At 38.4% G+C, this 144,179-nt stretch overlaps 6 protein-coding genes across 14 annotated transcripts in view; 5 read left to right on the top strand and 1 right to left on the bottom strand.

Moving 5' to 3' along the window:
* The window catches only part of LOC117293735 (E3 ubiquitin-protein ligase TRIM33-like), a 4,477-nt gene extending 2,069 nt beyond the window's left edge, over positions 1-2,408 (top strand). Inside the window, exon 2 of the mRNA XM_033776166.1 lies at positions 260-2,408. Coding sequence (XP_033632057.1) covers positions 260-2,241 — 1,982 coding nt within the window. The 3' untranslated portion in view covers positions 2,242-2,408. The remainder of the gene's footprint in view (positions 1-259) is intronic.
* A 3,674-nt stretch (positions 2,409-6,082) lies between these two features.
* LOC117291779 (E3 ubiquitin-protein ligase TRIM33-like) lies at positions 6,083-18,726 on the top strand. Its single transcript, XM_033773686.1, has 2 exons — positions 6,083-6,582; positions 14,653-18,726. The coding sequence occupies exons 1-2, from the start codon at positions 6,549-6,551 to the stop codon at positions 16,638-16,640; spliced, it is 2,022 nt and encodes a 673-aa protein (XP_033629577.1). The 5' UTR covers positions 6,083-6,548; the 3' UTR covers positions 16,641-18,726.
* A 189-nt stretch (positions 18,727-18,915) lies between these two features.
* LOC117295106 (rab3 GTPase-activating protein non-catalytic subunit-like) lies at positions 18,916-30,055 on the bottom strand. Its single transcript, XM_033777677.1, has 10 exons — positions 29,828-30,055; positions 28,818-28,861; positions 27,991-28,117; positions 25,957-26,038; positions 25,127-25,250; positions 24,520-24,721; positions 23,479-23,577; positions 22,197-22,345; positions 20,990-21,069; positions 18,916-19,235 (listed from the first exon to the last, which is right to left on the bottom strand). Exons 1-10 carry the CDS (start codon positions 29,931-29,933, stop codon positions 19,130-19,132), a joined length of 1,119 nt encoding a protein of 372 aa, XP_033633568.1. The 5' UTR covers positions 29,934-30,055; the 3' UTR covers positions 18,916-19,129.
* A 67-nt stretch (positions 30,056-30,122) lies between these two features.
* On the top strand, positions 30,123-43,578 carry LOC117295118 (DNA repair protein XRCC3-like). The gene is made up of 6 exons (XM_033777687.1): positions 30,123-30,280; positions 32,539-32,676; positions 33,723-33,935; positions 34,638-34,783; positions 35,481-35,693; positions 40,998-43,578. The coding sequence occupies exons 1-6, from the start codon at positions 30,232-30,234 to the stop codon at positions 41,316-41,318; spliced, it is 1,080 nt and encodes a 359-aa protein (XP_033633578.1). The 5' UTR covers positions 30,123-30,231; the 3' UTR covers positions 41,319-43,578.
* Positions 43,579-47,334: 3,756 nt separating this feature from the next.
* Positions 47,335-70,531, top strand: LOC117293532 (MAP/microtubule affinity-regulating kinase 3-like). Its single transcript, XM_033775885.1, has 5 exons — positions 47,335-47,511; positions 54,828-54,978; positions 58,520-58,672; positions 66,838-66,891; positions 70,454-70,531. Exons 2-5 carry the CDS (start codon positions 54,913-54,915, stop codon positions 70,529-70,531), a joined length of 351 nt encoding a protein of 116 aa, XP_033631776.1. The 5' UTR covers positions 47,335-47,511; positions 54,828-54,912.
* Positions 70,532-102,159: 31,628 nt separating this feature from the next.
* Positions 102,160-142,630, top strand: LOC117301078 (MAP/microtubule affinity-regulating kinase 3-like). 9 transcript variants are annotated; one of them, XM_033784987.1, is made up of 16 exons: positions 102,160-102,204; positions 104,012-104,148; positions 107,730-107,786; positions 112,057-112,293; positions 113,221-113,340; positions 115,999-116,211; positions 116,965-117,064; positions 117,544-117,585; positions 119,328-119,342; positions 125,184-125,398; positions 125,900-126,012; positions 128,201-128,317; positions 131,063-131,308; positions 133,463-133,540; positions 135,339-135,356; positions 136,840-142,630. In XM_033784987.1, the coding sequence occupies exons 1-16, from the start codon at positions 102,177-102,179 to the stop codon at positions 137,183-137,185; spliced, it is 2,082 nt and encodes a 693-aa protein (XP_033640878.1). In that variant the 5' UTR covers positions 102,160-102,176; the 3' UTR covers positions 137,186-142,630. The 9 variants fall into 9 exon arrangements, with proteins under 9 accessions (XP_033640878.1, XP_033640900.1, XP_033640884.1 ...); XM_033785009.1 differs by lacking the exon at positions 117,544-117,585; XM_033784993.1 differs by lacking the exon at positions 119,328-119,342.
* The last annotated feature ends 1,549 nt before the right edge of the window (positions 142,631-144,179 follow it).

The raw sequence follows: 144,179 nt of genomic DNA, 5'->3' as shown, positions 1-144,179 counted from the left end.
CTTGATATACCTATTGTGTCAAAACTGCATACAATTAAACAAACAATCTGCACACAAATCTGTATTGACACTGGGCCCAATTTCATAGAGCTGCTTATAAACAAACCTTTCTGCTTTATAGCAAAAGTAAGCCGAAAACCCATCACAAGTGGTACATCTGACGTGGCATTTGTGACGGTAACCTTATTCTGGTGAGCATATTTTTTTTATATGCGCCATTAAATTGGGATGATTTTTATTCAACTGTTTTTTCTTACAGACTGTCTTGAGGTTGTCCAAGTCAAGAAAGAGTTTAAAGACACAGAAGCAAAGAATGTTCCACTACCAGAGGATACGGATGACTCGACTGACATCTCGTGCCCTCTTTGTCAAGATTACTTCCATGAGCCGAAGATACTAGACTGTCTTCACAACGTTTGCAGACCGTGTCTGGAAAAGGGCGTGTCAAACCAAGAGGATGGTTTCAAAGCAGTCCTCTGTCCCGTTTGTGATGTCGAAACAAGAGCTCTGAATGGCTTGACGGGGCTGATGAACAACAACACCTTAAGAGGCCTGGTGGAGGAGGCAGTCCTCAAGGATAAGATCTCTGGCGACGTGTCTAAGATTAGATGTCAAGGATGCGTAGAGGATAACACCGCCGTCTCAAGATGCATGGACTGTGATAACTTTCTGTGCCTTGAGTGTCAGAATGCTCACCAGCGTTTGATAGCCCTGAAGAACCATAATATCGTACCCATGGCAGACCTGAAGTCCGGCAAGATCACCTTCAAGAGCAAGCTGAGAGATCAAAATCCAAAGTGTAGCAAGCACAGCGATCAGGACTGCTGCTTCTTCTGTATCACCTGTGAGATGCTGATATGCACGACGTGCACTGTGCTTGACCACTGCAGCCCGGACCACAGCTACACTGACATTGAGGAGGCTATAGACTGTTGCAGATCAGAAGTTGGGAGTTTAATGACCCAAGCGGAAAGATCCAGAGAGTCTTTTCAAGATGCCGAGACTCTGACCAAACACGCAGAGAGCAGGCTGAAGCAGCTGAACAGTAACGCCCAGAGGAAAATCGCAGCCAAAGCTGATCAGGAAGTCGCCAAAATCAGAAACAAGGAAAGACGGCTGAGAGGGACGCTGCAGTTAGTTCACAACCAAAAAGTCGTAGCACTGGGAAAGGTAAGAATCAACAACAGCAAAAAGGTCAAGATGGCAAAACAAAACCTGAAAAAGATTGGCAAAATTATGTCACGGGCAAGCCACTCTGAGATTTTGAGCCTTAAATCCAAAATTAAGCACCATTTGAAAGATTTGACCAGCACAAAACGTGACTCTGTGCCGTATAGCTTATCATATGTCAATTTCAAAGAAAGCAAGTCTAACAAAAGCCTGGGAAAGTTTCTGATGACTGAGAAATGGGACTTGAAATCAAAGGTTGGTAAAGAGAATGAAAACACCAACCAGTTTGATGATTTGATCCATGTCGCGGCTTTTCCAAGTGGAAAACTCCTGATCTTTGACAAACATCGTAACCAATTAATGGTTTACAGTCCTGCTGGTGAGCAAATGAAGATCCTACCAGATGAAGTAGGCCCCCTTAACTTCTCCACTGCGATCGCCGTTGTTTCAGAAGACAGAATTGTTGTCACTTCTAACGGCGCAGAGAAGAGGAGCGTCAAGATGTTCGGTCCAGAAAACATCGTCCTCTTTGATGTTACACCATGGGCGGATTCGGAAGAACTTGCCTGCCTCACTGTGGTTGAAGGGATTCAAGGGCAAGAGATTCCCTTCAAGATTGCAGTAGGCGACAGAGGAAAAGGTCGAATTGGCCTTCTAGATGATGCTGGGTTTCTGCTAAAGACCATACCCGCCGACCACATCGGCCAGTATCTGACCTTCAACAGGGCTACACAACACCTGATCTACACCAACTATGAACAGGGGAGACTGGTCTCCGTTGACCTCGACAGCAACATAGTGTTCTCTGTTGAAACGTCAGACATGAGCGGAAACCAGGTCTTCCCAACGGGGGTCTGCTGTGACGATCAGAGGGAGATCTATGTGGCAGCCCAGAAAAGTAAGTGTAAAAGAGGCAAGGATGAGATCTACCATTACACCCCCGGGGGTATTTTCGCCAAAACGGAGATCAAGGAACTGTTTGACGCTCATGGAATCACCTTTAACAATGACGATTCTCTTGTGGTAGCTGATTGCCGCTCTTTGAAAATCTTCCATCACAAAGAAAATTGAAGGTCATGACAAGAAAGGCAATGCTCTGTATTTTTGACCGCATGAGGGCGCTCTCATACTATTGTTATCACTTCATTTATGTTCATTTATACCCCGAAATTAACTATTGAAGACTGGACCACATAACCACCACAGACATCATATCCATCATGGACAAAGATATATTATAACTTAACTTAACTTAACTTAAATGCATTTATAAAGCGCTGTAACACTTTTTCAAAGCGCTGTACAGTAAAAAAAAAAAAAAAACATTAAAATGCAGGATTAAAAAACATGAGCAAAAATAGCAATTATGTTTTTTTTTAAATTAAGTAAAAACATTCCATTACAAACAATCATATTACACGGAATAAAATACAAAAAAAGATAGGTGCCAGGCGGACCCAGAGTAAATCAACCCCATTTCTGATAAAAAAAGAGACAAAATTGGAATAAAAAGGTAAGATCTCCACTACAACCGCAAAACGCACACTATGAAAATTGGATGCCATTATTGGATGCCATTATTGGATGCCATTATTGGATGCCATGTTACAATCTTGTACATTTTAGTAATTGGTTTTTCCTCTAAATGACAAAGATATACTCGGATGTTATATAAACCCACAAAATCAATAATAAATGTTTTGCATTCATGCAACAGAGAGAACACTTTCATTTGTTAAAAGATGAAACGTTCCATTCAACTCATGAAAATATTCTCACCAATAAACTCATACACAATCATTATCTGTACGTTATTCTCATGTAATTTTGTATAACGACTTTACCTTTTTTTCTTTTCTTATCTAGAGTCTTTTACATTCCCCCCCCCCTTTTACTCTTTAATATTTTAAGGTTTTGTTGTGTTTTTGTAGATTTAGGCATATTTACTTAATTATGCAAGTTTTTTTTCTTCATGTAACCCCAGGGCCCCCAATTCTTTGATAACTGACGGGGCTACTTTGGTTAAACAAGATGGGTTTTTTGTACATATAGCGCATGCTTTAGGCTGTTTGGGGCATTACTGCATCTTGTTTATTCTTACTAATAAAATTTTCCTAAAGAAACTTTTAACATGAGCTACAAACACCACAGTGAATAGATGAGTAAAGGAAGAAAACCTGCGCAACCTGAGACAATTATCGTATGTTATAGACGATGTGACCTCTGACGTCACACGAAAACCATAACATGATTCGCGCGCATACTGCCGGGCAAAACCTTTGTATTTTGGCAGCCATCTAGAAAGTGTACGCAATCTTACTATGACTCTGCAACTCTTTGCCCGGGGAAACATGACGTATATAGTGTTTTGTCAACAGAGGGCGGTTTGAATGTAAACATAGGTCACATCGTCTATAGTCACATACATTTAGATTTATATTGGACAAATTGCCACTTTTAGGCAATCATTATTCAAAACTGCCTATGAATTCGCAAGAAGCATTGCTAGTCATTTATGCAGCTTTCCTTCAAATTGCATTTTGTTTATACCCATTGACAATTTGAAAATGTACGCTTTATCAAAATAAATACAGCAACAATATCTACGATAAAATTAGTTTGCAGCTTTTAGTTATGCATATGAAAAATAATAACAAACTATTTTCAAATGTGGGTACTTTCCTTCCAATTGTGTGTTGTTTATACCCATTGACAATTTGAAAATGTACAACAAAGATCAATTGACCAAAACAGGACTTCAACCTGCCACCTCCAGTTCAAGTCTAACTCTAGTCAGTTTATATTTGATCAACCTAATATTAGTTAAAAATTACCCAATCAGATTCCCCTGTGATTTATAACTTGATATTTACGATAATAAAGAAGCGATTGTTGGCATTTTCATTTAACATTGTTTTATTCATTTCTCAAAAATTACAGCACCTCAGCAACTAATATTTTAAGGTTCGCTTTCTACTATCATTATCTTCAAACGGTGTAAGCTTAAAATAAATCTATGGACACTGTGTTTGGTGTTACAAAAAGTACTCAAATCCTGTAAGCGGATATCTGCATTAGATACTGATTGTGAAGTTATTGAAAAATGTGGGTACTTTTTGTTCAACACACAATAACACAATGCCCACAGATTAACAGTAAACTTACACAGTTTGAAGATAATGATAAAATTAAATGTGATTTAAGGGCATTGCATGGTGAAGTATCAATTTATATTTGGTTGTCGGTAACACCATGTGTGTATATTATTGCCAGGTAGAGTTTATTATCTAGCCCTCAAGTCCCTGCACCGCCCGAGTTTGCTGAAAATCAATTTTTCAAGAATATTGCAGTAAACTACTGGAATCGTAGCTCAAGTTTCAAAAGATAGACATGGCTAAATATTTATGCACAATTATTTTACCCTTTCGGTAATATTTGTATAAAAGTAAAAGTTCTCATGGAAACAATAAATGCCTCTCGTTAAACGGCTACGGTAATTTTATAGCGAACATTTGTTTGTAAGGATAAAATGGACACAATAGCTTTTCAAGGCTGTTATCTGGCTCAATGCTCATACTGAATAACTGCGAAGGCGTTAGTTTTCAACACTGTCATCATGATAAAATACTTTTTTTTTTTTTTTTAAATAAATAAACCCTTGCTGAATTCTACCTATTTCGGCATCATCCCCTTACAAGTTTCACATGCATGACTTTCACCTGAGCATGCATACAACCCGGGCACCCTAGTAAAAAATGTATTTAACTCGCAGGCCTGCTGCACGCCAGTACAAGTTGAAAATGTAGAGTACAGATACCATACAAAGCCAGAACTTCTAATAAATGGAAATTATAATAATACATGTGATACAATCAGTTTGTGTACATAGGCCTGGAATTTCATCTCAAGACCAGGGCAAAAAAGGCCGTGGCTTCCGTAAAAGTCCAGGCCTGCTCAACAAAAGTGAAAATGTCTTAAACAAAAACAAAAACTGAAGAAAATACAAATTTTGAGTATCTTGTATGTGTTTAGCTGTATGGATGTTCAACCACAAACAGGTGAATGTACTGCAATTGAAGTGCTGTTTTTCTATTCAACTATTACCCCTAAACTTTGAACTTGTGGTTTTTATCTGTGCTGGGGGGAGAGGAGCTTAGCCCTGGATGGTATTTTATCTTTTAAGTACAATACAATACCATTTGTAAGGTTCCCTGTATGCATTTATACCAAACTAAGCGCGTCTAGATGAAGGGCTCTGACTGTTCTAGTTCTCCGCTGTCTCAGACCATAGAGCAAGGGTCTGACTTGATGGATTCAATAGCGGCTCTGACTGAATCACTGAGAAGGCCTATTCTATAAAGCTATCACTGTTGCCAATGGGGCATAGCCGTAGCCAGAGCTGCTTGATCTAAAAATGCATTTGGATTTCTTTAAAAGGTAGTTTTCCCCAGCTAATTTTACCTGGGGACCAGCCAAAACTATCTCCAAGTGATCTGGCTGGCCAGTTCAGTGTTGAAAAGAATCCTGAAGTGAAGGGTAAAGCCTGTTCTGCACTTCAATCAATGCAAGTTTTCTGAGCCATCCGAAACTATGATTATATGACTGAGAGCCCAGGCTAGCTGAACTGAACTTTGACCCTAACCTTTCTAAAGGGTCAACTATTTTGAAAACACTGAGGTGAAAATGATGATAGTGCATGATCTTCAAACATAAAAAGAAACAGCGAAATTTTCCAAGAGTGAAAACACATAAACAGAGTAGTGTAGTATTTACAGTTGTGGTACTTGTGTACAAAGCTGGTTAATTATTCCCATAGCCTGTACCCGTCGTTATTTGTTCAGCTCTGCATGGTAACTGCATTACACATGTTACCATACAAGCTGATCATATGAATGCGCAACTCTAGCATGGATGTCTTTACCATAGAGTTCTCATGGACTAGGTCAGTTATATATTAACGCATTCACATTTTTCATGATGAACTTCTGACATTATGTACATCAGGCACCATCTACATCCATGTAGTGTGTATATGTACTCTGCTGTATGTTACGTGTACAATGGACATGTTCAATTCTTGGATGCATCCGTCTAGACTCCATTGTTGTGTCAAGTGGTATTATTTTAGGAAACTTGTCATTTGTTGCATGCTATAGCACAATTCACCACAAAATACGGGTACAGTAGATGCATGGATGAACAATTTGTGTAGAAGAAAAGAACGGGACTATTTTCTGGTGAGAAATCCAGACATGAGTAATTCTCCCTTGCCAACAGACGTATTTGTGTAACGCAACAACTTATTGCACTGCAAATGTTAAACACAATTTTGATCCTCATCGATTGTCTAAAAGAGCAACAACTTGAACTCTACCAAGATGGATATTGCCAGTACAAGCTCCGCATCAAATGGTAAGAATAAACAACTTGTCTATATGTCAATTTGGTGTTGAAAAATTTTTTTTACCTTGTATCTCTAGGACATACGGTTTTCGAGTTATGGTGATTTAAAATGTCTGGAAAACGTCGTTTTGTCATACCAAAACTCATCGTTTTGACAAAAAGTGTCAAAATACTGTTTTTACAAGGCTATAATTTCATATTAATACAATTTAAAAAACTAAAAGCAGCTTTTTCCTGAAGCAAACATCCCATATGTTACCCAAAAAAAGAAAAGACATACCAAAATACACACACTGTAAAATAGAGGGTCTTGAAAATTACAATTTATGCCATCAAACCTACTTTAGTCGTTCAAAAACAAGGAATTAACCCAAAAAGTGTGTTTTTGAAGGCAAAATATTTCTGGGTTAACATGGTGCATGCTACTTGTTCTGCAGGCTTTGGGTAGAGGTGTGTCTCTATTTTCATCTTTTCACATTTGGTATGTATTACTTATTCATCACAATCGTTGTGAATCACCAAAAAATGAAATAAGTCTCTGAATTCATGCGTTTTGAGGATTTCGAAGCTACTTAATATGCAAAAACTGTGTAACAACAAAACTACATTATGTAATTCCTTGCAAATTGGTACACAGTGGTGTTTTAAGATGCTTATTAAGATGACATTAATTAAATTGGGCCTTTACCTTTGCTAATCCTATTGATTGGCAAATTACATTTTTCGTATGCAAATTAGCTAATTAATATGCAAAAACTGTGTAATGTCAGAACGGCACTACGTATTTTCTTGCAATTTGGTACTCATTTGTGTTTTAAAATGGTTATTATGGTGACATAAATTAAAGTGCTATTTAATAAATTGATTCTGCTTTTGTTATTATGAGTGTGGAAATATAATAATAATAAATGCCCAGACTTTTGGCAAGTTGTCGGAGGTCTCGAGAGGAAGCAGCTTAATTTTATTTTCATTAATTCTTATTCTGAAGGTTTTTACAAAAAAATTACAAAATAAAGTAAATCGTGTTTGCCAGCTTAACTATTGTTCACCATTTACATTTTATTTCTATACTTCAAAGCACTAATCTAATTTACAAGATAAAAAATAATGAAGTACTTGTTCATAAAAACCCTGAGAATCAGCCGAATTTTACGTTTGTAAATAAGGAAATGAATAATGCATCATTTTTGGATATTCCAAAATTTAGGGTTGCTAAAAAATAGAACATACATTTTTTGACAGCTAATTTCTTTGTTTGGAAAAAGGTATTGTCATCTCAGTTCTCTAAATGGTTATTGTGATTAAAATCATGGTTTTAATTAATTAATTATCCTTAGTTCCCTATACAAAATGATATATTTTTATAACATCACAAAGCGCACACCCCTCCCAAAAATGGTATAGCCCCACAAAACATGCCATACTGTTGCACAACAGAATGTGCACGTACACGTAGGACTACACACATGCGGCCAGCCGGCCGTATGCTCAATGCACGTGAAATCCACACACACGTACACACAATAGGCCGATCGTTACTGGACTCATGTCACTCACTCAAAAGCGTTCATATTTCATTGGAGATACAATTTTCAGATGCTGTTTTCATCGTGAATGAGCACTAAAACTGTACAAAAGGTTAGTTTTTATGGAAGGAGAAATACTCGACTACCCATTTGCGGTTGCGCTTAGGAAATTACTCACCCTTTTCTTAGAGATCGCAAGTGAACTTTTTTCTGAACGTTATAACTTTTTGGTCGAGCTTAACCCCCCCCCCCCCCAACAGCGCATGCGCCAAATGAAAGCTCAGGATCTAAGCTTTCGAATGAGACCTCTTGCGGTGAGATTGGACAATGGCATCACCGGAATTCTTGCGATCGAAAATTCACTGTAACAATTTTTGTCGGCTACGGTTTCGTGAAGCTGAGCTTCACGCTGCGTATACTCAAGTTCAGAATGCTATAAAATTTATATTAAATACACAAAAATAACGAAACTTTCACAACATATGCAACCTATAAGTTTATTTTACTTCCAAAAAATTCACGGTCATAGCTCAAACAACAACAAAATTACAGCAATTCTAAAACAGCTATCTGTGTTGCCGATAGTCCGTATCCAGGTTTTGTTTGTGTGAGTGGTTGACCGGCCTATTAGTAGTGCTATCTATGGACCTATATCCAACAACAACAACACAAGCATCACGTTCTCATGCTTCTCATTGAACAAAGTTTAGGATTGAGTCCCAGTCCTGACACTTGTTTCCTTAAGCAATGGTTGTTTCCTTTTTCACCATTTGTTGAAACAGGGTAACTAGAATCAGGGGGGGGATGCTCAACTTCCATAAATGTTCACAAATTCTCAACAAACAAAAAACTTATGCATAAACTCTGTACTTTGTAACTCTTTTATACCACTTTTGATTTTTAGTTGTATTTCTGGCTTTCTTTCTCTTTTAATACTGGTGTTGAAGTATCCATACTAGGTAGTCATAATTGAGTTTACGTTGAGTACCATTTTGGTGGTACTAGGTATCTAGCATGAAACGCTACCTAAGCAAACGTATGACTTATAATATGTGACCCGCTCTGTGAAAATGAGTCAGATGTAGGCAATTTCAGAAATTGAGTTATATGCATGGCTGGAAAGAACACATCAGCAGCAGTAATTTGGTATGTGTTTAAGCTTTGGGGTGTATCGCGTTGCTGAGTTACTTCCGTTTGAAATTAGCCACTACACCATTTTTTGTGAAAAACGAATTACATGTAAAATGATATTTTAAACATCGTGTGCACAAGGATACAAATTAGACATAAGTATGATCACAAAATTGTTGTATTCATAGCTTTATTGCCTAAAAGTAAGTGTTCTAAAGGTTAACCATCTCTTTATAAATAGCCGATTTGTGTGTGTGTGTGTGTGTGTGGGCATGTCTACGCATTCAAACCGAGGACTTGGAGAAGGTTATAACAAAAGGGATCCGGGAAAAAGTCACACCGAGGTTTCCTCAATTTGAATTTGTGTACAAAACCAATAGGGACGTCTAAAAAATAAACTATGTCCAAACAATGGGAGAACAAAGAGAAGTCCTCGGTTTACACCATAAACACAGCTGTGTGTGTGTGTGTATGTTATTGGATCTCCTCCCTGGATACCGCATCAAACCTCGCCAAATTTACACGGAAGAAAAGAGCTGACTTCGTCTTGACACTCATCTATTTTTGAACAAAATCCGTTGAAAATTGACAGATTTATGAGCAAAAAACCACTAAAATTGGTGGGGTTTTGCCCGCCGTTTTAACTGTTGCTATGGGCAGCCCGCGCGTACAATGCAAGCGCGCGTACAGTACAGTGGCTGCGCGCGCCCATAGCCTCATTTTGGGTAAGAATTATGACGTCATGCATAAATATTAAGAGAGGCGTATATGGGACGGGATCACGGAGCACGGAGGCAGGCTTAAGAGCACGTGGGACGGGGAGAGGGAAGGGGAAGGGGGCGGGGAAACGGCACCTGCTATTTAACTGTTGCTATGGGACGGGATCATGGAGAACGGAGTCAGACATTAGAGCACGTGGGACGGGGAGAGGAAGTAGGGGAACGGGGGAACGGCACCTTTTATTTAACTGGGACGGGGAGAGGAAGGGGCAGGGGAACCGAGGAATGGCACCTTTTATTTAACTGTTGCTATGGGACGGGATCATGGAGAACGGAGTCAGACATTAGAGCACGTGGGACGGGGAGAGGAAGTAGGGGAACGGGGGAACGGCACCTTTTATTTAACTGGGACGGGGAGAGGAAGGGGCAGGGGGACCGAGGAATGGCACCTTTTATTTAACTGTTGCTATGGGACGGGATCATGGAGAACGGAGTCAGATATTAGAGCATGTGGGTCGGGGAGAGAGAAGGGGAAGGGGAAGGGGGACGGGGAAACGGCACCTTACATTTAACTTTTGCAATGGGACTGAAAAAATGGAGCTGCGTGATAGGTGCCGTTCCCCCGTCCCCCTGCCTCTCCCATATCCCAGTGCTCTAAAGCCCGCCTCCGATCTCCATGATCCCGTCCCGTAGCAAAAGTTTAATAAAAGGTGCCGTTCCCCCGTCCCCTTCCCTCTCCCCGTCCCGCGTGCTCTAAAGCCTGCCTCCGTTCTGCATGATCTTGTACCACAGTTAAATAAAAGGTGCCGTTCCTCCGTCCCATTGCCCCTCCCTCTCCCCGTCCCACATGCTATTTAAAAGGTGCCGTTCCCCCGTCCCCTTGCCTCTCCCCGTCCCACAAGTCAGATATTAGAGCAAGTGGGTCGGGGAGAGAGAAGGGGAAGGAGAAGGGGGACGGGGAAACGGCACCTTACATTTAACTTTTGCAATGGGACGGGATCATGGAGAATCTATTTCTTTCATTAGAGCACGTGGGACGGGGAGAGGCAAGGGGACGGGGGAACGGCACCTTTTAAATAGCACGTGGGACGGGGAGAGGGAGGGGCAATGGGACGGAGGAACGGCACCTTTTATTTAACTGTGGTACGGGACGGGATCATGGAGATCGGAGGCGGGCTTTAGAGCACGCGGGATGGGGAGAGGGAAGGGGACAGGGGAACGGCACCTTTTATTAAACTTTTGCTACGGGACGGGATCATGGAGATCGGAGGCGGGCTTTAGAGCACTTGGGACAGGGAGAGGGAAGGGGAGAGGGAAGGGGACGGAGGAACGGCACCTTTTATTTAACTGTGGTACGGGACGGGATCATGGAGATCGGAGGCGGGCTTTAGAGCACGGGGATATGGGAGAGGCAGGGGACGGGGGAACGGCACCTATAACGCAGCTCCATTTTTTCAGGACACATGCATCCGTCCTCAAGCAAACTGAATAGAACACGCCTTACATTAAAAGTTTACACAAGGGGACATTCATTTTTGTCTTAAAACTTGCGACATCTACACCTCTTTTGTTACCTCCTCCCCCCTCCACAAACACACAACTTTTTTTGTAGTAAAACATACCTTAAAAGTTTACGCATTTTGGACATTCATTGCACATGACAAATTATTTTTAAGCTTTGGTTAACAAAATTAATTCGACTGACAATTAACACAAACGGGAAAAACAGGACGATAAAATAATGATCAGGACGCAGGACAAAAACAAAATTACGGGGCCGGGGAAATAACACAGGAAAAGAAAACAGAAAATGGACTAATAAATGATATGGGATAGGAACAAAAATAAACTGCACGGGAAAAATAAACGAAACAGAGTACAACCAAGGACAGGGTAATTGGTATTGTGACGTCACTCTTTGCTTAGCAATTAAGATTGATACAAAGTTAAGATCAATCTTAGTGCTTTGTGAAAATTGAAAAAAGCGCGGAAATACATTTTCCACATTAAACTGTCCATAACTTAATATTGCCTTGGGCGACATGTGACTCATTTTAACAGAGTGGGTCACATATGACGTACATGTATAACGTAAGCTGCACTGAAATTGCCTTGGTAACGTAATTAACTGGCCCTAAACTCCATTCAGTGGCTCCGATGAATGACAGATGATCTGCCCAGTGCACCTTGCATGCATTGTTCGGCGCTTTACACCGGCGATAGCGCAATTACATTGTTTGGTATTATTCTAATAAAGGGCAAACTAGGCCCCATAATGCGGACTTTTTAATTATTTAACATGTGGTTAACGTACACGTTAGGAGCAATTAGACAAAATGGCTGAGAGGAGTACATCGCAGGGGTTGTTCCATGACTGAGGGGGAAAAAAAACTTGTTTATTTCTGACTTATCACTTGTATTTGAAAATACATTTTGAAAAAATGCAGTCGATTTAGGCAGATTTTTTTTTTCCAGCGCTAAGTAATACTTATGACAGGAAATAACAAAACCATAAACCGTTTGATGACACTATTTGAAGGGATAAATTTACACCTTGCCAGGGATGTGGATGTAACTTCTGTTATTAATTACATGTGCTTACTCAATTTCATTTATTTTTGGATTGCAGAATTGTTTAGTTTTTTTGCTAACAACAAAACAATTGCTAGCAGTGATAAGCACTTTATGTAGTCCACCACAAACATAAAAACCTGTAGAAGTTTGAGATGGATCGGTCATCTGGGTCACAAGAAAATAGTGAAAAGTCGATTACAACATGTTTATTTTAAGTTCCATACTTTCCTAATGTCCTTCCTATCTGGAATTGACTCATTTGTTCTCATGAAAATATCAAGTTCTACATGTATGTTTCATGTAGAGGGGAGCAGGTGTCACAAACATGAATTTCTCGCATTTTTGTCCCAAACATTTTCCCAAACTGAATTTACAATGTAAAGATTTCTTCAAAACTCTATGGCACAAAATATAAGAGGAGAATAAAACTTCAAACTGAAGTGATAAATACATGAACAAAATATTTTGTTGTAATCTAAAGCTAATCACTCGTTCGGTAGTGTTCACAAATTGTAAGAGTTTTTGGTCTTTTGTTATGAAAACTATTGCTTTAATAAGCAAACACTATGACCACATTACTTTACAGTTCAAGAAAGAAGCACATTTTGTTCAAAGGCCAAGTTTGAAAGAGTTTACCACCTTCAAGTTTGGTTTCACAGTTAACCAACTTTAAATCACTTTTGTTTCTACATAATACCTAAATGCCAATGAATGCTAGTTGAAGTTACATTCTGGCTAATTGTCAAGTGGACAATGTGCGCCGGGCAGATTGCAAGTTCCCAGCGCCCTAATCTGATAGCCATTGAAAAGGAGTTTATGGCTGGTCACTACTCGACAACGTCAGTGCAACTTACGTTATACGTCATATTATAGGCCATCATAACGGTCGCTTAGGTAACGCCAGTATTTATACGTCATATTATAAGTCAAATAACGTTCGCTTTCTAGGTAAGGCCAGTGTTTAGTCAAGCGGACAATGCATGCAATGTGCACTGGGCAGTGATGAATGGGAGTTTGGGCTGGTTACTTATCAAGGCAGTTTCAGTGCAGCTTATGTTATACGTCATATTATAAGTCATACGTTCGCTTAGGTAGCGTTTCATGCTAGATACCAACTACAAATGTTTATCATACTTTATGAGCACATTCTCGTTACAAAGTTGGAAAATAATCTGAATTTAAGCCATGTACTTGATCGAAAATGTATAAAGTTTCCTTTTTTAACATACTCATGGTCAAAATACTACTTTTCTCTCTGTTTTCCTTTATGTGCATTATGCAAGGAATAGAAGAATGTAGGTTTTTGTACAGGTTCGTTACCACCTTTTTACTCAAAATTTTGTGAAGGCTTTGTGACTCGATACTCTTATATCAGAGGACGTTGTTGGCCCGAGGACTGATACTCAAGTACTACTTGATCATCCTGTTACTCGTCAGTACTTGAAACTCAACTGAAAAGTACTTGACTACAGCACTGTCTAGTACTTTTTCTTAATGCATATATTTGATGTAATTGTTAACCTATTTTACTTTTCTCTTTTGTTTTCCTCTTTTTGTTCATTCTAGTAGTCTTGTATTATTTTTTAATGATCCAGGCATGAGAACTAGATAAACAAAACAAAATTATGCTTACCAGAACAGGGTAACCAGCTAAAATACAATTTTACTGGGACTTGAACCCACATTCTGCTGACAGAAAGAAACACCAGAGCTTGAGTCCTGTGCTCTTAAGCTCTGAGCCACGACACGCCACATTTAAATAATTGTAGTGTGTTGTGGCCCCGAGTGGATAACAGCACCGAACTTAAGCTCTGGTATTTCTGTTCAGCAGAGTGTGGATCGAATCCCGGTCGTGACACTTGTGTCCCTGAGCAAGACACTTACTATAATTGCTTCTCTCTTCCCATGTGGTAAATGGGTACCTGTGCGGGCAGAGATGGTTCTTGTAGTTGGTTTAGCTTAGTGCGCTACATATTTGGCGGCACAGGCTGTATACTCCCCAGGGAGCTGAGATGGTTGAAGGAATGAAATGGCTCAGTGATCAGGTATTAATGCTGGAAGTGCTTTGAGACATGGTGTATGTAAAAGGGCCATATAAAAACCAAATATATATATATTTTTTTTTACAGACTGTCTTGAGGTTGTCCAAGTCAAGAAAGAGTTTATAGACACAGAAGCAAAGGTTGTTTCACTACCAGAGGATATTGATGATTCAACTGATATCTCGTGCCCTCTTTGTCAAGATTACTTCCATGAGCCGAAGATACTGGACTGTCTTCACACTGTTTGCAGACCGTGTCTGGAAAAGAGCGTGTCAAAAAAAGAGGATGGTTTCAAAACAGTCCTCTGTCCCGTTTGTGATGTCGAAACGAGAGCTCTGAATGGCTTGACGGGGCTGATGAACAACAACACCTTAAGAGGCCTGGTGGAGGAGGCAGTCCTCAAGGATAAGATCTCTGGCGCCGTGTCTAAGGTCAGATGTCAAGCATGCGTAGAGGATAACACCGCCGTCTCAAGATGCATGGACTGTGATAACTTTCTGTGTCTTGAGTGTCAGAATGCTCACCAGCGTTTGACAGCCCTGAAGAACCATAATATTGTACCCATGGCAGACCTGAAGTCCGGCAAGATCACCTTCAAGAGCAAGCTGAGAGATCAAAATCCCAAGTGTAGCAAGCACAGCGATCAGAACTGCTGCTTCTTCTGTATCACCTGTGAGATGCTGATATGCACGACGTGCACTGTGCTTGACCACCGCAGCCCGGACCACAGCTACACTGACATTGAGGAGGCTATAGACTGTTGCAGATCAGAAGTTGGGAGTTTAATGACCCAAGCAGAAAGATCCAGAGAGTCTTTTCAAGATGCCGAGACTCTGACCAAACACGCAGAGAGCAGGCTGAAGCAGCTGAACAGTAACGCCCAGAGGAAAATCTCAGCCAAAGCTGATCAGGAAGTCGCCAAAATCAGAAACAAGGAAAGACGACTGAGAGGGACGCTTCAGTTGGCTTACAACAAAAGAGTCGTAGCATTGGGAAAGGTAAGAATCAACAACAGCAAAAAGGTCAAGATGGCAAAACAAAACCTTAAAAAGATTGGCAAAATCATGTCACGAGCAAGTCACTCTGAGATTTTGAGCCTAAAATCCAAAATTAAGCATCATTTGAAAGAATTGAACAGCACAACACGTGACTCTGTGCCATATGGCTTATCATATGTCAACTTCAAAGAAAGCAAGTCTAACAAAAACCTGGGAAAGTTTCTGATGACTGAGAAATGGGACTTGAAATCAAATGTTGGTGAAGAGATGGAAAACACCAACCATTTTGATGATTTGCTCCATGTCGCAGCTTTTCCAAGTGGAAACCTCCTGATCTTTGACAGAGGTCGTAACCAATTAATGGTTTACAGTCCTGCCGGTGTGCAAATGAAGATTCTACCAGATGAAGTAGGCCCCCTAAGCTACTCCACTGCGATCGCTGTTGCTTCAGAAGACAGAATTGTTGTCACTTCTAACAGCGCAGAGAAGAGAAGGGTCAAAATAATCGGTCCAGAAAACAACGTCCTCTTTGATGTAGCACCATGGGCGGATTCCGAAGAACTTGCCTGCCTCACTGTGGTTGAAGGGATTCCAGGGAAAGAGATCGCAGTTCCCTTCAAGATTGCAGTAGGCGACAGAGAAAAAGGTCGAATTGGCCTTCTAGATGATGCTGGGTCTCTGCTAAAGACCATACCGGCCGACCACATCGGCCAGTATCTGACCTTCAACAGGGCTACTCAACACCTGATCTACACCAACTATGAAATTGGGAGACTGGTCGCCGTTGACCTCGACAGCAACATAGTCTTCTCTGTTGAAACGTCAGACATGAGCGGAAACCAGGTCTTCCCAACGGGGGTCTGCTGTGACGATCTGGGGGAGATCTATGTGGCAGCCCAGAAAAGTAAGTGTAGAAGCGGCAAGGATGAGATCTACCATTACACCCCCGGGGGTATTTTCGCCAATACGGAGGTCAAGGAACTGTTTGACGTTTATGGAATCACCTTTAACAATGACGATTCTCTTGTGGTAGCTGATTGCCGCTCTTTGAAAATCTTCCATCACAAAGAAAATTGAGGGCCATGACATGCAAGGCAACATCCCATATTTCAGACCGTGTGAGGGCGCTCTCAAAATATTGTTATCACTTCCGGGGTATAATCATTTATACCCAAAAATAACTATGGAAAACTGGAGCACATTACCACCACAGACATCATACATCACAGACGATAAGACTTTTAAAGGAGTTGTTATAGATATATCCCACTTCAAAATCAACTTAAAAACTACAGCACACAGAAGTGACAGAATGCTGATGATAAAACTGTGCAAACGAATCATGTCTACTTGGAAGTGTTGCAAAAATTATTGAGAGCATTAGTTCATTAAAGGGATGCCGTTTCAGACAAAAACCGAGAAGGGAATATTCTAATTTATTACTTGATATTTGAAATAAAAAGAAGTTGCAACCCTTTTCAGGTGATCTCCTGGTCGCCGCTTCCCAGGTTGTGCTGTAAATTTGGGTGTGATCGGTGACTATGATTGTATGTCTGCTGACTAAAACCCAGAGTAAAGATATTAGTACAATATAAGGAGATCGTCAACATAGGGCCAAAGCTCAGAAAGTGCAGAGCCGGCACATTGATTCGTTGATCGTATCAATTTCTTTGTTCGACCCAAAGTTAAACTTTACCCTACTGGTCTTAAAACTCGATATTATTTAAATTGTTATCGTTTTGTATTACTGAAGAGTTCCATTTGCATTCAGTGCATCTGTTTACAAACAAATGAAGCGGGGGAGGGGAGGTGGGGGGATTGCCCAGTGTAATAAGGTATAATGGCATATTAGCAACTAGTTTCAAAGACCAGTATCCACACTTAATGCGACCCAGTATGTTAGTGGAAGCCATGTTGCATTCTTGTGCATTATGATGGTTTTTCCCTCTAAAAGACACAGATTTACTCGGATATTATATAAAACCATTAATAAATTATTTACATTCATGCAACGGAGAGAACACTTTCAAGGCTATGTCTTGTTTAAATCTTGCACTCATAACATTTATTATTCATATACATTCTCATGTAATTTTGTATAATTTTAAGGATTTTTCTGCTAATGACTTTATCTTGATTAGTTGTATGGCTATTTTACTCTGTAATTGTTTGTTGATAACTGATTGGGCTACCCTGGTTAACCAAATGTATATCACTTTGAGGCAGTTTTGCAAAAGAAACTATTAACATTAGCTGCAAACACAACACGGAATAAATGTGACCAAAGGTGGAAAAACTGCACAACCCAAGACAAATATAATATGTCATCGTCACAAATGTGTAAAATTATAATTGACAAATATATTGCCGCTTTTATGTTATAATTATATAATGCAGATTTTTCATCGTTACATATGTACATGTAGATTTATTTGACAAATATTATGACGCTTTTAGGTTATAATTATTCAAAAAATGCCTGTGAATTCGCAAGTGCCCTACTTTGTGGAAGCTTTACTTGTATTTTATGCCGCTTCCCTTCCAATTTTAAAAATTTGAAAATGTACACTTTCTCAAAAAAATACAGCAACAATTTCTATGTATATATTAGTTTGCAGCTTTTTGTTAGGCAAACATGTACGACGGAAACAAAATTACAAACTGTTTTCTTAATAATTCAATGGATATGGAAAGGTTTACGGTAACACCATGTACATAAATGAGGTGGTGGGGGAGGGGGTTGGGTTCTGAAAAGAACCTCAGGTTTCAGCTTGACGTTTCAATGGATGTTTAAAGTATTGACTTGCTTGCTTTTACTTTCAAATGAAATGAAACTTTGTTCACTATGCCTTTCATGTTTTCTTGACTAAAGTATGAAATAATTTTAGGTTGAGCAAAGACCATTTGACTAGAACAGGACTTGAACCTGCGACCTCCAGTTAAACTATAGTCAGTTTAAACTTGATCAACCTAATGTTAGTTAAAAATTACCCAGTCAATTTCCCTTGTGGTTTATTACTTGATATTTAAGATAATAAAGAAGCGAATGTTGACCCCTATTTTCATCACATTTTGGTAATAAATTTTAACATTGAACGGAAATATTAACTGGAGATCTGCATTAACACAATAAAACAATGCCCACAGATTTACAGTAAACATACACAATTTGATGATAATGATAAAATTATATGTGATTTGAGGCATTGCATGGTGAGGTATCAATATATATTTGGTTTTCAGGAACACCATGTGTGTATCTACTTGCCAGGTAAAGTTTGTCCTTTAGAGAACTAACGCAGAGTAGATTTTTCAGATCGTTTGGGAGACTTCTCAGATCTGAAAAGAGCTGTCCTGCTTTGTTTGTCTACTACCTGGTTGGAAGGTAGGACTACTTTTTTAGCTTATATACGGAGCTCCAGGAGTGTCATCCCACATAGGATCCCTATTAACTGTCTCAACGTTTCGACTAGCTTGCTCTAGTCACCATCAGGTGATAAAATGATTTCCATTGAGTTTTTTATCAATTTCATTCCATCAAGGACAAAGAATCATCAAAAATGCACTTACCTGATTGGAAGAGATGTGGCTGGTTCCACCTTTGGCTTGTGCCTGTTGCCACCTATTTGATCCTCGGTACCCTGCCTGCTACCGCCGATGCCAAACCAACCACTGAGCAGAAAAAGCAAATTGTCATTACGTCAGCTTTCATTTGCAACAACTTTGCAACGATAACAAATGTCAGTAACCCTGGCCCAAGAATAAGCATTACATCAATCGTTGTGGAAGTGTCGTGGCCGAGCGATTAAGAGCATTGAATTCAAACTCTGGTGTTTCTGATCAGCAGAGTGTGGGTTCGAATCCCCAGCCATTGCTTCGTCCTTCGGATAGGGTGTAAAGCCGTTGGTCCTGTGTGTGGTATAAAGCATGTAAAAGAACCCAATGCACTTATCGAAAAGAGAAGGGGTTCGCCCCGGTGTTCCTGGCTGTGGCTGCTGTATGCGCCGTACACCTTGTAAACATTATAAGATGCTACATATTTGGGTCTCAGAATTCATCACTTCAATAAACTATCTTTCTGAAAGTTTGTATATACTCAGCGCCTTAAGTACCTTGTTAGGTAGATACGTGCGCTGTATAAGACTTCGGGATTATTATTTCACTCTTGAAGGGGCACAGTAATTTTCCTTTTGTAAGAGGCACTTCTAAGAGGCAATGTTAATCTGAAAGTCAGATTTAAATCCTGGTCTTGATGATTTTTTCTTTGTTCCATTCAACTTTATTGAAATTCACCCAGTCAGTTTCCTTGATAAATGATCTTTAAACAGACACTGGACACTATTGGTAATTGTCAAAGACCAGTCTTCTCACTTGCTGTATCTCAACATATGGATGAAATAACAAACCTGTGAAAATTTGAGCTCAATCGGTCATCGAAGTTGCGAGATAATAACGAAAGAAAAAACACCATTATCACACGACGTTGTGTGCTTTCAGATGCTTGATTTCGAGACCTAAATTCTAAATCTGAGGTCTTGAAATCAAATTCGTGGAAAATTACTTCTTTCTCGAAAATTACGTCTCTTCAGAGGGAGCCGTTTCTCACAATGTTTTATGCTATCAACCTCTCCCCATTACTTTTTACCAAATAAGGTTTATGCTAATAATTATTTTGAGTAATTACCAATAGTGTCCACTGCCTTTAATATTGGGTCTTTATGGTTCTGACTGTCACACCAAAACAAAGATATTAAAAGATAGGGAGTTTGCTTGCCATCATAGGGCTAGATAGTTCAGTTAGCAGAATGCTGGCATGAAATCCGGTCTCAAACTGTTCAATCTGGTCATTATTTCTTTGTTCACCCAAAATTCAAATTCAAAAGTCTGTTACTATTTAGCTTGGGCGATATACATTTATTTTATTCACGATATATCGCCGACAATATATCGCGATATTCGATATAATCGCGATTAATTAAATTTGACATCATCAGTCTTCAAACTCCCAGTGAAAGTTGTAGAAGAGACAGTCACAGCATAAGAGAGGTGTTCTAATGACCTATTCTTCTGGTTTTACTCCAAACCTATGGGATGCAAGATGTCTCAGCTAGGAAATACATCGCGATATTGCGATACTTAATCGATATCGCGATATTGCGATACTTAATCGATATCGCGATATATCGATATTTCGATTAAAACCAAATCGATCCGATATTGAAATCGTTTCCAAATTAGTATCGCGATATTTGATAATATTCTGGTATCGCCCAAGCTTAGTTATACAGTAACAATTTAATGCATTTCAATTAATCAATCAATCATTACTTTTATCAGGTGCCAATACAATGGTAGTTGCTCATAGTACTGTTCTTATATTTATGGACACCCTCAAACAGATTTTGACAACTCTACACACAACCAACCTTGCAGCAGATAAGAACGCAGACTTCAGTTTACTTGCCATTGCCATGGCAACGTCAGACAATAATGGCTGGCTGATTCCCTTTAAATAGAAAGAAACACACACGAAAGAATAAACACAAATAAATACATTTGAAAACAGAATCTTTCTAAATCAACAACGAACACCACCCATTGTATTATTATTTCATGTATTGGTTGGTAACAAAAACACAAGGAAAATTAATATTTTTGATGTTGGGTATTGATTCTAGTAATGGTCAGATCCTATAATTATCAGGATTTGGGGGCCAAAGGAAAAGGAACACTGTTGTAATGAAAAAATCTATTGTTGTCCATTTAATTAGTTCATACAAAATATACATTTCATAGAGCTGCATAACGCTTACCATAAGGCCAACAAAAAAAATATGTTGGATTGCCCTTTCACCCGATTTTTTGCTTGGGTCGGTCGATCGATTTTTTATTTATTTGTTTTTTTATAGATGTCAAAGAATGCCCAAAACTGCATGAACACTTCATGAAAGATCTAGTTGTCAAAACAAGCAAGGTATTAATCATCTTATACATCTCGCTTCAAGCGCTCTGTTTGCGTCTTTATTTTAGCAAATTTCTTCAAAAACAATTTCCAAGAGTCATTTCATTATGTTTTTCGTCCGTTCAATAAACGAGCGATACCATATATGGACATTACTGGCAACAGCCCCCTCTGTTGTTCAATGGATTGTTACACTGGTTCCTTGTGAAATCGTGATGTCGGATAAACGTGCGTGTGGTTTGATATGTGACACAGGCTCGCCCTATCCGTGCATGTGAGGGAAATCGATCTACATGTACGTTGCACTTTTGCAATTGATAATTATTGTCAACAGCAAGTAGTCGGCCGAAAACAAATATTTGTGTCAAATCTACCGTTTTGTAGGCATAAAATATTCATGAAATCAAAATTCGGAAGTAAAAAATAGGGGAAAAAACTCGCTCAGGATAGGGCAATCCAACAATTTTTTTTTAGGCCTAATGAGATTACCAGCCAAAATTTCTTGTCACATATCTTGTGACTGGTACCCTGCCTATTTCTACTTGGCTTTAAATTGTTCAGCAATCGTTTCTGTTTGAGCAGCTCTATGAAATTAGGCCCCTCGTCTACGGAGCGAGTAAATTTTCCTGTAATATCATTAGTGCTATGAATGATCCAGGATCTTGTCTCACCTCCAATGCATAGAAGAAGCCTACAAAAGGGCCGACACCCGTGGTTACATAGCGAGAGGAAGCAGGAGGCGTGGCCTTGACACTCGCTGTGTATCCATGAATGATGGAGTCTGCGTTGAGCTGGTCAAAGGCACATGGCGTTACCACACCTTGAAATGGGTGTAGAGAGAGAGACGAAGCAACACTAGTCAGACCCAGTTTGAAGGATAGGTAATCAAAGGTAGGCTATAAATTACACGCATTTACTACATCACCCTAGCTTGAATAAATAATGATAATTATAATAGTTGGCCTTTACAATGTGCCAAGTCTGTCTTAAAGACACTCTTGGCGCAGGAGAGATGCAGAAGCAAGTTGGTCTACAATGATTATATAGATGACATTCTAAGCACAAAAATAAATTTTCAAATGAGTTTTGAAGCTGGTATAAGTAATGACATGTCAGAGTATTTGGGGAGAGTTTGTTCCATGGACCAGTGATGGTCCAGAGTGTGACAAGGATCGAGTAAGATTGATATTAATAATAATATAAAAACATTTTTTTTGTTGACATTCTGGATGTTTCCAAAAACAAAACCAAATTTCCACGTCATAATATCTAAGGTGAAATCTTTTACAGCAACAAAAAATTGAAGGATTGGTGGTATTGTGATAATTATACAGAAAAAAAATGCTCTCTAACGAACTAAAGGTAGGGTCATAGATTTAAAGGCAGTGGACACCATTAGTAACTGTCAAAGACTAGTCTTCACAGTCAGTGTATCTCAACATATGCATAAAATACATGTAACAAACCTGTGAACATTTGAGCTCAATCGGTCGTTGAAGTTGCGAGATAATAATGAAAGAAAAAACACCCTATTCACCCGAAGTTGTGTGCTTTCTGATGCTTGATTTCGAGACCTCAAACTCGTGGAAAATTACTTCTTTCTCCAAAACTATGTCACTTCAGAGGGAGCTGTTTCTCACAATGTTTTATACCATCAACCTCTGTGTCCACTGTCTTTAACAGTAAGACGAGCAGATTTCGAAACAGCCCCTTGCCCCTACCCCACCAATCTCCTAAGTTGTATTGCTCTCCTTTTCTGGTTTTTAATAAGATATTCTTGGTGCATTTCTGAGTTGAACTTTGTTTTGCAATATCATCGTGTTTTCATAATGTGTTTTCTATTGTAATGTTTTTAACAATTGTGAATTATGTCGCAATTCAGCAGTATGCTGCAATTAATTTTGTTTTAGTTTTAAATAAACCCTCCCTTCATGCAAACTTTAGTGAACTTACCACAGCTAATGTGATCCGTCGTGGCATCCTGTCTGACTAGTCCCCACTTCTTATAAGCCAGAGGAGGTGGTTGAATCTGGTCACTGCCACTGGCTGCAGCTACAAATCAAGGGGGAACAAAATATTAGCATGACTGTATGCACTCTTGTTGGTCAACAGAGGCCTAACTTTAAAAAGCTTTTAAAGGTATTATACAGAACTGGTAGAGATGACAAAATAGTCACAGACAGTGTTTCTTGTTTTGTGTGATCAGATACATGAAATGAGAAACCTGTGAAAATTTGGGCTTAAAGCCATTGGACCCTTTCGGTACAGAGAAAACAAAAAAAGGTAATGGTGAAAGACTTCTCTTGAAATATTAGTCCATGAAATGCTTTACTTTTTGAGAAAACGATAAAACAATATCAATTCTCGTTAACGAGAATTTCGGATTTATTTTAAACACATGTCATGACACGGTGAAATGCGCGGAAACAAGAGTGGGTTTTCCCGTTATTTTCTCCCGACTCCGATGACCGATTGAGCCTAAATTTTCACAGGTTTGTTGTTTTATATATAAGTTGTGATACACGAAGTGTGGGACTTGGACAATACTGTTTACCGAAAGTGTATAATGGCTTTAATCCGTTGTGCGAGTCAGAAGAAAACTGTGAAAAACAATGCAAACACATTGTCCTTAACTTTGGTTGTAACAACCAAAATAACAACCAAAATCAGCTGTTAAGGATTTTTAAAAGGTTTTCAGATAGTTTTCTCTTTCCATTTCAGAGGGCAAGATCTAAAAGAAAAAAAACGGGTCTGGTATAAACTTATTAAACACTAAGCATTCAGACTAAAACTAAACAGTGTTGTTTTTTATCCTTAACGATTCCGTATTTTACCTTCAAGCAGAAAATGTTTATAACAGTTCCATATTAGCGGCTACGGCTTTGACTTGATTGTGAACCAGCATTGAAGCATAGGATGCCCATAGCAACACCCTTAGCAAAACCCTTAGCCATAGCCATAGCCAACAATCCGTACACAGCTTAAGTCCCTTACCTCTTGCCAGTTGATTTCTGCATGCCCTGAGGGATTGGAACAGGCTGAAACCATCGATGGTTACCAGTGCACTGGGATACAGTATTGTCAGCTCTTCCTGTTGCTCGGCTATCCCAGGGTACCGGGGAATCTCATAGGTACGACACTTGAGCTTTAGAATGGGGTCCTCGTGGAGGAGCTGAGACAGCAGTAGTGCACCAGTCTAAAGATGGAAAGGTATAGTACATGGTGGGTTCAAAATGGGAGAGTTGTCAATATTGTTACTCTTAATTAAGGGGGTAGACAGCCTTTGAAAAAAACAGCAGGGTCATAGCCATGCGATAATGGACCGAGTGTAAAGGTTTCAAGCAGCTGTGTAGGACTGAGAAACTAGTCTTTTATTCACATCAATTACTAGTATATATTTTTTTGTAAAAATAAAGAAAAAACTGTAATTGAACTTGTCTCCTTGTTAAAATGATATAACCAACTGGACCCAATTTCATAAAGCTGTGCAGAAAATGCTACTTAGCAAAATTCTTTGCTAAGCAAAATATAAATGGAGCACCAGTCCCAACAAGTGAGGTGGCAAGGGCTTATTCTGACTACCATAAGAATTCCAACTCACCTCAGTATACATACGGACATATCCAGACGTGAAGCCAACAACGACACAAGTCCAGTTTGGTGCCCCGTGTGAACTGCGCTTTTGAGATGCCAGAGGTATGCACAAAACGCTGGTCACGCACTCTCTGTAATCATCCAACGTGTCACGAAATAAGAGAAATTGTACAATACAAAGTATTCCTATAAAGAAGGAAAACTAGACACAAAACTGGTCACGCACTCTCTGTCACTTCAAACATGTCATGACAAAAGAGAAATAGTACAACACAAAGTATTCCTGTACATGAGAAAAACTAGACATAAAGTGAATAGCAAGGTTTCCTTAGTAATGGTGAAAGATTTCATTTATATACCCCAAAAGTGTTCATGTTAATTGTAGACAATTCACACAAATAATTTGTATGTTTAAGATTAGTGCAGAGTATATTACATTTGCTTTTTAACCTTAAGCTTGAACATTTCAAGAAAGTTTAGGTATGAGTACATCTCTGTCTCCATCTGGTATTTCCTTGGATTCAACAGTTTTTCACATGGAAATATTTCTCTGGCGGATTGGTGCAGGTATTAACCCTAGTTTTAACATTCTCAACAAATTATTATCGCTCTCGAGAAAACATGCCTTTTGATTACCATAACCACTCATCAAACCTTGTATAGACCCCTAAAACAACACAGAACGCACATCTGAACAATGTGCAACTACCATTTCAACCTTTTGGGAGTCAATTCATTTGAGCACATTTTGGATCCAAGTTTACTCCCAAAATGGCAGACAAGATGGGCGTCTTCAAGTGATAGTTAATGATGTAGAGATTGGGACTCTGAACTCACCCTTCGTCCTGATTGAGAGCTCCTTTATAGACAGTGTGGTATCGATAATCTATCCCATCGTCATCCCTGGGGTCCCATTTCTCTGCAGGAGAAAATCAACCAAAATGAACAACTTTTTTTCATTAATGCATTCATTTGTGCCCTCGCATAGTATTTCCTTCTGCAGCATTCTCCCTTAACAGTGGTTCGCCGGCAAAATTCTATTTAAAACACCCGAAGACCAGTCAAAATCCTCTCAACTAGTTCTGTATTGAAAATCACCCCTATGCAATATAAAATATGGACTAGTGAAACAAATTCTGGCCTAGAGTGAAACATCATGCAAACTAGTCCCTTCCTCTTTTTCCTGACAAAGTTATGGGCAAACCAAATTTTATCAGCAAAAACAAAACAAAAACAATAGTAGTAATATAATAGATGTTAAATTTGCATCGGGGAAAAAGACTATGAATTTTGGGTTGTTAACCCATATACACCGATGTGTGTTAGCACTGTATACTCAGTACTTCACGAGTCCTGTCAAAAATATATCACAGGCATGTTACTCGAATCCCACTCGAGTAACATGCCTATGATATTTTTTAACAGAACTCGGGAAGTACTGAGTATACAGTTAAGCTTGGGCGATATCGATTTATTTTATTCACGATATATCGCCGACAATATATCGCGATATTCGATATAATCGCGATTAATTAAATTTTACATCATCAGTCTTCAAACTCCCAGTGAAATTTGTAGAAGAGACAGTCATAGCATAAGAGAGGTGTTCTAATGACCTATTCTTCTGGTTTTACTCCAAACCTATGGGGTGCAAGATGTCTCAGATAGGAAATACATTGCGATATTGCGATACTTAATCGATATCGCGATATATCGATCTTTCGATTAAAACCAAATCAATCCGATATCGAAATCGTTTCCAAATTAATATCGCAATATTCGATAATATCGTGGTATCGCCCAAGCTTATATACAGTGCTAACACACATCGGTGTATATGGGTAAAAAAACAAAATTAATAGTAGTAATAGTAATAATTTGTTCTTATATAGGCCTAGTGCATTTTTGCAATAACGTATCAATGTCAATAAGATTCCTGTAATCTTTCTGGACCCCAAGCTGCCATGACACTCAGAAGGCTATTACAAACACAATATCAACCTGTACCCTCACAGGTATCCATTTATACCCCTAGTATCGTTTAGTATGTCCTATGATAAAGGCCTATAGATGATAAGCATTCCTATTCAATATGAAGTATGGACGGTGAAAAAAATTGCTGACTAGGGTGAACCATCATACAAACTAGTCCCTTCCGCTTTTTACTGACAAAGTTATGGGCAAACCAAATTTTATCAGCAACAAAAAGTACAATAATAGTAAAAGTAATAACTTGTTCTCCATTTTACAATAGGGTATCAATGTCAATAAGATTCCAATAATCTTTGTGGACTCCCTAGAGAGAATACAGTCCCAAGCTGCCGTGGCGCTCAGAAAACTATTTTCAAACCTGTACCCTCGCAGATATGCATTTATAACCCTAGTACCATTTAGTATCCAAATCATTCTCAAAATGTAATTATGTCACAGGTTTTCAAGGACTACTTTAGGTTGCGTCCGTTTTCTTTCGTTTTGTTTTTGGTTTTACTTCACTTTGAACACCCAGCAGGGTGGATACGAGAGCATTATAAGTCTTTATAATTTTTATTATTAGTAGTATCCCATGATCAGGGGTGAGAGTCATTATTAACGAAAAAGTCTGAAACTTGGACACAAATTCAAAGGTATGTTGAAATGATGGCATTTCTGCTGTTTGGTATTCCCCTGGGGTTAAAGATTCCACGGAGCTTTTGGAAACAGTATCCAAGGCACTAGAAAAGTAGACCAATGAGCAGGATTTCTTTATTTGTGGGAAAAATATTGTCTGATTTTCTTCACCAGGCCGACATAAAAGGTCTGAATTCAACCAAAAGTCTGAACAATCTCATCCCTATATTGATAAGGCCCTAATGAAAATGAAAAGGCACTTACGTTGCAGGAATACCACCCTCTCCTCGTACGCCATAACCATCAGGTCATTTGTTGGAGACAAAGACATTTGACATTCTTGCAACCAATTCTCCTGCTCATCTTTCTTTTCTTCTTTACTCTCCTCCTCCTGGAGACAAAACAATGATAAGTTTACAATTTTGCTGGAGGGAAATAATTTATTATTAATGTTTCATTGTAACATGTAAAATATATCCAGTGAAATGCATTTTGGTTTTGCGTGTCTAAAAATGTATTTTAACTTAAATACACACACGACATACACACTTTTTATTTCACTTTTTGATTGTAGAGTCAATTAATCACTGCCCTCCAGATGAAAACCAATATAAGCAAAACCCTACAAGGCAGTACTTAAGCAGCATCTAGCAACATAGTCCTGCATTCTCATGAAAAAGATCACAGCATACCGATCAAAACGTTTAGTGGCTAATCACCGGTTCTTTTCAGAACCAACACAAGTGCTTTGAAGTTTCTCAAAAGAGATTTTCACACTTCAATCCTGGCGCAAACTTAAAAAGATCACAGCATACCGACCAAAACGTTTAGTGGCTAATCACCGGTTTTTTTTCAGAACCAACACAAGTGCTTTGAAGTTTCTCAAAAGAGATATTCACACTTCAATCCTGGCGCAAACTTAAGCCTCCGCTGAGCACGTAAACTTGATAGCCGAATTAAATTGCCCACGCAAATTTCACTCCAACAAGCTTGAAGTTTACATGGCCCATCTTGAAGATTGCGCGCACCAGCTTCAAGCTTGCGGGGGTGGCTAGTATTGATCCGGCTTCCTTGGATCTATTTATACTTACTTCTTCATCTTGGTTCCATCCCCAGTCAGCATCATCCCAACCATCTGAACAAAAATAAATATTGTTATATATAGTTGAAACATTTTACAAAAAAAAGCTTTGAATGTCATTGCAGTTTTTGGTATGTGTGTATTTCATAATATATAAAATAATACCACTATCAATCTGTGTAGCATACTTTGTTGACATTTCTGAAATTTCAGGCCTGGAACTAAACAGAGGCCAAGGAGGGGGTCCTACTACTTGCTGTCAACTCGCCGTCAACTCACTTGCGCCGTCAACTCGCCGTCAACTCCTCCAGTATACATTTAAAATCCACAAAAGAAGCATAGAAATGTAAAGTATCAGCTCAAAGAGCATTTCTTGAAGCCGAAAAACTGTCGGCCGCCATCTTGCTTTTTCACAATGATTAGTCTTAGCCCAAGATGTCAATGATTGGTACTTTTTTTTTATCAACACAAAGTCGTTTTTGTGAATGAATTTTTACCAAAAACCATGAGAAATATGTAGTATAGCCCAGACTTAACACTTCCGTGCCCCCTTTTTATAGATTTTTCATGTAAATTTAATGAGTTGACGGCACGAAAATGAGTTGACGGCGAGTTGACGGCAAGTCGGCAAGTTTACGGCAAGTAGTAGGACCGCAAGGAGGCCATGACCTTCACTGCCCCGGTATTCCTTCAACATGTTCCCAGACTTTAACGATTTCCAATGGAAGTGCCCTTTGCACAATGAAATGGGCCTGAACTCAAAGTTCAACCCAAATCAGTTCATTTTGTTTTGTTGAGTTGAGCCAATTGTCAAGATTCAATTTGTCTTGTCATGTCTGGCAAACTTGACGTATCCAGCCTCCAGCATGTTTCTGTCACATGTTATGGTAGCTGAGGCATTGTAGTATGGACTGGAGGAGTCCAAACTGGACTACATTACTACTCAAAAATACACAAAAACTATGGTCATTTTCAACAACACAACGTGAACGTCACTTTTTGAAAAATAAGTAAACTTACCAAGTCCAATATCTTCTTTTTTAGCTTCTTTGTTATTGGGAAAGAGAAATTTCCGCACCGCAAAACTATCCTCAAAACACCCAATATTGGTCAACACACACGACATGATGCAGCGAAAAATTGCCTGTTCTTTCCTTTCTTACACGGCCTTGTATTTGCAAAGTCTGCTGACAGCTGCTATGGGGGCGGCCATTTTCTTTTTCTGTTTCTGCTGCTGCGAAAATTGTTAACAAATGAAGCAAGCGATAGAGGGCGCTAACACACTTTAACAGAGAGGGAAATTTAATGTTTTGTATGTACGTAAAAATCAACAGTGTTTTGGACACAGGGTTTGACGTTTGACACACGGTGCATGAATTGATTGAAAATGTGGGCAACTTCATGGGAAGCAATGTAGAACGAGAATGGACGACCTGGAGTTAAATCCTAAAATAATATCAGCTGTTAGGAGAGGTTTGTTATTGCTGTGGTTGTTATTATAAAATAAAAAAAATCCATACTGTGTGTCTTACTACCATCTAACATCAGGGAGTCACCAACTATAGAAATCTTAAAGTCTAGAACCCAAAATAGCAATCTTCTTCAAATCACACGGGGGGCCCTTTCAGATTACTAAGCTGCTTTGCACCGTGACTGCGCCCTGTGCGAGATATCCAGTCTATTGGAGTTTGCACAGTAGCTAACAGGGTCCGCTAACAGATACAGATACAGATACTAAAGAATACGTTGCCTTGGATCGGTCGAGTTGGTCTTTTAAAGCGCCCTGTAACCGTTTGTTATAAAATCGATATGGTTAGAAAGATGTAAAAGTAGAATACAATGATCTACACAAATATGCCTCGAAATTGCGTGGTTTTCGTTTTATCTCGTCGACAAACACGGTCGGCCATTTATGGGAGTCAAAACTTTGGGAGTCAAAACTTTGACCGTGTTAGTTCGCGATGTAAAATGAAAACCGTGCAATTTTGAGTGATACTTGTGTGGAACATTATATTCTACTTTTAAAACTCTTTCTAACCATATGCATTCCATAACAAACGATTTCAAATGCTTTTCAAAGACCAACTTGTCCGATCCAAGGCAACGTGTTCCTTTAATTAATAAAGGCAGTGGCCAGTGGACACTATTAGTATTTGTCATTACTCAAAATAATTATTAACATAGAACCTTTCTTGGTGACGAGTAATGGGGAGAGGTTGATGGTATAAAACATTGTGAGAAACAGATCCCTCTAAGGTGCCATAGTTTGCTTCTTGCTTGGCTGTCGTCCATATAAAAAGTATAACCGATATTAAAGCCATTATACACTTTCGGAACAGAAAAAAAATAAAAGTTCACAGATTTACAAATAACTTGTTACAGGGTTTACAGAAGGTCATGGTGAAAGACTTCTCTTGAAATATTGTTCCATGAAATGCTTTACTTTTTGAGAAAACATTAAAACAATTATCAATTCTCATTGTCGAGAATTACGGATTTATTTTAAACACATGTCATGACACGGCGAAACGTGCGGAAACAAGGGTGGGTGTTCCCGTTCTTTTCTTCTGACTCCGATGACCTATTGAGCCTTACTCCTAGAACGTTTTCGGTTTTGTCCGGCTATCGTCTCCCGTAACAACGATAGCCGGACGAAACCGAAATAGTTCTAGGAGTAGATTGAGCCTAAATTTTCACAGGTTTGTTATTTTATATATAAGTTGTGATACATGAAGTGTGGGCCTTTGGACAACACTGTTTAAAGAAATGGCTTTAAAGAAATGCCAACCAACCAAATGATTAACGGGAAGGTACACCTTTGGTAATTACTCAAAACAAATACTAACATAAAAACTGACTTGGTAACGAGCATTTGAGAGCTGTTGGTAGTATAAAACATTGTGGGAACGGTTCCCTCTGAATTCTCATAGTTTTTGAGAAAGGGGTTATTTCTCACTAAAATAATGAAAGACTTTTAGCTACAAGTCTTTTATTCTTATCTGAAAGCACACAAATTCGTCCAACAAGGGCGTTTTTTCTTTCATCATTTTCTCGCAACTTCGATGACCAATTGAGCCAAAATTTTCACAGGCTTGTTATTTTATGGTATACACCATGTGAGCCTATTTTTTGTTTATATGTTGTATTTTTTATTGCTGATTGACACAAATTCAGACTTATGATTTTCAATATATTATATAGTCAGTTTTTGTATACACACTTTTATTTGTCCAGTTTAGAAATTCTATTAGTTAAAGTTCATATCTGTCATGGTCTGTAGACGTAGAGTAAAACTTATAAATTTTATTATTATGACTTTTTATGTGCCATAGTAAAAAGCTAGTCGCAAGGCAATTTTTAAAAGTTTATGTGATTGGTTAGAGGTTGTATTGTATAGCTTGACATGCTTGTGGCACAATTTTATGTTGAAATTAAATCTATTTACAAAGATGTCCTGACATAATAGCAACAAAATGGGTCGAAATTGTCATTCGTTGCGACGATTGTAACTGTCCATCTTCCCAATTGTTTCCTTCCTCCATGATCCTCCCGATGGTCGCAGACCGTAAATGGAGGGTTACCATCATCGCAACTAAACTGTCATTTACTTTTACCAAGACACTAAACAATATTCCATGGTATCTCAGGGCTAACCTATCCATCTGGGACACTACATATCAAGAGTTATAAATCATATGACTGATTACTCTAAATGTCTTTAATTTTCTTAGCCAAGCTTGCATCCTTTGCTGCAGTGCTTAACCTGTCACCTGCCGATATTGGGCGTCGCACCAAACTATCAGCTCATGACATCCAGACATTGCTTCAGACTGTCTCAAGAGCAGTCTACAAGAATCCTTCTGCAACAGGTATAATCCTTTTTGTAGTGAAACTGGTTTAAAAGAACTGTGGGGACGTTTGTTGTGAGGAGTAGTCAGGTCTCAAAGTACCCACTGGACCACTGGCCACTAGCCAGAAACCTCAGCACAGGGCCAGTTAGTTGCAATGATCGTAACCCCCCTCCAATCCTCCCGATGCTCGTAGATGGAGGGTTACGATCATCTCAACTAAGAGCCAGTAACCTCAGGGCTTGAGTGGGTACTTACCCACTTACCCACTGCCCAGAGTCCAGAAACCTCAGCACAGGGCCAGTTAGTTGCAATGATCGTAACCCCCCCCCCAATCCTCCCGATGCTCGTAGATAGAGGGTTACGATCATCTCAACTAAGAGCCAGTAACCTCAGGGCTTGAGTGGGTACTTACCCACTTACCCACTGCCCAGAGTCCAGAAACTTCAGCACAGGGCCAGTTAGTTGCAATGATCGTAACCAAACCCCCCCCCCCCATCCTCCCGACGGGCGTAGATGGAGGGTTACGATCATCTCAACTAAGGGCCAGTAACCCCCCCCCCCCCCCCCCCCCATCCTCCCGACGGGCGTAGATGGAGGGTTACGATCATCTCAACTAAGGACCAGTAACCCCATCCTCCTGACGGGCGTAGATGGAGGGTTACGATCATCTCAACTAAGGGCCAGTAACCCCCCCCCATCCTCCCGACGGGCGTAGAGGAGGGTTACGATCATCTCTACTAAGGGCCAGTAACACCAGGGCTTGAAGTACCCACTGTACCACTGGCAAAAGACCATACATTTTAGCATTGAGCCAGTAACCCTACAGCTGAATAGAAATCCTGCAGTCATCTTATTTTGTTACCAGCCAAAAGGACCAATAGTAAAAATGCAAAGGCTAAATAACCTCTGCAAGGTTCAATTACAAACTTACATTGCTCCTCATGAAAGTGCCCCTTACAAGAGGAAAATTGCTCTGCCTGTTCAAGAGCGAAGTTCAAGGCCTGTTATTATTACTATCAAACCATAAGATATTGCATTTGTGTGTTTTTTTACTTGTGTTACAGCCCTTGAAGTTTACCAAGGAACATGTGACAAGTCACTGCAGGTAGCCACGGTGAGCACCGGCTGTGGCGTGCTGGATGAGTTCCTTAATGGAGGCATCCTAACGAGAGGCATCACTGAGATTGCCGGCGAGAGCGCAGCTGGCAAGACACAACTTTGCATGCAGCTTTGCCTGAGTGTACAGCGCTCTGTTGAGAATGGAGGACTGGGTGGAGGTAAGTGAAAACCATGAACAGTATTTAAGGCAAAATGTGGCTTTGGTTTTTGGAACTGTTTGGATTGTTTTAATCCTATATAACTGAAGATGTGAAAATTTAATTTCAAAAGGTGGTGGCGTTTTTGAAAATTGGTTGAAAATCTGGAGCAAATATATCAACGCTGAATGATAATTTCTAAGAAAGGAATACACAATCTGAGAAGCGTTATTCAATTTTTGGGGCATCCCGGGTTGTATCTTAAACCTCTGGTGTGATCCCTGGCTAAACGGCAGTTACAGATTGTATTAGTTCTGACTGGTACCCTCGAACAAAGATTTGATAAAATAGGGAGACCACCAACACTAGGGCTAGATAGCTTAGTTGAGAGAGAGCCGGCACGTTAATCTGCTCTAGTCAACTTTTCTTTGTCAACACAAAATCATTTTGTTTTATAAGAAAAACACCTATAGATTTCCTTTTTTTTTCACTTATAATATTCTTCCTAACTTAGTCTGAATTTCGACTTGTTTTGCCCTTAGAAAAACCTGGGAAAACAATGTGATTTAATAAACTGAAATGTCTGCTAAAGCCTAGACCATTTCTAGATGTAAGTCAGCCCTTGTACTCAATCAAACTTTCCTACTTTTTTTCCCCTAGGAACAATGTCATGCTTGTATTTTGAGGGTTCACATATTCTAACTTTTTAAAATTTCCTTACAGGAGCAGTCTACGTTTGCACAGAGGACGTCTTCCCGAGTAAGAGGCTTCATCAGCTCATTCAGACATTCCAGGGAAGACTTGATGCAACTGAATCTAAACATCTTAGATTAGGAGACAACATCTTCATCGAGCATGTATCAGAAAGGGTGAGTACTGGCAGGTCACTCACGATACTTATGTATGATATTTACCAAAAATAATAGCCTTACATTTCAATCCTAGTCTTTCTCAAAGGCTAAATGATAACACAACGAGTATACTGGTGTGTTCCTCAGTCAAGTAGAAAGAAGTTAAAAGAAAGGCAATAGATATTTAATGATCATTGACCCTAGCAGAGTCTTTCTTGAAGTCTAATACTATAGGCTTGAAATTAAAGAGATAGAGAGAGACAGAAAGCACACAGACAAATCAAGGGATAGAAATAAGGAAAGAGACAAAAGGGTGGTAAGGGGAAGGGGCTGGTTTTACCACGAGAGGTTGCAAACACAAAAGACAAAATCAAAGGTGGAAAGAGGGAGAACAAGTTATTAATTAGTGAATGAGGGGATGTCTGTGGGAAAAGGAGAAAGGCCAAGACAAAAAGTTGTAAGTCATTTGCTTCTTGGTTGTTCTTGGACTGTGGGGTTGAATGGTCTGAATGTGCCTTATCCACAGTTTCTCTCTTTTCACAGCTGACACTGCTCTAGGTAATTGCAAAGGTAATGGGTTTGAATCCGACCGGAGTAATATCCTAGTGATTTTGTTCATAGCACTCGGAAAGTTCCGATTATAAAGTTCTTACACACATTGGTGTAAGGGTGAAACCAAAATTATTTAATCGAGTTGATTTCTTTTGGCCTACAGGATCAGTTGAGCCACTGCATCAAGTATCGCATCCCTCTGCTGCTGCAACAGAGCCAGGTCAAGCTGATCATTCTGGACTCCCTAGCTGCCCTCTTCCGCTGCGAGTTCAGCTCTGGGGAGGCTGTGAAGAGAGCCAAACACCTACAGACCCTGGGTGCTAAGCTTCATCATCTAGGCAGGGTCTACGGTATCCCAGTGGTTTGTGTCAATCAGGTACGGATCAATCGGGGCTAAAATTTGAGGGGAAAATCCACAAGTCGGCAGGACTTTAAAATCAGAATCTTTACTGGACAGGGATTTTATTTACAAGACCAGAATCAAAATGAAAAGAGACTAGAATCAAAATGAGAAGAGACTAGAATCAAAATGAGAAGAGACTAGAATCAAAATGAGAAGAGACTAGAATCAAAATGAGAAGAGACTAGAATCAAAATGAGAAGAGACTAGAATCAAAATGAGAAGAGACTAGAATCAAAATGAGAAGAGACTAGAATCAAAATGAGAAGAGACTAGAATCAAAATGAGAAGAGACTAGAATCAAAATGAGAAGAGACTAGAATCAAAATGAGAAGAGACTAGAATCAAAATGAGAAGAGACTAGAATCAAAATGAGAAGAGACTAGAATCAAAATGAGAAGAGGCTAGAATCAAAATGAGAAGCGACTAGAATCAAAATGAGAAGAGACTAGAATCAAAATGAGAAGAGACTAGAATCAAAATGAGAAGAGACTAGAATCAAAATGAGAAGAGACTAGAATCAAAATGAGAAGAGACTAGAATCAAAATGAGAAGAGACTAGAATCAAAATGAGAAGAGACTAGAATCAAAATGAGAAGAGACTAGAATCAAAATGAGAAGAGACTAGAATCAAAATGAGAAGAGACTAGAATCAAAATGAGAAGAGACTAGAATCAAAATGAGAAGAGACTAGAATCAAAATGAGAAGAGACTAGAATCAAAATGAGAAGAGACTAGAATCAAAATGAGAAGAGACTAGAATCAAAATGAGAAGAGACCAGAATCAAAATGAGAAGAGACTAGAATCAAAATGAGAAGAGACTAGAATCAAAATGAGAAGAGACTAGAATCAAAATGAGAAGAGGCTAGAATCAAAATGAGAAGAGACTAGAATCAAAATGAGAAGAGACTAGAATCAAAATGAGAAGAGACCAGAATCAAAATGAGAAGAGACTAGAATCAAAATGAGAAGAGACCAGAATCAAAATGAGAAGAGACTAGAATCAAAATGAGAAGAGGCTAGAATCAAAATGAGAAGAGACTAGAATCACAATGAGAAGAGACTAGAATCAAAATGAGAAGAGACTAGAATCAAAATGAGAAGAGACTAGAATCAAAATGAGAAGAGACTAGAATTAAAATGAGAAGAGACAGAATCAAAATGAGAAGAGACTAGAATCAAAATGAGAAGAGACTAGAATCAAAATGAGAAGAGACAGAATCAAAATGAGAAGAGACTAGAATCAAAATGAGAAGAGACTAGAATCAAAATGAGAAGAGACTAGAATCAAAATGAGAAGAGACTAGAATCAAAATGAGAAGAGACTAGAATCAAAATGAAAAGAGACTAGAATCAAAATGAGAAGAGACTAGAATCAAAATGAGAAGAGACAGAATCAAAATGAGAAGAGACTAGAATCAAAATGAGAAGAGACTAGAATCAAAATGAAAAGAGACTAGAATCAAAATGAGAAGAGACAGAATCAAAATGAGAAGAGACTAGAATCAAAATAAAAAGAGACAGAATCAAAATGAGAAGAGACTAGAATCAAAATGAGAAGAGACAGAATCAAAATGAGAAGAGACTAGAATCAAAATGAGAAGAGACTAGAATCAAAATGAGAAGAGACTAGAATCAAAATGAAAAGAGACAGAATCAAAATGAGAAGAGACTAGAATCAAAATGAAAAGAGACAGAATCAAAATGAGAAGAGACTAGAATCAAAATGAGAAGAGGCTAGAATCAAAATGAGAAATGACTAGAATCAAAATGAGAAGAGACTAGAATCAAAATGAGAAGAGACTAGAATCAAAATGAGAAGAGACTAGAATCAAAATGAGAAGAGACTAGAATCAAAATGAGAAGAGACTAGAATCAAAATGAGAAGAGACTAGAATCAAAATGAGAAGAGGCTAGAATCAAAATGAGAAGAGACTAGAATCAAAATGAGAAGCGACTAGAATCAAAATGAGAAGAGACTAGAATCAAAATGAGAAGAGACTAGAATCAAAATGAGAAGAGACTAGAATCAAAATGAGAAGAGACTAGAATCAAAATGAGAAGAGACTAGAATCAAAATGAGAAGAGACTAGAATTAAAATGAGAAGAGACTAGAATCACAATGAGAAGAGACTAGAATCAAAATGAGAAGAGACTAGAATCAAAATGAGAAGAGACTAGAATCAAAATGAGAAGAGACTAGAATTAAAATGAGAAGAGACAGAATCAAAATGAGAAGAGACTAGAATCAAAATGAGAAGAGACTAGAATCAAAATGAGAAGAGACAGAATCAAAATGAGAAGAGACTAGAATCAAAATGAGAAGAGACTAGAATCAAAATGAGAAGAGACTAGAATCAAAATGAGAAGAGACTAGAATCAAAATGAAAAGAGACTAGAATCAAAATGAAAAGAGACTAGAATCAAAATGAGAAGAGACTAGAATCAAAATGAGAAGAGACAGAATCAAAATGAGAAGAGACTAGAATCAAAATGAGAAGAGACTAGAATCAAAATGAAAAGAGACTAGAATCAAATGAGAAGAGACAGAATCAAAATGAGAAGAGACTAGAATCAAAATAAAAAGAGACAGAATCAAAATGAGAAGAGACTAGAATCAAAATGAGAAGAGACAGAATCAAAATGAGAAGAGACTAGAATCAAAATGAGAAGAGACAGAATCAAAATGAGAAGAGACTAGAATCAAAATGAAAAGAGACAGAATCAAAATGAGAAGAGACTAGAATCAAAATGAAAAGAGACAGAATCAAAATGAGAAGAGACTAGAATCAAAATGAAAAGAGACAGAATCAAAATGAGAAGAGACAGAATCAAAATGAGAAGAGACAGAATCAAAATGAGAAGAGACTAGAATCAAAATGAAAAGAGACAGAATCAAAATGAGAAGAGACTAGAATCAAAATGAAAGAGACTAGATCAAAATGAAAGAGACTAGAATCAAATGAAGAGAGAGAATCAAAATGAGAAGAGACTAGAATCAAAATGAGAAGAGAATCAAAATGAGAAGAGACTAGAATCAAAATGAGAAGAGACTAGAATCAAATGAAAGAGACTAGAATCAAAATGAGAAGACTAGAATCAAAATGAAAGAGACTAGAATCAAAATGAGAAGAGACTAGAATCAAAATGAGAAGAAGAATCAAAATGAAAGAGACTAGAATCAAAATGAGAAGAGACTAGAATCAAAATGAGAGAACTAGAATCAAAATGAGAAGAGACTAGAATCAAAATGAGAAGAGACTAGAATCAAAATGAGAAGAGACTAGAATCAAAATGAGAAAGACTAATCAAAATTAGAAAGACTAGAATCAAAATGAAAGACTAGAGTCAAAATGAGAAGAGACTAGAATCAAAATGAGAAGAGACTAGAATCAAAAGAGAAGAGACTAGAATCAAAATGAAAAGAGACTAGAATCAAAATGAGAAGAGACTAGAATCAAAATGAGAAGAGACTAGAATCAAAATGAGAAGAGACTAGAATCAAAATGAGAAGAGACTAGAATCAAAATGAGAAGAGACTAGAATCAAAATGAGAAGCGACTAGAATCAAAATGAGAAGAGACTAGAATCAAAATGAGAAGAGACTAGAATCAAAATGAGAAGAGACTAGAATCAAAATGAGAAGAGACTAGAATCAAAATGAGAAGAGACTAGAATCAAAATGAGAAGAGACTAGAATCAAAATGAGAAGAGACTAGAATCAAAATGAGAAGAGACTAGAATCAAAATGAGAAGAGACTAGAATCAAATGAGAAGAGACTAGAATCAAAATGAGAAGAGACTAGAATCAAATGAGAAGAGACTAAGAATCAAAATGAGAAGAGACTAGAATCAAAATGAGAAGAGACTAGAATCAAAATGAGAAGAGACTAGAATCAAAATGAGAAGAGACTAGAATCAAAATGAAAAGAGACTAGAATCAAAATGAGAAGAGACTAGAATCAAAATGAGAAGAGACTAGAATCAAAATGAGAAGAGACTAGAATCAAAATGAGAAGAGACTAGAATCAAAATGAGAAGAGACTAGAATCAAAATGAAAAGAGACTAGAATCAAAATGAGAAGAGACTAGAATCAAAATGAGAAGAGACTAGAATCAAATGAAAAGAGACTAAAATCAAAATGAGAAGAGACTAGAATCAAAATGAGAAGAGACTAGAATCAAAATGAGAAGAGACTCGAATCAAACTGAGAAGAGACTAGAATCAAAATGAGAAGAGACTAGAATCAAAATGAGAAGAGACTAGAATCAAAATGAAAAGAGACTAGAATCAAAATGAGAAGAGACTAGAATCAAATGAGAAGAGACAGAATCAAAATGAGAAGAGACTAGAATCAAAATGAAAAGAGACAGAATCAAAATGAAAAGAGACAGAATCAAAATGAAAAGAGACTAGAATCAAAATGAAAAGAGACAGAATGAAAATGAGAAGAGACTAGAATCAAAATGAGAAGAGACTAGAATCAAAATGAAAAGAGACTAGAATCAAAATGAGAAGAGACTATAATCAAAATGAAAAGAGACAGAATCAAAATGAGAAGAGACTAGAATCAAAATGAAAAGGGACAGAATCAAAATGAGAAGAGACTAGAATCAAAATGAAAAGAGACAGAATCAAAATGATTTTTGGGGTTGAACAAAGAATTGACTAGAGTGGGATTCGAACCAACAACCTCTGGATTAACGTGCTGGCGCTCTACCAACTGAGCTATCTAGCCCTATATTGGCGGTGTTCCTATTTTGTCAATATCTTTGTTCGGGGGTGCCAGTCAGAAGCCATACAACCGTTAACTGCCGTTTGGGATCACACCCAAAATGAGAATCAAAATGAGAACACATTTTTATCTTCTTTTAAGAAGATAAAAATGTTAAAACAGTTAAAACTGTTTCATTTGAGCAACACTAAGAAGATGTATCTCTTCTGTATTATGGGTGATACTCGGCAGGTTTGAAAGATATTTTGTGAGACTCAAACTCAACATTTGAACATTTTTTTTTTTTTTTGACAAAGATATTGAATTGAAAAGAAAGGAACAAGACCACTGGACCTGTCATCCACTGGCTTGGAGCCAGTGGATTCAGTGTAAAACTCAAGCCCTTTCAACCCTACAGGTGCAGCAATGAAAACATTTGAAGACATTTGTACTTCTACTTTTACTTGATAACTCGGTAAGGACATAAACACCAAGGAGCAATTTGTCAATTTGTCATTTGTAAATTTTGTCAATCACAAGGCCCACTTTCTGATATCCCTGTAGGTCACTGCCAACATGACGCCATCAAGCGCCAACGACAACAAGTCCAACCAGCGCCAACTCATCCCTGCCTTGGGGCTCACATGGTCAAACCTCGTCCAGACCCGCCTCATGCTCGGACGGACGGATTACCAACTCACGCTGGATACCAGCCAACATCCTGAGAACAGGATCGAGACGGCGAGAGACATAGGAGATCCTGAGGGACTCCGTAGTGTGACTGAGGTACCAGTGAGGTCCTTAGAAGTGGTATTTGCACCGCATCTACCGAGGGACACCTGTTATTACGTCGTGGAGGCTGATGGAGTGAGAGGCTTAAGATGAACTTTGAACTTAGGAGGATTTGCATGATAAAGTACATTGGGCAAGTTGGAGTGGCGACCATTTGTCAACCACTAGTTATTAAACCATAATTACCTATGCCTTCAATACATCATGGGTACGGGGCAAAATCACCTAATGGTAGGCTATAGTGCCTCGCTTGAACTTGCTCTGAGTTGAACAATTTGTGCATCAGGTTGGCCCAGTGGTTTCTTTCCCTGCCTTTCACCTCTGTGGACCGTGATTTCGAATCCGGCCTCTGAGCCTTGCTTGCGGATTGGATTTTCAGTCCCTACCTGATTGTGAGGGTTTTCTTCACACTTCTAAAACTGAACATTTGTTCTAGTTTACCATTCATCCTGTTATTGCTGCTAATTGTGCTGTTGGATGAATGGAATAAAACTGGTTAAATTATGCCTGGTACGAAGAACAAGATGTCATCTCGTCTGTGCAACACAGTTTCAGCTGTATGCCAAAATTAGTTTTTGTATTGTACTCTGACAAAGATGCAAGCATAGTGGTGACCAGAGGAGTGCCCAGGTGTCTTTTGGAAAAACTTTTTTCATTTGGACACCTCGTATTATCTGTCACTTACATGTAAATGTATTGAAAGTGAACAATTTTGACATAAAGTTTATTTAAGTTTCCAGCAAATTTTGACACACTTTAACCAAACACTGGCTAATACCTTTCATGCCAGAGGTTCAGTGCTATAAGGTCATTCGATGAGGTTGTAGCTCTTACTACATGTATTATTGGTGTTTTGTGTACATCTTTGAATGCTTAGGGCAGGCATGTAACAACCTTGGGATGTTGCAACTAAGAATTGTTATATCGAAAGGTTTATTGTGACATTGTTCCTCTAACATTTAAAAAATAAGCACTTTGCCAAACTTGTCAATACATTTTAAATTTTTAAATTAAAATAATGTTATAAAGATAGTGTGTTTTTTAGTGCCTTATGTGAGAAGAAAAAATATGTCACCACTGCATTTTGCTTTATTCTAAGTGTGAACATACTTCATTTGAATAAATGTGCATTGAAAACATTCTGTCTTTATATTATAATAAAAGTTATACCAGTTTGTCAGCTTTTGTTGAAGTTGCCCTTGGAAATTGAGAGTATAATAAATGGTTTTGTTGAACAGGCCTTTGAAGAATTTTACCAATTTGTTCATTCTAAAACAAATTGCTTTATTGACCCTCCTGCTGTACTAGTGAACTTACTTTTGTTATTGAACCGTAACGTAACTTAGCGTAGGCTAAGAGCAAGAAAGGAAAACCAGACGAACCAAATACATCATAATAATAAGTTTTATCTGTGCTGGTATTGTTGTTCTAAAAATAATATCTTTGCGCTATCAAGAAATGTATTTCTGCTCTAAAGTCTATAACAAGATCTTTGCTGATCAAAATTCAATACATACATTACAATACAATTTTTAAAGATGTGTCTTAAAAATAGTGTTGTTTATACAAAAATATATATATATATATGTATAAAACAAAATATTTACTTATTTGTTTTTGTATCGACACAGTGATGATTCCACACTTTTGTATGTTTCTATACTTTTGTTTTGTAATATCGTTATGTCCTCTAAACAAGTGTCTTTTTTCTGTTACTAATTTTGCTCATCCAATATACTCCATTTTCTCTTCTTTTGAGGATCTTTTACATCAATGGGTTATGGAAGCGTAAACTCCCATCATTAAATTTTCAAAAGGCACCATCCATTTAAGTACGACGGTCCCTGAATTAGTGAAAATAACAAAACATTGTTTCAATGAGTGTTTGCACACATTGTGCAAGGATTCCTTTTATTTGGATTGTAGCAAATCAAAGTAAGTATGATTTGGGTTGGAGTGGGGGGTCATTGATTGCTAATAATATGGATTGAGCACAAAATTAAGAGGGAACTGTTTCTCTAAATGACTAGTTTAAAATTTACAAATAGTAATTTTGTTTCAGATTTAAACCATTTATAAAGGTCTTTAAAATTACCAGTTCTGTGATTTGCCTTTGATTAATATTCTCAGTGATTCAATGGGAGAAATATTATTTTATTTTGCTAATATTATATGAAATAGAATGGTTGTACGTTCACAAAACGGTAACGTTGAGATTCTTGATCTTGATACTTTACTGCACAAATCGCCTCAGATGTGGCTGTTGACGCAGTCCCACATGCATCGCTAAGTTTTGCTTTTTTTCCAACATAAACATAAATGCTGGGACATCTGGGGCCATTTTTGCTTCTGGTGGAAGTTTGTTCCATTGGGGATAGTTATAACAACACTCACGGCCATATGGCCACAGTTGCTGGAAAATGTTTGTTTTGTGGCACACCCCTTCAGGCTTCACAATACACTTATTGTTTAATGCCGAGCTTAAACTTTTATCTACACAATGCCTTCATGCAACTAATTCCAACGCAAACTGTGTAACTATAGGCTGACCGCTGCCCTTGTTTTTTCCCCCGATTTCAGACTTTTCATTTATCTCACTTTGCCTTATAATTTGCATTTTCAGTCTGGGTCCAAATTCATAGTGCTGCTCAAACGTAGCTAAGGACAATAAGCAAGTTTAACCAGCCCCAACAAAAAATTGTGTCACGTGTACCATCCTTGACTGCTGTACTGTTATTTTGTTGGGAAGCAGAACACTTATAAAAAGAGGAAGGGGAATGTCAAACTTAATTTTGAGATGTACTCATTTTCGGATGTCCTCGTCTGGGTGAAAACATTACCTAACCCCACATTAAAATTGTATTTTTAAATTATGGACAATTTGGTTAAGATCAAAAATCACCCCATGACATTGTGGGGGGTCTTTTGGCCTAAAAGTAGTATTTTGTACTTCAGAGTCTCATGAAACTCGGCCATAAATGAACAATCTGAGAAATTCACAGTCCATTTTATGCCCAAACGTCAAACTTTTATATTTGAATTGTTTCTATTGTATGTTGGTTGTTAAAGGCAGTGGACACTATTGGTAATAAAAAACTCAAAATAATTCTTAGCACAAAACCTTTCTTGGTAACGAGTAATGTGGATAGGCTGATAGTATAAAACATTGTGAGAAACGGCTCCCTCTGAAGTGACGTAGTTTTCGAGAAAGAAGTAATTTTCCAAGAATTTGATTTCGAGACCTCAGATTTAGAATTTGAGGTCTCGAAATCAACCATCTATAAACGCACACAACTTCGTATGACAAGGGTGTTTTTTTTTTCTTTCGTTATTATCTCGCAACTTCGACGACCAATTTAGCTCAAATTTGCACATGTTTGTTATTTTATGTATATGTTGAGATTCACCAAGTGAGAGGACTGGTCTTTGACAATTACCAATAGTGTACATGGTCTTTAAGTGGCTGTTATTTCTGTCTAAATTCCTTACCCATACTACATCTTATACGTGTATAAATCAGCTGCCTCTTTGTAGAGGTATAGAACCCCGCCCGAATTTGCATGAAATAACAACTGCAGTAACAAACACAAGTCACATTCCTGCAAAGTGCTTTGAGTTTCGAAATGTCCCTTGCCTATAATTGCTGCCAATATTCTTCCACTGGACCAAGTTATTTTAAAAATAATATTAGGTAGTACTAAAAACTATTTGGAATATTTACTGTCCTACAGACGGTCCCAACCGCATGCCGCCGTGCTTTTGGCAGTTGCCGCCCAAAACTGCGACTTTTCGATGGCGCTACTTTACCCACCACACCTACGCTTTTTCCTGTATAGGCATAAAAGTGCGCAGCCACAAACAAGTACACTTTTTTTAAAACACCAAATGAACAACAGATAAACATTGATAACCTCTTTGCAGATCTTGTATTTGACAAGCTCGAAATTAATTATTATTTGTTCAATCGCTTTCGATTTGTTTGTTTTTGTCTCGAAAGAGAGGTTGGCCTATTAATTTATAGTGTAAGTGAAAATAAATGAAAATGTTTTCAAACTGAGTTTATTTACTTGTATAAGACCTATTACAAATATTTATACATTTAGTTGTTTTGCAGATGTCCTTTTGGGTTCAATTATTTCAAACGTCTGTCTCAATAGTTTCATTCAAACCTTAATCAAGTCCAATTTATGTTTTTACTTTATAACTTTGCAGTATGTCCACGTAATCTCGTCCTTGCTGGAACTAATCAGCAACAGAACACACAACCCGAAAAAAATCCCGATATTACAGAATGGATAAATAAGAACAAGACTATAGGGCCTACAATCTTTATCCAATTATAAAAGAGAAATACACAATATATGAATACATAATGGAAAAGTTGCAAGCTATTTCCTTCGGATGGGTGGTGGTATCTTTCCTCGCCGTCCAACTCGGGGACCCGTTCAAATCCCACCGGGGCAGGCACCGTGCATGTGCATGGTTTTCAGTAGTATCTGATTGCGTGGAGTTTTCCAATAAATTTCTGGGACCTTTTCTCCCATTATATCGAAACTGAAACTTCTTTCATTGTCTTCTCTCTTCTGTTCTTGATTAAAAAGTTTTCCTTCCCTTATTGGAGGTAGTGGACCTATACGATATGAAATTAAATGGTAGGCCTTATGTATGTTTTTTTGCCGATTTGACCCGAAGATTGAAGTTTTAAACAACTTTTTATTATTTTTTTTATTTTTATAGATCTAAGAAGGATACATATAATAATATAATAATCAATGTAGGTTTGTTGCACAGAAGTAAGGCGGAAAAGATCAACCATGGAGGACAATTTTGTCATTGATCAACACAATCGACAACAGATAGGTACAAAACTATGGTTTCTGGAGGTAGATTTAGTCAAACTGAAAAGTAAAAATTTTCAGTCTCTGTCGGGATTCGGACATTATCTCAAGTCCATCAGCCATGGGAACAATTAATTGCATGTTGCATGTGTTTATATTGTGCGTGGTAAATTACTCTGAAACAATGAAGGCCTCAAAACACAACTAAAACCCGGGTGGTTTGACCACACCAACCGGCAAAACTTTGATGACCTAATAACTTACATTTCTAATAGCGACCAATAGAGGGCAGTGTTCTTTTTTACAGCAACTCAGACGCAAAGGCAACTAATCCACTGAACCCTTTTTCTCCTTATACTCTGTTTATGTTGATTGTTTCGTTATTTGGGCAACTTTCCGCAAATATTGAATAAATAATAGCCGGAACAACATAATGACTTCATGCTATTGAAATGATGTTGTAATTGGCGAAATTAGGGGAGGGGGAGGTAGGGGTGGGGATAATAGGGGAGGGGGGGGAGGCGGCTAAACAATAATTGGAAAAAGGAGGAGTGTTGAAAAAGGCATTGACCCTATGCCTTGGCTTATCACAATGATGACCAGCTTTATTCCTGAGCTGGGGTAGCGAAATAATGTGGCCCGACGGTGGGTGCAATAGTTGGGGAATTTAATTTTGGACACCAGAAAGATAAGTGGGAGTGGTCGATTTGCGGAGTGTGTGTTACCTTACAGTGTGTAGTAAAGAACTTATGTTTCTTGCTCAAGGTGTAATTTTTCGGCGACGATCAGAACAATGTTTGATTAAAAAGTGACACAATTTCCAATATCGATGACAATTGGGATCACAATGATGACGCAGTGTTTGTATTTCAAATTCTGAGTATTTGCATGACCCCACACCACTAGGCTAAATAAATATGATGTGATTTTTTTAATCAATCTATTATATAAAAACAGTTATTCAATCATACTGCCCAATGACACACACAACTATGTGAAAAGCCTAACTGTGTCATGTCATGAAAAGGCAAGCGAATAAAGAATAGAAAGATTTAATCCGTTTATGTGATGACACGAAAATGCCGCAAGAAAACGGCCAGCTGTTTTGACATTTTTCAATGAGTCGGATGATGTCATTCAATATACATGACCAATCGAGCTGGGTGCGCTTAACTTGCGCACCGCGCTTCCGAAATCGACTCGGCACCGATCCGAAGTAGCGAATGCCCCTCGGCACCTGTTCGGTACAAGCTCGGTCCATATTGGTTGAATGGTCGGCCATATTGATTTTCAGAATCCATGGAGCTCGGAATATTAGGCACATCTTGACTGGATTTGTGATAAATTTGGGACATGTACCTCCTAACGGACCTAGTACATCGAAACAGGGATTTCATAGGAGTGTCGGTGGAGTTTTTCACGCGGAGAGCTGCGTGTTTTATCCCTGTGTGAGTATTTATATTGGCACGTCAAATGAAATCGGTATTTTCCCATATGAATAGCGCTGTGTCTTGTCTCACTGCAGTTTGTACAGTAGGTGAACTGTTCAAGATAACGGTGTACGACCTAATTTATGGAGCCACGGTTGGTATGTCATGTCCGGGTAGTGGATTTATTCTGATGTGGTTGCATTTGAACTAAAAAGACCTGAAAATGGTGACACAGTGAATCAACATTCTTTGTATGTAACATTGTCTTTGGTTGGATTTTGGAGCATTTGAATTTACTGAATTTACAATCATGTAAAATTCAAACTGGCAAATTTGTAACTTAATGAAAATGACTGTTGAGCAAAATCTCAGTACAGTATGAGTTGTAGGCCTATTTTTATTTTCTCTATTGGTGGCGATATCTTGAGATTCCCCGGGCCTCCTAGGGGGGCCCTGTGTTTTCATCTCCAATTTGTCAGCTTACCCCTAGCTAGGGGGCCCTGTGTTTTCATCTCCAATTTGTCAGCCTACCCCTAGGGGGCCCTGTGTTTTCATCCCCAATTTGTCAGCTTGTGCCAATCTCGAGATTTTGCCAATAAGGTTTATCGCGAATAGCAAAATATCAAGAGAGGGCGCTGTTGAACCCACACAAAGGTATAGGCGTTGCGTGCGCGAGTCGTAGAAACTGCATAGAAACCGCCCCATATTCCTTCCCACAATGCATTGCATTTCTGAATCGCGATAAACCTTATTACAGTATGTCAGATTATTTATGGATCACATGTGCACAAAATTTTAATCAGAAAAGGGTTCGTTTGTTTTGTTAGTGCCCTTTTCACCTTAAAATCCAAGATGCAATGCAACCTAACCGCGCCGCCAATTAATCCACACCGTAGCATCCAGCACAGCCACCGAACGAAGCGAACACAACACAACCAAACTTCACCGCGGCCTCGGTCTTTTCACCACATAAAAACATGCACTGCGACTGGTACCCAGAAGTCAGCTTTTTTTGTAACAGAATTTTGCATGCATTTTTGTTCTGTGTCGCGAGGCAACCTGACTATATTTTTAGCCGATGAACGTTTAGACTATTTTCAAGTCTGAGACTGTGGTTATTCAAAGAGGGCGTTGTTTCAGGCAATAATGTATCTGCTATCGGAATGACTAAATTGCGATCGCAGACTTGGGCATCACTAAAGCATCATTGCGCCATTTCTTCATAACATGACAACAAAATGAGCTTGCACAATATCGTTTTAGTTTAATACTGTCAACAATAAGCCAAAAGTAAGTGACAACTGGGGGAGGGTAGGGGGGATTTTTGACCCAAAATGCAAGTTTCTTTTAAAAAGATCATCAGACTTCCTGATGCTACATATGTGGACTGGGGCTAGGGTTGAACTAGAAGCAAGCGTATTAGCACTTTTTAGGGGGCTTGGTACCATCAAGTCAAGCTATCCTTGTTTGCAAGTTAAAATTTTTTTGTTTTCAGCCTTTAAGCTAAGGAGACTCTCTCCTCAGTCACTCGGTCATGATGATGAGGGGAAACTTTGCAATCTGTAATAAGATATATATGCGTATTGACTTACTTAGCCTACTGTATTTTAAAAATTTTTTTTTCCTAACAACCACCAGTAGTACTAATGGGTAAATAAATAATAAGATACTTAAATAGTATCAAACTGCTTCTTGTTGTGGCCAAAGAAATTATTTATTGTAAATAAGGTACTCTTTTTGGTAATAATGAGGGGGGAAATGGCAGTCAGATTCAGCATTATTTTCTTATAAGTTTTAAAAGCATAATAAATAATTTTACCTCAAATCATAAATTCACGCTTACAGTCAATTATTGCAGGCCTGGAATTTCATCTTTGAGAGGGCAAGGTAATTTTCTTTTTGCAAAGGACACTTCCATAGGAAAAATCTTAGAGTGTACTATGGGAAACTTCTGGAGAGGTATTATCCATCAACCCCATAAAGGCCAAGACCAGGGCAACAGAGGGCGGGCAATTGCCTCTAATGCCTCCATGTAACTCCAGGCCTGTTATATTGTAAGCATTGCCCAAGTGCACCACTATGTGATTTTTAAGAGGCATCAAGCCATCCACTCCATCAAGGCCAAGACCAGGGCCATATAGCGCAGGCAATGGCCTCTACATTAAATGTATGCCTCCATAAAATACCAGACGATATTGTATGCATTGGTTAAATGCACAGTATGTGATTTTGCTTCGCTCATATAGTACGAGGCTGTGTAAGGTGCTAGCTCAATGCAGCAGCAGTTCTTTTCAAAGAAACGAGAGATTCTAGCTTTGGCATGCTGCGACAGCTGGGCTGAGCCCTCAAATTAGGGATGGAAGCACGGTACCAAAAATCCTTAGATTGACAAAAACCCTGAGATTGCACTTCCTAATCTACAGATTGGGCTCAACATGGCCATGATTAAATGAGTTCAAGTATTGACGGAGTAAGATTGGAATTAATGACTTTTGTGCGTCGCGCACAAACTGGCTAAGGTGGGTCGGGCTGTTTGTCTTGGTCTTGGAAATTAGCGTAAAGATAGGGTAGATATTCGGCTGACAGACTTCACTGTGTAATAAGATCATAAAATAAAATACTGAAGCCCCACCTATCTAGAAACAACTTATGGTACGAAGGCATCTATCTGAGAAATGAATTGATGGTTATGAAACCTGGTTCAACTAAAAAAATATGTATTACCAAAGCAATGTCCAATGACCTTAAACATCTTAAATTGATAGATGGTTTTTAGAACTAGGTCACCAAGAAAAAAAAAACCCACATAGGACGTAATTGTCTTCCTGTTAAACATATAACTAAAAATTAACATTAACACGAGAGAGGGCCACACGAAGCACACGTGCAACCCAACCAACAAAATTCCATAAAGTGAAAATAGAAGCAAAAAAATTTCAAACTCTGAGGTTTGAAGTAACTGACCGAGTATCCATCCCATTGTTGAGTAATTGGGGGGGGGGGGGAAATAATAAAAAGGAGATAAATCTGTAAGATTCCTTCTTCACACTGGCCCACTGAAAACAAAATAGTGAATGCTACTTTATTGTGATACGTCAGTACACTTGACCCGACATTTTACATATCGGCCGTTAATGCAGAATTGCACAGTAAGTAATGCCATGAAACATGTTCCTGCTCTAGATAGTGGGTTCAAGTCTAATGTATCTGCTTATTATTTTGTTCCCAATGAAACTCAGGGGGAAAGTTAGGGAAAGCACTTGAGAGTCAAGTGCTTTTAAGAGTCACGTAAATGCTGCGGACAAAAATCGTGTTGGATTGGTCTTGTTTCGGATGAGTTTTTAGCTTTCTATAATAATAATAATAATAATAATAATAATAATAATAATAATAATAATAATAATAACATTTACAAAAATGTATTGCGCTTTACTTGCGGCTCTTGTTATTTTTTTCAATTAAGGTTTTTGAATTGTTATATTCTAGCATCTTACAAGGGTTTACAAGATGCTGTGCCAGTACATTCAGTAGCCACTGCCAGAAAGACCAGGGCAGACCTCTTTTCTTAGTGATTAGTGTAATTGGGTTCTTTTATGCAATCACAACTCATAGGACCTACACTGTACGGCATTACGTCCCATCCAAACGCAAAGTAAAAATGGTTAGTGTCTTGCTATGTGTATGGACAAAAGTGTCAAGTTCTGGGGCCGTTGCTTTTTACAATCTATGCTGGCCCAATTGCCAATATTGCTCGTAAACATGGCTTGCGGGTACATGCCTATGCAGATGACACACAGCTCTATTTACCATTTGATTTAAACAAACCCAATAGTGAGGAATCGGCTCGCCAGTGTGCCGAAGCCTGCATATCTGAGATTAAGTCGTGGATGACAATTAACAAGCTAAAACTAAATGATGATAAAACTGAATTTCTCATTATAACTCCCAAACATCAACGCCATAAAATCATAACATCCATGTTGACAGTGCCTCTATTCACGCCTCACCTTGTGCGCGTAATTTGGGAGTTATTTTTGATAACACACTATCCATGGATAAACATGTCAGCAGAATCTGTCAATCGACATACTATTACTTAAGAACTGTTAATACCATTTGAAAAACCTTATCACATAAAACTGCTGCTACTATCATTCATTCTTTGGTCACTTCTTTGGTCACAATGGTAATTCCCTATTATACGGAGTTACCGAACACCAGCTCCACAAACTACAACTTTTACAAAATGCTGCCGCTCGTGTTTTAACAAAATCTAAAAAACATGATAATATTACACCTATATTGCAGGAACTTCACTGGCTACCCATTCGACAACAAATTCAATTCAAAATTCTACTTATTGCATTTAAATCCCAGTTTGGCTTGACTCCGTCTTATATTGCAAATCTCCTTGTATACTCCTTGCCCCCTCTCGCACTCTTCGTTCTTCTGCTAAGTTCCTTTTAACTATTCCTAGAACTTCCTCATCATATGGCGATCGTTCCTTTTCCGCTTGTGCTCCTAAACTTTGGAACGCTTTACCTAATAACATCAGGCGCTGTAGTTCTCTTCCATTGTTTAAAAACTTGCTTAAAACTCATTTATTTAAATCCTCTTACACTTAGCTCGTTACATGTCTTGACAGTAGATTATTCATTGTATAATTTTGTATTATGTTCTACATTTCTTTTTTGTTGTATGTATTGTTTTTTGTTCTGCGCCTCGGAATAGGGTCTTGTACACTAGATAGATGGCGCATTATAAATGCATTATTATTATTATTATTATTAAGACTTGGACTCGAACCCACACTCTGCTGATTAGAAACGACCGAGCGTGAGTCAAGTGCACTTAACTGTTTGGCCACGACACACCGTGATGTCGTTCATTTTTATTCGCTGATACAGTCACAGTCTTGATGACAATGATGAATCAGAAAGGCGAGCATAGTGCAAAACTGAAAATTCCATAATTTGAGTAAATTTTATTGGCATGCTTTACCTGCATTTCTCTGCATTTCTCTGTCCTAATTAACATTATTAGAAGGTCATTGAAACAAATTATTACTGAGAGACAGGCACTGACATACGTATTACACATTTTTATAGACGTTAAACAAACATTTTCAAAGCTTTTGCAATTTTGTTTCTTTTGCTCTGCGGGAAATGGTGCTCCAGTGTTGAAATATAGATCAGAGCCTGGTGTTCATTTCGGTTGTTCAAGGCTTCCCTTTCAACAATTTTTTTCCATCAGAAGAAGAGGGTTCCGGAATTAATTATCTTAGGGCATCCTTAAAGTGCTGTTGTCCCACTCAAAGGCACTTTCTATGGGGTTTCTGATCTCATTGTGTATACCACAAGTTTATTAAAAACTCATAACAAAATGCTACTTTCTACATGTTACAATAGTGTAAATGTATGGTTGGTTGGGGAGCAATACACTAATTGTGGCATTAGGCCACATAAAAAAAGAATTTGTTGATCGTCCCCGCCCGACCGTTCAAAACCCCCCGACCCCATTTTTTTATTTTTATTTTATTTTATAAAAACAACATTTTCAATGATATTTTTTTCAAAATGTACAGGTTTAAAAAGATGTTTAAAGAAGGTTTTTATTCATGTTGGCAAAGCAAGAACAATTCTTCAAATATTTACTTGGGCTACACTGTGCTCAGTTGTTTGAAAAAGTTGACAGAAAATGTCATCCAGATCTAGGAGTTAAATTTGTTTGACAAAACTATTGAAAACATCAAAAACGCACAAACCCCCTGTTTTATAGTGATTGTAATGATTTCTTTATTCTTGATTTCATATTTGGCATGTCAACAAAATTTTTTTATTTTATGTGGCCTTATGTACGTAGCTGAGCAGTCTTAAGTAACACGTTCATCATGACCCCCAACTAGCACTGGTAACCAGACCGTTCGCTTACAAGGCACCAGTTAAGGAAGGGGGTCAAGCTTAAATGTGACTCACACCTTTTTGCTGGAGTTCTTTTAGAGGAGATTAATCTGCACCAGCAGAGGTTGAAATACAAGGAGTTCACATGAACTCTGAATTGTGTCGTTTGATTACTGTATTAGCAAACTGTTCAGGTTGTCTTTCAGGGTTTTCTTGCTCAACCCTGACAGGTTGTAGGTACCCTCAGGTCAGGATCAGTTGCTTGTATTTTTTCAGGTTAGGATCACAGGCTTCTCGCAAAACTTGGCGGTTTAATCACTTCATAGAATTGTGTGTTATTTTCCCCAAAAAAGAAAATGGAATTGATTGTATTCTGATTTATATGATATTTGTTTATGAATTTATTTAACAATTTTTTTCTACCTCAATTGTTAAATCCAGTTTTAGTTACAAGATAAACAACATGGCGTAACCAGGTGTTTGGGCTTTTTATTTAAATACATTACATGTAGTGCTAACAAAGTAGTATGAAACTTGGATTGTCTTTAGTCTCAAAATGAAGAGCAAGCACAGTCAGATAAATTTGAGTGTACCATGCATGTATGCATTGTCGCAGAATAAGGTGAAATCTGGTGATCTGGTCTACACTGTGTATTTCATTTTGTGAGGTCAGGCCAAGTGAAATACAACAACCACATTGTTACACACAAATGTATGTTCTGCGACAATGCTCAAACAAAAAGCATTTTAAGATACTTGTTTGAGTCAAAATGGAATTTACTCATCGTCACAAATAGATCCTTGTCAATCGGAGACTTTGGAACACTAGGTGGCAGCAGACTTACCAGGTAAATTTCCATTGTTTACGTAGTTCTGAGCCTGCGCACATTACTGAGAGCAATGGATTTTACCTAGTAAGTCTGCTGCCACCAAGCGTCCCAAAAGTCTCTATTGAATTTTTTACTTTCACAATAAACATAAAATAGACACAGAAACTTGTTACCCCACCCCCTGTCATGACCTTGGTTCGACCAATCAAATGACTTTCGCCCATGAACACTGAGCAAGAGTGAGAGATCTGGGCCCACTTTCATGGAGCTGCTTAGCACCAAATGTAGCTAAGCTCACACAGATTATGCATTGCTTGCCAGTATACCAACCACCTATTTGTTGTGTCACATACTATACAATTTGTGACTGGTATCATAGCCGCAAATTGTTAAAACATGGTTTTTCAGTATGTTTCGGGGGTTTAAAACAGCTCAGTGAAATTCGGCCCTGGTCATCTTTGGTCACTGTTAATGTACTTTAAATGGACTTTACCAAGGAACAAGTCTGGGTTCACAAGAGCGATTTTCACCCAAAATTAGGCATTTTATAAACAATGCTTTCTTTGTTCTAATAAAGATTGTTACATTTGTTTACTTTTTACAGAGACAACAGCTAGCTAACCCGTTGTAAGTTAGCCAGAGTCAGTTGATATACTGGACATCTGTGCGACTTGTCCCTTGTCCCTGTAATGACCGCCATGTCATCACGCACCCCCGTGCTCTCCACAGTACACGAAGATCGAAGGCATGGTCACGTGAGTAAAGTTGCTTACAAACATGTATGTATACCAATTATTTTATTCTTTCTGTTCTTGTCTGTGGTTAATTTTATGTGTGGTTTTACTAGGCCTGGATACATGCAGGCCGCAGAGGCTATGGCCTCCATTGCCCCTGGTCTTGGCGCCCCTTCAAGGCCAGTATGCTTCGTTCTTGAAAGGGCAAGGGCACCAAGGCATTTTCTCCTTGGTAAAGGGCACTCTATGAGGAAATTGTAAATTTCTCCTGGAGAATTTTATGGTCACCAAGGCAGTGACTAGGGGGCATGGAGGCAATCGCCTTTGGTGCCTCCGTGAAGTATCATGGCCGCTCTTCAAAAGTTTCCCTTTGACTTTAAGATTTTCCAATGGAAATAGCCTTTCCCTTTCAAAGATGAAATTCCACGCCTGGGTGGTTAAGTTGGGTGGGTCTATGATCTCATAGTCGTACAATGTACAAATATCCAAATTGAAGGTCGTAAAGTGCATTGTTTTCTTTAAAAAAGCAGTCATGGTTTGACAAAATGTGGCGGCACATTGTTTGCTCAAAATTAACGGACCATTTTGTTTGTCGAACAATTTGTTGTGCATTTGCACTGAAGGATAACATTTTAAAAAGCATGTGGATTACACTTTCACAATGTACATTCTCTTTTAAAACACATTTTATAGTCGCCAAAGGAGCATTCACACGATCTGCCCAGTGTGCTACATGTATAAAGCTTTCCAACATTCACAAAGTTGATGCTTGAACACCCGAGAACACAGCGAATTAAAACATTGATGTTGTTCTGAATTTAAGATAACATTTTTCATCCCAAAGAGACACGGGGGGACAGTAACCACCCAGATCGTATGAAAGCTAGACAGAGGACGTGCACACATTCACAACGACCAACCAAGATATAAAAAAAAATTACTCACCTGATACTACAATGCATTGGGGAAATTATCCACTTCAGTGCATACGTGTGGATCCCCCATGCTCATTTTATGAATCAAATGCAAATTAATCTGGTATGGTGACACAGTGAATCGGGCTTGTTGACCAAGCCTGAAATTTCAGCACATTGTGTACTGTGTATGCACTGTGGAAACAAATGCATACATGTAAGGCAGGGTTCAGGAAGGAATTGAACCCATTAGATTTGTACTACCAGGGAGTCATCTGAGCTTACTGTCAATTGGGATGTTACTTAAAAACATCATTAAGTTAAACCCAAGTCAGTGCAAATTTGTCAGGGCTAGAAGTTGGCGAAAATATCCACAAGGCAGACGGGCTTGTACAGTGTAGCTTGAAAATTATACTGGATCAAACAAAATTGTTACAAAGACCAGTGTCACAATTTCCCTTGTTTTATTTGAAAAAGCACTTTGAAGAGAACATAATATCTTATTTAACTTTGTGGGTAATACTTTCATACTGAACTAAAATGAGAGATATTTATTGATTCCATTTCTAAATTTGAACATGTAAAATTTAAGATGTTATTTGCCAAAAACGCAAGAACTCCTGACTTGTCAGGTCTTGAGTTTACTGGCTCTACACTAAAAGCACGGGCCCCTGGCCTGTGGTTCTCTGTAAATTTCGAGCCCTGATTATTTGCAGGTACATTAGTGTATACTAAAACTGTCTCGTGCACACAGAATGACGAATTACAGAATAAGTGATCAGTTGACAGTTTCAGAGCGGTTTTACAGTAATTTGGACTAACCTTAACCATTTACAGCCAGAATCACTGAACCGCTAGCCGGGCGTTAGGAATCCTAATTGTTTGTGCAGATCATCTCCCCACCATACCCAATGACCCACGGCAGGTCAGCAATCACTGGCTGGCGGTTTACCGCCTAATGAAATTAATATGTGCGCCCTGGGAACGTATGTATTTCCCACCATTCTCATACTGCTGGGTCAGACAGTATACATCATGTACTGTGTAAACGGTGCACACTTTAGCTGCAGGGCTGTCATCCACTTTGGTAACATCTTATTTAATAAGTGACGTGTGACCGTACTAAATATAGACCCTTAAAATACATGTAGACATGTGTACAGTACATGTCTTTTCAAAAGCATTAAAATTGTTCAGTTAGTCCAAAGTTTTAGACGCTTTGCCCCAAGCGTACTTCTCTCCTGATATTAAATACGCATATAAGTCGCACAAATTAATTATTGTACTATAAGTGAAAAAGTCAAACGGAACTCAATTAACTGTCGTTTTGATAAACCCATAAAACATTTTATTGTAGAAACGCGTACTTTCCACTGTGACATTTAATCATTTAAACAATTACACATAATTATTCTATACAATAATGTATTATGGGTTTATCAAAAGTACATTGTATAGTATGTCACAGAGTACATCGATGCTATCCTTTTTGGGCTATTATTCTGCCTGGTGCAGGCTACATTTATACAGTATGTGGAGATGGATTACAATAATGGATACTGTCCCAGCACTGAGAGGAATTTATCTCGGGTCTTGAATGTGCAGTCTTCTTGTGTACATACATACACGTATACATGATTAGAGCACACACACGATCAAATGGTTACAGTACATGTACATGCAGCATGGGTACACACTCATGTTAAAGGATTCTGGTACTTTTTTAAAATGTCCACAGATTTACATTAAACTTACAGGGTTTGAAGATAATGATAGTGGAAAGCTTCCCGTTAAATATTACTAACTGAGATTCTGTAGTTTTTGAGAAATGAGTAAAAAAAGTCACAAAATAACTTTTGTTTCAGAAAGACAAAAATTATTTTAGCATGTAAAATCCTATTAACCAGTTATGATATTATACCATAACCATAGCATAACTGGTTAATACGTTTTTACATGCTAAAACTGAGACGCAGATTATTTGTTCTACTCATTTCTCAAAAACTGCAGCATAAGTAAGATTTCAAGGGAAGTTTTCTACTATCATAATCTTCAAACTGTGTGAGTTTAATGTAAATATGTGGACATTGTGTTTTGTGTTATGAAAAAGTACAAAGACCCTTTAACCGTAGTCCACATCCGAAACTGTCTCCACTCTGACCCTAGATGCAGTGCTGAACGTGTATATTCTATTCTAATGATATTATGAAAGCAGTATTTGCTTCAAAGACATAGATAGTTGATATAAAAATACAAAGCACAGTTCAGGTGCTTTTAATACTTTATTGTACAAATGTGATAAGCCTTGTAGGCCTAAATGTTCATCAGCTGTTTATTTGTCAAATAGTTTTTCAAATTAATATTCACTGGCATGATTGAAATATGGAACAACAAAATTAATGCGGTATTACTTTTAAAAATTTAATTTCATAAAACTGCAATAAGCGGAAAAATAGCCATGGAGGGAGGAAACTTGCCACAAAAAAAATCTACTCAAGAAAAATTTGCATTGACCCATTCAACTCTGTCTTTACCCAGTTGTTTAAATAATTTTATTAAAAAACGCCACCTTTCAAAAATAACATTTAAAAGAAAAAGCATTCATGTAAAAGGAAATTTGTTCTCAATGTGTTGTCTTTCCTCTGCAGGGAGATGATTCAAACACGTCGTCATCGAGAAGTCGGAGTACAAGAACGGCCGACGACCAACCACATGTTGGTCGATACCGCCTCATCAAAACTATTGGAAAGGGGAACTTTGCAAAGGTTAAACTCGCAAAGCATATACCCACGGGGAAAGAGGTAAGGGTTTGATTGTTTTTATTTCATGTAAGATTCTGAGTATCTTGCTCTTTTATGAGCAATACTAATGGTTTTAAACTTGTGACGGACATTCCTAAAAATTTTCATCTGAATCTGATCAAATCTATCTCAAACGTACCCTAATTTGCAAACATCCTAAGAACCTTGTCAGCGATGGACCTGGGGTGGATTTCACAAAGAGTTCAGACTAGTCTGATCTCGAGTTAGGATGAGTTACTCGTCCTATCTTAGGACTAGCGTTAAGTTTTTCATATCTCCTAGGACTTGTCTTTACTCTTTGTTAAAATCGACCTCTGGGCCCAATTTTTGTAGCCAATATATCAGGACGACTAAACCGCACGATTCACAGACTTGGAACCAAGTCTAAATACCACGCTGTTGTCAAATGGTAGTCAGGATGCCCTGCGACACAGAGAAAAGTGCACGCGTAATGCCATTACGAAAACGCAGACTTCTGGGTACCAGTCTTTGCACACTATACAAAAAGGTTGTTGATACAGTGCATCGAACGGTGGTTTGTGGTTGTCGTGAAGTGTTTTTCGTATTTTTTTGTCCGGGCGCGATATTTTTTGTCCGGCGCACGAAGATTTTAGCCGGGCGCGGCATTTTTCTGTCCGGGCGCATTTGGTATTTTGAGAATTTTGTCCGGGCGCAGCATGTGGAGAACCCTGCTTATGGCGTGGGGTCCAGGGCCTGCTTAAGGGCCCCGTAAATATTATTGATTGTACTGCTTTGTTATGCACTCTGAGGTGATTCCTGTTGGCCACTTCCTCCTAACTTCTTAGAGCAAAAAAATGTAGATTTTTACACCTGGGCGAAATTAAAATAACCAAGATATATTTACTGACTTCAATATGAAAATCAGGTACAATACATGTCCCTCCCTTTTTTCCTTTTAACTGAGACACCATTGTAGATTACAGGGAAGTAGTGAGGGAAATGAATCACAACATTCAGCGGAACTTGTATTGACAAATGGACCTGTTTTTATTTATAACATGTACATTGCATGTTCATCTGTTGTTAATACATGTATTTTTAAATCCACTTAAAAGTGCAATGTATAATGACAGCCAGAGCAATCCTGCAAAGGCACAATAACATGATAAATAATGATAAATACGTACATGTATCAAGGAGGCCGTGACTTACACCAAGGGACTGTCCAAAGTTATCAACATTTTCAGGGTCTATGGAGAGTACTTACTTGTCAACATTTTCTCTCAAAATTGATAAAAATTGTACACATCTTTTTTAAGTGTTTGAGGTATCCGACACTTCAAACCCCCCTCACCCTTCCACCCACTATCCAACCCGTCATACTCTTTGCAGAACCTTGAAACTAACTTTGGATGGCCCCTAATGTTATCCCTGTTCATCAGCTTTACCTGAAATCATCCCAACTCCTTAGGAGTATGCAGCACCGGCAACCAAATGAGCACACATGTTGTCAATCATTTGTATCAATATACCTTCATAAGGTACCAATGCACACCTTGATTATGAAAAGCAGTTGCAGTTTCGGGGCCTTGCTCATGGACACAAGTGTCATGAGTGGGATTCGAACCCAAACTCCAATACGACTTCAGGCCTCAAATTTCCCGGCGACCACGACGGCCATGGCCGCCGGTGCCCTGCTTACTGGCCGTGGTGCCCCGAGAAAATCGGACATTTTCGCGGCCAAAAAGGCCGTGCCCTTTTTCTTCGATGGCCGCCGTGCCTTTTTGAGATCAAAATTTATGTTTTGATACACCACCATCCGTCTGTGTGCACATAAAATCAAACACTTACATGTACATTCTATATTAATACACGCACACAGAGCGCGGTCGGTTGAATGCTCATCACACGGAATTTAAACGGACGGCAGCATATCCATGCAGTGCATGTGTGTGTGCACGATGCAGAACGAACGACAGACGTGCATCCATAGACATTGTGTACTCTAAGTTTATACACGGGCCGGATGTACTTGCAACAACCATTTGAGAACAATCGCACTGGTACTCATCTTGCAACACGCGTACCCACGCAAGGTTGTCCATGATGGGTACCAGCTAATCACAATTTCGGTTCCATTTGAGGTTGGGCGTCCGCCTATTCCACTGGTATTGTGCTTGTTCACTGGTACTCGTACATGTTTGTGCACGTGGGCCATGTTACGTAAATCACGCATCATGTACATGTACATGAAAGGTACATGTACATGTATGGTACATGTACATGTATGTCAGTTGAATAAATCTCCGCTCTGCACACAGTCAAGTGACAGCTCATTGTTTACGTCCGGCCGTCGCAACAAAATCTCCGCTGCACACAGTTAAGTGACAGTTCATTGTTTACGTCTGGCCATCGCAACAAAAAATGGATGCATACTTTTACTTCCCATTAATCAATCAAATTAAATACATTTAAAAATACTTGATGTTTTTTTGTTAAAGGAAAGCAAAAGTAATGAAATGGTTCATTAAAATAGCCTTCATGGACCTGAACAGAAATTGTTTCATGATCTTTATTTTTTATGGCCTTGATGCCCTTTTTGAAATTTTAAGTTGGCCTTGGTGCCCTACCCCATGGCCTTGGTGCCCTTTCAAAATTTGACAAATTCAAGGCCAAAGTGGCCTTGCCCTAAAAATCGGGAAATTTGAGGCCTGCGACTTATCCCCCAGAACTTGAGTTTTGGTTTGTGAGACTGTTTGACAATGACAATTTTTAATAGTAAACCATTAAGATTAGATTTTATGGATGGTAATGACTATTTATTCATCACAAAGAGGTTTAAAGCCTTTTAAAAAGCCAAGTCTAAGCTCCACTCTACCCAATCCTGTTCCCCATGGGGTAAAAAAACAAAAATTACTATTGACCAAACTTCAAATGTCATAAACTGTAAAGCCACTGCTTAAAAATCTGGTAGTTTGTTCAGAAATTGAATTACATAAAAAATATAACTGCTCAAGGAAAACACCTGGGCCCAGTTTTTACGGCACTGTGTTGTGGCATTCTGCACTTTAACGCGATCACTTAATCACTGCAACAGGGTTTATTGCCATTTCTGAGCTGGGCATAATTCTTTGTAGATGCACAGCCACATTGGCAGTAAAGCAAATTATTAACTCATTGAGTATGCTTGCATAAGGATCCCACATTTCCGCCACACAACTGAATGTTTGAAGTGGACTATGCCTTGGTTCTGTGTGTGTACATTTATGACATTTGTTTGGGGTTTGTTTTGAATTTATGCCAAACAATTTGAGAAATAATGATGTCATCGTTGTCGTTTGACCTGATGTAAATATACATCTCGACCCACTACAGGGATCAAAATGGATGTTCCTGATGTGGAAGCTTTTTGTCAATTCAATCTTTCCAGACATCAGATTAATCTTGTCAGCAACTGCATTACATGTGCTCTGCATACGTAGGGCCATGTAATTAAACAATGTCATTCGCCAGATGTTTGGTCGGCTTTCTTTAATTAATGAAAATTCCACGGTTGTAGCCCTTACAAAGGTTCTACATGTACCTGTGCGTACTGTATGTAAATAGTGACGAGGGGCTATTCTTATTGTCAATTAGTCATTGTGATGTGTTTCATCATATCGCATGGTGATTGCTATGATGAGCTCATAGGTAATATTGGTCGTTAGTATGCATGCAGATTATCAGTTGGTTGCTTGTAGTATGGCTACATTAGGAGAGCTCTCAACCATGGAGCTTTTTGGCTTTGTGGAATGTGTGGACATGTTTGTACATGTAGTTGAGTAGATTTTGACTTTGTTGAATTGTACAAATCAACAACAACAACAACAACAACAAGGCCTATCATGTAAATTAATACACAATGAAAAATTCATAAAATTATATTAAATGTTCTCTCAAATAGTGTGGTGCATGTCAGGCAAATCTATTTGTCAAAAGCTTATACATGTGTTCTTATTTTACCCCCCCCCCCTCAAAAAAAAAAAAAAAAAAAAAACGATAACGGGAAAAAAGTTAATTTAACAGCTTTTTGCTATTAAATTTTTCTTCAAATTATTTACACACAAACATGTACAACGTAGTGAACAACATTTTCAGAATGCCAACGCTTTTGTTTAGGAGTCTGGTACAGTGCGCTTTATGTTTCTCTGTACATTACTTTGTATTGCTTTGTATATTGCTCTGTACATTTCTCTGTATATTGCTCTGTACAATGTACATTACTCTGTACATTGCTCTGTATATTGCTCTGTACATTGCTCTGTATATTGCTCTGTACAATGTACATTACTCTGTACATTGCTCTGTATATTGCTCTGTATATTGCTCTGTATATTGCTCTGTACATTACTCTGTATATTGCTCTGTACAATGTACATTACTCTGTACATTACTCTGTATATTGCCCTGTATATTGCTCTGTATATTGCTCTGTACATTGCTCTTTATATTGCTCTGTATATTGCTCTGTACATTGCTCTGTATATTGCCCTGTATGTTGCTCTGTATATTGCTCTGTACATTGCTCTTTATATTGCTCTGTACATTGCTCTGTATATTGCTCTGTACATTGCTCTGTATATTGCCCTGTATATTGCTCTGTATATTACTCTGTACATTGCTCTTTATATTGCTCTGTATATTGCTCTGTATATTGCTCTGTACATTGCTCTGTATATTGCTCTGTATATTACTCTGTACATTGCTCTTTATATTGCTCTGTATATTGCTCTGTATATTGCTCTGTATATTGCTCTGTATATTGCTCTGTATATTGCTCTGTACATTGCTCTTTATATTGCTCTGTATATTGCTCTGTACATTGCTCTTTATATTGCTCTGTATATTGCTCTGTACATTGCTCTGTATATTGCCCTGTATATTGCTCTGTACATTGCTCTTTATATTGCTCTGTATATTGCTCTGTATATTGCTCTGTACATTGCTCTTTATATTGCTCTGTATATTGCTCTGTACATTGCTCTTTATATTGCTCTGTATATTGCTCTGTATATTGCTCTGTATATTGCTCTGTATATTGCTCTGTATATTGCTCTGTACATTGCTCTTTATATTGCTCTGTATATTGCTCTGTACATTGCTCTTTATATTGCTCTGTATATTGCTCTGTACATTGCTCTGTATATTGCCCTGTATATTGCTCTGTACATTGCTCTTTATATTGCTCTGTATATTGCTCTGTATATTGCTCTGTACATTGCTCTTTATATTGCTCTGTATATTGCTCTGTATATTGCTCTGTATATTGCCCTGTATATTGCTCTGTACATTACTCTGTACATTGCTCTTTACATTGCTCTGTATATTGCTCTGTACATTGCTCTGTATATTGCCCTGTATATTGCTCTGTATATTGCTCTGTACATTGCTCTTTATATTGCTCTGTATATTGCTCTGTACATTGCTCTGTATATTGCCCTGTATATTGCTCTGTATATTGCTCTGTACATTGCTCTTTATATTGCTCTGTATATTGCTCTGTACATTGCTCTTTATATTGCTCTGTATATTGCTCTGTATATTGCCCTGTATATTGCTCTGTATATTGCTCTGTACATTGCTCTTTATATTGCTCTGTATATTGCTCTGTACATTGCTCTGTACATTGCTCTTTATATTGCTCTGTATATTGCTCTGTACATTGCTCTTTATATTGCTCTGTATATTGCTCTGTACATTGCTCTGTATATTGCTCTGTATATTGCTCTGTACATTGCTCTTTATATTGCTCTGTATATTGCTCTGTACATTGCTCTGTATATTGCCCTGTATATTGCTCTGTATATTGCTCTGTACATTGCTCTGTACATTGCCCTGTATATTGCTCTGTATATTGCTCTGTACATTGCTCTTTATATTGCTCTGTATATTGCTCTGTATATTGCTCTTTATATTGCTCTGTATATTGCTCTGTACATTTCTCTGTATATTGCTCTGTATATTGCTCTGTACAATGTACATCCATCAGTACATTGCTTTGTGCATTACTCGGTATATTGCTCTGTACATTGCTCTGTACATTGCTCTGTACATTACTCTGTTGCTTTGTACATTGCTCTGTACATTGGTCCATACATTACTCTGTACATTGGTCCATACATTACTCTGTACATGTATAATTGCTCTGTACACTGCTTTGTGTATAATACTCTGTACATTGCTGCGTACATTGGTCCATACATTACTCTGTATATTGCTCTGTACACACACTGCTTTGTATAATACTCGGTACATTGTTTTGTGCATCGCAATTAATACTACATACAATGTACAAGGTGCATTTACGTATGTATAATTGCTCTGTACATTGCTCTGTACATTGCTTAGTAAATTGCTCTGTGCACTACTCTGTACATCCCTTTGTACATCGCTCTGTACAATGCTATGTACGTGTTTTTTGCTATGTACATCGCTTCGTAAATTTCTCTTGCATTACTATGAACATTGCTCTGTAAATTATGTCTGATACATGTAGTTTGACATTCCCAACAGGGGGGTCGGGAACAAGTCTGGTACCCTGGAGACCAATCATGTGTATCACAACAAACTTGCTTCATTCGTTCAGCCCCATTGGTCTCATCAGAGTGCACACAATCACAACGCACGATAATGTTGCTGTGTAGAATGCAGCATGAACATTGGGTGTATAACCCATACCATGGAGAAGACATGAACATAAGCCTCAAATCTAGCTATTTTGGGGCTCTAATACATTGTACATCCGTATTTACACAAACACTTGTAGCCTTTTTGAGTGGTGGACACTAAAAGACTGCACTGTTTGATTTGGGTGTACTCAGACAGATTTACCTAAGCCAAACAACGCTATCATGTAATATGTCCACCATACCTACAGTTTGACTTATCCGCTTGCTCCCCTGCATCTTTTCAGAACTGCCAGGAGCGAACCATCCATACTCTTGACCTTAACCATCCATCCATACATTATGTTAAAATCAGAGCATTGTTTTCTTAAAAAAATTGAAATCATGATGTACAACTTTACAAGTGAAGTAATATCCTAAAGAGATTGAACATATCCAACCCATCATCATCATTCGGCAAAGATATGCGTCCGTGGCCGCTTAATCCTCAAAGTGCAAAGGGGCGTACTCCTGGAGTCGCCACCATCACCTGTTCTCTTTCAAACGCTGCTTTTTTCAGCTCTCCTACGCTTCTACCACCTAATTGTAATACTTTTTCTTAAAACAATTGAAATCATGATGTAATGTACAAGTGAAGTAATATTCTAAAGAGATTGAACTTGTCCAACCCATCATCATCATTCGGCAAAGACATGCGTCCGTGGCCGCTTTATCCTCAAAGTGCAAAGGGGCGTACTCCTGGAGTCGCCACCATCACCTGTTCTCTTTCAAACGCTGCTTTTTTCAGCTCTCCTACGCTTCTACCACCTAATTGTAATACAATGTAATTTGTTAAAAAATTATAATTGTCTTATATTACCATTTCTTTTTGGAGTGTTGTGCCACTGAAGATGTGTAATAATTATTTTTAAATGATTAATTATATTGAGGTCAGTTTTTTCAATAACAATGAAGAGGTGACTTTGGATTATTTGATCACAGAAAATCTACCAATGAGCATGCTGATACGCCATCCCATTTTAGCACCTTAAAGCCATTGGACACTTTCGGTAAACAGTATTGTCCAAAGGCCCACACTTCACGTATCACAACTTATATTATAAAATAACAAACCTGTGGAAATTTAGGCTCAATCGGTCATCGGAGTCGGGAGAAAATAATGGGAAAACCCACCCTTGTTTTTACGCACGTTTCGCCGTGTCATGACATGCGTTTACTAGGCCCTATAAACCCGTAATTCTCAATGTAAAAAGTTAAGTAAAGCATTTCATGGAATAATATTTCAAGAGAAGTCTTTTACTATCACCTTCTGTAAACCCTGAAAGTTATTTGTAAATCCGTGATTTTTTTTCTTTCTTTTTTCTGTTCCGAAAGTGTATAATGGCTTTAACCAAAAACGGACGAAAGAGTGTTGTCGTTGTTACAATCAAAGTTAGTCTGGTACCCAGAAGGCTGATCATTTACGTTCGTGTTGTAATGAAATTGCTGTGAGTACAATTGTATTAATTTTGTTTGTGATTTCTTTTGTGTCATTTCCAGGTGGCAATCAAAATTATTGATAAAACGCAACTAAATCCAAGTAGTCTTCAGAAGGTAAGATATGTTTTACAATTTTTAACAACTTTCTATCACTCACAGTGTACGTGTATCTTGCAAAGGCTGGCCTCAAGGTATGGCAGTCTTAAAAGTTGCAAATTTAGGTTGAAAGTGTTCAAAGAATGCAGAGACCCTTACAGTTCTACCATGGATTGTCCCAGTCAGTCTGTTCGTGCCTGCGTTGTGGTTGTATATATGGATTTATGCTCAATTGATTCCTTGCATCAAATGTAACTTTCTTAAAACCTAACTGCAGAGAATGTGTAATGTTAAGAAGCCTGTTCCCAATTTCATAGCGCTGCTTAGCGGCCGATTTTGTGCTTACTGTGCAATTTCTATTTCATAGCGCTGCTTACCGTCAGCACACGAAAAGGCATGCTAACCTTCCGGTGCTTACCGCATGAAAATAAATGACGTCGCAATGCAAATCCACATTAAACACGCAATATGGCCGCCCAATTTTTCTGCTAACCTGTGAAATACGCTAAGGCTTAAGCCAATTTTTCTGCTACAGTAAGCACGCAAATTTGCTTACCGTTAAGCAGCGCTATGAAATTGGGCCCTGTTCAGTTTCTTTATTAGGCAATCATTGCCGATTACCAAGGCTAACCCAAGACTAGAACTGTAAGCCGACCCCCCTCTTAAAGATTAAAGACACAACAACAGCCATCCTTCCTGTCTGGTGAAGTCCGAAGAAGACGCTATAATTGTACATAGGTGGGGGATGCTATCGATAGCTCTTACGGGATGTCCCCACCTCAGTGTTTTGATAATGTGTGATTGGCCTCATTTCGTGGATGTAAAATGGAAGATGTCTACACTCCCTGTTCATGCCCTAAGGATTTAAAAAAAAACATGGACACAAACCTGCTCTCTCTCTGGGTCAGGATTTATAATATCCACGGCTAGGCTAGACCCACAACGGAAGGAATTCGTGACTTCAAGTAGGGACGGAATAACAGGTCTAGTGACAGCTTAGAGTGCTCTTGGAGGGACTGCTGAATTCCTGGTTGACATGATGAAGGCAGTAGTCATGACTATGAGGTGTTAATTTACATGTGGAATATCGATTCATGTCCCTAAGTTGAATTTATTGGTAATGATAAATACAGAGGGAATAAAGATGCTAAAATTTTAGACATTTTCCAACGTGTCCGTGGAATGGGTGTATGCAAATGTTATGCTACCTTGTTTTGATTTAAGGCAGTAGCTATGAATGTGATGTTAAGAAGAAAAGGCCATGATGAAAAACGGCCCTGCCTGAACGCCCTTAAAGATCAAGCATGATGTGAGAAAGCAACCTTGGGTACTTGGTCGTGTTTCTAATTCTAGGTGTTTGTACCAACGTGCACTTTAGGGTAACTTGAGTTAGATAACTATGATGCCAGCAAGTATGATGAAGAACTAGCCATGTATTGTTCATGTGCGTATGTGATTTATAAAATGTAGACTGGCTGTTTGTGAAAACTCAAAAATGTTTATCTGGTGATATTATTCATGATGAGTAGTGTTTACAAAGCTATGACATTTTGTATGACTTGAATCTTGGGGGAAATGTTGATGTCAATGAGAACATCAAAATTTTGAAAATTTGCAGCTTGTGAAAACGGTGATGATTTAAATCTGAAGACAGCTACATCAAGAGAGCGGACATCCATACCTGCATACCATATACTTTTACTGTCCCCGTGTTTAATGCTAAATTCTCTCCCCCTCTGAACTAAATTGAGCATAATTTCCCATGCAGCTGGTTACATTTACCAACCTCAATACAAACCCAGATGAGCCGCAAGCTCCATTTGATCAACTTAGCGCATCATCATACAGCGATTATTTACTTAGTCAGTCAATTCTCGATGAATTGTTAACTGCAACAGTATAAATTTTTTTCATGTAGTTGTTTTTCAGCAGTGAGCCCGATATCTAACTTGGAATATTCAAATGTCCTGGTTCCCAGAAACATTTTTTAATCATTGATCGTGTTTTACGTGTATGGTTTCTCAAGGTTAAATCCTGCTGAAGCGTGGAACACATGCATCATGCGTCATTAAAACGTTAGGACAATTTTAGCTTTGCAACCAAATTTGTGGTTTGGGCGATAGCTCATGCATGACCCAATGCACATGAATGTCGTGCAGAGGGTTCTCGGTGAAATCCAGGTTCTAAGCAACACCGGCAACCATCCTGGCGATCTGTTTTTTGAAGCAAGGTCTTACACCCAAGCTTGCTTACACCAACTAAAACCTGATTTAGTTACATGTAAACTACACGATTTTTAAAACTGGTTTCTCAAGATGCATTGCGATTTATTTCAAAGATGGCCTTTGTGCACATGGGCTTTGGAGCTCACCATGAGATGTGCTGGGGACTTAATATGGACTGGTCTTTCTGCTGGTATAATAAATAGGCCTTCCTGGCGTAACTTTCCTGATTAATGCCCATAAAACAAATAATATAAAATCTGTGTGCATGTGCCATGTGCACATTATGTACAAAGTACGATAAAATGTATATTCAATTTGAAATAGGCCAAATTGTTTTGCTTTATCAGTTTGCAATATAACTATGTTGGCTGACTTCTTATAAATGTGTGGATTAAGAGTATTCTTACTGGAAGATATATAAAGAAAAACCAAAACAGCAACCGTATTCATGAACTTGATTTACTTGTTTCTTTCATTTTGCTGTTTTATTCATGCTCTTTACAATGTTATGTCAATACAGAGAGAATGTTAACGTTGTACGGATTATGTGTTTCAATGTGTTGCAGTTTTTAATCCCTTGCAGCTCCACATGTGTCACACACTGCATGCGTCACTTCATTGTAGACATTGCTTTTGACAGGTTTCTCTGATCGATTCTCCCCCGCCGAACCTCGCGGAAATCTGCCTAGTGTTTTCTTTGGGATAGAGGGGTCGGTTCAGGACATATTATCCACACCTATTGTGTGGGTGCCCCATGAGTTGCATGATCCGATTACTGTAGTGCGAGTACAAAGCAGAACAAAAAAAAACTGTTGTGACATTGTGCCTAGATAAATGTGCTTGGGCAGCACATATATGGGTACTTGATCCATTTTGCGTGGTTTGTCTTGTGTGCTGATTGTTTCCCTTGAAGTGCCTGCAAAAGGGTTTCGGACCCAAAAGACTCATAATTTAGAAGACCACTTTGTGAAATGATTTATAAGAGCATTCGTAGTTAAAAGCCTTTTTGTGTACCGAAATGGGCCGGTGGAATCTCATTTTTCGAACGTGCATTAAGCAGGGTATTTTTCCCTTCTGTAAAGAGCATTTTCTTTAGAATATTAAAATACCTAAAATGATGTTTTAAAGGTGGCTCAAGCCCTCTGAAAGCAGTCTACAAGTAACAAGTGATCCACCCCACAAGCAAGACAATATATAGACATTGTGCTTTTGCTGGATACATTTTTCAAAATGGCTAGCGTTCTCCAATACAATGGTCGCCAGTTAAAACACTAGAGGACCAGTCAAAGTTCACTCCAAATGGTGGGGCTGGCGAGTTCAGTGTTGAAGTATTATAATATTATCTCCATTTTTAGAAATATGGACAAGGGAAAAAGCTGACTGACCAGTCCAGTGAAATAACAAGCTTACTGGTCCTGTTGGCCAGTCACTAAAAACATACAGAGCAAACCCTGAATGCAGGCCTATAATGAATAGTTTTGCAATTTTACCTGTTCACACAATTGTCAAATTTATTGATGCTAATGACTAATTAGTGCCCACAACAATAAAGCATACATTAAACAATTCTACTGTCAATACCTCAATCATCAATCATCATTCCTTGTACAATGGCGCTCATTGAGTCACCACCAGTTTACGCAGTATGGCTTATTTCTTGACTTGCCATTTCTTGAGAAGGGACGTACAAAAGATGCACGTCACTGCTGCTGCTGCTGGTGGTGGATATAACATGAACGTTGTTTTTTGTTTGAGATCAGGGCAGGCTGGTTACAAGAATAATGCAGCGAGAGTGATCGTGCTTGTTAGTAAGAGATAATAATTTTGCAAGAATTGTAACTGGAACAAAGTACGCGATTAGAGTTAGAGTTGGATGTGCGTCACACAACCCTGGAAAAGCGAGTTGTGTTTCCCTACTCGTTAAAGTATTGTTGCTTTGAACAAGGAGGAGAGAGCCAGACTAAAGCCCTTCTTGAAACCACAGCTTCTGCCTGGTTTCGGGATTAGGTTCTATATTTGTTTTGAAAACATGCATCGTGGCTATCCGTTAGTAAACCGTTAGATGCTACAAAAGTAGTGTGGCCTTGATTTGGATGGTTTCCTCAAGCATATTATAAGGAGTAATTTTGTTTATTTTAATTGCTTATTTGTTTCATCATTTGTCGATTATTTGGCATGTTGTGGTTCAGGCCTGTATGCTTTGTTTCTGAAAGGGCAAGGGCACCAAGGCATTTTCTCCTTGGTAAAGGGCACCCTAGATGAGGAAATTGTAAATTTCTACTGGAACATTTCAAGAGCACAAAGGCAATGACCAGGGGGCATGGAGGCAATCGCCTTTGTTGCCTCCATGAAGTATCAGACCTGGTGGTTGAGTGGATAAGAGCACTAGACTCTAGCTCTCGTGTTTCTGATCAGCAAAGTGTGGGTTCGAGTCCTGGTGGTGACTCTTGTAACCTTTAAAGCAAGACTCTTTTTCATTAAGTTGCGTCCTTCTGATGGGATGTACATAACATGCACATGTAAAGCTGTATATCTTGTGTGTTGTAATGCACATGAGGGAACGCAGTGCACTTTAATAAAAAAGAACAGGGGTTCGCCACAGTGTTTCTGGTCTGATTGGCTGCATATTGCTCAACAGCACCTTGTAAACCATTACACGCTATGGTGCTGTTTGTCTCAGAGTCATACTTCAAAACATAGCTCAGCTAATATGTACTGCAGGAAAAATAGTGAACGCCAAAGCGCCATGAGCGTCACTGAGTGATGGATTTGAGCGCTAAATGTATAAAAAGAGAGCCACTGTTGTTGTTTGTTAATGGGTTGATTGATTGCTTGAAATTTATACCCTCTGATTACTGTCCACCCCAAACAAAATTATGTACCAAAGTCGTAAATTTGTCTGCAGACATTGACGGACCATGACGAGTATTACGTAACGGATATTCTGAAGGACCAAAGCTTGATTTAGACGCACCGCTCAGACTTTTTTTTGACAGCCATGACACAACCATGATGCATCATTCCAAGAGGTCATGTACATGTAGTCTGTCTTGTGCTTATTTGCCCGAGTGTTCCGCTGAAAGTAAGACGTGCATTAAATTAGTACATTGTACACAGTACATGTCCTCACCAGCTTAGAATACAGCTTTAATCAGATGCTTATGAAAAATCTACGCATAGTCCTGTTAATTATGATTAAACTTGCCACTGGTTCATCATTAGGAATATGGTTTTGAAGTTAAGATTTGTGTTTGTGTCACACCTTGAGAAAGAGAGAGAGAGAAAAATAAGGAGGTGTTTATTGAACATGTTCATGTACTTAAATCCATACTCTACTCTAGTGCTGAGAGATCAGATGCCTTTTTTGTGTGACTCATGTGGGTGTCTGAACATGGCGGCTGTAGGTGTTGGAATTCTATTTAACGCTGTGAACATTTTAATAAATCCATGGAGAATACTTCTCACTGGGTCTACTTCCCGATGACATGGACATGTAGGAACTGCCCGTGGATGCTCAAAGTGACTAAATGATTTCTATGAGGCTTTTAGTTTTAGTTGCGATGATATGCCCATGGGTCTGCTAAGATGTTCACAAAGTAACGTCCTTGATTACAGTAACGTCAATGTACTACAAATTTTACTAGTATACGTTTCCAGCCATTTAAACAACGAAGAGACAATTGGTTTTTAAAACGTGTACAGCATCTTGTGACAAGAGGATGGTAATAAAGTGACCAGATACCAACCTTAAAATGTTGTCAGATGAGACATGTCTTGTGAAATATCAAAAGTAGAGAAAAATCCCTGAAAAAACTTGACTTTTTGTAGTGATTACAGAGAGGAATACATAGTATGGTCTACACTACAAATGATGCGTACATCATGATGAATGAAAAAAATTATTGGACAATTCGCGGGTTTCTTCTATGAGTACATAAAGTATGGTCTATGCATTGCACCCGATGTACTGTACACTACACTGTGTATACCTGTGTACATAGTATGTACATCTAGTTCATGTACTGCACGAACATGTCATGAATAGTAACTGAATGCTCATATTATGAGCATGTTCACATGTGTACATTATGTTTACATGCGTGTATAAAAATATGTACATAATACTCCCCCACCATTACTGCCAGTGCCATTGTCAATTTACATTTGTAGGAATTTGTAAAACAACAGGGATGACTACTGTCTGGTCGTACACTGTGTCTGTGTGTACTGATAATAATAATACTTGTAGCTGGATACCTTGTACATGAAGCGCACACATCCAAGTAGCCAGATCAAGGCGCTTTACCACATTATTATCCCTGGTCATCAGGCATACTGTTAGACCATCCATCTAGCTTTCTCAACTCCCTGGGGAGCCAACAACCACAAGCTGCTTAAATTAGCACAAAGGGGTTAATCCAACCAAATACTGTCTCCGCCCTTTCAGGTTCCCATTTATACGCTGAGGTTAAGAGAAGCCATTAATGGTTACGTGCCTCGCTCGGGATTTGAACCATCACGCCGATGATTCAGCCATCAGAACTTGAGTCAGATACTGTTGACCGCTTGGTCACTACACACCAAGTATGAAAAATAGAGTTATTTACTTTCAGGTTTTTCTTTTTTTAAAGTACAATTTGAATTATGCCTGGTTGCACTGTTGAGAAGATCCCTGGCTGAGTCACTCGCTGCCAGTGACTTGAGTCAGCTTCAATACTGTTAGAGTTCATGTACATAACTGTGCATTTTATTACCTAACATGCATTGAGCTTGACTGTACACGTACATTTGAATCAAATACCGAACTCACTTTTAAAGTCCTAGTGTAACATACACAAGAATGTGCTACATGTATATGGATAATAATATGATGTATAGCTATGTGCATAGCAGTGTAATTGACCAGCTAAAGGTAACTAGTTACTTATTCATCATCAGCTTTGGAGTTCACTCTTAGCTTGATATAGTACGTTGTGTACCGTAGCTGATAAAGTTAATGTTTGTGCAGGGGTAGAAACAAAAAATGCAGATCAAGGGGGGAATTCCCTATAGGCTGGTCCCTAATTTGGTTGTGTATGACCCATATGGGCACATGACAGTATGCAATGACTTCCCCCATAACCCCCTACAGATATAGAATGACTTGTGGTTAGCCTCATAGGATTTTCATTGAAACTGACTATGTACCTAGTAGGTGAATTCATTATATGACTCATTGGATGATGAACCCTCCCCTGTCCTCTCCCCTCACTGAATTCAATACCCTTCGCTCAACTGACTTATTAAAGGGAAAGTTCGCACATCATTGGTGTCTGGAAGTGTAAATTAAAGGTATGATAAACAGAGATTAAAGATTAATAGGGGGGACCGCCAACATAGGTCTAGATACATGTAGCTCAGTTGGTAGAGCGTCGGCACGATGATCCAGATGTCGATGGTTGAAATCCCGCTGTAGTAAATTTGTCTTTGTTTAACCCCAAATCGTTTTAAATTTACTCGTATCAATATAAACCACAAGGGAAACTGACTTGGTAAAGTTCTTAATGATTATTGGGGTTAAACAAAGAATTGACTAAGAGTGGGATTCGAACCAACGACCTCCGATTTAACATGCCAGCACTCTACCAACTGAGATACATGTATCTAGCCTAATGTTGGCGATGTCCCTATTTTGTCAATATCTTTGTTCAGGGGTGCCAGTCAGTTTCTCTTATGGTTTATTATTTAAAGTCTATAGCCAGAAAAGCCTACACCTTGTACATTTGTAGGCCATGCCTTGTATGTACATGTAACGTTTAAAAGGACCAAATAAAATGCCTGAAATTAATTCTTGCTAAAGATTCATCAGATTTGCTAACCAGCCATGTTTCTGTGAAAAACATTGGAAATTAGTTTCCTTGTTTTGTTTTGTTTGATAGGGATTTTTTTTTTAGTTCACCTGTGTTTATTTGCACTATGGCAGTCAAAACGAGTTATGGTGATTTTTGAATCATACAGACACTTCCTTCATTTTAACAGTAGTTTACAGACTATGGAGGTTTGTTACTTGCGGTTGGTGTAAAACTGAAATAAGTTGATCGTTCTGTCTGGAAAATGCTTTGTTTTAAAGAAAATCTGGTATTTTGGTAATATTTGTATTGCCTTGCAAGCAAATATAGAAGCCCCCCAAAAATGAAAACCTCACCCAAAGAAACATGCAATTAGCAGGCATTTTAAAATACCCACACGTACACACACATGATGCTGTTTTCATAAGAATGTATTGTACAATGTAAGCTTAAATGTTTATAAATAATAATTCCCGAAAAAAACACCTTGAAGGAATTGTTATTTTTCCCGGACGATGTTTTCATGACATGCATTTAGCTTTTGTCATGGTCTTGGTGGCCTTTGAAATTTTTTCCGCAAGAGACAGCGTAAGTTTTTTTCATGACAGTGCTTTCGACCCAAGGACAAATTCTTGAAGACTTTATGTATAGTAAGTTCATGGCCTAACACATTCTGAAAAATGTGCATCTACTTGAACTGTGTACAATGTAAAGTGGAAAGCATACATTATGTATGTATGTGGCGCAAAAAAATTGAAGAACTTATGGTATATGTAGAAATTGGTAAATACTCTAACAAATTGAAGACCATAAAAATGTACTGATGAGAATAACTGCAGCTGTTGTATACACTATTTTTTTATAGAAAGGATTCCATTTAAAGTACATTACATGCTTTGGATAATTTTGCAACACTTGAATCTAAGAACAATACAAGCATTAGTTAGTTTTCAGACTTCTGAGGGTTGTGTCAAATCAAGTATGCTACGGCTGGAGACCATGGTTGGTACCTGCTGTCACCTCGTTAAACCTGTATGGATTTGACGTTCATGTGAAAATACTGTTTTTGTTTTTTTTACTGTTTTCTCATCTGGCAAATACTTTATTCAGCTGAAACTCTCACATGTGACTTGTGATGTATTTATCTTTATATTTGTGCTGCCTAAAAATCAGCATACGTTGACAAAAACTAATCTATTGCATAAATGTTGGTTTTAGGATACTTTGCGATATCGTCATATCGGCGATATTTACCCGACGATATACTGCCAGTCAAAATTTTCAATATGGTCCAGGCTTAATATGAAGCATAAATTACAAGAAATGTAACATCTAAGACATTTGTCTTCTTCTTTGTGCCTTTCCTGAGCAGCATCAATAATCCAATTCCTTAAAAGGAAGAAAGGTCGGGGGTCGTATGCAGAACATGCAGCTGTTTTTATCTGGCTAAATCAACTGCCCTTGTCATTGATTTTAGATGGAATGCAAAATTTACTGAGAGATTGTTTGATGTACATGTGGTACACATTTGGGTTGTTCAGGTAAAGTTATAAGGCAGTACATGAAACTGTATGTTACATTGTTGTACAATGGTACATGTAGGTTTAAGGTTTTTTAAAATGAAATCCGTTACCTGTAAAACAATAACAGAACACACTCAAGATATTGTTTTTAAGACAATCAACTTGTATCTTATCGGCGTTATATGGGTAGAACCGAAGTTAATGTTCTTTATCCTCGATGCAAATTTCCATCTATAAAACTTGTTTTTTTTTCTTCAGCACTTTCAAAATCTCAACTTTGGCTTACATGTGGGTTCTGAAAGGGTTTTTTGAAAAATGCGACTTCAGTACCTGGCTTCAAACGGGAATTTTTTTTAATAATTTGGAGTTGATCAAAGACAAATTGACTAGAGCGGGACTTAAACCTGCGACCTCCAGAGATGGTGCTGTACCAACTGAGCCTTATTCATGAAGCATTGTTACATGTCCCTGGTCGCCTTCACTTTCAAATTGGAGTGGACTGCTTCCACTTCTCTCCTAATTAAATCAAGGTCTTTGGATTTGATTGTCAAAAACCCTTTACATTTTCCCAGTCCAAACAACAGTTAAAGGATTATCCCCAGTTTATCTCATTTTGAACTGACCCAGCACTCATTGTTCACAGTTATATTATGTTTTAATCCACTAGCCTGACCTGGGTCCAGCTACAAAATGATTGTCTGCTTTTATGTTAACAGTCTGCCTTGTTCCCTGGTTTAAGTGTACAGGCTATTCATATGTAAATGATGCGAACTGAAAAGGAACAATAACAAGTGGAGAGAACAGCTATTTGTTATTGACCAAGAAAACATGTTCATTATAAGCAGCATGTACATTGTACATTACATCATTGTGTAGTGAGTAAATTGTGTGGCCCATGCATGTTCATTGACATCTGCATGTAGCAGGCGGCAGTACTGTGTATATTTAGGGGGGGATGAAAATTCATGCGTTAAAGGGAATGTTGAATGTTTGCAGTGGTTTTTAAAGACTGCATGAAATGGATGACTAAAGTACAGCTGATTTTTGTTTCCATCACCATACGCTCAGAGATTGCTGATCTTGTTGAATTTTCTGCCCTGTTGTAGCATAAATACATGGCTTTTAAATTTTTTTTTTAAGAATTGTAGATTCTAGTTAACATGGGAAATTGGAAAATATCAATTCGGTCCGATATAGCATACCTTTTCTTTGATCATCTGAATTCGTTTCGATACCTTTTCCTTAACTGTCTGCTCCGAGCAGAAGAAGGTCAAATTTTGCAGGGGTTTGCGGCCCCTATGGGCATGTTAGCAGTTTGCAGCCGCTATGGTCTCTAAAGGGTTTTAACAGACTATCTTCTTAGTATGTATAATGCTGAAATCCCTTCGACTCTTTTCATTTTAATATAAAAAAAAAGTATCATTTATTCAAACACCTTGCCTGATGCTCCATTATTGTAAGGGCAAGGGCGCTCAGGCAATTTCTCCTTGGTAGGGCATTTAATCGTGTTTGTGCTTAGCAGGAGTATTCGCAGGTGGGATGTGATATGGTTTGGCTTGTAGCCTTATTCTGGTAGGCATGATCTTGTTTGTGCTTAGCGACTCTATGAATATGGGCCCTGGGTTTGATTTCATAAATCTGCTTAACGGTGAGCAAATTTTCGTGTTTACTGGAGCAGGATAATTAGGAAGACTAAATCTGTTCTGATTTTTAAAAATAGGTTTGAAACACCCATAAATACATGTACATCCCCGCTTGTGGCTCAATTGTTGTAAGAAGTAAGGTTTTAATTATGTTTACTAATGAACTGGATGCAACAATATTATTTCAGCAAACAAAACAAAGCAGTTCACCGTTTTTCAACTTGTGATATGACAAGCTCCAACGAGGTGTTACTTTCATTTGACAGTTTTGAATACCGTTTAAAATCATGTAATTGATTATTTGAATAATGAAACTGAATACTTGTTGCAGACAAAGCAACACTTGTGCATTATCGTTAAACATGTACATGTACATGTACGTGCATATCTATACGCATTGTATACCCGTTCATTGAACCACACGGTGCAGTATAAACAGAATTACTGGTGACCTTTTTTACATTTACCTGTTGATCAAAATATTTGATAAGTGTTTAGGAGAGCGAAAAGCTTATGGGCAAAAAGGAGAATGATAAGTTACTGCATTCAAAGTGGGGGTCCAAACTACTCAAGGAATTACTTGAGGGCTCTCATGAAATTTATAACCCATATCCAGTCACAATTTTGTTTTTAAAGAGAAATGTCTTTTTTTTGTTTAAAGAACCGGGCATAATACCACCACAAGCAAACCGGACACTGCACCACAAGCAAATTGCATATATCGGCTTTAAGTGCCGTGCCAGCACAGGCGTAAATTAGTTTTTCCTCAGATGTCATCTGGTGCGGATAGCGTCTCGAAAGCGAACGGTCAGCCGAGGAAGATAGTGCCGGCCGTGCATCTGCTGAGCCTCATGAATATGCATGGCCATGCTCGTAGAGGTACCATGGGAGCCTGGTTACTTCCGTCTAGCTTTCAGTGGCAGGAATCGTTACTCTGCTGCTATCTTGAAGCTAAGAACACGGGGTGTTTCACGATGAAATTCTCTTGCACGTAATTTATGGAAAGTCTGTCTGTGTGACGTTAAGATGGTTACTGTTATGTACAGCTAGTAGACCACTACATGGGTGTATACTATACAAATAAACATGATTAACCACTTACAGCCAAGACTTCAGCTTCAGACACTGAAGCCACAAGCCACAAGCTTCAAGTGAATGTAATTTTCAGATTGGCTTCCTTGGCAAATTTAAGAGAAAAAAAACCCAGATATAGTTCACAGGCTTTGACTGACCTACATTTATGTGTTGGACATTCTTTCGCAGTCATAAGACAGAGACGCCTTGTTCCATGCTGTTTGTCGTGACATCAAAAAATGGGTCCGTTTGTGTGATCACGGTGACCAATATGATTTGTTCATTTAGATAAACTATTTTCGTTTAGGATGTGTAGAGCTTTTTGATACATTGTACTTTTTCCGTTGAAATGTACTCCTGTTTTTCCTCAGCACTCGCTGAATAAATTTGTCAGTCAGCATTGTGGGAAAGACAAGTGAGCGAAGGCCATGTGCAATGATGAATTTTTTAATCAGTTTGTATTGTAAGCCGTGAAAAAAACACACCACAAGAACAGTTTCTCGGCAGTCATTAGTATGTTGACAGACAACCATATGGGGAGGGCTTGGTTCATGATGCGTTTGTATTATTTCTCCATGTGGAATTCACATAGTGCTGTATTATGGAAAAGAGCAGGTGAATGTTCTAACAAGTACAGATGCTCCCTCTCCCTTGATACAGTTTGGCATCAAGCATGCAAGAAGGTACGCATCAACTGCAGCCCAATAATTTTCTTTGGTACACGTCATATGTGTCACACTTTTGTTTTCTCAATCCATCGGATGAACTCTGAATATGTGACCTAGATTATTGTATGAAAGTGTCGGTACATTTACCTGTTCCTAACTATAAAACTAGAACACATCAAGTTTCTTAATATCATCAAGTTTCGATCTGATGTACGTTTTTTGAAATGTTGTGAATAAACCATTATTAATAAAAAAAAAAAAAAAAAAAAAAAAAAAAAAAGTTTCTTAATATTAAGTACACAAAGAACTGGAAAAAAAAAGAAAAAAAAAAATGATTTTAAAATACTACCAAATGGTTACAAAAAAAATGTGTTTAATTACAAAAATCATTTATGATTTTCATACATGATACATGTGTGTTATCATTTTCCCAAAGCTCAAACTTTAAACTTTACCAGGATTAAATTCACAGCACCAGAATCAAAATGAGTTGAACAAGCACGAAGAGAAGATCTATCTCATTTATGTTATGCCCAAACATGGAATTGTGTCTCTCTCTAGTCAAATGAGGTCGGAATCACGTTGAGATATGCAATTCTTGTCTTTCGCTCATCAAGTTGGGAGATTAGTTTGAAGAACACCGATGTCCCCGGCAACTACATCTGAATAGCTGAGCTTTTGTCTTCCCCTTTCTCCTTCCATGTTTTGGGTGACCAGTTGGTAAGCTGAGAGACAGGTTCTTGATGTTTCTGTATGAGTGCCCTGCTAGTCTCAGACGATGCTGTTGTATTTAAGATACTTCGATACTCAATAGAATAGAAAGATATTTTTTACAAAGATATTACACAACGAAGTAGACTATTATTATTAATTCAATATAAAATCACAAGACCACCAAGCTTGTCCAGTCATTTAGTTTACTGGCCCAATGGTAAAGACTCTGGCCTGCTGTCCAGTGTTAATTTTGAGCCCTGAGCCTGTCGTACTTTTGTGATGGATATTAGAGCAAGCGCATGTTACCAGATTCATTTGGCACAATGTTATAAGATATTTTAAATCAAAATATTTAATAACTTTGAAACTGCAAGATTATCACAAGCTCATCTTACAATACAACAGCCTCAAAACCAAATATGGCATCTGTCAAGTAATATTTATGCCTGCATTTCAGTGTGGCGTGCAACGATCAAATTGACAACAGTTTTTGCCAAATTAGACATTCCCTTCCTAAATTAGAGCCGGGAAAGGTAAATGCCCTGCTAGAAAAATCTCCAGTGATTTCCTGAGTTGGTAAGGTGAGATTGTCGCCCTGGGCATTCCGAACCAACTTACATCATGATGTTCAATCACGTCGTAAAATGTAAGTGATTGTAAAAAGTAACATTACTTTAATAATGTTACCCTTCATAAATTGAATTTGGAGAAAGGGAAACATAGCAGGTGCGAAATGAAATTTCCCTCTGCGAATAACATTCTTTGAGATTGGACCTTATGTGAGATGAAGGAATTTTTACATGCTTTGTCCAGGAGAAATTGTTGTTTGGGTTTTTTTTGCTAAGGAGGGGTTTAAATTACGACTCCTGGTGAAGGATCACTAATCACTAACTACACGGTGCCATCTTTGCTGGTATTTTCAGTTTATTATAATTAGTTGGTCTCGGTTGTGGCTGTAGGTTGTGGCCAGATTCCTCAATGCTCGTTACATGTAAATGTAAAGGTACTCATACTTGTTGGTATTCTTTATCCTCAATGCATTGCAATGCGGGAATTGCATCATCTTAACATTGTTTGCGTGGGAAGGAAACAAACTTGCCCACTTTAATGGGTCCCCAATGTTCCAATACGCATGACACGTACACAGTTTATTACAACTAAAATGTTGGGATGTACCCGCAATGGGAGACTTTCTGGGACGATAGAGGGCAGCAGACTTACCGGGTAAATCCATTGTTCTCAGAATTATGCGCATGTTCAGAACTACGTAAACAATGGAAATTTACCCGGTATGTCTGCTGCCGCCTAGCGTTGGAAAGTCTCCTATTGTTTTTGTTTAGTTTTAAGTTTTTAAGTCTTTTGAGTCTTCCACAAATATTTCTTGTCTTGTAAAAATTTAGCTAAAAAAACCCGTAGTATTAGGTTTTCCTAGAAAACCAATCCTTTGTGAAAGTTTGCAATGCCGTACAGATATACTCTATTTAATCCTTCCTTTACAAATGAAAAAATGACTTCACCCAATGGAACTACATGTACATCATGCTTCAGGATGATCCACTGAATCCACTGAGGCCACTGCTTTGGTTAGCCTGGCCTTTGTGCATACCTGGTACCCTATGAAATATTCCCATTTAAGAAAAGGAAATACCTGTTTCTCCGAAAAATTACCCTGTCATCACAAGAATGAAATTTAGGCCTGACACAAGGTTTGGGTCTCAACATCATCATGAAGAAGTTTATCTGGCCTCAAGCTTCAATCCACTTCAGTTCCGTCAGATCATTTGTTATACCAGGTCGATGTTGTCCATGGCCCAATTTTAGAAAGCTATCAAGCAGAAAATGCTGCTTATTAAATGACAGTGCTTAGCAAAAGAAATGAGTCGGGCACCAGTCACAACAGTGTAAACTCAATCATATTTTGGCTGGTAACCTGTTTCTTCTAAGCAAGATTTGTCTGTGCCTAGCATTGTGCTGTCTGGCTCTCTGAAATTGGGCCCATGCTGCCTTTGCTATTAACAACAATGCACCGCATTGAATCTCTGAATAAAGGGGCAGAGGAAAGTTGTCCCTGTTTTGTAGTTTCCGATTCAGCGGCTAACCTGAACAGACGTTTTGAAAGCAGACTTTTGGGCCATCCAATGGGTCTCCACTAATCCCGCAGCAAGATACCACAATCAGTGCAGCACGTCTTTAAAGGTTGTTCGGTGTCATGCTGAGAGAGCTTTACGCTGTGAAAATCTTTATGTCTCATATTTTGTCAGTGTTTGTTTTTGGGTTTTTTGGTGGCTAGTTCTCTCTAATTTTAGTCATGTTTCGTTGTTGTCAGGTCGAGTTTTGTTGTTTTTATGAGTCAGTTGGGGTGAAATAATATGATGGGTTTTATGGAGCATGGGAATGTATGAACAGAAAGTCTGTAATATCTGTTGGAGTATACAATTCAAATGTTCTTGAAAAGTAAAACAGTATTTTGGAAAACCGACCAACAGTGCTTGTTTGATTTTGTTAAAATTTTAAGTACTGAGAGATGATCATGTAAAGTTAGTTTGATTCAACGTAAGTGTTGGTGTAATCTGATCAGTTGAAAGTACGAAGCTCTTGTCCCATGGTTTACATGTATTTCTTGTCTCTTACCTAAACCATTCATAATGAAAGATTACTGAATTGATTTACCGTACATGTATGATTTATTTGCAACTAAGCAAATGGGGGAAACATCCAATACTTAATTAATTACTTCATTAATGCAGAATCTTTAAGTTTCACATTTGGCTAGATGCTGCTGCGATTGAAGGACAGAACAATTTTGTGTAACTCTGAGACAGAATCCTGTTCGCTGTTTTTTTCTCTCACTGGGTGTAATGTATGTATGAGTTGAGAAGCCATTTAGTGCTTCTGATTTATTAACCCTGGTCCAGTCATGCAGGCTGGTTAAACATTATAGTCCTAGTAATTTTGTTCCATTTAGTCTGTATCATTGAGGGGCCTCGTTGGCTTACTTGCATGGTATGTTTAAAGGCACTGGACACCGTTGGTAATTGTCAAAGACCAGTATTCTCCCTTGGTGTGTCCCAACATATTCATAACATTTTTAAAGAAAATTTGGACTCAATTGGTCATCGGAGTTGCAAGAGAATAGTGAAAGAAAAAGAAACACCCTTGTTGCAAATATTTGTATGCTTTCACTTCAGATGCATAATGAAAGGCTTCAGGTGTAAATCTTTTAATATTTGAGGGAGACATGACATCTTTCTTAAAAACTACGCACTTCAGTGAGAGCCGTTTCTCACAATGTTTTATAATATAAACAGCTCTCCATTGCTTGTTATCAAGTAAGTTTATAATGTGCCATAATGTGCCAACAATTATTTTGAGTAATTATTCAATAGTGTCTAGTGCCTTCAAGTGTGTAGCGAGATTTTGTGTACCGTTACAGAGTAGAAATGAAAACTCCTGGAGTGAAATGGCGTTATTTGGTTTCATCAAGAATCACTGCACATGATTAAGGCATAAGTCCCCGCATTTATGCAGGTCCATGGCAAGATTTCATCATGTGTGTGGCCTGTATGCTTTGTTTTTGAAAGGGCAAGGGCACCAAGGCATTTTCTCTTTGGTAAAGGGCACCCTATGAGGAAATTTCTTCTGTGAGCATTTCAAGGGCACCAAGGCTATGACCAGGGGGCATGGAGGCAATCGCCTGTGTTGCGTCCTTGAAGTAGCAGGCCTGTGTGTGAACACTTCATGGAATCTCATAGAGATATTCATCCTGCCTTTGTGGATGGAGCTTAGTACAATGTACATGTATATGTGTAAATCATATCCAGATATCCATCTCCTGGTTGGTTGGCACGTATACAAATGACTATGTTCACTTTGGAGTTTGTAGTCATTGTATTTTTATATGGTCTGTTTTCTGACCACGTGTAAACATGTCTACATGTACAGTACATGTATCTACCATGAATGCCATATTAATTATGTGTATTGATAATGTTTGTGTATGTACACTTGGGGTACTAAGTCAGCAATGTACAGAACATGTCAATTATGTACGCCAATACCGTATACACAGTTCTCTATTACGTAATGTTATGATGACCACGTGGAAGGGACACACCTTGTGTTTGCTGTCACCGGCAGCAGCTCAATTAATGAAACGTTAGTATGTACCTGCCAACAAGGCGTGAGTTAGAATACCCTAAAAGTCGATCTGCAAGTCACACTGACAGACTCTTCCTTGATTGCACATTGAAATCATTGCATGTGATCCTCACAAAATGTCTGTAACCGTTTTGGAGGGGAGGGGGGTGTTTTTACCCATCTTGTTAAAAATAATAATAGACTCTTCTAACATTTGCATCTCAGACGAAGATAATTTCTCTATTGCGCGTCATCTACTCGTTTGTTCCAAAATAAAACAAACCACGACCCCCTGCTTTTTCTCCGTTCCGTTTTCCAAAATCAGATAAGTCAGATTTGTTATGGTTATAAAACTGAAAAAAGAAAGAAACAAAAATCATGACTATTGGGATTTTAATTGGAATGGGTGGCAGGTGTGCATTTATTGATACAAGTTGACACGTACCAGTACGAATGGGTCAAATGTCTTTTCGAGCAATAGTTTATTTTAAAAATATATGAAAAAAAGCCTGGTTACTTATCCGAGAATTATCTGAGAATTCTTGTTAGACAGAGGCTCATACATGTACCAGTGTATCTGCACAATATTTTCTGCAGTATCTTAAAGTGTGTACCGTTTCTTCCCCCCCCCCCCTTCCCACAGACGAGGAAGAGCACTGAAGAAAGCATGTCTGGCTACTTGTGTGCTACGTCAGAGAAGGGTTCAATTCATATCAAATGTTCCGTTTCCCTGACGCAGAGATCTAATCAATTAATATCACAAAAGGGAACGTGCTGTTTTTCCCACCATAATGTGCAAACTCAGAAATTATACATGTTTCATCGGCAAGAAGCCCCATACCCCACTCGTGTAAATGAAAAAATTATAGGTTGGGGGAACCGCAAAGGAAACACAATTCAAAGAAAAAAAATATTGTATTCAGACTTAATAAAAGCATGCCCTTTTGGGAAATGGCTTTTCTTCTTGACTTCTTTCTAAGAAACTAGGTGAAACGGACAGATTTAGAAAACCAATTTTGGTTTAGGGCCAGATTTATTTAATATCGAACAGAGCGGCAGAACCGATTGTAGATCAGTTGTGTTCAATCTGGTGGAGCGATGCTGTACACATCTTCCAAATTTGAAAGTTCAGTTGCCATACATTTTCAGGCCTTGAAATTCACTCTTGAAGGGGCACAGCAATTTTCCTCTGATAAGGGGCACTACTGAGAGGACAATTTCAATTAGTACCGGAGCTTTGCAAAGGGCACCGTGGCAAAAGCACATGCACCTCATAGCTGGCCAAGCTGCACGAGGCCAAAATCTGTCGATTTCCTCTTGTGCCCAAACTAAGCTGATATCCTTATTCCTTCAAAATCCTTTCACAGCACAAACACATTATGGTCCTAATCCTTCTGGCAATGCCGCTCTATCCCCAAGTTTTCTTAATTCCTTCACTTCAGCAAAGAGGATATTGAAGGTGTTGGGCCTTTTAGGGTTTTAATCATCTCGTCAAATTATTCAACTTGGTTAAATGACAAGAACAGTGCATTTCAAACAATAGTAACAATATGTTATCTGAGTGAATGTTTTTTTTTTTTATGATGGCGGTACTTAGTACACTAGGTCAAGTTCACGGACAGCAGCCCATCCTTCGAGTTGTTTTACCTTCAGAATTGTTGATAAACACTGTTTGTACAATATACAGTTATGTATTACATACTGCATGTATACACTGTACAGTGAAATCCCAGCAACATTCATGTACTGTCTACATTGTACAACATGTACATGTACACATGCATGGATTTTCTCCATGTAGCATGCAACTGTGCATGGTGCTTTGAAATGTCGCATTGTACACTGTTTGAAAGGATTAATAATTGCTGCATTGATTTTTGTGTTTGCTGAGTGGCTCTATTGTGTAATCTGGCCATGTGTGGGTTTTTTGGTGGTTTATTTTTTACATTGGTCTTTCATTCTAAAATAGAAAGTGGGAAAGATTTAGTTTGATATTGGCATTTTAGCCAATTGGTGGGGGTGAACCAGCCCCCAAAGGCAGCCTCTGCCCTCATAGGATGGCTTCTGGCTTCTTCATTCTTGTATGCCATGGGTTTGTAGCTTTACAGGTTAAAGTAGTTGTAGTAGTGGTTTCCATCTAAAACAACAATAATGCAAATGTTCAGAATCTAGGAGTGTGAACTACAGTTAGATTTCATTTGTAAAAGCACATTGGTTTTGAAAGACTGGCCTTATTGGGATACATCGACAGAAGCAGGTAGTGAGTTCCAAAGCCTTGCATGATATGAAGGATCTCTTGTACTGTCTAGGTTTAGGTTGTGTGAGGTTGTCTCCTCAAATGCTTCTTGGGCTAAAGTCAGAGATGTATCCACTTCCACAAGAGGGGCAGGACTAATGTATATTGTGTATGTATTCTATGACTTTTCTGGTTCTGGTTCTGGTGAAATACTGCATAATCTTCACATAACGTGGTGTACATGTGCAGCAAAAGGGCCCCTCTGATGATGTTACCCATGTCCATTGCTTGAAGTTTTTCCTGCAAACTACCCATAGTTGGTCTTGTGGGTTGCTTGTTCCATTCTGCAAATGCTCTTCTTTTTTTGGGGGGGGGGGACAGAGAATGTGTAGCTGTGTTTATATGTATGTGCAAGATGCTTAAAGGCAGTGGACACTATTGGTAATTACTCAAAATAATTATCAGCATAAAACCTTACTTGGTAATGGGTAATGGGAAGAGGTTGATAGTATTAAACATTGTGAGAAACGGCTCCCTCTGAAGTGATGTAGTTTTCGAGAAAGAAGTAATTTGATTTCGAGACCTCAGATTTAGAACTTGAGGTCTCGAAATCAACCATCTAAACGCACGCAACTTCGTGTGATGGTGTGACAAGGGTGTATTTTCTTTTCTTCATCATTATCTCGCAAGTTTGATGACCGACTGAGCTCAAATGTTCACAGGTTTAATATTTTATGCTTATGATGGGATATACCAAGTGAGAACACTGATCTTTGACAATTACCAAACGTGTACCTTCCCTTTAATGACGCGGGGCAGTTACAGCCTGCTGTCTAGTTCCAACCCTTGATTGTTATGTTTAGTGTACATACTTGTGTAGCACACTGTAATACGAGCACCAGGTTCCTACACCAGTTGTTAGTGAATCAAACAGGCCAGAGTCGCCAGTATTGAACCAAAGACCATAGTCCATTATTGAAAGACACGTTTTGTACAATGTAAAAATACTAAATGGGCACAGGGACCCAATGTACACAACCAAACATGCAGCCAGGGTCAAGTAAACTCAAGTAAGTACTCAGTCACTAGTCTAGGGCTGCGGACATGTAGTCTAAATCCTCTGAAAGCAAATATCAACGTTATGAGATTTGTCTTGTCCAGGGGCCGTCTGGGAATAGTTTTTTCATATTTGTTCTTCGGTTCTGATGGTACAATATTCGCGAATACTGTCTCTTTAAGGTCGTTGATGTTGTTCCTTTGCCTTCTAATTGTTGTTATCGTGTACATGTTTTGAAAAATGATCTTCGCAATAACAAAGACCTCTTCTAGACTTACGATGTAATTTTTTATTTTTTTTTCTCCTGCATTATCATTTTTTTTATGGAGAAAGTGAGATTCTGAAGATATGTGTATTTTCTTTCTCGAGAGAACTTTCAATCAGATAAATAAATTTGTCTTTGTGAAATGGGAAACACCAGCATATAGTGCAATTTTGTTCAAATATTGATAAAACGATTTTTTTTATTAGGCGCGCAAACCCCATGTATAGGTAACATATTTTCAAAATTTGATTAGTTTGTGGGTGGCAAGCCAGCGCCAGCAATAATAATTAATATGGTGAATGTTTAATTATTTCAAATATGAAAAGAGATTTATAAGTATTTTGCTTTGTAATCATGTTATGCATAAAATTGATAAAAAAAAAAATCGCAGCCGTTTTGTTTTTCAGTATCAAATTGTTTTTTTTCTTCTTTCTAAAATGTCACAAAAGTATATCAAAATTATAAAGTTCTGTATTTTTACTGCAAAGGTTGTGTTAGAATTTAAGGGAACAGTATTGAACTCCTCTTTAAAAATAAAATAAAGGTATATAACATCGAACTTGAAGCAAAAAAATTGCAGCAAGCATTGACAGCTTCCTGTGATGAAATTTTCCAAAAATATTGAAGTGAAACCTACTTCATTTTGTATAAAAAATGGTCTAACAAACCATTACAAAACCGATAAATTATTAACCCTTCAAACTATATTCATAATGTTCAGGTTAACAACAAAATACAATTGTACTCAACCTAACCAGAACGGATGTGGGTCTTGGAGAGAAGCCAATTTGGTTAATTTGTGCTCTCTTTTTTTTTTTTTTTTTTTTTTTTTAGAGTGGGTAGTTTTTGCCTGTATTGTACCATTGTCATTTTGACAGCGGTTGGGGGATCACTTCATTACAGGGTTTTGAGAAGAAGTTATGCCAGTTGTGACTTTGTTTTGATGGTGGTGTTGATAGCCAATGTACAGCGGTCTGTACTTGGAAAAGAATGCTTGGATCTGTGACCCACGCATGCTCACTTTGTCTATTTCGTACGCTTTATGTATTTTTGATTTTTGGGGTTTCAACCATATTAACACAGGCTTCAAACTATTAATAATAATAATAAATCTTATAAAGCGCTGGTATCTAGACAAAAAACTAACTATTCACTGCGCTATAAATATGTCCAAAGGAAAAGTAAATGGTCACGGGTTGACTGAAAAGGTAAGTTTTTAGGTTGGATTTGAATGCAGACATTTCAGGTTGTGATCTAAGGGTGAGAGGCAAACCTGTTGTAACCTTTCAAATGCTGTCGTAAAAGCCACACACACAAACACATGGTCGTTAGGGATGATATTAATCCGTTCTAAATAAGTCATAATCGGCTTACAGTCGATGTACTCATTGCACAGGTCAGACGTGTGTAATGAGCTGTGTGTGCTTATCTACCCAGAAGATTAGTGGGCAATATGTACTTTTTATAATTAATGTAGTCTTTTTGGCCTTTTGCATGGGTCACCCTTAACATTAGACTGGCGTACATTGTCTAGTAATTTGGGCTATTAGACACCACTTTGCAACTTGTCCTGTTGGCTTCAAAAAGCTGTATATTTTCATACTCACAATATCTTTTACTGTTTACAGTAAAAATTCACAAAACTAAAAAGTTTCACTGGACCAGAGCATTTGTAACAAGACCAGACTCAAGCTGAGAAGAAAAAACAACACCCCAAAACCCCCGCAAAAAACACCAGAACCATTCACACAGTTTTTACATAAAAAAACTACAACAGAATATTTATATAATTTGTCTATGGGTGGTTGGGTGGGTACACTTTGATATTCCACAGAATTGAAAGAAATTAATCCGACTCAAAGTCAACACTTATAATATTGTGTTGAGGTTACAAATGAAAACCAAAAGACCGATGGACTTGTCTGGTCATAAGTTAACTGGTCCGATGCTAAAATCACTGGCTTCTGGACTCTTGTAGAGGTTAACATGAAAAGTTAACATGAACAAGATTCAGACATATTTACTTGTACATATCTAGTAGAAGGTGTGGTTTATAATTTAATGTGTACACATTATGTTGTCCTTTGCAAATTTAGTGGTCAAGTCAATAAATACATGTACTTTTCTTTAAAACCATGTCTTGGCTCCGACTTTAGTTAAATAGATTAGTTAAAGGCACTGTACACGTTTGGTAATTGTCAAAGACCAGTGTCCTCACTTGGTGTATCCCCTCATAAGCATAAAATAACAAGCCTGTGAAAATTTGGGCTCAACTGTCATCGTAGTAGATAGGAATAAAAGACTTCTAGCTAGAAGTCTTTTATTATTTTAGTGAGAAATTACCTCTTTCTCAAAAACTACGTTACTTCAGGGGAGTCGTTTCCCACAATGTTTTAAACTACCAACAGCTCTCCAATGCTTGTTACCAAGTAAGTTTTTAAGTTAGTATTTGTTTTGAGTAATTACCAATGTGTACCTTCCCTTTAAAGTGTCATTATTGTTAAAAGACTGCAACTATATTTTTATCATCTTTGATTTGTGTCTGGATTCCTGTGACGTATGAACTTGCTTTTAGGCTCTGTCCACCTATTTGATGCCGTGTATCAAAAACACTCGGTGTTGGAAATGCCGAACGAGCTAAAACCAGGCGCTTAAATTTACGCTTTGGTTTTGATGATCCTCACAATTCATTGCTCTTTTTGCCACGGGTTGTCTGGTAACCTGACTCACACATACGCTGACTATCAACATGCTGCCTAGCAGTGGGAGAGTTGTTTTGAAAGAGTACCAGTCTATAATTAACTTCAGTGTGACTGTTGTCTTCTGGCAGATTTCCAGATTCATCTATCTTCTGCCAGCGATTTATCTATCTTTTGCCAGAGATTAAATGTACACGGTAGTCTACAGTTGTCATTGGCCTCTCGGCCCAGATGGCATTCTGTTTTATCTGCTGAGGTATTGACAGGGGTTTGATGGAATAGACAGAGTGCCATTGATCTGCCTGCCATCTCTCTCTCTGGCTCTCTCTCGCTCTCTATCTTTTACTCAAGTGTTACCTTGGCCTCCTTACCCTATAGGACTCCCTAGCATGGTTCTTATTGCTGATCCTTTACATCTTCATGTCTACTTGGTTGAAATGGATCTGACCTGGTTGGCAGTTGAATGACGTATTGATTGATTCACTTTGTCTTTGTGTGTGTATCTGAAACACAGAGGTGCAGCCGAGGGGGTTCGTTAAGAGATAGTGTGTGTATCGTCTGTTAAGTTGTTAATGTCTGTGAATAAATTAATTGGGAGAGTGTGATGCTAGATTGGTGATTGTATTTGAAAAGGTTTAACAGGCCTGTATGTGTACATGTATGCTTCGTTTTTGAAAGGGCAAGGTCACCAAAGCATGATCTCCTTGGTAAAGTGCACCCAATGAAAAATTATAAATTTCTACTGGATTATTTCAAGGGCACCAAGGCAATGACCAGGGGGCATGGAGGCAATTGCCTTCATTGCCTCCGTGAAGTGTCAGGCAGGGGGTTTATTTAGACTTGAGTAGAATACAAATTATCACCTTATTTGCAGTGTGATGAGATCGTACCAACGAGAATAAAAGCAGCTGGCAACTATTGCTAAGTTCCTGACTATTGGCCTCAGCTAATGGCCAAGTTTAGCGATCCACGTGATGGTAACAACTCCCAGTGCTTATTATGAGAATCTTCATTGTGTCTTTTCTTTATCAAGTCAAGAAACTCTGAAATGCTCCCCCCAAAAAAGATTCTGCACAGAGATACACAAATCTTCTTAACAAACTATGGGAATCTTCGTTGTCTTTCCTTTATCAATTCAAGAAACCCCAAAATGCTCGGCAAATTATACCACACAGAGACACAAACATCTTCTTAAAAAAAAAAGAACAGAATAAAAACTGGCACGCAGGGATTAACTTTTACCATGTGTACTTGGAAATGCTGGAAATAATTTACTAGTTTACAGGAACAGGTTGCCTTGGTAAGGTCGAGTTGGTCTTTGAAAGGCGTTTGAAACCGTTTGTTATAAAATGCATATGGTTAGAAAGATATTTTAAAAGTAGAATACAATGATCCACACAAATGTGCCGCTAAATTGCGTGGTTTTCCTTTTACTTTGCGAACTAACACAATCGGCCATTTATGGGAGTCAAAAAATTAACTCCCATAAATGGCCGACCGTGTTAGTCTACGAGGTAAAAGGAAAACCACGTAATTTCAAGTGATACTTACTGTGGATCATTATATTTTACTTTTAAAATATCTCTCTAATCATATGCATTTTATAACAAACGGTTACAAACGCTTTTCAAAGACCAACTCGACCGATCCAAGGCAACGTGTTCCTTTAATAAATAATCTGTTGAGAATGGAAAGTTGGAGCTTACCATAGGGCTCAATAGCCATTCGTATTAACATAGACTCTGGGATGTTTTCCAGTAAATGCAAACCTCGGATGTACACCGTCTTGACAAATATTGACTCGTATCCATTCCTGTGAGTCCCAATGGTTCTTGTACATGCGCTGAAATATACGGAACAGCATTGGTGATTAGCCTAAGTGGGTTTTTCACAAGCTTTGAATGTTACTTAAAAAAGTAGCCATTTTTAATGATTGTCTGTTAGTTTTTGTCTAGGGATGTTTGGGCATTACAACAAGACAATGATATCTTGTTTCTATTCTAAATCAGTGGTTCTTTTCACAGGTTATTTTTTATAACATAGCCTAAGTTGACTTTTTTTAAATATTACTTAAAATATTGCTTAATTAAAATATTACTTTATATGGTTTCCATTTGTCCCGATTGTCTGTTAGTTAGGGCATTACAACAACTCAATAGGATGGTTTGTTTTTCTAAAAATCAGGAGAATTTTTCTCAGGTCACTTTTTTATTATGACATAAGTTGGGTTTTAGAGAGCTTACAATATTACTTTATAAGGTTGCCATTTGCCCTTGTTGTCTGTTAGTTATTTTTCCACGGATGTTCGGGCATTACAGCAACTAAATAATATATTGTTTGAATTCTAAATCAGTAGTACTTTTCACATGTTATATTTTTTTACATGAGTTGGCTTTTCGTGAGCTTAAAATATAACTTTGTAAGGTTGCCATAGGATGTTGTTGTTTTCTTTTAAGCAGTTAGTGTACTTTTCACGAGCTATTTTAAAGGATAAAAGTTGGCTTTTTTAAGCTTAAAATATTACTTTAAAGTTGCCTATTCTCCTGATTGTCTGTTGGTTATTTTTGTCTAGGGATGTTCAGGGCATTACAGCAACATAATAAGACATGGTTTCTTTTCTAAATCAATACTTTTCACAAGTTATTGACAAAGGTTGGCTTTTCGAGAGCTTACAATGTAACTGCCATTTCTCCTGATTCAATAGCTTTAGGATGTTGTTGTTTTTTCTTTAAAAAAGTAGTACTTTTCAAAAGGTTTTTTTTTTAAGGACAAAAGTTGGCTATTTGAAGCTTAAAATATTACTTTATAAAGTTGCCATTTGTCCTGATCGTCTGTTAGTTATTTTTCTATGGATGTAAGACCTTACAACAACACAATATGATGTTGTTGCTTTTTCTCTAAATCAGTAGTACTTTTCACAGGTTATTTGTTAAGACACGATTGCATTGAAGGTACTCCTCCCCAGAGAGTTTGAGCGATTCACAAAACGTAACCCAAGAGAGGGCCAATTTCCTCAAGCAGTTGAAAAGAAACAATCCAAGCTCGCAAGTCGGAACTACGTACATGTTAATCCGTGGTTTGGCTCATTACAAGATTGGGAAAAACAATTGCTGAATAAATAAAAAAAAATAAAAATAAACATCTTATGCGTAAACACCTGAACCTCGCTGTTTCACCAACTACTAACGATTTCATCTAATTGGGGTTGTGCGACAGAATTTTGTTTGTTAGTGGCCTAACTTTTCGCCCTAACAGAGTCTTTCTCGAAGGCTGACAAAAAGTTGTTGTTTTCCGTGTTACACTGCCCGGCGTCTCCTACATGTAGCTTAAAAGTGGAAGGCACATAACATGTATATAGAAAGGCACATGTATTGATATCTATTGTTGTCCCTTTGAAACTTTTCTTGCCTCTTGTCTTTACCTCCCATCCAGTGCTTCTATCCAGTGCTTGTAGATGGTTTCTCCTCAATAAGTCTTCCTTGATTTTCTTAGATTCAAAGATGCTGATCAGCTTCTGTGTATCATTCCTCGAATTGTTCTGAAACCTCTGCAGAGGTTCATGTTAACGACACTGGACACTATTAGTATTTGTCAAAGACCAGTCTTCTCATATGCATAAAATAACAAGCCTGTGAAAATTCCAGCTCAATCGGTCATCAATGTTTCATATATCAACCTCTCCCCATTACTTGTTACCAAGTAAGTTTTATGCTAAAACTTTTGAGTAATTACCAATAGTGTCCACTGCCTTTAACACTGTTGCACTGAAGCGCAAAGTCTTCAGAGTGTTAAAGTGCATTGCATCACACACAGGCATTTTCCGTTATTGATCATGTCATATGATCCAAAATCTAAGACTGTCAGGGAAAAAGTTTCCTTTTCAAGGAGTTGTTGATTCGGGTTGGTATTATGCAGCTTATAGTTTGGGAGTATCACTTCAAGTCTAAACCATGATGAACATTTATGTAACTTGTACACATGACACCTATTGCGAGTACGTAGTACACCTTTGGTCTTTGGAACCGTTAAATTGTTTTAATCCCCTATAAATATAGATGTATACAATAAAACTAACATGTAAAAATTTCATTTCAAAAGGTGGTCGCGTTTCAAGATATCGCCAAAAAATCCAGAGCAAAAGCAGGAAGAATGAAATCCCTAATGGGAATACACTTAAGCTGAGAAGCATTGTCTCAGATTCAAATGTGTAGAGTTAAAAACTGATATCTTTTTACATAACCACATTACTTGTAAGTAAAATGTATGTCAAAATGCTTTACAATGCAATATAGATTTATATAGCGCCCCACAAAGATCGGAGCGCTTTACAATTTACGATACAAAAACACAATGCAATGACAAAGATACAAAAAAAACCAAGCAAATAACAAAATGGCCGGATACTTCCCAAAGCTGCTGTAGACTTCTAACCAAAAGTTTTTATTTTCATTAATTTTGAGAGTTATTACCAAACGTATTCGTTCTCTTATCTTGAATATATTTGCTTTTGAAGTGTGCTTTCACCTCCTTGCATTAATTATGTCTGGCTTCTCTCAACAACTTTAAGAGGGAACTGAAAACACACTTGTTCACTTAGACTTTCATTGGGTTTCATTATGTTTTGTTTATTCTTCATTTTCTATTGTATAATGTTTTCATTTTGTGTAGGCGCCTTGATCGGTTTTCTGGAAAAGTGCGCATTATAAACCCATATTATTATTATTATTATTATTATTATTATTATTACAAACTTACTGAATTACAATTTTGGAATGAGTTCTGCTGTTTTTTTCTGTTTGGATGAATTAGTGAATAACTTATACAGCTACAAAGTACGCATGTTTTCCTGATACATTTCTACATTGTCTAAGCCTGAGGGACTATGGACAAAACTGGACAGGGAATCTTGGCATTTGCGTGCGCATTTGAGTCTAATGAAGCACTTTGGGTTATTTTTGACAACATTAAGGCTTCTAATGTCGGGTAACCATAGCAACTGTATTCCTGCTGATGTACATGCTCATGTAGCACTCTGTCTTTGTGGGACTTCCTCGGTAGAAAGTGCTTTTATTTATGTGTGTGTGTGGGTTTTTTTTTCCCCCTTCAATTTTTACATGAAAACATATCCAATGAAGTTATTGCCCTTTATGGTGCAGATGCCATCTTATATGTCTAGAAAGAAGAGTGAAATCCTTCTAAGAAAAGGTCATGTTACATATGTGGCTATTTTCATTTGAATAAATTGACTCTTTGTTGAATGCACCTGAAACCCCTACTACCCAAAGCTCCTCCAAAAATGCATCCCCTGGTTTTGCCTGATTTTTTTTTATGAACCTGGCACTCCAAAAGACAAGCAAGGCTTTCATAATGTATTAAATTTGCAAGCAGCTAGGGCCCAATTTCACAAAGCTGCTTAAATGTTGAATTTTTGCTTACTGTGCAATTTGCATTTCATAGCGCTGCTAACGTATGTATGCACCCACAGAGGCATGCTAACCTATCGGTGCTTATCTGCACGAAAACGAACGATGTCAAAATGTGAATCCGTGAACGCGCAAGATGGCCGTTTAATTGTCATGCTAACCTGTGGTGAAATATGTTAACACCTCAGCAAATTTTACTGCTACAGTAAGCACGGAAATTTGCTCACCGTTAATCAGCACTATGGAGTTTGGCCCAAGCTTGCAATGTATACAAACTTGTCTGGAGTACCAAATGATTCAGGCAGGTTCACAGTGAAAAAACTTCTGCAAGCTTCATGCTCAATTTAAGGTTTACCATAGTGAGCACAAATAACCAACCTATTCTGACAGGATGTCTGGTGATGATGCAGTTGTTTCAAGCATCATAGCGCTGTGTTCCCTGAAAATAAAAATTGATTTTTTTTTTTTTTTAAAGTACATATATTTTTGTTGGGGGTAGTATTTTGATTAGGAATGCCGTAGGCAGTTCCTTTTGGACCATACATTTTGTTTGGATTGAATGAAAACAAAGTGCACATCTTATGTACCTGTTGCAAAGTCAATATGAATGTTTTGCCTATTGCCGTGTCTAACAGGCTGATCAAATGCAGAGGTGGGACTATAAAATCAGTCAGCCCACCCCAACTGCAACACATACGCGAGCACAAAATTGTAGGTTTTTTCCTTCTTCTTTTAAAGGCAGATTTTTTGGCGTGACAGCAACTGCTTGGATGTTATACATCGTGTCACTCGCGTGGGCCACTGATCCAGTTGACTTTAGCAATGTGTCTACTTTCACGTTGCTTTCTGCGAGTTAGTTGTATTTGCTGTTAGTGTTAAGCACCCTCCCCTCCCATCAACGGCAGCGATGATTTGGTGAAGTGGAAGGTTTCATCTTGCTTTTGGCCTTTAGCTGGCACACCAAGCCGACCTGTGCTAAGAAGGCTTTATTTTGAAGTTTGTGGGCGTTGGGATCTACATTACGGTGGATTTTGGCATGTTGATATTGTTGCGTTTGGACTGCTCAAATATTGCTAGGACTGCTCAAGGATTTGAGTGGTAGTTGTCAGGGCTTGTAGCACACACCGACATGTAGTGAATGAGATATCAGGTTGGGTTTTAAAGTTGGTGTTTGCAAAGCTAGCCTTTTAAGGATGTGGCTCATGTGGACTCAGTTAACTTCTACGCTGCCTGGTTTACTATAAGTTGGGTGGTAGTAACATCATGCATAAATCACATTACAAACATTGATACATTATAGCAAGGATACAACCTAAAATCTGTCGTATTCTGTACATGTAGTTGAATCTTGATCACTTCGGACCAACCTACCTCTAATTGAAACACGCTATAAATTGCTTAATTGAAATGTGCTACATATGGCACGTTTCAAGCAGACAATTTCAGATATGAGATATTGCGAGGAGGCACGATGGCGTCATCAGCTACGGGTGTTGAACACCCTGGGGGCGAGGTTGAGATGTGCAATGAAAAACCCTGCTAGGTACAGCATTGTCTTAATCCTGCCTCATGATCTTATTTTGCAACGTACTGAAATGCGTCCTCTGATAAATTGCCAGATTACGTCTAGCACAAACATACTGCTGCAGCCATGCAGCTTGCATAAGGGTTTTGTAACATTACATGGGCTGGAAACAAACCACCAGATACAGTGTGTGTGTGTGTGAATTTTCTGTCTACTCCAATCAACCAACAGGGATTCAGAAGCAGTTGATAGCAATCTCGCTTTCATACAGTGTACATATTTTGTGACGCTTGAGTTCGGGTGGTGATTTTGTCTTATAAAGGGATGGTATACCTTTTGTAATTACTCAAAAAGTTAATTGTCTTGATAAAACACTGGAGAGCTGTTAATGCTAAAAACATCGTTAGAAATGAACCTTTTTTGAAGTGTTGTAGTTTCAGAGAATGAGGTAATTTTTCACAAAACCAATTTGAGTCATAGAAAGGTTTCAGGTAGAAGGCAACTTCGATGACAAATTGAGCCCAAATTTCACCATAGGTTTGTTATTTTATGCATATGTTGGGATACACCATGTGAGGATACTGGTATTTTGACAACTACCAAAAGTATACCCTGCCTAAAAAGAGAACACCAAAGTCGTAGTCTTAGTGAACAGTGATGTTGTTGGTGACATTTACTTGCCGTTAAAATCATTCACTGACTTTAAGATGCAAATTTACCAAATATAATTTGTGTTTTTGACCATGTGAGAACATTCTGAATTTCCATGATGCAAAACAAGTCAAATGAACTGGATTTTCAATTGTTATTATTATTATTTATTTTGCCTTTGATGCAAGAAAACAACATACAGGCAGTGAACATGAGATAAAACTGTGATTATAATACAAGAATAATAATAATAATAATAGTAATAATAGTAATAATAGTAATAATAATAGTACAAATTTATATAGCGCCATATCCATGGAAAACAATGCTCCATGGCTAATACAGAGAAACATTTAAAATATAGATAATCAGCAAAAACAACAAGATATACAAATAAGTTTAAAATCAGCAACAACAAAAAATCAAGCGAACAATGACAAGCAATTAAAGAAATTAACAATATACAATGGAAAGTTATAAAATATACAAGAAGCCGTTGAAAGTGCCCTCATAATATCAAAAATACATTACGACATTCTCCCTCCCTGTTTACACCATCGGCATGTATCTGTTGGCTTCTTACACACGACTCATTATTTGACAACATGGCCCTTTAGTGGAGACAGATTGAATGACTTATCATGCTGCAAGGAAAGGGAATTAAAACGAACTGCGCTCAGTCTTGGACAGCTAATGATGAGTCGCCGTCTTATGTGTAATTGGCTTCCATTTTATCTCTCTCTCTTACTCTCTTTTTTGTTGGCTAAAGATTCTAGAACTTTGTGGATCAATTGTGTGTGTTTGTAATTAACCTAGGAGGAATGTCTTTCTGTATATCAGGGTTCAATTTCATAGAGCTGCTTAAATCACAAAAAGGAGCTAAGCACAATAGTTAGGTTACCGGCCAAAATATCATGTCACAAGTACAATTTGTGATTGGTGTTTTGCTAAATTCTGCGTTGATACACTATTAGAAATATACGGCAATGCATCATGGAAAAGCAAAAACAAAAAACAACAACACAGTCTCGACTAGTGTCAAAGTTGCGACTAAACTGGAGTGCAACTAAGCGAGTTGTAAAATTTTACCAGTTGCCGGGCAAACATCAGATCCAACCATCCATTTTCAGGATTTGGTTAATGTTTGTCAAATCTCGCACATTTGTAAAACATAACTAATACTGCTTGGTTGTAGTACAACCATACACATCCCAGCCTGGAGTTTTATCTTTGAGAGGGCAAGGCTATTTGCATTTTGAAAAGGGCACTTCAATTGGAAAACGTTTGAAGGGGCACCAAAGCCAAAACCAGTGCAACAGAGGCCATGGCCTCCGTGGCCTCCTTGAAATTCAAGGCCCACACATGTAGTGAGAAAACTTCCTCTGCAGACTGCTTTAGTGTATCAAACTGACATCCTCAAACCTTACCAGATTCAGGGGAAAAAAATCCAGCTAGACAGAACCCTTTAACCCAGCCTAAATGGCACTTGACGTTCTCAGGCGCGCTGAGTAAAAAAAAAAAAGTATATTCGTTGGGAGAATTGAAGCAGCCGAATGCTTTCAACCCGGATCGAAACACACCCCGAGATGACGGACTTATGCACTCTGATGGCCTAGTTTGAAGTCCTTTTTACCCAACGGCCAGAAGAATTAGGCTCTGGTTTCTGGTGCCTGTTAGAGAACAGTTTTCTTGGGGAATCCATTATTAGTTTATCTTGTTGATAGAAATGTGACTCTTCTACCCACCCACACCTCCCACCCTCTGGGGTAAACCCCTCCAAAAAAAACAAACAGTAAAATCAATGTCAATGTAGTATGTTATTGGTGATTAAGAACCAACAACATTAATGCAAAAATAGGTTAACGATTATTGAGTCCTGTGAAATTAAAGATGAAGTAATGATCAACAGCACTCCGCACTAATGGCGTCACATTTGCTCAAAATGCCCTGCCGTCAGACAAACATTCCACCCCTTACACGTTCACTGCATCATCAGTGCACCAGACCACGCTACTACTGCAAGTAAAGTCAGCATTCATGAGTTACATAAAGCGTTGATGTAGCCTACCGTCAGTAAATGTTGACACTTTGTCTGAGATCTGGGTACTGAGCTTCTACTACGCATTAGTGCCGAGTGCTATTCACAGAAAGACAGTAGTTCCACTTTTCTTTTGCTCCATCCCCTCTTTTTTTTTTGGGGGGGGGGGGGGTTGCAAACAAAGTTGTTAAACATATTTTCTTTGTCAGTATGACTGTCTGTGTTACTCTTTACAGAGAATGGATGCATCCAATGACACAGTGTAGACACTGTACAGTGCAATTCGAGACGCTTCCATGTTTTCAAAATAGTGGCAGGATGTCCCCACAGTTGTGTATTTATTTATGTTTATGTTATTGGTACATGCTGGTGACTCTGTACAAAAGCCTTTGTTGTAGTAAGGATGGTTTCGATGGCATCAACTACTGTGATTACTGTATTACCTTAAGAACCATGATCAATGTTCACTGATCGATGTCAGTGTAAAGTTTACTGCACTTCATCTGGATATGATACTGTTGTATGTTTGTGCAAACATGGCCATCAGTGAAAAATCTCATACCCTTGCTCTATGTTCATACTGAACTAAGTAGTACCCCACATGCCGATTGCATTGTTGCAATGCTCCCCCCCCCCCCTTCTTTGATTTGCGTTAGTGAAACTTAGTCTGCTGAGTATATGGCTCTAATCGGATTGAATCTTTCATTGGATATGTTAATTCCAGAAAGTGCTTGTTGCTACTGCCTATGGAGACATCTTACAATGGGTTTTGTGTTGATTTATTTTAATTTTTTTTATTTATCGAGACCGTCTTAAAGGCAACCAGAAACTACTGATTGAATTATTGACTTGTTTACACGAGGAATAAGTATTGTCCATTTCTATTTGTTGTTGTCGCGATTGTGTTTTTTTTCCTCTTTTTTTCTTTCTTCTTGCACACGAGTCCTATGCACATGTAAGTGCCAAGGGTTGTCCATTTCCAATTCCAAATTTGTTCGCCCTGAGAAAAATCTTAAGAATTGTGATGAAATAGCCTGGAATGTATGTTAGAACATTCACCATGTGTACATGAAGTTGAGCCCTTGTACTCAATAAAATATTCCTACTTTTTTCCAAAGACCAAATATCATGCCTGCTTATAAAGCATACATGTAGAGTTGATGAACTTCTTTTCCTTCTCCAAGAAATGTAACAGAAAGTTACTCTGCAGTCAGGAGTCACTCGTAGGAGATTTCAGCTTGGATTATTTTTGCCTGGATCTGAAAGTAATCTTGTTGACTCAGGATATTTAATTGGTTTGTTGTTTCCTTTCTGCTTGGATGACGCTGTTTGCCCATTGTTTGTTTTATTATTATCAATTGAACTATCCATTTTTTTTTTTTTTTTTTAGCAAACAGGTTTATAGGGACACTAATTTTCTCCAGGGGCATTCAAGCGTTTGTGTACTAATGTACACTTGTCGCTTTTCAAAGTTCTTTGAAAAAATGACCAAAGTTAATATTTCAGTTCAAAGTTTATATTTTTAAAGTTCAAACGTTTAATTAAATCAATAATGTTTTTGTTTTCCCATGTACAGGTTTATAGAGAAGTAAGAATCATGAAGTTAGTAGATCATCCTAATATAGGTGAGTTAAATGTATTGCTAACTAAAGGCCAAGTCACACTGCAGCGATAACGAAAACAATACCGATCACAACGCAAAGAGAAAGCATTCTATTGGTTGGATTGCTCCACGCAGAATACGCCCTCATCGGGGGCGTGCATTTCTAACGTTCTCGTTTTCGATCTCGTTATCGAGGCCTGTGTGACTGGGCCTTAAGCCTGGACGACAAGTGCGACTAGTGTCGTAGTCCCGACTGTTGATTGCTGAGTCGAGTCGCCACTACCAATTTTCAACTACTCGGTTAATTATGGCGCCACGACTAAATTACAAAAATAGTTGCGACTTTCTGCTTGGTGAACCAATTGTGTCGCTCACGACTATTCATGACAACATCATTTACTTACGAAACACAATCAGTCTTCAGTGGCACAATCCTTTCTATAATTTTACTATATTACGCTTGCAGCAAACATGCTGCAATGCATCATGGGAATTAAAAATTAGTCGCGACTAGTGTAGAAGTTGCGACTATTTGAGGCGCGAATAGTCGGGTAGTAAATTTCACTAGTCGCCCAGGCCTTCTGTGTGTTTTGTGTTTTGGGCTATCTTAAGCATGATACGATGTTTTGACAATTTTAAACTTGCGCGTAATGCGAGTGTTATTTCAAGAGATCAAAATGTTTTTGCACTGACAAGACGAAATGTTCTTTCAGTCGAATGTGGTTACTGCAGAGAGAGTTACTGTGTACATACATGTGTGTTTCATTTCTAAATGTTTTTGTTGTTAAGTGTTGTTGATGTTTTGCTTTTACACATTCAGTGCTCTGGAATTTTTAGTTTGACAGTTTTAAAGGCACTTTATTAATTACTGCAGATATCATGTGCATAGAATGGTGTTATTAAATTCAACCAACCACTGATATGTGGATATTATTTTGGTACTATTCATATCATCTATTAAATTCATTTATGTGTGCGTTACATTGTATGATATATTCAAAATGTATTACTGAAGATATTTCAGTCCATGAAGCAACAATGTATTGACTGCATCATGTACACATCCCCCCTCCCCCACAAACCTTTCAGGCATGGAATGACATTCAGGAAGGGGAGGTCATGTTTCCTAAGAAAAGGGCACTTCCATTAAGAAGACAAATACAAAATTATATTAATAACCATCTACCGGAAATCTTGCGCAAATATGTCTTTTATGCTTTGTTAGAGTAACAATAGATTAATTTGCATAATCAATGATTTTGTATTCGTCATCCCCATGTGTCATTTCTTAGATATTGCATTTTGTATTGTATTTCTCTACCACATGATTTCTTCTTAGCTTAAGGCTTGCGATTCGATATTGTACATGTGGTGTTATAGGCGTGTTATTATTTGGCCTAGCGGTTTAGAGCACCAGATTCCAGCTCTGGTGTTTCTGCAGCAGAGTGTGGGTTTGAGTCCCAGTCGTGACACTTGGGTCCTTAAGCAAGACAGTTAACCAGGATTGATTCATAAAGTTGGGGAGGTAGTGCTTTCTGCTCTACCAGCCAGGCTTCCGATTGATGATACCCAAGCCTACATCTGTATGGACTGTGAAGGGGGTAACCCTGTTTCACACCCAGGAGTAGGTGGCAATGGCCCCTGGAAAAATAGCTGATTTGTAACCCACACCTTGAAGTGGCCTTCAGGCCTTGTGTGTCTGGCGACTTGCATAACAAACAATTGTTTTATTTAATTTAGCGCCATGAGCAGCACTTTGATGGATTTGTGTGCCTAATAAGTTTTCATTTCTATTAATATTATTATTTAATTATTTTTAATGTCCGCAGTTAAGCTGTTTGAAGTGATAGAGACAGAGAAGACACTGTACCTTGTCATGGAGTTTGCCAGTGGGGGAGAGGTATTCGACTATCTAGTAGCTCATGGCCGCATGAAGGAGAAAGAAGCAAGGGCCAAATTTAGACAGGTAAACAGGCTTGTATGCTTCGTTTTTGAAAGGGCAAGGTCACCAAGGCATTTTCTCTTTTGCAAAGGGCATCCTATGAGTAAACTTTTATCATAGCATTTCAAGGGCACCAAGGTAATTATTATCATGGGGGTATGGAGGCAATCGTCTTTAGTGGCTTCGTGAAGTGTCATGCGCGGGTAAGAACTGACGGGGTTGAAGGAGGCTCACCTGGATTTCAGCCACCTGGGAATGAGGTTTTACTTGATTGTGGGGCTTCACGGGGGCTAGTCTTGTGCCTTTCCCCCGAACCTTGGCTTGGGCTTTGACTCTTTTACACATTGCATGGTGTTTCAAACACTCATATTGAGTCTGCAGTTGGAGCCTAAGCTGAGGTTTGGAACAAACTCCCGATCTTTGGATGTGTTTCTCATGTAGGTTTAAGGTTTATTTCCATATCATTAGGGAGTACAATATATGGGAAAACTTCTTAATCAGAACTTAATAATAGTATGGGGAGGTAAGACAAGAAGCCTAAGCTCGTACAAGATCTGGCTTCTTTAAAAAGAACACTTATAAATACAAGACCCTTTGTCTTGTTATCTCCTGCAAAAGCAGATACTGGGTAATTTTATCATTTTCAGAAAGGGAGCCAGACTTTTCCCCCTGCCCACGTCCAGACTTGTTTTTCATACCACATAATTTAGCCTTTGAGGAGGGCTCTGCTAGGGTCGAAACGTGAGGCCATTAACCATTTCTACATTAATTTAAACTCAAGAAAAAACCAGAAACGTGGCTGCTGTCTGTAGACCTTCTGCAAATATGTTACTGGTCAACAAGGGTTGCAGTTTTGCAATTTAAAGCTATATGATTATGACATCGACGCTCCCCCCAAAAAAAGACTCATTCACAATGACCTTTTTCAGACATATGTCAGAGTGGGGCAATAGATGTTTCCTCACTCTTAGTTAACTTAATTGTGTCACAGTCGGAGGTAATTGGAACAGTTGCTGTCACAAATATAAGTCAAATATGCGCCGGTGTTCACACTGCCTGGGTCCTATTGCATGGCTCTGCTTACTGCCGAATTCTGCGCTTGCAATCACTATTCTTTGCTGACAGTGAAAGCGGAATTTCTGCGCTTGCTGTAACGTGGAGTGTACACGCGCACAAGCAAAACATTCCCTGCTATCCTGGTAACTACGCTTGACGTAAGCACAGATTTCCCTGTAAGCACCAATTCTTTGTCAGGGTTTGCCTGTGACTCTAGTGACTGGGCAGTAGGACCAGTTAGCCTGTCACTTCACTTGTCTGCCAGCGTTTCCCACTGGTCCATAGTGTAAGACTCTTGACCCTTGGTACATTAATCCTAGTTTTCCATACTGAGGCTGGAAGGGAAAAATTGTCTGGTACCTGTTTGTGATGTGATTCAGTGTACATGACTAATGCACACACAAAACAAGGATCATGACAAAAGATGGTACCAGTGTAAGACAGTGATGAGATAGTTTAGACTTTTATCTGAATTCAGACTTACTTTGTTAATCTAGATGCTGTTTTTTTCCTCAAAATAAAAACAAGTCATGCTCTTGGATCTTCAGCACTGAGAATACTGTTACCAAAAGCTCCTTGGAATCTCAAAAGGTGGAATTTCCATCATTTCAATGTTCCTCCGAATAATCTGAATCCTCGTTTCTTTTTTAGGGGTCGGCAATGGCTCTCGTCCCCTTTAAGAAGAATATTATCCGGTCGAGACTACGCACAAGAGATAGTTTGTTTATAAAAATTATATATATTTTTTTTAAAAGGGTATGGAGGTGTCGGTCAGTGACATTGAACAGCAATCCTGCACTGTGTGGGAGCCATGTACTGGTGTTTAGCCGTGCGTCAAATGCATGATTGATTTCATGCTTAGGATCTGTACATTATGTCGGAAACACTTGTACAGACATGGAGAAAAGGAATTTGCATGCTTACTTTAAAGCGTTTTTATTGCGAGCATTTCTAATGCCGGCTGCAGTCTGGGATGTTATTCATTCATTAATTAAACAGATGAATTTACGACGTGGTTTAGGCTGGGGGTGATTATCTTTTTAAATATTAACTCCGACGCTCACTTTGCATATACTACGGAGCTATTTTAGAATAAGAATAATTCATGTGGAAATAATATGGCAAAACAGGGAGCTGTTAATTTGCTGAAGATTTTGTTTTACTGATTTCAAACGCCATTCTCTTATTGCCCTGTTTTAAAAAAGTACATTTGGTTTTAGAAGTGGATCTGTTTTTTAGTTCAATTACAAATCTTGTTTTCAAGATTCTGTTTTTTAAAGGGGCACAGTGCCTAAGATTGGGTGCTTTGAGTTATGTGAGGCATTGCCATGAAATGAATATGGTTGGAAAGATGTTTCTTTATGTATGAACAGGTAGAATACATACATAAAACACACACCCTTGTCAATGGCAGTTACAGGGTACCTCATTGTTTTTTTTATTGTTCCCCTTTTTCTGAAAGTCCTCTTTGGGAAGACCAGAACAAAGAAAACGTTTTGGGATAGCATTGTTCCATCATGTTAAGTGCCCCCGTAAAGGCACATTGCTGTACAAGAATTCTGAACTTGCTAGAAAGTCACACCCATGCTCTGCATAAGCCTAGTGGAAGGATGGTCAATTGGGTTTTCCCTTTGCTCATCGTGCAGCACAATGTATTCCCAAAAAGGAAACTAAATCTGTCAAGATTACTGAGAGTGGTACCCCTCGGAGGAAGTTTGAAATGACCCAAGACTCTCTTTGGTGATGGATCCAGCTTCCATGTACGGGAAGGGGTTACCAGCTAGGCTAAGTACACTGTATTTTGTAAGCTTGCACCACGTTGGGATGGATATACAGTGTACAGGTGGGGTCTCTTCTCTCTGTGTGTTGATGTATTGCCACTTCCGTCTTCAGCAGCAGTCATGGTTCAAACATTGGCTGTAGCTAAATGGTAGAACCGTTTTGAAACTTTTGCTCTGGCTTAAGCTCTGGCTTAGGCTCTGACTTAGGCTCTGACTTAGGCTCTGACTTAGGCTCTGACTTAGGCTCTGGCTTAAGCAGGGTTCACACTTCCTGTGAATGCTTCTTGAGAATGCTTCATGCGAATCGAGCTTGACCTCACAGCTCTGTTGTTTTTTGCTGCAAATGTTTTTTGCAAGAGATGAGCACATCCCAACTCGTGCAAATTGTTTGTTGTGATTTTGTGACGTCAAATTCGCTTCGCAATCGCAGGAAGTATGAACCAGGCTCTTTTAATTAAACCAAATATATGCTTTCTGTACTTGGTTTCAAAAAGGCGGACAGATCCTAAGAAGTTAGAGCCAAAGCGTAAGCCAGGGTCACAGTCATAGCCATAGTCAAAAAGAATCTCATTGTGTAGAAAAGTTCAACGACATCTACACTTGATAAATAATGATAAAAATACTAAAGACATTTGTAAAGCGCGTAGTGGAAAAAGCCTCTAAGCGCATAAAAAAGAACAACAAAACACAATGAGTGAAAGGTACAATTACAATTAAGCAGATTACAAATAAGCAGCTTCTAATGTTCTTGTTTTTTTTTTTTTACAGATTGTTTCCGCAGTCCAGTACTGCCACCAGAAGAGGGTTGTCCATCGAGATTTAAAGGTCGGTATTCTAACCTCACATCTACAGTATACATGTCATGTGTACATATAGATGGTTCCACTTAACATCACATCTTTACGGGCAATAATTTGTTATCGCAGAAGTGTTTTTTTAATTTATAAAAACTGCTTGTGGCATGCAGGAGATTTTTTCAAATTCCTTGCGTGATTGGTCAGTGAACAACTTGGCTACGTAGAGAACTTAGAACGCTTCACGCGCTCCAAAGCCAAGACCTAAGTTGCACGTAAAGATGGCGTGTATCAGGAACTACATATATCTGTACTGTTATTATGAGGTAGTTTAAAGGCAAAGTATACCTTTGGTTTTTTGAACCGTTCGATTGTTTCAACCCATAATAAATGTAGATATACACAATAAAACTAACCTGGAAAATTTCGAAAGTAGGTCACGTTTTTGAGATATCGCCGATATCGCCGGAGCGGATATGTCCATGCAAAAAGAATAATACCCTAACAAAATCTGTCTCAGATTAAGTTTTTTGGGATAAAACCTGATATATCTTTTTTACATTACCACGTTACTTCAAAGTGATATTTTTCTCAAAATGATTTATACTATCGAAAAGCTGCTGTAGGCTTTTAAATTTTTACTGCCATTAATTTTAGGCGATTTGCCAGCGCGTTGTAAATATTATTATTATTATTTTAAGAGTGACTACCAAGTGATTACTTTCCCTTTAAGTCATTAAGGTGACACTAAGTATTACATTACTACTAGTGGTTCGCTTTGGCTCTATCTGCCTTTTAGCTCCTCTCTTCTCCCATGTCAAGGTTGTTCTGGTCGTAACAATGGCTTCCAGAGGAGTAAAGACATTGACATTTAAACCGTTAACGCTTTCCTTTGACATAGTACACACTGAGTCACGCTTAAAATGACAGGCAAATAAATTGAGGCAAGGATTCATTTATTGTCATCCCATTTTTCTGTTGTGTCAACTGTTGAGGCCTTGTGATCCAGCAGTTATTTGACAGGCATTGGCAGATGATGAGATATGTTTTTCAGCTGAATAATGCACATATATCACAACAATGACTTTTCGGAAGCCGATCGAATTTCGTTCCAAATGTATATTATAGAAGGAATTCATGTCTCTCGAAGCCGACCTGTTAAAAGAAAAGCCAATGCAATTTCAATTTGTTTTTCAAATCCAAATACTGACTTGATAAGACGCCGCTCGAGAACGGCAAAGTGTGTGGGTTCAAATCCAACCCGAGTAATATGCGTGTGGATTTGTTTTCACAGGCTTAAGGAAAGTATACACAGTGCTTAACACTGTATGGGGAAAACACAAAGAAATATTCTTTAAATGTGGCAATTTATGCTTAACAGGCTTTTGAAAATGTGAAATTTGATGAATGATGAATTATTCTTTCTGTCATTGAGAGGGTGATCAGTACTATTTGTCTTGAGTGGTTGATATATATACGGGACGATTATGGCATGAATAATGGTTTCAGCCGTGGTACATCTAATTTACTGTTTCAGTAATTGCGGATGTTACGCTCTCCAGCTTAGGCCAGATAAATTAAGATTGGTCACGTCTTGTACCATGTACCCTCAAATCTTGTATCATCTCACGTTATGTGAAAGCCGGCGAGTTTTGATAAATTATTTCTGAGATTCCTTGGTTGATAACAGCTGCCGAGCCACAGTTTCCACATTGAATGGCCGGCTAAGTACATGGGTAGGTGCGGTCCTATGCACTTGTAGGCCATGTACCTGGTTAGGCCATGTGGATAAAAGAACTTGTTTACCACTATTTGAACAACTAGAATACAGGGACAGATCTGTTTAGTTTGTCGCAACTCATTTTGAAACTGGTCGCCATCTCTAAGGATAATTTTGTTTCTGTTCTGAACAGTTTCAATGATTCCTCTCCTCCTGTTATACATTTATATCCAATTGTTTACGTCCCAAAAGGTTTTGGAAACAAATTGAGGTCGATTTAAAAAAAGTAAAAAATTTATATTTTATTTACTGTATATATTTGGTTTGCGGTAACACCATGTGTGTATCTACTTTCCAGGTAGAGTTTATTTTTTTAAGAGAACTGTCTTGCTATGTTCTATTACCGCGGAGTAGATTTGTCCAAATGTTCATGAGATTTCTCAGTTCTGAAAAGAACTGTCCTGCTTTTTAACTAATATCTGGGCGGAAGGTATAGCAAATTGGCTGGGACTATTTAACGTATTTGTCACCAGTGACCAAATTTACAATAGGCTCAAGTTGAAAGGGTTGATTGAAAAACTTAAAGGCAGTGGACACTATTAGTTAGTACTCAAAATAATTATTAGCATAAAACCTTACTTGGTGACGAGTAATGGGGAGAGGTTAATAGTAGAAAAACATTGTGAGAAACGGCTCCCTCTGAAGTAACGTAGTTTTTCAAGAAAGAAGTAATTTTCCACGAATTAGATTTTGAGACCTCAATTAGATTTTGAGGTCTCAAAATCAAGCATCTGAAAGCACACAACTTCGTGTGACAAGGGTGTTTTTTCTTTCATTATTATCTCGCAACTTTGACGACCAATTGAGTTCAAATTTTCACAGGTTTGTTTTTTGTGCATGTGTTGAGATACACCAAGTGAGAATTGACAATTACAAATAGTGTCCAGTGTCTTTAAATAATAATTCTTAAAAAAGGGTCAACCTTCTCGGTCTCAGGAAAGAGCCGATGCTTTTATATACTTTCCCTCTGGTACCGAAATAGCTTTGATTGAAATAATGACCCCAATCAAGATGAAGATAGCGTTCCACTCGCACAAAAAACAAACAAGTTAACAATAAAATAATTGGATACCTAAAACAATCATTCCGACTAACAAGCCTATATTTAGCTTGTCCATCTCGTTATAAAACATAAGTCATTATTAGCAGAAAATAAAGAAAAACAAGGGGGAAAAAAGCAGAAGAAATCTCATTGATCAGAGATGAAGAGTTAGCGTTGTGGAGGAGACAGTACAAAGTGGATTTCACAACAGGAAAGATGGCATTAGATAGGAATCTGAACCTAATCCCGGCAGTGAGAGGCATCGCGTATCCAGCAACATTGAATTAAACACGCTCTGCTTGATTGTCTTTGCAGCAGCGGCACAGTTTTTCCTGTCCTTCTTTTTTTTTATCTTCTTCTTGTGCAACCTTTCTATCTTCAAGTCTCAACTTTATTTATGGAGAGATTGAACTGTAAATCAATGAGCGGATGTTGCAACCAGGGTAGGCCTTGGTTGACACTTAAAGGGAGGGTATTTCACTCTTAAAATTTAAGAACTGACTCCGCGGCAGTGCAGTTAAAAACGATCCTATAAGCTAAAGTAGTAGTCTTAGCCAATTTTCTATACCTTCCGCCCAGGTAGTAGTTAAAAAGCAGGACAGTTCTTTTCATAACTGAGAAGTCCCTCGAACAATCCGATAAATCTACTCCACTGTAGTAGAATATAAAGCAAGACAGTTCTCTAAAGAACAAACTTTATCTGGCAAGTAGATACACACATGGTGTTACTGCAAACCAAATATATATATATGTTGGTACCTCACCATGCAATGCCTCAAATCCTACATCACTATTTAAATTAATTAATTAATGGTAATCAACGCATTTTGTTTGAAGCCTGCAGCTGATTTCAATAGTATAAAGCATTTTTTTGGAGAAACAATGTGGTTATGTAAAATGTATAAGTTTTATGCCTCAAAATTTGAAAGGGCATAACTGTTCAGATGTTCAGATTGTGTATTCCTTATGGGAGTTGTTATTTTGGGGGATATCTCAAAAACGCAACCCCTTGTGAAATGGAATTTTCTCATGTTAGTTTTATTATATACATTATATGAATTTTTTCGTAATTATCGACTAAAAAATCAGGCCCCAACCTAAAGGTTTTGAAAAACTACAAACACTTCTGCCGTTGAAGGCGCGCATCAAAGGACAATGCCACTAACGCCATTTGTGGGAGTTTGCTTCGTTATACCTCCACCCAGCAACAAAGCGGCTTTACAAATTTGAGCTTCCAACTATGACGTTTTGAGAGTGATTACGTAACGGGGCTTTTCGCAAATCTCGCAGAAAAGCGCTGGATAAGGGCATTCAAAAATTTTTTTTTTTTTTTTACACAATTGAAGTCTGTTTATAATCAGATGACTCTATTTCCTTATTCATTGAAAACATTTAAAGTGAAATTCAGCAAAGTTCACAACTTTACATTTTCATTCAAGCCGGTCTTTAAAAATTTTTTTTATCTCTTTGATTTCACAGGCTGAGAATTTACTCCTTGATAAAGACCTGAACATCAAGATAGCGGACTTTGGTTTCAGTAATGAATTCACACCAGGCAGTAAGCTAGACACATTCTGCGGCAGTCCACCTTATGCTGCCCCGGAACTCTTCCAGGGAAAGAAGTACGACGGTCCCGAAGTGGACGTCTGGAGTTTAGGCGTTATCCTCTACACACTCGTCAGCGGCTCGCTACCATTTGATGGTCAGAATTTAAAAGTAGGTTTGGGTTATTCTGCTCAAAGGTAGGGTCATATTGTAATAATGATGATGAATATAAATTGTGCGATTTTTATCCGAAAGCCTACTTTTTATAAAGATGGTAATGGTAACTGTTCGAAACGTCAAGACCAAACCAGCTCTTTTCAGAGCCAACACTCCCTCAAAAGAGATTTTACACATGGTTGTACCCGCAAGTCTACTATTTATATTGATAGTTACTCTTATTCTTCACACAATGCAAAGCTTCAAACACCATTTATGGTCATGATAGTAAGCATCCTGCAAATTATGTTCGTCTGAAATGCCCTCGTTGAATAGAAATCTATTAAAATAATGCTGACAAATTTGAATCTCCAAAGATCGCCTGTTGGTGGCTTTTGAAAATGTCCATGGTGTCTGTTTGAATCTTGTCCTCAACACATCTAGAGATTCAGTTGGTACCCACTGTTGCCTTGCTAAAGAAAGACAGATTCAACGTTCTTGAAAAAAAAAAAAAAACCAATCCAACAGTATTTTGCTGTTTTCTCAATAACTAGGCACTGTATTGAACTTTCACAGATGCCTTTATTGGATCTTTTCTGATATTTTTGCCTATCCGCATATTCACTAACAAAAAACAACTGATGACCCTATCTTTTAGATGGAGTATTGTACTTCATCTTTGTTTGTTTTACTGACTATAGTTTTTCTTTTATTGTTTTCTTCTTTAAGTAATAGCTGCTCACTTTCTATCTTCAAATGTTTTCTCAGTGATTGTCTATCAGTGCACATACATGTAGCTCTATGCGTGAGTTACATGTCACCTTCAGCCCCTACCCCCTTCTTACTCATGTCCTTCTGCCCGCATGTCCCGCTTTCCATCAAACCTTAAATCTTGACTACTCTCGACTGATCCCCTTGTACCATTGTCAATTCCTCCAATAGGAGCTTAGAGAAAGGGTTTTACGAGGCAAGTACCGCATCCCGTTCTACATGTCAACAGATTGTGAGAATCTGCTCAAGAGGTTTCTAATGCTCAACCCTACAAAAAGAGCTAACCTAGAGGTAAGAAACCCGTGACCTTTGCCCTTCTAGAGTAGATGTCTTACGAAAGCCATGACTTTTGCCTTTAAGAGTAGGTGTCTTACTAAACCCATGACCTTTGCCCTTCAAGAGTAGGTGTCTTACGAAACCCATGAACTTTGCCCTTCAGGAGTACCACTGGACCACCACACTTGCGTTGTAGCTTAATATCAGGGGCCAATTTCATAGGGCTGCTTAACGATAAGCAAACTTTTGTGCTAACAATAGCGCAAAATTTGCTTAAGTGAAATTGTATTTCACAGATTAGCAAGAAAATGAGGCGTGCAGCTCGCGCGTTCACCATTGAGTTACATTGTTACATCAATTGTTTCATACAGTAAGCACCAGAGGCTTGCATGTTTGTTTTGTGTGCTCAAGGTTAGCAGCGCTGTGAAATGGAAACCCAAGCAGTAAGCACAAAATTGCCATCAAGCAGCTCTATGAAATGTTGCTGTTTAAATCAGATATACTATTAGTGGTTACTGCAACAATTCATTCAATATTGTTTTTTCTTGCTTGTCTTTTATATCTGAGTTGCCTGGCTTGGCTGGTGGGTAATACGTATTCCTCCTATGGAGGGTGTGTCTTGTTAATGCTCGTTTTTGTCTCGAATCAAAAGGTCAGCCACTTTGAAAGTGACTTTTTGTCGCTATTGGCTTTCCCTGCCAGGGTTCTTGTCTTTTGTTTCGTCTGTAGTGTTTTGTGTTCCACCCCCACTGGAGGTGTTTCCTACACAATCCTTGTATCTGCCCGCGGCCAGGCCAGGTTTCTCAGTAATTTGCTTGTGTTTTTTGCATATTTTTTGCTGTTCTCTTTTTATAACCATTGTATTGCTTTTTCTTGTAAATCTTTGATGTGCAATTTTGTAATGCATGTTTGTGTTTTTTCATGTTTGCTGGCAAATAAAATGAAATGAAATGAAATGAAATAAAGTTTTTCACAAAGTTATGGTTCTTACCAGAACAACAAACGAAGAAGATGTCATCTGGAATGTTTTTCTGGTATGAAGATGGTACTGGCACCAACTCTTTGAACTGTGTGAATTTGACCGTAAAAGCAATCTTGCAGTTTTCAAGTGTATTTGGTCCCTGAAACCGAATTGTTTGAATGTGCAATTTCAAAAACACAAAGCTGTTGCCTGTCAAAGAATCAGGAATTCCATATTGTAATTTTCCATAAAAAATAAACAAAAAACCTTTAAAATTTATGATGATGATGATAATGATGTGAACAGCAATGTGTAAGTTTGATGAAACAAAAAACTTATTCCAGCATATCCATGAAGTTATAACAAAAAATAACCAATTTGAAAAGGGAAAGAAAAAAACAACATTTTCCCCATTGAGTTAAGTTTGGGGTTGTGGGGGTAGATAATACTGATTAGTTGCCCCTATTTAGTATCCAGCCATGTGCCAATGATGGCACTCTCGATAATATCCAATGATTCATGCCATGATTTTATGCAACATTGAAAGGAGGGTGGGTGTCTTTCCATGGATGTGATTCATTATCCATTACCAGGTACTTAGTCTAGTTCCCTGATCACACTTGACTTTTTGGCTTCCTAGAAACATGTGGGAGTTGGAAGAACCAGGCTTAAATTACTCAACTGGATGTGTGTGTTGCGATTGCACTATACAAATATTGACTGCTTCAAGTGCTATGGTTGAAACAGAGCTGCCATCCAGTACAGTTTTTTTTTGATGTTGTTTTCCTACCCAGTTTAGTAAAACATTGCTACATCAACAAGAAAATATATCACAGGATCGAGATTTAAGGGGAATCCAGTAAAGGCATAAAGAATGGTTGGAAATGAAGTTGGTTTGAACAAAACAAGTTGATGAAATTCTTCTTGAAGTTATTTGCAAATGTGACTGGCAAATACAAGCATTGGTCATTGTTAAAGGCAGTCGACACTATTGGTAATTACTCAAAACAATTATTATCATAAAACCTTTCTTGATTACGTAATGGGGAGAGGTTTATAGCATAAAACATTGTAAAAAACAGCTCCCTCTGAAGTGACGTACATGTAGTTTATGAGAAAGAAGTAAATGACTTTGATTTTGAGACCTCAGATTTAGAATTTGAGGTCTCGAAATCAAGCATCTGAAAGCACACAACTTCGTGTGACCATGGTGCGACAAGGGTGGTTTTTTCTTCTTTCAATAATATCTCGCAACTTGTACGACCGATTGAGCTCAAATTTTCACAGGTTTGTTATTTTATGCATATGTTCAGATACACCAACTGTGAAGACTGGTCTTTGACAGTTACCAATAGTGTCCAGTGTCTTTAATCAGCAATGAGACAGAAACAAAAACCTGAAGTTGTAATTTTAATTTCTAGGTAGTATGGAATTTGTGACTTTTTACTGTTATTCTCATTGGAAGAAAATACCCAAATACTAGTTTTACTGTAATTTGTTATATATTAACATTAGACAGTTTATTGTCAGGTATTCATTCATTCATTAATGGTTTATTATTTAAAAACAAATTTCCCATGGCGACCATGGGTCGAATTGCAAGGAAATATAGAGATAACACAAAATTTAAAAAGAAGAAAAAAATTCACTATTACAAAATTGAGACACAATTGGTTCTTTTCTATTCACCGATTGTGTTCCCTTTGTTCCAGACAATCATGAAAGACAAATGGATGAACGGAGGCTATGAGGACGACGAGCTCAAACCCTACCAAGAGCCAGAGCCCGACTTCAACGACGAGCGACGGATAGAGATCATGCTCAGCATGGGCTTCAAGCGGAAGGACATCGACGACTCCCTCAGGAATCACAAGTACGATGACCCGTACGCCACGTACCTTCTCCTGGGTCGCAGAGCACAAGATGTAAGCGTTGATATGTATCTGGGGACCGCCGTAGTGTTGACTTTATAAATAGACCTTACCTAAACCTGGGCCCAATTTTATTGAGGAGCTGCTTAAAGCCATTGGACCCTTTCGGTTCAGAAAAAAAAAAAAAGTTCACAGATTTAGAAATAACTTACAGGGTTTACAGAAGGCAATGGTGAAAGACTTCTCTTGAAATACTATTCCATGAAATGCTTTACTTTTTGAGAAAACAGCAAAACAATATAAATTCTCGTTGACGAGAATTACGGATTTATTTGAAACACATGTCATGACACGGCGAAACGCGCGGAAGCAAGGGTGGGTTTTTCCGTTGTTTTCTCCCGACTCCGATGACCGATTGAGCCTAAATTTTCACAGGTTTGTTATTTGATATAGAAGTTGTGGGACACAAAGTGTGGGCCTTGGACAACACTGTTTACCGAAAGGGTCCAATGGCTTTAAGTAGACAATTTTGCTTACAAATTTTGTAGCAAAAATTAGAAGGATACCAGTCAGAAATTGTACATGTGATACAGTGTTTATATTAAGGCTGGTAACCCTTTTCTGGTAAGCCTAATGTTTGTTGTTCTTAGCTACCTTTTGTGGTTAAGTAGCTCTATAAAATTGGACACTGTAGTTCAGTCTCCGTTTCAGTCACCATTTGTTCAAGTTATTGAGCTGACGTTAATAATATTCTGACTCAGTAATACTCAGTAAATAATGTAGGCGTTATTATCTCTTCCCTCACAGTCTGAAGAAGCAGACTCGACGTCGAGCAGCAGCCTCTCACTAACTCAGCGCAATGTCCCCGACATGACCTCCGCCATCACCCCTTCGCCATCTACCCATGGTAAGAAACAACAACGCGGCCTGCCCTCCAATCAGAAAGAGAGGCGATTTAGTCATGGCGGAGAAAATTACGGTCAGTTTTTTTGTTTTGGGAGCCCCTAAGAAAAAAACACACTTTCCTGTGGCTTCTCGCAACTTCATCTGGGCTCTCGGAAAACGATGGTTGAGGGTTTCTGTCGGTCTCTTGGATTGATCAGTGGCAAGGTTGACGTGGATTCCCCGTTTTTACTTCTTTTTTTCCCCTCTCCACCTGATTCCCATAACAGTCTTGGGTTTTCTATTTCTTTAATCCCCCCCCCCCCCCTTCGAAAATAGCAAAGTATACTTCAGTGAATAAACTTCTTTCCCTGACTACAGTTTTGGGATTGTTTTCCAGTCGTGGAAGCACATGGAAGTCTTTCAGTGAGATTGAAAAATGAGAAATCGAGAAACCACTGATTTTTTACTTTGGGAAACATTTTTTTCTAATATTTGTTACAGGGAAAACGACAACAGCGAAGATCACCTGCCCTGAGCAGGCTGGTAGGTCTATGCTTTTCATATCCTGCTGCAGTTTCTCGTAGCTTTTTAAAATTTATTCGTAGGTGATCTCATCTTCTTGATGAGTTGGTGGTGGTGTTAACTTTCCTAACGAAATTGCCATTAACCTATCCTACCCCTTTGACCTTAAGGAAGCCGCTCAAACGTGTACGGTGTGACTAATTTGTCAACATTGTTGCTCTCTGTTTCAGCCTGTATACAAGATCGTTCTAACTGTCTACAAATAAAATTTGTCTACAAATGACTAATTGTCAACATTGTTGCCCCCCCCCCTGTATGAGCCTGAATACAAAATTGTTATAACTGTCAAAACAAATGAAACCTGACCTCCCCCATTCCTCCGTAACCCTTTCCTTGGTTTTGCAAGAGTTTGATGGATTCAGCTAAACCTGGCCACCATCACAGGGTCAAGACAAAACTGTGGTATCTGAGCCTTGCTTGTGGGGACGAAATGTCATTTTTGCTAACATTACATCTAATATAGAAAAGTTTGTTTGCGTGTGTCCAAAATGCCTTCAGAAACGAAAGTAAAGCAAACATGTTCAGTTGGGGAGGCAGCTAACATCTTTGGAAAATTCAATTTGAATATCTGTAGACAGTTATTTTATTTATTTTTTGGGAAAGTTGGTGGTCACAAATTGACACAAATCGTTCCTGTGTCATTTTTTATCTGATTTTGCTGGGTCTGCTTTAATTTCAGATGTTTTATCGAAAGTGTATACAGGCTTGATAATAGGGAAAGAAAAAGTTTTTCACTTTTTGAATTTGAGGTGTAAGCCTCTTGGGTTTTGATCAAGTGCCATGTTATAAATTTAAAAAAAAATTATGAGAGATAAATTTGAAATGAAATACATTGAAGACAAGAGGAAGAGTAAAGAAATATGGAAAATAATAATTTAAAAGAAAGATACACAGAAATAGCATGAAGACACTCACAGATGTCAGCTCCGTTCATTGTCCTTAACACAAAGCGGATTGCGGCTTAAATTCTTTATACTTTTGTGAAAAGTTAGTTTTACTTGCTGTGCCTGAACAGCTATTTTTAACAAAGGTTTCCAAATGAAAGATTATTTTTTTTCTGAACAGAGAATTTACCCCTTTTCATCCTAGAGCAAATTTACTCTTAGTCCACCACCCACATATCATCATATGAAAACAAACACCTGATTCAATGATGTGTTGTATTCCGTGAGTTCGAAGAAATTCTCTCCTGTTAGTTCACAGTAGAAGAAACAATAGACTTGAAATCACCATCCTATTTCATGTTATCCCTGATGTCACCGTAGTGAGTCACAGATGTTAGCCCCCACCCCTCCCATCTCCAGCCACTGATCCAAACTTAGAGACAGACTGATCCCCCAACTTGAATGAGAGCCCCGTTCTAACCACACTCACTATTGTCTTCTCCTTCTCTACACCATTGTCAAGGAAACTATACACCCAGTTGCTTGAGACTCGACTAGATCTCCACCAATTGAAAACAAAAATTCTGAAGAAGAAAAAAAAGGCAGGAAAAACCGCCTTGTTTTAACATTTATGGATGACACACTAACATAGCTTCCCCATGCAACCCTGTTCAGTTTGAGTTGCTCTGAAACTTCCCTGCGGGTGTACTTGTTTCCATGACGATAACCTCTCTGACCCAATGACCTTTGGTACACCTTGTTTCACCTTAACTCGTTTCTGTCTTTTCCATGTTAAACTCGCTGTGTCAACAATTAAAGTCATCCGAAAACGAGGTAATTGTGGTTATCTTGTGTCTGATCACCCGTTGTTTCCTCAATACATATACCATGCCCTAGACCTCTGTAGTAGCTGCTTCTCTGATTTCTCTCATTTCTACACAGACATTTCTTTTTGACCATGTGCCCTTTGACCTTTTTGTTTACACAGAGATGAGAATTATTGATGCATTTGGAGTAGAATATATTTATCTTGGTTCCTGAAGTGGGGTTCCCGTGGAAGTTTTTGGGAAGTTCTCCTTAGGAGTATTGGGAATTTTCTTTTGGGAGGAATTGGGATGTTCTCCCTAAAAATATGTGGGAAGTTCTCCCTGGAAGTATTGGGAAATCTTTTCTAGAAGTATCGGGAAGTTCTTCCGGGAAGTATTGGGAAGTTCTTCCGGGAAGTATTGGGAAGTTCTTCCTGGAAGTATTGGGAAGTTCTTCCTGGAAGTATTGGGATGTTCTCCCTGGAAATGTTTGAGAAGTTCTCTTCTTTTCTCGAAGTATCGGGAAGTTCTTTCTGGAAGTATCGGGAAGTTCTCTCTGGAGAACTGGGAAGTTCTCCCTGGAGGCTTTGGGAAGTTCTCCTTCGAAGAGTTGGAAGCTCTCCCTGGAAAATATGAAGGGAGACATGGGGGGAAAATACAGATGGGAGGTCATTTTTTGTTTTTATGTTTTGTTTTGTTTGAAAACAAACGCTTTTTGTGAAAGTTTTAATTCACTTTTTGTTTTGAAATATTTGTAACTTTGTCATTCATCAGACAAGTTTTCAATGCCCCCTTCAAAAAAAAAAAGAAAAAGAACATAAATGCAGCCAAATGGTTTCAAGATTTTGTTACAATATTTCTCTGATCTCATCTCTACCTTACCTCAAACGCAAGACAAAATGATCATGTAGTGTGTAGAAAGTAAACAAAATCAGTGTTTTCTGCTGGTCAGAATACTGCAAGCAGCTAATCATGTAGCGTGTGAATTTCAAAAAAACATCAGCGTGCTTTTTTCCCCCTTTGTTCAAAATACTGCACTTACAGCTTGGCATTTGCAGTCGCTTATAGTCTTCATGATTTCTTCACAACTAGTTAAAAGTTTTATTCTTTTTTTTTCACTCGGCTATAATTTCCTGCAAATGTTTTGAAGCAGTGTTGAAATGCTAATCTATTTTGATTTGTAAATTTTGATTTGTAACTTTCAAATATAAATGAGTTACAAGATAAGTTTGCTTCCTGAAAGTCTGCAATGATGGTTCTTGTTCTTGCTAACCCACAACTTATCCAGAGGGATACTGCTCCCTTTCCTTGCCTCACCCTAAGATATGAATTAGTCATCTACCCTGATTTGCATTAATAGTTTCGCAAATGCTTGTGACTAAAACAATTCTCTACGTGTCTCGTACTTATGGTGACTGAATCCATGTTAATTTTCAATATTGTTTGATCCTCTAATAAATTCTTTTTTTTTCTTTTTTTCTTTTTTTGTTGGACTGATCCATTTAAACAAATTATAATCTTGTGCATGTCATCTTGGTTGTGGGTAACTGCTGTTTTTTCCACATGAACTTTAATTTTACAGATGTTTTTCTTACTCTCTGTGTGTGGGGTGTCTGCTCGTTCAAACCAAGGACTTTCGAATATTGAACTAGAGGGATCAGTAGGATTAAACAAAATTCCTGGTTGAAGTGTAATCTGGTGAGGTTTGCGGTAGAACAATGTGTAAATCTCATTTTGAGTAGTGGTTGGTTCTGAAAAGAACCAGTGATTGACAACTCAACAATTCAGTCAGTATGCGCTGATCCTCTTCAGGAGATTGCTTGTCTCTGTTGCTAGACTCCTGTTGCTGGATGCTGCTTAAGCATCTGTTCCAGCATTCTCCTTGAGAGGATCAGAGAATACTGATCGAAACGCTAAGTTATCAAAACTACCGTTTTTTTTTCTTTTCCCGGAACCAAAACTACTTAAAAGAGATTTACACATGGTGCTACCACAAAACTCACCTGATGAGTGATCTTGGGTGTTTGACCATGGAGGTCTACCTCCATGGTTTGACTGAGCAAGGGTGCCTCGCTCTGCTTTTGTGTACAAAACCAACGGAGCATGGTTAAAACTGAACAAAGTTGACGCCATTTGAGAACAAACAGAAGTCCTTGATTTACAGGGTGGACAGACAGTCATGGGGGTGTGTTTGTTATGCGTCTGTGTCATGTCTTAAAGAGTGCCGTTGTTTCATGCATTGAAAGAAATCTTTATGGAATTTGAAAAATGTTTGTTCCGTGTTCAGAAAGATGATTGACTGAAGATGGATAACCTTGTATTGACTTGTATCTGCATAGTGGCATCCCCCCTTTGCAAGATTTTAAGATCAAGCTATCTAATCCATGGAGGTCTACCTCCATGGTTTGACTGAGCAAGGGTGCCTCGCTATGCTTTTGTGTACAAAAAACCAACGGAGCATGGTTAAAACTGAACAAAGTTGACGCCATTTGAGAACAAACAGAAGTCCTTGATTTACAGGGTGGACAGACAGTCATGGGGGTGTGTTTGTTATGCGTCTGTGTCATGTCTTAAAGAGTGCCGTTGTTTCATGCATTGAAAGAAATCTTTATGGAATTTGAAAAATGTTTGTTCCGTGTTCAGAAAGATGATTGACTGAAGATGGATAACCTTGTATTGACTTGTATCTGCATAGTGGCATCCCCCCTTTGCAAGATTTAAAGATCAAGCTATCTACTCCAAACAATGAGTTGCTCATAGTTCCTATATTACTCTCTGCAAAATCACAGTTTGATTTTTAGTCAATAGCTTCATATAGAGCAATTCATTGTTTCAATTTTGGCGGGGTATTTATGGAAAAAAAGCAAAGCACTCTTATAAAGCAATTGTAGATGACATCGCTATTTGATCGCTTGGGTACTTACATGGGTATGTTATGATGACTAACGCCACTACACGGAAATTGGGCTAAGAAGCGCACCGTCTGTACTCACTGTGTCCAAAGTGAGAAGGGTTTTTTACATTCCAAATTCAGTTCCATTCACTCTCTTGGGTGTGCAATGGCCCCCTTCACAATCACCACCAGCTTATCTGGCTCTGTGAGGCGACAACATATGCTAATGTAGATTCCAGTCAAATAGTTCATGTGTGAGGAAAGTTTTCATTGCTCCTTGCTTCTTCTGGGTTTTTTTTGCCAATAAGAGGAAATATAAGCCGCTTCATGCTCTCATGCAGATGCATCGTGCTGCCTCAGATAGCAAATTGATAACATTGTGTGCATATCTGAGCAATTTCGGGTGAGCGACTGAACTTGACCAGTAACTTTGATGTAGCTCTCAAATTGACCGTGTCGACCACGCTCCAATGCATGGTTCGATATAGTCAATCTCCCTGTGCTCTATGGTTTCTGGTTAGTTTAGGCGGTGTAGTCAAGTCTAGTTGCCCACCAGGGCCCAATTTCATGGCTCTGCTTACCGCCAAATTCTGCGCTTACGATCGCTTACGAAGCGCCAAATTTCTGCACCAGCCTTGTAAGTGTTGAATGCCTAGTAACGTGGAGTACGCACGCGCAGAAGCCCAAATTCTCAGCTAACCCGTGAAATACGCTTGCCGTAAGCACAGAATTCCCTGCTTCCGTAAGCGCCGATTCTGTGCTTACGGTAAGCAGAGCCATGAAATTGGGCCCTGTATTTGTTCTCTGACGATAGGATAGCCAATTGCCTGGACTACCTCCTCCTCTTTGTGCGGAGTTGCAGATGGTGATTTCAAATAAAAGAATATGACTCAATGAAGCATCGCCATTTCCAAGGCTTTTATTATTAGAATCCAACGTCGGATGAAGTAAAAAAGTTCCTCCGAAATGCTGCTCTAATAGGAGACTTTCCAACGCTAGGCGGCAGCAGACATACCGGGTAAATTCCCATTGTTAACGTAGTTCTGACCATGCGCATAATTCTGAGAACAATGGATTTACCCGGTAAGTCTGCTGCCCTCTATCGTCCCAGAAAGTCTCCCATTACATGTATCACCATTTCAGGCTGGTTTTAAAATTGATGAAGTAGTTGATGAAAGTCTAGGTAGTTTGTCGGGGTATCCATCAAATTTCATGAAGATCTTGACTGTTAACTCTTACTACCATTGTGTGTGTGGTCGAATATCACAGTGTATTACTTTCAAAGACCATTTTATTTTTAATGTCACTCTTTTTTCTTTCTGTAATTATAGTGAAAAATGGAAACTTTACGTTTGAGTGAGATTCTTGTGTTACCCACCCCCCCTTATAACCTTACAATAGCTCCTTCTGGTACCAATCTGTCGTTATGTTGGCCTTGTACTATGGGGATGTTTATCGTGTAATCCTGACCTGACCATAGTCCCTCTAATTCCGGTTTTCTGTTTGAGGAATGATTGACTGTATTCGTCTGACAAGAAGTTGCAGAGTTGAGATTTCAGTAGTGAGCATGATTATCTCTAGAGCCCTGTACATGTCAAGTGAAATTTGGCGAAGACACTGTGTTAAAAATCTCTTTATGAGGTGTGTTGATTCTAAGAAGAACCAGTGGTTTAGCGACTCAATGTTTCAATAAGTGTGCTCTGATCATTGTCTTCTCTTGAAGACAGTAGCGAGGTTTAGCTGCACGTTACGCGAGGAAACACGTGAACGTGAACGTCACAAAATTGTGTTGTTCCTCGGTGACATCACCACTTTGGGCTTATTGCATGCTCACGTATGACGTCTGCGCGCACGTACCTGACGTGAAAAATGGTAGCTTCACGTATGCTAAAAACGTGAGATTTAAACGACACAATTTCTGAGTTCACGTTCACATTGCTCGCGGAACGTGCAGCTAAACCTCCCTAGTCTAAGCACAATGATCGAAACGTTGAGTTGCCCCTGGTTCTTCTCAGAACCAGCACACCTCATGAAGAGATTTATTTACATACATGTAGTGTCTCCACAAACCAACCTTGATTGTATCTCCACCATGCAAAGTTTCAAGGCCTGCCCTATACCTGAGTAGCGCACCCTTGAGTGACATCAAACAACAATCTACTCCACCTATTTGTAGGAACACCGAGACGTTGATTGGCACAAAGTTATTGGGATGCTGTATCATTGATTTCAGGAGGAGTACACTGATCTAAAAAAACATATAGTTATCGAGAAGCAAAGCATAGAATGTAAAGAGTGTTTCATTGAAGTGGCGCTTGAGAGATTTGTTGTCTCCAAGACAGGTGGCGTCCTTTAGCGAAGAGAAATATGAACCCGATGATCTTAATGGATGATGGCATTTCGTTTGGGAAAAATGTTCCTGTTAGTGTCAATCACCAATCGTGGCATGTAGTTATCCGGGAAATTAAAAGTTGTTAAGACTTGGAGCCAACACCATTACGGTTTTGGTGTTTCAGGATTGGCTATTCTGGAAGGATAACCTGTTGATAAAAAAAAAGTGTGGTGTTTTTGATTGCCTCTTTCATGCGCCTCTCTGATACTAACATAGCTTAGCAATCAGAACTAACTAATGTAGACCCGCTGCGAAGGCTACGGGTTAGGTCAAACACATGTGTACATACCACACGCAACTCCCGTTTAGTTTTTAGTGAGGGCACTGTTTGAAGTTGTGACATCATACAAGGTTACTTAAGGCCATTAAACGGGTTATACAGATAATCATTTAGGTGAGATTGGTAGGATTCGGACCAGCCCTTAAACTCGCAGACTTGGTTGTCAATCTTCAGATTACGGTCGTTGTTTCCTGAGTAGGTCTTATGTGTTCTGGGGTGCTGAGTGTGTAAAATTGCACTGGTTGTAATATAGACAGGAAACTTTTCTGACTCTGGTTAGTCTCCTCAACACTCAAAACCACAGGTTCCCATGTAACTAGCTCCTCCTACAAGCGACACAACAATGACAACGGCTTGAAGGAGAACATCGTGATGACACGGCAGGGGCGGGCCAGCGCCGGCGCCATCGGGAACAGCAAAGGATCAACGGGTAAGACAGGAGGGATGACCACGCCCACGCTAGGGACTCCCATTAATCAGGAGGGGTCGTCACGGAAACAGAAATCAGCTACGCCAAAGGTGAGTCTGAGAGTGTGACCGCAGTTTAACGAATGGTGTGAAATTAAAGAGCCAAAGGCTTTTTCATACACAATATCACTCTCATATCTTACAGGTACCCATTTTATACCCCCTTGGTGAAGAGAATCAATTATAGTATAGCATCTTGCTCGAGGCCATTGGTGCCTCTTGAACCTGTTCTGTACCGACGCAGGGCCATGCCGCAGCAGTACACACAGGTCAACTGGGGCTACCTTGCATCTCCGCTTAGGGATTGTGATGAACCCCAGACGATGCGCCGCATGAAAGCTGACTGCCCACTCTCTCACCTTGATGGAGGCTGCGAAGCCCTTCACCTGGCTGAGGACATAGCTATAAATTGGCTTATGGAGATCTAGAACGAGATCTCCATAGCATACGACATCATCATCATCATCTTGCTCAAGGACACACACGTTGGGACCAGAATTAAAAAATTCACCTTAAACCTGGTGTGTATTTTTTTCTTTTTCGAATCCACAGCACATACCTAGTAACTCGGGTATGACCAGGAGGAATACATACGTGTACGGAGATCGGGACGCCACGGGAGGGAGTAGAACCAATGGACAGAGTGAACGATATAACATCACTAGGTAAGTAGTAAACTCAAAGCATGTACGATTGGACTAACACACTAACCAAGACAAGAACCAACCTATGGTTGTAGGAATCAAAGACAAGATGTTGTGCAGATGTTTGCCAAAATAAACAATTCAATGGACGTGTAGATATCAAAGAAGGAAAATACCGTGTCAAAACCACGCTTTCGGAAGGATTTTTACTTTTTTATTATTTCATGAATGCTGGGTTTTATTTCCCTTGTTGAAATGTTCCTCTCAAGAAAGTGGGAGCTGGAAATGTTGGTAAAAAACCTTTAAACAAGAAACTAAAAAGGCTGAAACTCGCCCATCAAAGAATAATAATGTGGTTTTGTGAGTAGTGTCGTCAAGATTTTGAGACTTTAAAAAAAATTCAAAATATATTTTCACCTCTGTAAATCTTACCACACAGGTAAGATTATACAATAAGATTGTTAAAATCTCTATGAAAGTGTGGTTTGGATGTAGCATCTTTGCCTAGTTTCAGATCTTTAGTTTCAAAACCGCTGAGAATAATTTTTTAAGTTGCTGTTTGTGGTAGTTATGCATTTTTTTTTGAAACAAGACATTCTTTGGCAGAATTTCATGCGCAATTATTTGACTTCTGTTAGTATTCCCTCCCTGTCATTCTGTTTGCAACTGCGCCCTAATAGGTCATGCACAGAGCAGATGTTGAATTCTGTTTGCAATTCTGCGTCTTCTCAAATATGTAAAATTGTTCTGCTGACTTTCCCACTCCTAACTTCTGCAGTTGTTAAACATATACTACCCTGACTACTGATATCCATGGACTATATAGTGAATATTCTGCACAGATATATCCATGTGTACTAAAGTGATTATTCTGCAGATATATCCATGTGTACGAAAGTGATTATTCTGCAGATATATCCATGTGTACTAAAGTGATTATTCTGCAGAAATGTATGTGTACTATAGTGACCATTCTGCAGATATATACTTGTGTACTATATAGTGACTAATCTACAGATATCTCCATGTGCACTACAGTGACCTTTCAGCAGATATATCTATGTGTACTATACTGACTATTCTGCAGATATATACATGTGTACTATAGTGAATATTCTGCAGATGTATCCATGTGTACTATAGTGACTATTCTGCAGATATATCCATGTGTACTATAGTGACAATTCTGCAGATATATCCATGTGTACTATAGTGACTATTCTGCATATATATCCATGTGTACTATAGTGACTATTCTGCAGATGTAGCCATGTGTACTATAGTGACTATTCTGCAGATATATCCAAGTGTACTATAGTGACTATTCTGCAGATATATCCATGTGTGCTATAGTGGTTTGCAGTTGTTAAACTTCTGCAGTTGTTAAACTTGTACTACACCTGTACCCTGACTACTGATATCCATGGACTATAGTGATTATTCTCTAGATATATCCATGTGCACTACAGTGACTATTCAGCAGATATATCGATGTGTACTATAGTGACTATTCAGCAGATATATCGTTGATACTATGCACTGTGGTGATAATTTTGCAGGTTTTGTTTGATTATACTCATGGACTGTACAGAATACCCTGCAGACAGTTGTCTGTACTGTTTTATTCTGGGAATATTGTGAATGCACTGGCGAGAAATTGCAGACATGTATGGACATGTACATGAACCTGTTCGTTCTGCAGACATTCATATGTACATGTCTGCTCACCTTGCAGAATGTGTTTCATGTAATATTCTGGACACAGAATTGGAATGTGGTGTGCACGAAGTTTACACTGACACTAATTGGTGTGCCTTACTATAGTGACCACTTTCAAGCAAGTAGCGTTTGCCTGCTAGTAATGGGTAATCAGTACTCAGTCCAAACAAGTGTTTCCTGACACAACTGGCTCTCTTCTGAGCCCTTCTCGGTTTGTTGGCAGACGTAGAAAATCCGGGCCTGTTTTCCTGAATGAGATCCTGTGGTTTTAGTCACAAGTATTCACACTTAATACAACTCTCCCTGTCTCTCACCAAGTACCTGTCCAAATCACACCCTAGGTTTGAGTGAGAGAGAGGCAGATTAGGCACCTCTTCGCACTGTTTGAATGCACTACGAAAGAACTGGATATTATTGTGGTGCACTTAGTTATGCAGTCATTTAATATTGTTTTCTGAACGAGTCAATTGTTGATTGCACACCATTATAGCAGGGACCTTCCCGTGCCGACTGCAAGACCTAGGCACCAGAAATCAGCGTCCACCTCGGGCCATCCAAACAAAGGGTCAGGCCTACCCCCTCTAGAAGACCCTTCAGACAGACCAAGGTAAATCCCCGTCCAGGGTGGGGGCCCAAGAAGTTGTTGATTAAACTGAGCTTCTCTTTATGCAGAGAGGTAGTCAAACTATCTCGTTCGGCTGATCTACAATCCCGGCCAAAATGCTTGGGCCACCCATTCCCAACGTAACAATTAACATTCCCAGTCCACTTCCCCCTGACAATAAACATTTTCTCCCCTGTCCCTCTCGCTCAGTGTTGATTAAGAATGCAGAAGACCGCGCAATGAGAGTCAACATTGAAAGGGGCCCCAACGAGATTTGGCCGGGATTGTAACTTCATCAACTACTTTGACTAAACGCTGTGAATTATATGTCCCCAACCCGTTCAGAAGAATTATTCATTCATCAAGACAGACAATACCTGTTTGACAGTGTGTTTGGCTGATTTGAAAATATTTGATCACCCGTTGTTTTACATTTGAATATCTATCTTCAAAATAAAGTCCTTAGAGTGGGCTGTTTATTTTGAAGCTGGTGAAACAAAAGGTGTATCAATATTTGAAAGAAAGTCCTGATAGTTTGAGAGATATAAAGAGCTACCTTATTTATCCTTGCGCTTCTCTGTGTGTGACCTTTTGTGGCTATTGTTTTCCCGCTTATGAGCAATATTAGTACAGGTAGTTACAACTTACTGCCTGTTGGGGGTTGATTCATACTCCACATGGAAGCCAAAGCAATCTCAATAGTGATGTTTTAAATGGAGATGGCTAGAAGGGGGGGACATTGGCAGAAGTCAAGAAAATTTCAACTGCTTTGAGTTGTTCTCTCAGAACCACAGGCATGCAACTTTTCAGCCGAGCCCAATGTCATGGCTCTGCTTACCGCAAGGTGCTGCGCTTATGATCACAATTCTCCCCTTACTGTGTAAGCACCAAGTTTCTGCGCTAGCTGTGTAAGCCAAGAATGCTAAGTAATGTGGAGTGCGCACAAGCAAAAATTCCCTGCTACACGGAAATACTCCTGGCATAAGCGTATTCCGCAAGGGTCGATTCTTTGCTTCATGGTAAGCAGAGCCATAAAATTGGGCCCTGATCAGTTGATTTCCCCGTTTTGGTTTCTGAACGAGTCAAGAGTTGTGAAGAAGTGAAAAACACTGCAGTACAATGTCTTGCTGCAACTGGCACGTTTCCTCTTTTTGACAAAGCTGCAGTTGCATGCCTGGAATCAGTATTGAGTTTGTATTGAGTTTGTTGATGAGCATGACTGTCGAGTATGATTCTGCCATTAGCTTTGCACGATATAGAGCAAGGATACTTATCCATTAGTCCTCGCTGTGTTGCCTGGGTTGACTTGTTTCTGCAGAGTCAGATGCTGTAGGTGTGCACGACGACGCCAGGCACAATAAACTGTGCAAGTCTCATGCATAGTTAGAAACCATGTACATTTTAAAGGAACACGTTGCCTTGGATCGTTCGAGTTGGTCTTTGAAAAGCGTTTGTAACCGTTTGTTACAAAATGCATATGGGTAGAAAGATGTTGTAAAAGTAGAATACAATGATCCACACAAACATGCCTCGAAATTGCACGGTTTTCCTTTCACCTCGTCGACTAACACGGTTGGCCATTTATGGGAATCAAATTATGGCTGACCGTGTTAGTTCACACAGTAAAAGGAAACCACGCAATTTTGAGGCAAATTTGTGTGGATCATTGTGTTATACTTTTAAAACATCTATTTCCAACCATATGCATTTTATAAAAAAATGGTTACAAACGCTTTTTGTAGATCAACTCGTCCGATCCAAGGCAACGTGTTCCTTTAAAGTTGTACAGACAGTCCAACGGATGCCAGTGTTCAATGTGGGAGAGTTCCATGGCCAATGTATGAAAGGGATCGTGGCTGAGCATAAACCATATCTGTAGACTAGATACCAAGTCTGTCATCTTTATGACTATTGTATAGGATTAGCCACATGATTTTTCCTGTACAACTTTCCTAAATGTTCCTACTCCTGCATTCTTCTCCTAGCCTACTACTCTCAACTCTGTTTCTCCGTCTTCTTTGCCATAACTATTATCCTTTATTTTTGGCCAAATTGCATGGTGCGCTAATTATGTTTAAAGCATTGTTCCAATACTTCGTGTATTAAAAGACTGATGAAGACAGACTGTTGTGGAATAAGACACTGAGCAAAACTATTGTAGCTATAGATGGATTCAAATGGCGTCATTGACCACCATCTTTACTGAAACGTGCACGTGTTAAAGGCTATCATTGGCCGAGAGTTGTGTGCACTTTGCCACTGTTTATCATAAAATATGGCAGTCGATGAAGCTGTGTGCAATCCATCTATTCACATGACCTATAGATGCTCTATAGACTCAGATTTCAGGAAAAATAAATGCATATTCTGGGTCCAGTCAAAAGTGGCAGGGCCAAACTTCATGGAGCTGCTTAAGCACAAAAGGTAGCTAAGCACAACAAAATTATTGTTACAAGAAAAGGGTAACCGGCCAAAATACTATGTCAAATGCCACTTGAGACTGCTATCCTTCTCTTTTTTGCTAAAAATTGCTTAAGCAGCTCTGTGAAACTGGGGTTGCTTTCATTTAGATTGCAATGTTTATCTTCCAGTTTTTTGCTGAGCACCTTGTTAAAATTTGGCCCACTGAATAATTTTGTGAAGTGACGTCCATAACTGCAACAATCACTTAAAACAGAATATTGTTTTCCGTGAATAATTTTCAGTTGATCATTTTGGGTTTTTTCCAATCGTGTTTCTGTTTCTCAGCACGGCACCAGGCAATAGATTACCCTTCCTCCCGTCACCCGCTGTCGGTGGCACCAACACGGGTACCGGTGGCCACATAAGGTTCCCTCGGGGTGCCGTCAACCGAAACACCTTCCACGGGGGTCAGGTGAGGAGGCACCCGATGTTCAACGGGCCCAACGCGTCGCCGGGCATGCAGGATAGTATGGAGAGGAATAGGAACTCCATGTCATTCTTTGGAAAGCTGTCCTCGAAGTTTCAAAGGAGGTTGGTGGCACTGAGATCATTTCTTACTTGATTTTTCGCTCTATCTGTCTCGTCTGTTCGCTGGCATTTTTGCAGTTTGGTTGTATTCTTTTGAAATTTCTTTTCAAAAGGTTCTGGGGGAAAATAAAAACCCATGTACATAGCCATTTCATTTGCAAACTACCCAGCACTTGATTTCGCAATTGCATTTTAGTTCAAATCTTGTGTTATGAAATTGCTGCTAATTTTGCAAATCATGTGACGTCAGTGATTCCTAGACCTTGCCTCAAACTGGTCAAACAGCGTATATGGTAAATCTCCTCTCTGGTGGTAATACGCTTTTGGAATACCTAACTGCTGCCTTAATTGCTCTAACCTGATAACATCAAAGTATTCTAGCTGGGGAAGGGGGGACTAAAATATCTAGTTGTTATAGACCATGAAACATGTGAAGACTACACATGTTTACAAAAGAGCCACAGAGCCTTGACTTCCTGCAGGCATGATTTGTACACACTCAATGGAAGAACAAATTTCATGAAGATCAGATCTGTTTATATAAACTTTTAATATGAAGAAAGGGGCACATTTTAAAACTAGCTCGGCTGTTTTATTTTCTAACTCTTGAATTTATGTGGAAATGATGACACAAACATGTAGCACTACTGATATGATACAGTATTGCCTGCCAGAAAGGCTATGGAATGTACATGTACAAGGTCACTCCTTTTGCAAACAAAGGTTACAGGTCAATAAAGCTCGTCCTACTTTTGATACAATATATTAAATATGCCTACTTTACCATCTCAGTTTGAAAAAGTTAGTCTACCAAAAATATCCCTACTCTTACTCTCCAATGGAAAAAAGAACTTCTTCTTTTGAGTCACCATACAAACCATTCAAAAATGTTCCAGTATCCCATGCAACATATAACACCTTCATGTCAAGTTGATATTTTAATTGTAATAATAATAATAATAATAACACTAAAAAATAATAATTAATAATAATAGGAGTACACAGTTATTATAAAGCACTTTGTCACACCCGAGGGTGTCTCAAAGCGCTCATTGTTTTTTTTTACAAGGTATGTGAAGCTATGTTTGAAATAAAAGACCATTTATTTACATAGCACCATGTAACGGGTTACAAGGTGCTGTGTTGCAATCTGTAGCCAATCATACCAGGAAACATCAGGGCTTAACCCCTTCTTTTAACAAGTAGTGCACTAAGTTTTGTGCATTGCATAACACACTGGACCTTGAGCTTGACATCCCATCCGAAGCACTAATGGTCAAGTGTCTTGCCTAAGGACACAGTGTCAAGACCGGGACTCGAACCCACACTCTGCTGATCAGAAACACCAGAGCTTGAGTCCAGTGCACTTGACCACTTGTTTACGACAAGCCGTATTTTTTTATTCAATAATATGGAATCCCTTCATCAATAATAACGTGTCCATACTGCACAGCAGGCACTGGCTCATGACTTAGTTTTACTTTTACTTTTCACAACATCCATATACACACAAACCCAGCATCTCCCCTACTCCCTTTCTGCTAATATTATTAGTAATATTATTTTTATTTGAGGGGATTTCAAATACAAACAATCTCTGTTAATTCATTGTTTTGAGGTTTGATATTGGTTTGAAATTAATACTGTGTGGAGTGTGGATCAAACCACTGACCAAGGTTACTTTGAGTGATTACTAGTTAGTGTCTAGAGCCTTCAAAAAGTCCTCAAGGTCCTTGAAGAAGGTGTTGAAATGTTTCTGACCCCATTGTCATCCGGACATTTGTAGTCTTAAACCTGATACATTGTCATGTAGTGCTGCATTTTCACCCCTCCTTGTGAACCACACGCCATAATAACCCACTTCTAACCCATGATTAACTCCTTACTAATTTTAATGATGACATTCTAACATTATAACCCATAAACAAGCAGTCATCAGGAAATGATGCCACAAAAAAATAAAAATGAAAAATCTTTGACTATAGTCTTTTTGTCCAATCCACTCTTGAATATTCAGTGGATTGAACGAAACTTCTGAACTATTTTGGGGGAGTTTATAGACATTTAGGTTGTGTATGTTTGTCCCAACCCCCTTGTTTGACTTTGTTTGCGTAGTAATTGTACCGTTGGCTATGGCGGGGTTTCTTTCTCATACAGGGTGCCTACTAACTCCGGGGAGTTTGGAGTAGATTTTCCCCAGGAACTACCGCCAAAGTCCAGGGCTCCTGGCGTCAGGTAAAGACATAAAACATTCAATACATCAATTGTTATTATTTTTTTATTTTTTTAATGTCAGCAACGTCACCAGTCAGGCTTTGAATATTCATGATGCGATATGATGATTATTCTTTGAATATTGATCCGGCGATATGATGATTATGCCTTCGTGTTAGCAATGTCACCAATCAGGCTTTGAATGATCATCGGGTGTTATGATTATTATTCTTTGAATATTCATCAGGTAATCTGATGATTATTCTTTGAATATTCATCAGGTGATCTGAGGATTATTCTTTGAATATTCATGAGGCAATATGATGATTATTCATCAGTTGGTGACGTTTGCGTTGTTAGGTCCGTGGGACTGACTTTCATAATTAATCATTCTGACCCATGTACTCTGCTTCGCTCGGTTAATAAACTGCTTCTACTTCAGCCTCATGTAACAAACGGTAACACCAAATATAAGCTATATTTTAATTACTGATCAAATAATAAAAATTCTTCCTAAGTGTATATTAATCCAGCATTGTCATTGACAGGGCTGCCAACTCTACCTTGGCCCAATTTTATAGAGCTGCTTAAACACTCAATTTTGCTTAAGCAAGAAAATCCTTGCTTAGTAAAATAAGATTACCTGCCAAGACTCCACTCAATTGTTATGCTAAGTAAACAACAGCTAAATACCAGTCACAAGTAATGTATACGACATGAAATTTTTGCCTGTAACATGTTTAAAATAAGCAAGCTATTTTCGTGCTTAAGCAATATATTTTTTTTCTGATTCTGTGGACACTTCCAAGAAAATAACACACTCTTTCCAGGCCTCGAAATAGCCCACAGCACCCATAGCATTTGCCGTGGTGCCCTGTGCTTTTGCTTTTGTGCCCTAAAATGTGCAAGTTTCCTGTATAAATTTAAATTGTCCTCCTAGAGGTGCCCCTTACTGGAGGGAAATTGACGTGCCCCTTCGAGAGGGAAATTGACGTGCCCCTTCGAGAGGGAAATTGACGTGCCCCTTCGAGAGGGAAATTGATGTGCCCCTTCGAGAGGGAAATTGATGTGCCCCTTCGAGAGGGAAATTGACGTGCCCCTTCGAGAGCAAAGTTCAAGACCTGTCTTTCCATGTTCTGATGAACAAGTTTGAAAATCTCCCTGGTTATGTGGACTTTTTGAGTGTAATTCTAAATATCTTTCCGATTGCTGCACACAATCTCCCTGATTTGCAAGATGCAAACGTTGACAGCTCTGGATTGAACCATTTTTTTTGCTTGAGCCTATCAAGTTTTAATGTCCAGTTAAATATCATGAGATCTACTCATATACTGGGCTGATGTTGACACTGATAATCAAGGCTCAAAAACCAAGAAATGAAATCACGACGAGCACTCATGGCCATTTGTATCAGCAGACAACGGGCAAGTTTTAGCAGATGTTTGTTTCAATTCATCATCAAAAATACAATTTTGTTCCTCTTTGCAAAACTAAGACAGAGAAAACACGGGGATAAAAAAAAACTTTTTTATTTTTTAACGCGCATTTCTACGGCTTGTGCCCAATAAAAAAAAAGCTGTTTTTGAGATGACAGTTTGTAACATGCTTAACAGCGTATTCATCAGTCAGTCTCCGTGAGGCAAGATGATTGTTATTTTAACACACTTGGTGAACATTACAAAATCATCAACCATTTTAACTTCAGCGTCGTCTAAACTTAATTCTATATTCAGAAATCTAGAGACTTTTATACGTGTATTAAATGTGTGTGTTTTCCTTACTTTGCCATTCTGGATGTGATGTTATTTGACATCATCAGTGCTGGCAATTTGTCAAGGTAAAAGACATCAACCATCACTGTGCTTCATCACTACTGATAATTCATGTTGTTATTCGTAATCCTCACATATTTTCCCGCCATTTAGCTCTCGGCGTCTTTGTTGTCGTGTTTAACATTCTGAATTTACGTATTTGTCACCGTGATCTCTCATCTATTTTTTTATTTTTTTTCAAATTTATTTTGTGAAAAGTTTTGAATCTTTGAAGGGTTGTGTTTTGTTTGTTACTCGACGTGAAAGTAATTGTTTACACTTTCGTAATAATGCAAGTCGGAACAACAGTTTCTCGGATTTCTTTCCAAGAATCCTTGTGTGTGTGTTTTTTGTTCTCTCTGTGTTAATTAAAAATTTACTTGGAGCAATACTTTTGAATGTTAACCACAAACATTCAGTGCATATGGTAGTATGGGGGCCATGTATGGGATCATCAAAGGTGAATGCCATTTGCAAAATCAATGGGAAAAGTTACATATTTAGTCAATGTTTAACAGAAAGGTTTAAAAATATGTGCATACTTAAGTCTAAAACCAAGTAAGACTGGTGTTGTGGACTCTCAAGTTTTTCTACATTGCATGGTTTCGTTTAACATGGTGTGACCAAACCCCAACTGCATGTTTTCAACTGCATCATTCAGTGATATATAGTGTGAAGCTCTCGCATTTATTTAACGGTAGTTTGTGTAATTCTTGATATATGTGTCTTTCACAGAGTTGACCTAACACCAACTACACATTCTATAATGAATTTGATATTTTTTTTTTTAATTTGGGGGGGTCCTCGAAAAACCAGCTGATTTGAGTAAATCTAACTTTTGGGTCTCACTCCCCTTTGCTTTTAAAAGGCCTGATACTTCATGGAGGCAACCGAGGTAATTGCCTCCGAGCCTGGGTCCAAGCCTGCCCCCTGGTCATTACCTTGGTGCCCTTGAAATGCTACAGTAGAAATTTACAATCTCCACATAGGGTGCCCCTTTACCAAGGAGAGAATGCCTTGGTGCCCTTGCCCTTTCAGCAACAAAAAATACAGGCCTGTTGTCGTTTGATACATTATACAGCTGGTACCCACTTTCACTGTCACTGGCCTATGATGTATTATGTAACTGGTTCCTACTTTCATTGTCAATGGCCATATTATGTGTTATGTAGCTGGTAACCACACTTCATTGTCATTGGCCATATAATGTTTTATGTAGCTGGTATCAACTTTCTTAAGGGGTGTACCAGCCATTTCTTACTCTATGTCATTATTTTGTATGTTACATTTGATATTTTGTGACATTTTTCATATTTCTCTCACAGCACCTCTTTTGTAATGTAAATTTGTTGTTGAAGTAAGAAATAGAATAAGACAGATTCAAATGTTTTATTTTTAATAGTTTAGTATTGTTTGGTGTTTGTAACACATTGATGTATAGTAAAAAGTATATGGTATGTACTAATAATAAAGATAATAAATCAGTACTTTTTGTATTATTTTCAACAGTCGTTCAATCACAGAGCGAGACCCGAATCGAGAGGACCCGATCAAGCCTCGTTCCCTTCGCTTTACGTTCAGCATGAAGACGACCAGCTCCAAGGATCCCGACTCCATCATGGGCGAGATCCGACGTGTCCTGGAGGGCAACTCTGTTGATTTTGAGCAGCGGGAACGCTACTTGTTGTTCTGCGTCCACGGTGACGGACGCGGGGACAACCTGATTCAGTGGGAGATGGAGGTGTGCAAACTGCCGCGGCTGTCGCTCAACGGTGTCCGCTTCAAACGTATCTCTGGTTCATCCATGGCCTTCAAAAACATTGCCTCCAAAATCTCAAATGAACTGTGCTTGTGAATAGTCAACTGCATTTTTTTTTTTTTTTAGGTTTAGTTTTTATTTTCCCTTTTTCTGTTTATAAGACTAGGATTAGCTGGAGTAACTTAAGACAACACTTTGACAAACTCTATGAGAGTGTCAGAGCTTTTTAAAAAAAAAACCTAACAATTTGATGCTTACTATTATTATAATTTTGTTTTTAACAACAGTAGGATAGGCGTCTTCAATGTGGGACATTCCTACCTTGGGAAGCTATTTATTTCATCCCAAAATATCACTTCAACTGGGAGATGACTTGAGGGTAGTGTAAAATAGTTGGGATGATTTACGATTTATTTCAGTGTGTTGCTTTGATTTTCAGTTCACACCAGAATTTCTCAAATCCCGGCTTGGGCTCTGGCTCCATGTGCCGTTTGATGTTCGATACTAACACCGCGTGCAAAGAACACGCTGCTCCAAACAAGTATACGCCTGAAGACAGAGCTGCATTTCCACTGCGTATGCAGCGCGCTCAGCACAAGCCTGAGACAGAGCCCAAGACGAGGTTTGAGAAAGGTTCCATGTTATCCAAAGTAAAATGACTAATTTGAATGAGGAACGTTCCTTTGTGTCGGAGGTATCCACCATAGGACATTTTCACTCGCGTTTCTAGTATTGGAAGTTGGCATGTATGATGCTTGCTTCCACTGTCTATTTTATTCAGCTTCCTTGTCTTCTCTACCACACATTGTCTATGAATGAAGGTCAAGGTACCAGATGGTCTGTATTGTGGGTCGTGTCAAGCATGGTTGTGTGCTGTGGTACTGGTTTGCAAATGAAGTAATAAACAAATAAGAATTGATGTCGGGTGGCAGGTTTAAACCTCTGAACCTTCCCCCTGTAAGTGATTGTCAAAGTAGTTGGTTGGTAAACAACGGGACAAATTGGAATTTGAGAATTTGAATAACAAAACAGACCCCCCGCCCCAATAGAAAATAAAACAAGCATTGGATCAAAAGTCAACTCAAACAATATTTTCCCCTCCAATGTCTCAAAATTCATTGTTGTTTTTTAATTCCCTGTTTTATGAAATTTAATATTGTGCAATTACCAAATTAAATATTTTGAGATTACACAAAGTTTTGAGGCACTGGGTCAACATCAACTGAAGAGAACTCTGAACATCAAAACAAGTAGACGATTTTATTTTTTTTGGGGGGGTCGAGTGGGTTGAGTTTTAGATATTCATGTAGTTTTTTGTTCCGTATTTGAAAACACTCTCCCATCTCTTCCATTCTGTTTCAATTTGTGGCTGACAGTTTGGAATTTGAATAGAAAAAGGACAGTGGAATTGGATTTTTCTTTAAACTTCAGACTCCCTGGTGTTTTTCTGGTCTTTTCAGTTTGTCCGCCCTGCGATATCTGATCTTGGAGACATTGTGTCATACACCTTAGATTTTAATCTGTATCTGGCGGTCTCAGAATCTAGCCCTAGTGTATGAAATTATGTACAGAATCTCTGTGTAAAAATGTTCAGTTATTTTTGTTGTTGGTTTTTTTGTCATCACTAACAGTCATGTATTTGCTTTCTTTTTTTATATTCTTGTTCTATTTTTTTTATTACTTTAAACATGAGGGATGTCGGCCGTGAAAGTGGCATTTGTACAGTGTAACATTTGAATCACTTCATCAGAAAACCGTTTTCATTGCAGCAGATCTTTTTCCAAAATTATCATTTTGTGTAATTTATTCACCTAAAGTGTTTGCCCAATCGAAACAGAATATGTGGCTGCACCACATCGTTCTGTTTGAGTAGAAGTGAAGTTTAAATTCACCACAAAAAACATCTTTGTGTGTGTTTTGTTTTGTTTTGTTTTCCCTGTGTCGGTAGCAATTTGATATGAAAATGTCAAATTTTTAAAATGCCCCTCTTTCTTTCTTTGCTAGAAACAGTCGGTCAGGAAGCATATTGCATTTGATGAAAACCAAATTGTCCATCTGGCAATTTGAACTTGAATCTTGAAGCTCACACAAGATTGAAAATAGTATTAATTTTTCTCGGTAAAAAGAAGTTTGATTTTTTTTTTTTTAATCGGCCAGAATTGTGGTATTCAGCGGCTGAATTTCAAGGGAATCCATTTATTATTGATCGTTTTTATTATCTCTATTATTAATTTTTTTCTTATTTGATTTTGTTGTTGTTGTTTTTGTACTGGAGACATAAATATGTTACCATGGTATCTTCCATTGTTGGCATTTATACACAAATAACAGTGACTTCTGACATGTTTGTAGCTTGTACACATTTCATTGAGGAAGCTCAATTATAGGTCTGTAGAAACAATGAGAATAATTTAAGTATTATTATTAAATGTGGATGTAAAAATAACATTAAGAAGAAAAAAAAAACAATGGTCAAAGGCAGCATGGAACTGATTAATTTTTAGTCGGTAGATAATAATTAACAAAATTAAAAGCAAGACAGTTGTTTGAGCGAGTGTGTGAGTGTGTGTGAAAAAAATGTGAGAATTTCAGTGAGAAACAATGGAAAATTGTCTTGTGACTTTAAAAAGTTGGATAACTTAATGTAATGTACATTTTTTTGTACAAAGTAAATACAAACAAAAACCTTGTTTTTTGTGTGTTAAGAAAACAAAAAATCCCTATTTTCTTTTTGTGTTTTTTTTTTGGAGCAGCAGTCGTAGCATCAGCAGCCAGTTTCATTTCACAATTGTCGTAGTTTCGTGACGCAGAAAGCGAGCAAAAACTTCTTGCAATGTTGGTGAAAATATTTAAAAAAACGTAAATCCATTGGCAGTGTTGAGATGGGATTGTTTTTTTAAGTTTAGATGTTCCCAGTTTTTGCCCTTACTTCCTGATAGGTTTTTGTGCCACGTATTTCTTGTTTTCTGTGTATCTTTGGGTTTTTTTTGGGCTGGTATATCCCTCCTGCCATCAGTGTATACATACTGTATAGAACAATGAAACATTAAAAGGTAAAAAGCACTTTGTTTTGGTCATTTTGCATAAAAGTCAATTTCTGTATTGCTTCTTATTAAATAACGATCACAAAACTGGGTATGGTGCCACCATTTTCATTTTATGTAGATTGTGTCTGATTGGAGTGACTTTGGCTGTGGCTATGGAAGCGAGTTGCTAATGGCAATGTTAAAGTATATAAGAGGGGGTCACAGTGAGCTAGCCATAGCCACAGTGATATAGCCATAGCCAGATTGAAAGCTGTCAATTTAGGCATGGTTTGATAATGGAGGTTGCAGTTGGATCACAGAATGGTCTAGTGCCTGTTGTATTGAAACCCAGATAACAGGGGACCGTTTTAACGGCTGTGACCAATATTACTATTTCGGTCTTTTGCTAGTGATTAGCCAGGCAATGGCCAATTCAACCCAAATAGTTATTGGTTATAACTGCGAAAACACACCCTTGACCTTGGAGTCCTAGCAATATTTTCAGACTTGGAGGCCATTGCTGTAACTGTGCATGACTAGGGCCTTATTTCAAGTAGCAGCTTAACAGCAAGCACTTTGTTCAGGGCCCAAATTCATAGCGCAAATCCACGGTAAACACGCAATTTGGCCGCCCAATTTTTCTGCTAACTTGTGAAATATGCTAAGACTTATAGTAAATGTTTCTGCTACAGTAAGCGCGCAGATTTGCTTACCCTTAAGCAGCACTATGAAATTGGGCCCTGGTTACTGTTGCAGATAAATTTGCTTAATGGCAAGTCAGTTGGCAAGTAAAATAGGCAGCTGCTGGCAAGTTGATTTTGAAAATTTATCTCGTTCATTTGTTAACAGTAAGCCCTGGAATAGAAGGTTATCAAGCTAAGAAGTTAAAAAACACAAAATCGTCTTCAAGCAGCTCTTCGAAATTGGCTCCTTTGTGTACTGTTCTGATTAAGCGCATTATTAATTTGACACTAATGCAGTGAATATATATATAAAAGTTTGGCACAACTTCAAATAGTGAATCTGATTGTGCTGTGAATTCAACATTGTCTTCCTTTAACCAAAACGACTTTCAAATACAAAGTAAAAAACTACAAATGAGATGATATTTTAATATCATAGCAGTGTAAAGTCACAAACTGTGCATGTAGGCCTACTTGAACTCATGCAGATTAAATGTATTGACTTGTAAAGAGACCAATCCGATATTTTTTACTTGAGACCCTTCTTAATATATACTCAATACTCATGATGCTTTGGCTGCATCCAAATTGGGGTCTACAGCTACGGCTATTGCTAAGGGTGTCCCATACCTCAACACTCGATGACGCAGAAATCTAGCTGTAGCCCTAGCTATAGCTGCCAATTCGAAAACAGCCTTGTAATGAGACTACACAAATGACCTTTGACCTGTTGCTGACCTCTGTTGTATTTGGGTCAAGGGATGTAGTTAAGAAGTATCCAGTTCCGGCTAGCTTTCTTTAAAGCTTACTAAACAAATTACAATGTTGTTTTGATATTGTAAGTAGACAACAAATTTAAAACATTTTGCGGACATTTTAAAGACTACACTGATTCCTTTTAAATACCATTTTGCAGTATTTTTGACCTAGTGAGGGTGTGTGAACCAAAGTTATATGATGCAGATTAAGTAAAACAAATTGGTTGAATTTGATGTTGAAAGCGCCCTCATGTGGTATGAAAAATGCAGTGAGTTTGTTCAATTTGTTGGTGTATGATGGTGAAACCATTATTGAAGAGAAATTTAAAATCAATTAAGTTTTGAGTAGCAACACAATTGGAGTAAAACCTTATGACCTGAGAAATAAAAAACATAGCGGCCCCAGTGCTTTCTAAACTTAAGTTTGAAAGTTTCTCAATTCATGTTGCATGCCTGTTGTGAGCTATTTTAAGGGTCTAAGCCACTAATAACAAAATTCTACCAGGGTTCAAAAGATTTTGTTTTTTTGGGGAAAACAAAACTTTCCGTGTGAGGGAATGTCTAATTAGGCCCATGACATCTCATTTGTCTTTTCCCTCGATTGTTTGGCTTTTTTTTTTAATCTGTGAACTACGAGACCCTTATTTTTTTAATTCATTAATAATGAAATGCATTGGGAATAATTACTGATATGAGTTGTCTGTTTTTAAAAGAACAGTTTGAGAAAATAAAATCAAAACATTTTATCAAATTATTCATTTACAAAAAAGGCACTTTAATTTTAGTTAATTTTCTATATTTCTAAGAGAAAAATTAAGTGCTGACAAAAAAAGAGCAAACAGTGCAACCTTGCATGTAGTAGTGACAAACCATTGTAGCGCCCTCTTGTGTCGAGTAAGAGTAATTTTGTCATTGTGTCAGGTCTGCAACTCTCCTTTCTCATAAGAAAGAAGTAATTTGTTTTTGTAGTATAGGACCACCCCAAAACAATATGTTTTAGTAAGGGAATCAATGTGTGGTGAAGAGGTTTTCAACTAGTGGTTTAATCCCAAAGAGGCCTGGTTCTTGATAATTTTACCCAGATGAAGTCAAGGTAAATTATCAAGAACCAGGCCTCGGCAGGTTTAAACCACTAGTTGAAAACCGATTCAACACACTTTGATTCCCATTCATAAATACCTCATTCATAAATATCTCAGACAGTTATTGGTGGCCCCCATGTTATAGTGGAATCCCAAATGATATGAAGTGGACAGAATGGAAATGTTTTAATTTGTGTTAACTTCCAAGGGTTTTTGCTGGTGTTCTATTTTTGCATGAATGTAAAATGTTACTAACATAAAAAAGCAGAGATGTGTTTATTGTTTATTAATTTTTTTTAAGCGCCATCATTTTTTTGTCCCTTACCATTTGTGAATAAACAAGATGTAAGAATATTTGTATTTAATCAATAACCTTTTTGTGTATTGAGCGGAAAGTCACTGAGGTTTCTAGAGTCCATTGTCTGTTTAAAAAAAAAAAAAGTCACTTGGATATTGCAGGTAGCAAATTTAGATTTGAGTTGGTTTTGGTTCAGTCAAAACGTATTTCTATACACTGACTGGTTACGCAATGCAGTATTAATGATTCAATAGATCCCTTTCATCTGATGTCACAAGACCAAAACGGCTCTCAATGAGGTCAATGGAGACGTATCATTGGCTGAGAGTTGTGCGTGTCATGTACTTGTTTCCAATGGTTGACCTTGATGACTGCGGCCAATGCAAGGGATCTGTAATGAAATGGATATGTGGAAGGGTATGTTGGTAAAAATTGTTGTTAGTACTGATAAGATGAGTATCATTCGGAGATGCTTAATATTAGGTTTTAAGCAGGTAACATGTTTGCATGACACAGGCTTGATGAGGATCCATGTGCTTTTTTCATCACTGTAAATACCATTGGATCATTACCTTGATTTTTATTTGAAGTATTATTTTTAAAGACTAGCCTGTAGTGGCCACTTACAATTAATTCAGCTATTGTGTGACTTGTACATTGTATAGCATTCTTGGATGAAACCAGGCTACAGCGATGAAAGGTGAAGATTCTGGTTTTTTACCCTGCCATGTCGGAGAAACATCCTAATGAATGGGACCCAGTTTTATTTTTTATTTTTTTCAAATTCACAATTGTTGAGTCGACATGATATAAATTACTCAAAATGTAAACTGACCAAAATAAAGTGCGATAAAGCAAACTGGGACTTGATTTGATTTTGTTTAATTTCATTTTTTTGATTGTATGAGCTATGAGTGACATTTGAACCCCTAACTACCCAAGACTTATTCCCTTGTGCTGCCGGATTTTGATGGATTCAGTACTCAGCAACATCTCCATCGATGATTGCTGGTTGTCATACCAACTAATCATCATCTAGTAGCGCACAGTTTTTATATATCGCTTCATCTTCACCCGACATGCATTGCAAAGCGGTAATTATTTTTGTGACAGGCATTCTGAGTTCTGCTCGAATTATGAAATTCAGTGCCTTGTGAAGGTTTACGTCATGTTGATGGGGTTCAACATTTAGGCTGTTACATTTAGGCTGTCCACATGAATACCAGTGGATTGAGGGCTATAC

The sequence above is a fragment of the Asterias rubens genome, chromosome 1, assembly GCF_902459465.1.
Source record: "Asterias rubens chromosome 1, eAstRub1.3, whole genome shotgun sequence".
NCBI lineage: Eukaryota > Metazoa > Echinodermata > Asteroidea > Forcipulatida > Asteriidae > Asterias > Asterias rubens.
The sequence above is the reverse complement of the archived record's forward strand: the minus strand, read 5'-3'. Positions and strand labels throughout refer to the sequence as shown.

Coding starts and splice junctions, on each gene's coding strand:
- LOC117291779 (XM_033773686.1), top strand. CDS start 6,549: ATGGATATTGCCAGTACAAGCTCCGCATCAAATG. Junction 6,583..14,652: donor TACAAGCTCCGCATCAAATG/GTAAGAATAAAC, acceptor TTTTTTTTACAG/ACTGTCTTGAGGTTGTCCAA.
- LOC117293532 (XM_033775885.1), top strand. CDS start 54,913: ATGACCGCCATGTCATCACGCACCCCCGTGCTCTCCACAGTACACGAA. Junction 54,979..58,519: donor AAGATCGAAGGCATGGTCAC/GTGAGTAAAGTT, acceptor TTTCCTCTGCAG/GGAGATGATTCAAACACGTC. Junction 66,892..70,453: donor ATCCAAGTAGTCTTCAGAAG/GTAAGATATGTT, acceptor CTCCATTTTTAG/AAATATGGACAAGGGAAAAA.
- LOC117301078 (XM_033784963.1), top strand. CDS start 102,177: ATGAAGTTAGTAGATCATCCTAATATAG. Junction 102,205..104,011: donor AGTAGATCATCCTAATATAG/GTGAGTTAAATG, acceptor TAATGTCCGCAG/TTAAGCTGTTTGAAGTGATA. Junction 104,149..107,729: donor CAAGGGCCAAATTTAGACAG/GTAAACAGGCTT, acceptor TTTTTTTTACAG/ATTGTTTCCGCAGTCCAGTA.
- LOC117295118 (XM_033777687.1), top strand. CDS start 30,232: ATGGACGACCTGGAGTTAAATCCTAAAATAATATCAGCTGTTAGGAGA. Junction 32,677..33,722: donor CAAGAATCCTTCTGCAACAG/GTATAATCCTTT, acceptor CTTGTGTTACAG/CCCTTGAAGTTTACCAAGGA. Junction 33,936..34,637: donor GAATGGAGGACTGGGTGGAG/GTAAGTGAAAAC, acceptor ATTTCCTTACAG/GAGCAGTCTACGTTTGCACA.
- LOC117295106 (XM_033777677.1), bottom strand. CDS start 29,933: ATGTCGTGTGTGTTGACCAATATTGGGTGTTTTGAGGATAGTTTTGCG. Junction 23,578..24,519: donor CAGAAATCAACTGGCAAGAG/GTAAGGGACTTA, acceptor CTTGATTTGTAG/CTGCAGCCAGTGGCAGTGAC. Junction 22,346..23,478: donor GACGGATCACATTAGCTGTG/GTAAGTTCACTA, acceptor ACCCATTTCAAG/GTGTGGTAACGCCATGTGCC.